We start from the raw sequence: 140,302 nt of genomic DNA, 5'->3' as shown, positions 1-140,302 counted from the left end.
CAAATAAATAAATACAATCTTAAAAAAAAAAGAAAAGTTAGAAAACCACTGGATTTATTCAATGATCTCTATAATCTACTATAGCTTAAAATTCTATACATCTCACTTTCATAGTAAACACAGAATTCTTCCTTCATCCTCACACCAGCTCACCACTACCCTCAACAAATCCCAGAGCTCCTATTTGTCCTTGAGACTAATGTGGTATCCTGTGAGCAATTTGCCTTGATTCCTTCAGGCAGGCTTAGACGTTGGGCCCTCCTCTGGATCTTTCCTGGTCCTGGAATAATGATTTTCATAGTGCTTATTCTACTATATTGTAACTGTTGGTTTGCCCATCTCCCTAGCAAGCTGTGCCTGTATTTAACAAGGTCTGTTGTACATAAGAGAAATGAGTGAAGGAAGGAACCAACAGCTGTATTTGTTTAAAAGAGTGATTCTCAGACCCAGCAGCACATCAGAATCCCCTGGGAAGCTTTTTAAAAGCCCAATACTCACACCACACCCAGACAATTAAACAGAATCACTGTCGGTGGAGACTGGGCATCAGGACTCTTTAAAGCTCCCCAGGGAGTCCAGCATGCAGACAAGGCTGAGACCCACTTGTGTAGACCAGGACCTGGGGATCTTGTTATAATGCAGATTCTGATTCCCTACGTCTGGAGTGGGGTTCAAGGTTCTTTCTTTCTTTCTCTCTTTTTTATTAAAGATTTATTTATTTATTTAGAGAGAGCGAGCAGGGGGTGAGGGGAAGGGCAGAGGGAAAGGGAGACTCCTGAAGCAGAACCACACTGAGCACAGAGCCCAGACACAGGACTCAATCCCAGGGCCCTGAGATCACGATCTGTGGAAATCAGGAGTCTGCCACTTAACCAACTGAGCCACCCAGGTGCCCCCAAGATTCTTTCTAATGTACTTCCAGGTGATATTGATGCTGCTGGTCTGCAGACTACGTTTTGACGAACAAGAGAAGAGTATCTGATGATGCTGGCTATATAGAATAAGCCTATAGACCTGAGCCAAAGGCAGACGCTTAACCGATTGAGCCATCCAGGCGTGCAGTCCATTGTATTTCTGAGAAAACTTATTCCTAGACATCTCTCCTCTCCACCCCTCTGCCTACTTAGCTATCTGCCTGACTGTAGACACCCCTTCTCCTTTCCAATATGCACTGCTGCCAGAATCCCCTCTGATATACACAAATCTGAACAGTATCAGGCCTTCCAGGTTTTCCAAAGCTGGGGTGACTGGATGTCCCTGTTAGCCTGAAACAGGGCAGTTTTGTGTTGGGTCTTCTGTGATTTTATCTGGTTAGCATACCCTTTTGCTCTCATAAGTGACCTATTTGGGTGATGAAATATGTGGTCATCCTATGACAGCTAACAGGATAAAATCCCAGCTCTTTTATCTGGCTTACAATCCTGCCTAGGCTAACTTTCTATCTCTATCTTCTTCCACTCTGCCCACCTGCCATTCCCAAACATACTTACCGTCCCAAGCAGTTTCCCACCTTGTCCCCACTGTCCATGCTGTTCTCTCTTCCTGAACACCTTTTCCATTTCCCACTTATCAACTCCTCCTTAACCTTCACTGCCCAGCCAAAATAGCACCTCTTCCATGAAACATCATATGCTGTCTGCCCCCATCTCCACCTGTCAGAACCTGCCTCTCCCCATCCCCCAGGCCCCTGCCTGGGATCCTGCAGCAATCTCTGCTTCAAACCTCTGCTATGGGTTCTACTTTGAATTTGGTGCAATACCTGGCCCATCGCAGGTCTTCCAAATGTTTTGAAAGAGAGGATTTAAAGAAGCATAAAGCCAGGAGCATTTTCTCTGGCTCTGATTAGAATGAAGAGCTTTTTACCTCTATGGAGGACTTGCTAGAGAAAATCCAATCTGTCAGAGCCAAGTCTATTTCTTCATCTATAAAGTAATACGGAGAATAATTGCTGCCACCCAAACCTACCCATGTGAACTCAGTAGGGATATAAAAACAAGTCCTGCTGTTGAAGAATAACATGTTGAAATAAAGACAGAGATGAGCCTTCCATCTCCTATCATCTGGCCCTCAGCCTAGGGCCTGTGGAGGGTGGGGGCAGGAGAAGATTCTGAAATCTGGCAGATGGTTAAATAGAGAATGTGCCTATGGGAGCTCAGAATGATTCATCCCAACTTGAATTAAACTAATTTGGAGAATAACCATTTATTGATCATGTACACAGGTCAATACTGTGCTACGAATTTTCCATACCATTTCTTTATGTAAGATGGATATTATGATTTCCCATTTTACATTTGAGGAAGCTGAAGCTCAGCGAGGTTATTTGCCAAGGGCACAAAGCTAGTAAGTGGAGCTGGGATAAATAATCATAATACTAATAATGCACATGTATGTGCCTGGGTCTTTATGAAGCATGCTGTTTGAACCTTACAACCACCTTATGAGTTAACATACTCCATTATCAGATGGGAAAACCTTTAAGTAAATAGCCCAAGGTCACACAGCTAGTAAGAAATGGTCCCAGGCAATTTGCTCTGAAACCACATGCCTGGCCACTACTACCTTTGCTGTCTTTCAGGTCTGTTTGATTTTGCTATCTCGGCTTATCTGCTATCTGCTTCTCCCACTCCTTCTACTGTCCCCCCTGCTTGTGCTCTGTCAAATAAATAAATAAATAAAATCTTTTTAAAAAAATTAATTAATTTAAAATTGAGATACAGTTCACAACCACAAAAATTTGCCCTTTTAAAGTATCATTTATAAAAGGGCTTTTGGTACATTCACAACGTTGTAAAACCATCACCACCATCTCATTCCAGAACATTTTCAATACCCCAAAAGGCAGGCTCTACTCATCAGTAGTCCCCCCTGCCGCTTTTTCTCTCCTGCTGGCCTGCTTCTGGAAAACACTCAGCCACTTTCTGTCTCTGTTGATTTGCCTATTCTGGACACTTTATATAAATGAGCATCATAGAATGTGGCTTTTTGCATCTAGCTTCTTTCACTGAGCATAATGTCTTCAAGTTTTATCCATTTTGTAGCATGTAATACTACTTTAGTCCTTTTTATGGTTGAATTGTATGGAGATACACACACACACACACACATATTTTGTTAATCAGTTGATGGATATCTGGGTTGTTTCACCTTTTGGCTATTATAAATAATGTTGCTATGAGCTACACCCTCTTGTGTGACACATGTTTTCAATTCTCTTAGGTATGTATCTAGAAATAGAATTTCTGGGTCTCACAATTACTCTCTAATTTTTTTGTTTGTTTAGTTTTTATTTCATAATCATGAACTTTACTCTGCAGTCCAGCTAGACGTGAGGGGAGGAAGGAAAATATGGAGCCCAAAGAACTGCAGCGAGGGCACAAAGATTATAGGCTATTTGGAGCAGATGGGGGTACAGGGGTGCTCTCCTGAGCTACAGAAGGAACGGTCTGGTAGTTAAGATAAAACACAAGTCAAGTTTATTGGATTTGTCCACAGTCAGCAATGGTGATCTTCTTGCTGGTCTTGCCATTCCTGGACCCAAACCAATCCATGCTTCCACAATATTCATGCCCTCTCTCACTTTGCCAAAGACCACAGGCTTGCCATCCAACCACTCAGTGTTGGCAGTGCAGATGAAAAACTGGGAAGCATTTGCATTAGGTCTAGCATTTGCTATGGACAAGATGCCAGACCCGTGTGCTTCAGGACGAAATTCTCATCATCAGATTTTTCCCCATAGATGGACATGTCACTGGTGCCATATGGCATGTGAAGTCACCACCTTGGCACACAAATCTTGAAATAATCCTGGGAAAGCAGGGAGCTTTATAGCCAAATCCTTTCTCCCCATTGTTCAGAGCACAAAGTTCTCTGCTGTCTTTGGAATTTTGTCTGCAAATAGCTTGAAGGAGATGCGGACAAAAGGCTCACTATCCACAATGACGTGGAAGAACATGGCAGAGTTGACCGTGGGTGGACAGTGTAGGTGGCTTTGGGGTGGCAGCATCTGCAAGGCCTATGTTTAACTTTTTGAGAGACTATTAAGCTGTTTTTCAGAGAGAGATTTCATGCCATTTTACATTTCTGTGAGCAACCACAGGGGTTTCAATTTCTCTACATCCTTACCAACATGTGTTATTTCTTTTTTATTCTACCCATCCTAGTGGGTGTGAAGGGACCTCTCATTGTGGTTTTGATTTGCATTTCCTTGATGATTAGTGATGTTGAGCATCTCTTCATGTGTGTCTTGGCTTTTGTAAATATTCTTTGGAGAAATGTATATCCAAATCCTTTGCCCATTTTTCAATTGATGGAAACGTCATAAAATTTACAAACCTTTAGTTTGACTGACAAAGAGAAAGAAGAAGAAAGTCACTAAAATCAGGACATTACTACCAGTCTTACAGGGAATGCTGTGAACAATGGTATGCCAACAAATAGATCAATTGGGTCTTATCAGTGTGCTTCAAAGAACATGATTACAGTGGGAAGACAACCCACAGAATGGGAGAAAATATTTGGAGATCATGTGTCTTGGGAGGCCCGCTCTCCAGGATACAAAAAGAACTTTTACAACTCAATAATAAGGCAAATAACCCCATTGCTCTCGGGGCCCAAGATTCATCCATCTTTGGTCTTACACACAGAATCATGAATATTCACTAAGTAAATTTCTTTTAATTGATTTTTTTCACTGTTTATAACAGCTAAGCCATAGAGGCCTACAACACTGATGTACAGAAGTTATAGACACTGTGATGTCCGAACTGAGCCATGACCAAGTTACAGCCGAATACAAGATTCGGGGCTGGAAAACACACCCTCAACACAATCGCTTAAAACCGCCATCACTCTGGACAAGGAAAAGCACTTCAAGTTCTGCTCCCATGACTGTGAAAGTGAGACCCTGGGGACCAGGGGTAAATTCAGGTTCTTTGTCTCTTGTTTGCTAACCCCGTGTTCACACCAGACTTAGTAAAGTAAACAGCGCGAAGAAAGTGAAAGCACGGAAACTGCCTCCCGGGGGAGCTGCTGTAGCCTCTTCTCCTCGCAGTCTTGGTTTGCAACCCCCCCCCCCCCCCCCCCCCCCCGCCCCGAACCGGAAAAGTGCGGTCTAGAGTTGCCCTCTAGGACTCAGGCCCTGGCAGCCCGGCTTCCACCTTCACCACTCCAGAAAGTTTGACAATGGCAGACGCCCTCCTTCCAGAATGATGTCAGTCTTCATCGCCCTCTACCTGTTTGAGGGTCTTGAGTGAGCGCGTTGGTCCTCATTGCCCAAATCTGCTCCTTCTATCACTTCTGGGCACTCTCTCTTCTAGTTTTCCTTCTACCACACTGACTCCATCTTCCTTCCCCAGCTCCTCTTCTCCCACCAGCCCCTTGCAAGTGTACTCTAGGTCTCATATTTCATATTTTCTCCCTCTTTATCTCCTCTCCCTTGGTGATTTTCAGCAACTTCCTCCTAGTATCATTCTCTATAATGGCCCAATTTCTGCCTCCAGTCTCCACCTGTGAGCTCCACACCTGGAGCCCTAGCTGCCTGCCTTGGGACACTGACATTGACAGCAATTTCTAGCAAGTGTCTCCCCAAATCTGCTCCTCTTCTTCTCTTCCTTAGTCTTCATATCACCTCGCCTGGAAATGCCAAGTCATTAAATATTCTCTCTCCCCCTTTCTCTGTCCCCATACATTCCGTTCATTGTATTTTTAAAAATATTTTATTTATTTATTTGTCAGAGAGAGCACAAGCAGGGGGAGCAGCAGGTAGAGGGTGAAGCAGGCTCCCCTCTGAGCAGGGAGCCCGATGTGGGACTGGATCCCAGGACCCTGGGATCATGACCTGAACCAAAGGCAGACGCTTAACCATCTGAGCCACCCAGGCGCCCCAGTATCTCAATTAAAAAAAAAAAAAAGACTTCATTAACACCATTAGGCTCTTGACCCCACCATTTTCTCCCAATTTATCTTATCAACTCACTGCCTTCCCCGTACAGATTGGTTGTCTGTGCCTTTAGCTCTAGTATTCCCTCTGTCTGGACAGACATCCTTTTCCCATCTTGTTTGCAAGACTAACTCCTATTCATCCTGCAAAACCACAGGCACTGCTTTCCTGCAGAAAGACTTCCTGAACACTCCAGAGTTCATTACTTCCTCCTCTGTACCTTCTCTGTTCCTCCTACACCCTTCTAGTATTTATCACACAGCTCTAATTTCTTTGTTAAGGAAATGAGCTCTTTGAGAGCAGGAATTGCATCTTAAAGATCATTGCCTCCCAGCCTAGAACAAATAGTCGCAATTAAGTAAAGGTTTGTTGAATTGTAGTTCAAGTCCAAATTCTATTTCATGCTGCATCTTGCATTAAGTAATGGGTTTTTTTGTTTTGTTTTGTTTTGTTTCAAAAAAGCAAGGAAGAGATTGGTCCTTTATCCGACTGTCTTTGGATTTATTGTTACAAAATGATTCCAACTAATTTTTCCCCACGGATTTCAAAAGGACTAAAATACCTCAGCACTGAATCTCAACATTCCTGGCATGCAAAGCACCATCTTACTAAGGGACACTTCTTTCTGGCAGGGCTGTCTCTGCTGGGCCAGCGGGCATAGGCCTCACAGGTGAAGCTTCTTCATAGAGGCAGTGACCAGAGAAAAATTAATTGCTGCTTTCAGATTGCGCTTGTGTGATCTAGATGGTTCTACAGAGCTGCTGCTAACACTTCGGCTCTTGTCAACTGGCCTATGAGAAATGCATCGAACTTGATGCACACCAGCCCTCGGACCCATGTGTGTAGGTCACAGCAAAGATGAATTCTTGCCAAAATAAATGAGTGAAGCGCACATGCTTACTGAGCTGCATCCAAGATACAGTAATCTTGTTTGTCTGAGAAGTCCTCCCCGTTTCTGGATAAAAACAGGGCAAATCTTAAAGATTTTATTTATTTATTTGACAGGGAGAGACACAGACAGAGAGGCAACACAAGCAGGGGGAGTGGGAGAGGGAGAAGCAGGCTTCCTGCTGAGCAGGGAGCCTGATGTGGGGGGCTCCATCCCAGGACCCTGGGATCATGACCTGAGCCGAAGGCACACGCTTAAAGACTGAGCCACCCAGACGCCCCCCAAAACAGGGCAAATCTTAAAGCCCTATCTCACTAGTAAGTAGCCGGGCCCCACCTGAGGTTGCGCACAGAATACCAAACGTCACGGATCCCCTCTGTCAGCGTGACCCTCAGCCCCTTTTCCCCTAGTCATTTTGGCCATGAAAACACCTGGCTACTTGGGACTTCGCAGCAAACGCAAAGCTTACAAAGCTTACAGAGGCTTGGAAACAGCGCCTGTCTGCAGGCAATGAGAGAGTAGGTGGGCACTGAGGATAGAGGATAAAACAGGTTTGGGTTTTGAATGAGGGGAAACCACCTTGTACCAAGACACAACGAAGACTCGGTGGAAGCCCAGTAAAAGATCCTCTGGCGAACAGATCTGCGTGAGGCGGCAGTAGAGGGGGTGTATGCATGTGCTCGTGTGCGCTTACACACGTAAGCGGGGTTGAAGGGGGTAGCAGTGTGTGAAGTGGGGTGAGCGAGATAGGGGAAAAGGAAGTGGGGGTGGCGACGAGAGAGAATGCTCCCACCATCTTAGGGAGCCGAGCTGACTTCGCGCCATGTCGAGGGGCCGTGCCTGCTGCCGACGGTACGTCTCCTCCTCCCCGCACGTGACCATGTGGAAGGGAGCGAGCGGGCGGAAACAGCCCCAGGCGATCTCTAAAATGGAGGCTGTTGGGCCCGAACTTGCCTCCTCACCACCTTTGAACCAGCTGGCAGTCACGGGAAAGCAGAAACAACAAAATGGGTGCACTCCAATGGATTTGACTTGAAACGGAGTCCTCAGCCTATGAGGATCTTACTGTGGTGCAATGTCGTCATTCTCCGTGACGAGCAACAGGGCACTGGGGAACCTGGCAGGCCTGGCTGGCCAACTAGATGCAGTGGTTCTCTAGTGAGCAGCCTTAATAGGCTGCCCTTTCATAGGGACTGCTTGCCTTAGGGTGGTGAAGAGCAAGAGAAGCAGACCAGATAAGAGGCCTCATAATTTCCTTGAACTCCCAATTTCAGGCTTATTTTTGCACATGAGAATGTCTAAAAAACCATCTCTGGCAAATCACAGACCCCAAGCTGGGATTATTAAAAATGAGGTTTAGAAAGGAACCTGGTACAGTTAGGGCCATTATGAGGACCAGGTCCAAGCAACTGGACATAACTTGATAGAAGACCCATTTATAAGACAAATCTCCCTACCATAAAAACCCTGATTTCTTTTTCGTTTGTTTTTTTTTTTTTTAAGATTTTATTTATTTGAGAGAGAAAGTACAGGAGTGGAGGGGAGGGGCGCAGGGAGAGGGAGAATCAGACTCTCCACTGAGCAAGGAGCCCAATGTGGGACTTGATCGCATACCCTGGGATCATGACCTGAGCTGAAGGCAGACACTTAACCAACTGAGCCACCCACGCACCCCCAACACTCTGACTTCTCTGTCCAGGTCATAAAAATGCCATGTGGTTTAAAAAAAAAAAAAAAAAAAAAGAAGAAGGTCGTGCTCTTCAACCTCGTCCTTTCGAAACCCAGTCACCATGCTGTGAGGAGGTCCATGCAGAGGACCACGCGGAAGAACAGAGGCCCACAGCTCACAGCAAGGAGCCAACCCAAATGTGCCAGCCATGTGAGTGAGCCATACTGAAACGGGACCCTCTAGCCCCAGCTGAACCTCCCTCGATGACTCTTCTCATGAAACAGAAACTGTTCCCACTCAGCCCTGACAAAATTATAGATCTGTGAGTAAGGTAAATTTTTATTGCTGTTTTAAGACACCAAGTTTGGGCATGGTGCGTTATACAGCAATAGATAATGGATACACAGCTTCATCACTACCACGAGGGAGACTCAGTGCTTTTTTAACCTCTCCCTGGCATCCAGCTGCTTTTCTCTCTCTGGGCATCAGCTTTAGGTTCTGCCAAGGAAAGTTCTGCATGATTCAGTTAATCACTATCTTCCCTGCTTGCCCTTCTGTAGATAAATTGGCTTTGCCTGGGCAGCTTTCTGCCCCTGGCCCAGCTGTGGTCAGCTGGAAAGGTCACTAGGTAGGAGACCTGTAGAAGAGAACCATAGGAATGGCTGGCATTTGAAGGCCTATCCTAGGCAGTTTAGGTACTGCTTAATATACATGTTTAGATACTGTTTTTTTTTTCTCATTTAACTTCACTACAAGTCTTTGCAATGTTAATAAACACTTCATGAACACAGTTTTAAAAACTACTTTATAGATTACTTCATAGATATATCATAATCCACTGAATCATTACCTTGGTGAACATTTAAGCTGTTTTTAGCAATTTTCTTTTTCTTTTCTTCTTTTTTTTTTTTACTGTTCTAAGTAATGATGCAGTGAACATCTTTTCATATAAAGCTTTGTCTCCCTAAGAAAAATATTTCTCTAAGAATGAAAGTGTAGCATCAAAACGATGAGCATTTTTCAAGCCTCTTAAAATGTATTGCCAAATGATGTCTAGAAAGTTCATATCCATTTATCTGCCTGCTAATGGTGTATAATATAAACTATATATACCACATCCTGGCCAGCAGTGAGAATTAACATTGTTAAAAAAAACAAAACAAAACATTATTTCAATGCTTTGAAAATGGCATTCAGTCTTAACTTTGATCTGCATTTCTTTCGTTAATGAGGTTGAACATTTCTTTTCAAATGTTGTATGTACCTCTTGTATTTCCTTTTTAGTGAGCTGTCAATATATATGCATAGAGGTTTCTTCTATGGGACCTAGGAATGTTAATATAAGAGGAAGTTTCATTTAAATATATTTGCCCCAAGATTTTGTCTCTTCTCCTCCTTCTGTTGTGCTCCTCATTCTTCTTTTCCTTAATGTTTCATTGTGGTGTTTTTAACTATGATCTTTCTTGTTTTACAGTTTTCTGTAGCCCATCTTTAGAGATTCTAAGAAGAAACATTTTGTTCAAACTAGTTGGAATTTAGAGATTTCAGTTTAAAACTTTAAGCATTGGCAAAGTGAAATCTCAGCATTCACATGTGCCTGTCTCTCCTTGGATTGCATAATCAAATCCAACACTGTCAGTTTTTATTATTTCAGGTTACATGTACATAAGAGTGCAAGATTTTATTTATTATTTTTTCTTTCCTTTTGTATTAGTCAGGGTTGTCTAGAGAAACAACCAATAAGAGGTATCTTCCTTCCTTCCTATCTTCCTTCCTTCCTTCCTTCCTCTCTCTCTCTTTCTCTCTCATCTACCTACCTACCTATCTATCTGTTGAGAGATTTATCATAAGGAATTGGCTCACATGATTATGGAGACTGAAAAGCCCCAAGATCTGCATTTGGCAAGCTGGAGACTCAGGGCTGCTGATGGTAGTTCCAGTCCCAAGTCTGAAGACCTGAGAACCAGAAGAGCTAACGGTGTAGTTCCCGCCTGAAAGCCAGTAGGCTTCAAGAGCCAGGAAAAGCCAGTGTTTCCTTTTGAGTCCAAAGGCAGTAAAAGACCAACGTCCCAGCTCAAAGTCAGTTAGATCAGGTGTAGTTAGGCAGGAAGAGTTTCCTCTTACTTGGGGGACGGTCAGCCTTTTTGTTCTAGTCAGTCCTTCAACTGATTGGATGAGGACTACCCACATTAGGGAGGGCCATCTGCTTTATTCAGTCTACTGATTTAAATGTTAATCTCATCCAGAAACACCCTCAAAGGCACATGGAGAATAACATTTGACCAAATCCTTGGGCACCCCAAGGATTGACACATAAAGTTAGCTATCAGGGCGCCTGGGTGGCTCAGTTGGTTAAGCAACTGCCTTCGGCTCAGGTCACGATCCTGGAGTCCCGGGATCGAATCCCACATCAGGCTCCCTGCTCGGTGGGGAGTCTGCTTCTCCCTCTGACCCTCCCCCCTCTCATGTGCTCTCTCTCATTCTCTCTCTCTCAAATAAATAAAATCTTAAAAAAAAAAAAAAAGAAATATGCTAAGCGAAATAAGCCAGACACAAAAGGGTAAATACTTAATCTCTCTGTGACCCAGTTTCTTCAATGATAAGTCAGGGATGATAATAGCACTGGTACCTTCCTCATAGGGTGGTTGTTGTAGTTGAATGCCTATTAGGGACCTGGGATATGTGTTTGCTACTATTGTTGTTGCCATAATTATTCATTTAAGTAAGTAATTGAGGAAAGGGTTCATGCTTCCTAGTGCTGATAATAAATGACATTAGTAATGGCTAGCACTTAATGAACACTTACCATGTTCCAGACACCGTGCTAGGTTACCTGGCATACATTCCCATTGGCTCTTCTCACTGAATGCCATTAAGTAGGAATTATTATTACCCCCATTTCACAGCTGGCAAAACCGAGGCTTAGAGAGATTACAAAACTAGCCCAAGGTCACACTGCTAATAAGTGGTGGGTTAGGATTTGAGGTCTACGTTACATTGATAACTCGACAAGCAGAACTGTCTCTTAACATCACTTAACAGAACACAGGTTAAATGGCCCAAACTATCTTCCCCCATCCTACTGCTGTTTCCTCTCTGTATTTCCCCACAGAGTTCCTCAATGGCATTTTTCTACAATTAGCATTAGCAATCAAACAACTCACTGCTTTTTTTCAAACTGAAAAATACCATGAGTTTTCATAGTGATTTTTAAGATCTTTGCTCTCGACCCATATGATGGTTAATTTTATGTCTCAACTTGACTGAGCTAAGGGATGCCCAGATAGCTGGTAAAACATGATTTCCCCATGTGTCTATGAGGGTGTTTCTGGAAGAGATTAGTATTTGAATCAGTAGACTGAGTAAAGAAGATTACCATCACCATACCGGTGGGCATCCTCCAATCCACTGAGGAACCGACTTAGACAAAAAAGTCAAGGAAGGGAGGATTTGCTATCTTTGCTCGAGCTGGGACGTCCATCTTCCCCTGCCCTGGCATATCAGCGCTCCTGGTTCTCAAGCTTTCAGACCTGGACTGAGTTATACCACTATCTTTCCTGGTTCTCCAGCTTGCAGACGCAGATTGTGGGACTTCTCAGCCTTCATATTCACTAATTCTTACAATAGGTTCCCTCATATATATCCTATTGATTCTGTTTCTCTGGAGAATCCTGACTCAACCTGTCCAGTACCACAAGCACACCAAAAAATCCCCAAAAAGCCCAAAGCACAAAACTTTGAGATCAAACTGTAAAGCAAACTCTTTGGTGTTAGAAACTTTGGTTACATTATCAAAGACTGATGTTTTCCAATGAAAACTCACCTTCTGGAAATCTTGTAACAAGATTTAATATTTAAGCGTATTTTTAATTTGAAAAAAGGGCCAAAAGCCAGGCTGTGGAGTATGATAAGGAAGTGAGATGAATGCCTTATCAGTACCATTTCCTATCCATTCAGCAGGACAAAACTGGGAACATCAACACCGTCAAGTGGTGCAGATGTTTCCAGAGAGCTCAGTTGTGGCGGAAAGTGCTGCTGGACTCACAGTCATAATTCATTCATAATTCATATTAATCTACCATGTCTTCTGTGTGAAGCCCAGTGCCAGATGTCATAAATCCTACCACACTCATGATCCACTCCAGGGGATCTGAGGGTGCCAGTTGGTTCCAGGGCATGAGAGAATCTGATGCGTTGGACATCTGTTGCAAGGAGAGTAAGTGACTACACAGGGAAAGCCATCTTATAGGGATTTCCTTGTTCATAGTTTTTAGAGACATATGCTGAGTGGCATTTACTGCTCATTAGCCCAGATACCTCCGAGAGAGTCTGCCTAAGCTACTATAAATCTCATACTCGAGCAGCATGCTGATGATGGCTATGTATATTCATGAGGACAAAGAAAAATCTTGTATGTGTTTCTGAAGGGAGACATCAGCAAAAAACCAGGGAGTTCAAAACGTAGCTCCACGTCAGCTCGAGCCCGGCTAATGAGCATGCCACATGCACACCGCCCTTCTGGAGCCCTTGGCAGACGTCGGTAATCAGTCACTGGAGATGATCACTGCTGAGACCAAGTTCTCCAGGAGCCACTCCTGCTGCTTCAGCCATGACTCTCCCAAAGAGCCTGACAGCCCAGTTAGCTGGGGACAGCGAGCTAAGTATTTTTAACTGCATTCCCTGCTCCTCCTCCCACCACCTTGCCTCAGGTTCTCGCTCTCCTTTCTCAAGGCACCCTTTATGCCCCTCACTCTTGGTGACCCTCCATGGCCACAACTTGCCCAAGAGGCATTAGCACGGTTATGGAGACAGTTAGTATATTTACCAACTGGTTTGGCTCAGGGGCTGGGCAACCAAAACGGCTCCCTGCCCATAAACAACCATGAGGACAGCCCCACACACGGTACGCATCACCTTGGAGAAGCATGGCAGCCAGCCAGAGCGTTGGCATTTTCAGGCAGCTTCTGAAAGATATGCTGACTTGTATACTCGATAAAAACAGAACTGTCTGGAAATTCCAAAGGACTTTTGAATTGGTGTGACTGCTTAGTCCAGATTTATGGCCTTCATGCTGATTGGGCCCAGCACGCTCCTTGTCCTTATGAAGGGTATGTGTGAGGGCGTCCTCTTCTTGGATCTTTAGCATTCCTTGATTACCACCGCTCCCCCACCTCCGGCCTTCTTAATTCTCCCCACAGCCAAGGATTCTTCTCTTTGGCCCATTTTTCATGTTGAAACATGCCCAGAAAATGAGGTGTTTTGTGGAGGTTCATGTAGTCCCCTCTCAGCATTTAGGGAAAAGAGGTGCTGTCCTTTATCTGTGTCAGTTGAGAAGAAAAATAATAAAGAAGAAACCTCCATCTAGTAAGTGAATAATTATAACCCCCTTGGATGAGATGTACCTTAGAACTGTTTCTCAATGTGTGTTCCTTGAATCTTTTGCCTGTACTCAGTCCCCTGGTTTGTTCGTTAAAATGTTGGTTCCAGGACCCCACTTCAGATCTACTGAATGAGAGCCTTCAGGCAGGAGGGCCAGGACTCTACATTTTTAACTAAAGTTTGCAGACCTGAGGCTTAGAGATTTTTGGTCATTCAGCCCAAAGACTGAGCCTTTTCTTGAACGGATTTCTGCACAATGAAGTCTTTAAAATTCAGAACATTCACCTCTGTCATCTTCATAGTAGAATTTAACCATGGATAGAATAAGGTATCAGATATTGAGATCAACACTGGCCCATGTATCACTGAATACAAGACCATTTGCTGGTTATGGCCCTGGAGGGCAAATGAATCATTTGTCTTTAATGTCATGAAATCCAGCCTACACTGGTAATTCTTACGGATAGAGGGAGAATCAAGGATAGATAGCACTGAAGAAACGATAGTCCAGAACCCACCCAGCGCTGGAGTACCCTCAAAACCACACCGTGACTTGGGCACTTGGTCTCACCTGGTGCCTGGCCTTGGGACCCCTTTAGATTCTGTCACACACTCCACAGACAGGAAATAGCCTTCAGCTGACATCCAAAGTATATCCACCCAAAACAGACTATTAACTACAGAGAACAAACTGACGGCAGAGGGGAGGTCAGTGAGGGGGATGAGTGAAACAGGTGAAGGGGATTAAGGAGGGCACTTGTCTTTTTTTTAAGATTCCATTTATTTATTTAATTTGTATTGTTATGTTAATCACCATACAAGATTTTATTTATTTACATGAGAGCGAGCGAGCACAAGTGGGGGCGGGGAGAAGGGCGGAAGGAGAGGGAGAAGCATACTCCCTGCTGAGCAAGGAGCTGGACTTGGCTCCATCCCAGGACCCTGGGATCGGGACCTGAGCCAAAGGCAGACACTTAACGGATGAGCCACCCAGGCGCCCCAAGAGTACACTTATCTTAATGAGCACTATACTCTGATGAGTACAGAATTGTGGGGGGGGGGGGGTCACTATATTGTACACCTGAAACTAATATAACATGGCACGTTAACTATACTGCAATTAGAAACAAGCATATTCTAGATTAAAATATGTATCTCGTGGTTTTATTTGGGGAATTAGGCTAGTGAGGTGAAAAGACAGTGGACTTTGGGCTAGGAAGAACTAAGTTCAAATTCAGATTTTGCTGGTTAACAACTTGGGACCCTGATCAAGGGACTTGCCTTCTCTGAGCTTCAGATGTCACCTATTTTAAATGGGCACAATACTTCCTCATAGAGTTACTAAGAAGGTTTAATGCAATAATGGAAATGGAAGCACCAAACGCAATTCCTGACACACAGTTTACGCTCAGTAAATGTTACTGTCCTTCCACTGAAGAAGCTAGGTAAATTTCCAAAGCTTAGCGTTATCTCTGCTAGCCAAGGTAAGTTAATCACTGATGGACAAAACCAGGTCACAGAAGATCCAAGAAACAATAACAGGGTTGTCCTTCAGCTCAGTTTTTCTAAGCAGACTTTGGAATCTATGAGTGAGTACATTTTATGGATGTTAAAAACACCAATTTAATACAAAAAATAAGAAGGAAATTACCTCCGAAGAAAGAACAGCTGGCAATAATATATGCATTTACCCTCGCACACAGACGCATACAATAGGCTCATCCTTATTTTTCTCATTGGCTGTAGATCAGACCCAATGGGAGTTGGTTCTTTGGGGAGCCACCATTCCAGAAGTAACACCAAATCTGTCTTCTCATGACACAGCACTCCGTGAGCTAGCACCTCACTCTAGAAATCCTCTATGGCACCCAGTAACAGAAGGGCCACAAATCCCTGGCAAGCCCACGTCATTGTGCTGCCTTGAGATCAGACCTCTCCACGGAATCGGCATGACCACAGCCACGAATTCCAACAGCCTTTGCCAAATTTCTTGGGACATAAGTAGAGACAGGTACTCTTTCCATTTCCCATGTGAAAAAGCTAAAACATAAAGGGGTTCCATGATTCTTTGAATTCACATTGATTTGGTGGTGAAAACAGGATGCAAAACCGTATTTTAAAGCTGGAACAAATGTCCAAAGATCTGAGGGCAATCCCGCAGTCTATCCATTCCGTGGGCAGGACACATTGAACAAGTGGGGCAGTTTTAAATCTGCCAGCATCAATCTGGGCAGCAAAAATGGCACTAATGCCTTTTTGTATCCCCAAAAATATGTGTACTCTCTAAACCAATTGTTGAAAGAAAAGTTCACATGTGAGTGGTTTTTTTAGATATAAGCATGAATATTTATTTAGAGAATATAACAAAATTTTAAGAGCTGACAAAATCACAAACATCACAAAATTAAAAAAATTCTATGTGTATTATTTAATACTTGCCATACTTCTATACTCTTTTTTTTTTTTTTTTTTTTTACAAGGGAGGGGTTTGGGCATTACTGCTTTCAGAAGAGTTGCATTTATTTATTTATTTATTTGTTTTATTTATTTATTTGAAAGAGAGACAGCAAGGGCAAGAGAGGGAACACAAGCAGGGGGAGTGGGAGAGGGAGAAGCAGGTTCCGTGCCGAGCAGGGAGCCCGACGCAGGGCTCTATCCCAGGACTCCTGGATCAGGACCTTAGCCGAAGGCAGACCCTTAACGACTGAGCCACCCAGGCGCCCCAGAAGAGTTGCATTTAATCAAGGAGTTCCTGTGTCCATTGAGGAGTGACATGGGGGAAGGGAGGAAATTTGTCTATAGAGGAAGAAAACCAAGGGCCAGAGAGGCAGAGTGACTTGGGGGGTCGGGGGCAAAACTTCTGGTCCTCATTCTGCTAACAGTTTGCCATGAGATGGGAGAAATTCTCCATCTGATGTTCCTACCATTGTGCTTCATATTCTAAGGGCTAGAGTCACCAATCTGTTTGACCAAACGAAAAGTAAAATGCTTTGGATTTATGTAAAGAAAGGTTTCACAGTGAGTCAAAGCCTTCCTGTTGACAAATAGTTGCAGGCCAAGCTGGTACATTTGAGAGTAATGATATGTGCGCTGCTGGTGTCTGTTCAGCAAGGGCCAGGTGAGCGCTGCAGATAGAGGTGAGAGGCAAGTCTTACCTGTTCAAAAATCTCTCTCCCCCATCAGCATGTGCCAGGGCCCAGAAATTTCCACCCTTTGTCTCATCTTTGGGTTAAGACAGAGCTTTCATTCATTTGCTTGTCCCTGCACTGAAGCCCTGTGTGAGCCGGGCACTGGGCATTTGGTGGTGCAGCACCCTCATGGAGTTTATCATCAACTGGGGGAGATGGACAGGAAAGGCTTACAAACTGGTTGTCCTCGGTGGGAATGATCTCAGAAGGAAAAGAGGAGAGCAAAAGCTCAGCTGGAGGAGAGGAACTCTGAAGCAAGCCCGAAGGGTGGGAAGGAGTTAACTGAGGGCTGAGTGCAGGAGGAGCTCTTCTGGGCCCTGGCAGCAGCATTGGCCATAGGCCAAGGCCTGGGGCAGTTGAGAGCTTGGTGAGTTCCAGGAATTGTCCTTGAGGCTAAAGCAAAGCATGTGTAGGAACTGAATTGGAGACTAGCAGGGTCTGGGATCTTTATAATTAAAGACTGCTGCCTCGCAGGTCACAAATGAAGGCACTGGGTAAGTTGCGGTGAATGAATGTATCAGGTTGGCTAGCTCAGTGGTGGAGTGACAAAGGACAGTCGGATCTGATGAAAGCCAGAGAAGGTCTGCTCTGGGAGGGACCCTTAGGAAGGAGCTCCATCCCACCGTGTAGGCCAAGGCATTGGGTGGAGATGGGTACAACAGGGGGCAGGAAGACTGATGGAGTGTCAGACCTCACCCAACGGCACAGCTGAGTCACTCCCTGGCCCGTGGGCCTTGCTAAAGCTGCCTAATCAACTACGTACCTCCATCAGACCTGGCTCTGAAGCTGAATGATAGCCATGGCGCCTTGGAGCTAAAAGGACCAGGGTGATGGTGTAATTCAGGTCGTTCATTTTACAGGTTACAATTCTACAGCCCAATTCAGTCCAAGCGAAAGCCCAGAGCAGGTGGTGGAATCCGAGGGCAGCTTCCTGGCTCTCACACCCTGTGCTGTCCCACCAGCCTTAATGTTGTTCCTGAGCTTCTCCATGTCATTGGGATCAGCTCTCAGTGGAACTGGGTCATATACAGTCAGAGGGTAGGGGCCCAAGACATACTTGTTGGAATAAATTACTTCTCTGCATCAGAGCTTCCTAGTTTCTTTTCTAGTTGACACAGATTGAAAACTAAAGCAGACAACCTCAGCCCCGCACTCATATGAACTGGTGATTCATCAACAGTCTTCTGAAGAATTGCTGTTTTGCCAGTTAAAAACAATATTTTAGGTAGAGAATACTTATGGGAATGAAGTATACAAAATGCATCATGTGCCCATCAGAGAAGTTGAGTAAAATCTAAAATAGGTTTCTTTTTGAACAGATAAACTAAATGCATTGAGATTGACAGCATGTTCGTTTAAGGAGTAGAATAGTTGGAGGTAGATGAAGGGGCAAATAAGAGATTATTCCATGTCCAGGAGAGATTATGTTGAAGAAAAACCTAACGTTAGAATTTTTAATGTTGGGATGCCTGGATGGCTCAGTCGGCTAAGTGTCCTGGGGTCCTGGGATCGAGTCCCGCATTGGGCTCCTTGCTCACCAGAGAGCCTGCTTCTCCCTCTCCCTCTGCCTGCCGCTCTCCCTGCTTGTGCTCTCTCTCTCTCTCTCTGTGTCAAATAAATAAATAAAAATTTTTTTAAAAATTTAATGTCAGGGATGCCTGGGTGGCTCAATCAGTTGAACGTCCAGCTCTTGGTTTTGGCTCAGGTCGTGATCCCAGAGTCGTGGGACTAAGCCCCGCGTCCAGCTCCGGGGTCTGCTGGAGATTCTCTCTCTCCCTCTGCCCCTCCCCCCGAATAAATAAATAAATCTTTTTTAAAAAGAATTTTTAATGTCAAAACAAAGGAGATGATCAATAACAACAGGATGGCAAGAATTAGTAAAATTAAAATTTTTGGCTCTGAATGTATCTTTTAGAATTATAAAGAACACCAGAAGGAGAAGGCATAAAAAGCATTTCCCTGAGAATATATGAATATATAGTGTGTGTGTGTGTGTGTGTGTGTGTGTGCGCGCGCGTGCACACATGCTGCCAATACATGAGCACAGTGCCGTTTCCATGGCAACGGGGGGAAAAGTATGCCTTGCCATGAAGCAATCTTCTTAGATTCAGACACACTTAGAAAGATCTATGTACTGAAAGCTGTGGAGGAGATATTTTGAAACCAAAAGAAACATTATGCTAATATTCTTTGAGATAACCCCCCGGGAGGTCAGGCTAGCATCCCTGCCTCCCCAGCCATTGTCATGTGCTGGACCTGTCTGCCACCTCCAAGCAGAATTTGGGATACATTTTTAAACACACGGCTCTCCATTTCCCCAAATCCAGCTTAGCTACAACGTCAGTCATTGCTACCATCTACTGTATCCCTTTTAAGTTTCTCAAACCTGGCTGTGGGATAGGACAAAGATCTTATAGTCATTGTTGCTGAGAACAAACTCATAGGTTCCTGTCTTATTAAAGGTTTATCACTAATTCCTCTGTGTGTGTGTGTGTGTGTGTGTGTGTTGTGTATAGTAATAGGGAGAGGGATACAAAGAATCATTATGGAGGTTTTGTGGGTTTTTTTTTTAATGACTTTTGTTTTTTAAGATTTTATTTATTTATTTATTTGAGAGAGAGAGAGAGAGCATGAGTGGGGTGAGGGGCAGAGGGAGAAGCAGGCTTCCTGACAAGCAGGGAGCCCTACACGAGGCTCTATCCTGGGACTCTGGGATCATGACCAGAGCCGAAGGCAGACGCTCAACCAACTGAGCCACCCAGGTGCCCTGGTCATGGAGTTTTTAAAAATGTGAGAAATTTGGCTGTATATCGAAAGTTCTTATAGCCATAGTCCTCGGGATGGATGGAGGGAATGGAAAGGAATGTCTGACTTCCTTTCGAGACAGTTAAAAAGTAAGGGAACCTTAGTTTTAGCCCTCCATTTTTATTCTTGGACATAGGGTTCACAAATTTTTTCTTCTGATCTCACCTTTGAGTATAGACAAAGTTCAATATAAGAAAAAATGTCCGTTTGCCTTAAGCGAGCAAGCTGATGTCTGAGGCTCTGCCCAGCCAGGGGTGAGCTCTTAGCTTTCCCTCACAGAGGATTTCTAGCAGTGGCTCCTTACTGAACTTTTTTTTTTTTCTGATTAATTCTCACAAAGAATAATCATGTTGTTTACTTATTTCATTTTCTTGTCTGTTGGTGGCTAGATCTTCCAAAAATAGTGATCCTGATTAATAAGAATGCTCTGAATACTTAAACATATTTGGAAGAGAATATGTTTAGACATTTATCCATAGTAGTTTCCTGATGGGAAACCTGAATCATGCTTTCTTAACCCACAGTCTGATATTGGTGGTACAGTTCGCCCCCTGGCAAAGCAGGAACATATGGATCTTCCAGGCTGGTTCCTGATGCTCAGAATTGAATCCGGCATCAGAGCCCACTTTTTGGAGTGAGCTCCACTAAGAGCAATATTCCCTTAATAGGAGACCATTAAAGCATATAGTTGAGCAGAAAGCAAGATCTTCATTCAGCTGTGACTACTGAAGATGGTGTACACCTCAATAAAGAACAACATCAGGCTGAATTAAAAGACCGATTGCTGGGTACACAAAGGTGAATGAGACAGCAACGTGCTGACACAGAGGAGTCAACCAGAAAATATTGCTGGTGCTCATCCCCCACCCACACTCACTCGTGACACAGAGATCAAGTGATGATCCAATCTGTGCTAACAGCAAAACACTTCCTCTGCCGCATTCACAGGGGATAAAAACACCAAGCTGTGGATGACTGCCTTCCTCACTATGTACAACTCACCTTCCTCTCATGAGATAGGGATGTTCGGTCCATCTGGCCACTTTTGTTTTCCAAATTAGAATCTTAGCGATGAAACCTCTAAGAAAAGAAAGACCCAATCTCCTTTGAATTCTCAAAATCACAAGATGTTCTAGTCCTAGGGATCAGGAGCAGTTCAATAATACGTGCATTCTTTTGCTTCCTATTCTCCTTTTATTTGCATTTCCCAGTGGATTAAAATAGTTAAGAGTTCAGCTTGGGAAACAAAGGAGTGATGGTTCCTAAAATACTGTCACTCTTTCTATGGACTGCCCTCATGGCACCATCACGAGGAGAGTCATAAATGACGTGGTTTTGCTAGCCAGGCTTGCTAATTTGCATGAACACACTGACATTAATGATATAAAGAAAAAAAACAAAGACTTTATTATGTTCTCTAGTTTTACCATTTGGCACTTTCTGTTGGGTCATTATGAGTGTAGTTCATTCCTAGCTGGCTCTGTCGCTCAGTGTTTTTTGTTTTTTTCAAAGATTTTATTTATTTATTTGTCAGAGATAGAGAGCGAGAGCAAGCACACAAGGAGGGGGAGCAGCAGGTGATGCAGGGCTCGATCCCAGGACCCTGGGATCATGAACTGAGCTGAAGGCAGACACTTAACCGACTGAGCCACCCAGGCATCCCAAGTTGCTCAGTGTTTTTAAGTTACCACTCAGGATCCCTATGTACTATTCCTCTTTTATGAAAACAACTCTCTTTTCACGTTTCAGCTGGTCTAACAACTCGGTAGCCCTGCAGTGGGGCTCCCTGTTCAAACCACATGCAGAATCAGACCTCTCCACACCATCACAGGCCGAATCAGCATTCCCTCTTATCTGGATCACTGCAGTAGCCTCCTGGCTGGCCTCCCTGCCTCCACCCTTGCCCCCTTAGAGTCCATTCTCAAACAGCAACCAGGGTGGTCCAGAGTCAGAACAGCCTGTTCTTCTGCTCAGAGCTTAGCAGAGCTTTCCATTTCACTCAGAGCGAAAGTCAGTCTGTAGGATAGCTTAGGAGGCCCGCCATGACCTGGTTCCTCATTATACTGGGACACATCTCCTTTTGCTTTCCACTGTGCTCAGTGTTGTGGCCACACTGCCTTCTTGCTGTTTGTTGAACACACCACACGCTTCCTGTTCCTTCCGCCTGAATTGCTCTTCCCTATGTGAGGGCATGATTACTTCCCTCACTTTTGTCAGTGTTTATACTTGAATGTCACCTTCTCAAGGAGACCTCCCCCACCACCTTATTTACAAGTATATCCTGTCTCTTTACCCCTACTCCAGCATTCCTGGTCCCCTTTCCTGTGCCCTGAAGTTTCTTTTTTTTTATAGAGCTTATTATCACTTTTAATATACCACACTATCTCCTTGAACATATCTTGTTTACTGTCTGCCTGCCCCACTAGGATACAAGCTTCAGGAAGGCAGAGAACTCTGTTGAGTGATGTACCCCAAGCACAAAAGTTGCCTGGCACACAGTGGGAACTCCGGAAATCTCTGTTGAATAATGTCTAGAGCTATTTTTGACACACAGTAGGCCCTTAATGCTTGTGGAAGCTTGCTCCCTGGGAGAGGAACAGGACTGAGCGTCAAAATGGGGAGGAGGGGACCCAGGCAGCCTCGCACAGGGACTCCCTTAGCTGGCCTGGCCGGAAGCCTCATTCTGCCACTTCCTAGTAGTAGGAGCTGTATATTCACTTCTCATCTGCAAGTTAGAGATGACAGTAGTCCTTCCCTGATGAGGTGCTTGTGGAAATCAAATGTGAAAGTTCAGAAGATAACTCCCACAGTGCTCAATACACCTGAGTTAGTAGTATTATGAAGTCTGATTCTTTTATTTCTCTTCCCCGGGACACAACTTTCAAATCCCTTCTTTTACCCCGTATGATTACTGGGAAGCAAAAACATACAACTCCTCAAGTGAAAAACACTTTGTGTGAGCCACACACCGTTCTGCAGAAGCTAGGGATTATGATGATGTCTTCTGAATCCCCCAGAACTAGCACCCAGCTGGACAGGCAAGCAGTGGCCAGTGGATACCCCCAACTCTCTGCAGTTTGTCAGCAACTGGAGAACGGTGTAGAAAAAACATTACCCGGCTCTCATCAGTAGCTGGGATCCTTTCCGTGGCAGAGCCCCTTCCTTGCAGCACCACAGAGCAGAGGACCACCAGGGCTGTATTTCAAAGCCCTCCTCCTCCCCAGGCCGCTAGCACTTCTGCCTGCAGCGAAAGCACATCCGGATTCCTAGAAGTGAAATTTGCAGTCTGCCCTGTCGGGGTGGTTTCTGCCCACGGGCTGTTACTATTCTCAAAGCATTAAACTGTCTGCAAGCAGGTTATTTACAGAGCTTCTCTCTCCCCGGAGCTGCTGCTATGTGGCAACTCCAAACCTCTTCGCCCTGATGCACACTTTGTCTCATCTGTCCCACTGAGACCCTTTGTTTGCTGACAGCAGCTGGCTCTAACTGGGTTCTTACCTCACCTGGCACAATCCTCTCCAAGCCCTAGAAGAAACAGCCCTCACCGACACACCAGGGATGAAAGATTTCTGCTCAGAGCTAGCAACCTTCCTCTGAGGTGGCATCATACCGAGACAGAAAAATAAACGCGCTGTTTCTTTTCTAAATGGCTTTGTCTGAGGCGAAGTCGGTTTTTCAGACAGACTCTGGACACATGGAGGATCAGGTATGATTGCCACGGAGTATTCCTCACAGAGAAAGCGCCTCCTCGTTGGACAAAAGCAAGAAAGGAGCCAGTTGCTACTTTCATGATCATTTAAATACCAATCCGCAGTCAAAGACGTCTCTTTGTTTCATTGCCATAGAAATTTGATTGCCATTACATTTTCTACTGGCCTCCCCTCCACGCCAGCTGGGGGGAAGAAGCTCGTAAGGCACCCGTTTGGTTTCTACATGTATTGTTTGCATATAGACATCAGCAGCCTGGAAATATCCCAGCCAGGAATGTCAAACTGACAACGCTGTCTGTTTTTCTCCCTGAAAATATCATTTTGAACACATCCATAAAGGCAAGCCAGATTGTGTGGGACCCATGTTTCAGTAAAAAGACGGGAGGCTTGGTGGTTCAGTGGTGGGCATTGGCCATTAAGGGAAACTGCTTCTATGAGGGTTCAGTCTATGAAAGAGTAAAAGAATTCATGAACTTGAAAAAAAATTTTGTTCTAACCCTCTCTGCAGTTGATGCTTGTGCCGGGGGCTGAGTATTATATACAATGATTTGTGCAGCTCTTCATAGTTTTCAAACATTTCTGCCCCCGGTATACCGCAGGACACTCCCACGGACCCTGTGAGGGAGGTGAGGGCAGTCGTCTTATCCTCATTCTACAGATGAAACTGGGTGTCCTAACAAAGGAAACTCACAGATGGTCACAGAACAAGCCCCCCCCCCGCCCCCCCTTTGCCCGCTCCCCGGTACTCCCCACCCAGCACCTGTTTCTACCTTGCCTTGCTGGCAGATTTCTTCTTATCCCTTGAAGCCTGAATAAAACATTTCCCCTTCTCTGCAGCTTTTCCTGTTCCCTTCTGCCTGCTCCCCCGCAAAACTGTGAAATTGATGTAACCAGTATCAGTGAGCAACCATCATGCGTGTCCCAGGCAGAGACACAGCTCTGTCAACACACCCGTGGGGCCTGTGGCAAGGAGCTTGCGGTCCTTCTAGTGATATGTAATGCCTAACTCCTGGGGTCCCTGAGGGGTGCGAGAAATAACATCCCTGTCTTGACCAAATTCCACGCTTACTGAGAAATAAATCAAGGAGTAATGGCAGATGATGTCCACCATGTATCATCTTTTCTAACTGACAAAAGTGAAGTAGGAGGATGTGGCTCTGTGGGAGGGCTCAAGGGGGTCCGTGAACTGAAACCCCAAATTGGCCAACCCTCCACCCATTCGCAGGCAGAGCTGGCCCGGGAGGGTGTCTCCCAAGGGCCTGAGGATGGGCAGGAGCCTGCCCCTGAAGCTCAACTTCTTGCAAGAGGAGGCTCCCAAGGGGCAACAGGAACTAAGCAGAGTATCCAGCACCCAGCTGTTTTCCCAGATTTACCACTCCGGATCAGATTGGGAAGGGGCGGGGGGGGGGGAGGGGAAGAGTATAACTTAAGGCAAAATCTCTCCTCAAGGGAGGCAGAGAAGGGGAAGATGTCCCCCTCTAACTCGACTCTAACTCCTGCTCACTCTGTGGGCTCGAACTCAGAACCAGGGGATGGAGAGGCTCCTGCTCTCGCACCAGAGCCGGTTCCTGTGTGCGGGATTGCCACCTCTAGGACGGCACCTACTGTGTGCTATCAGTGTGTCTGTCTCCTCCATAACGTGAGAGATTCCAGGTCGGAGACCTTTTCTCAGCCAGCACCCAGGGCGAGGCCTGGCACCAGAGAAGGCCCCATGAATGCTCACTGAATGCACATAACCACGGTGACTCATCCCGGGCCACCGGAGAACGGGGCCAGAAGCCACACCTCTGACTCCTGGCCTGGTTGCCTTTTTGTGCTATGCTTTCTCAATGGTAGCTACACGGTGACACATAACCTGTATCTCCTCCCCAGCCCAAACGGTAGGTGTTGATTCACAACTCTCTCAGGAGCCTCCCCTGTGTAATCTAAAATCAGCCCGCACACATGGAGGGCAGGGAGGGAACCAAAGAAAGAGGTGGGCCACTCTAGGTTGCAGGGGGCACTTTTAATAAGCAAAGGAACTTACATGGGAGGCTTGTCTTGGGCAGCAGCAAGGCGAATGACCCTCCACACCTGCCCTCGCCAGATCTTAGACGTTTATATAGAGGCTTTAACTAGGTGCAGTCACGTAGACGGGGCAGGTGTTCTCAACACCACATCATGATCTCAACTCTGTGTTCTTGGAGCAGCCTCTGGGAGCGGGAAAGGCAAGCAGAACTTGTGTTCCCAGGACAGGGGATGAGGCGAGGAGCCTCTAATTGCCCAAGTCCAGCTCATGGGTTGATTGGCAATCAGGTCTTTTTGATGATATTCCCCATCAGTGGGGGAGGGATTAATAACACTAATAACAGCTAATGCTTATGAGGGCCCCACAGTGCAGCAGACCCCCTGGCATTTGCACACACATACCTTGAGCTGGGTACTAATGTACCTTCGTTCTATGGGTGAGAACACTCATGCTCAGAGAGGTTGAGACACCAGCCCAAGGCCACACAGCTAGTAGTAACTCTCATTCAAGGATGTGCTCCCGACCCTCACAGAATATGTTCAGGAATGTAATGAAAACAAAGCAACCCAAAGACTAAGCATTTGCTTACAGAAATATCCAGGGATGTTCTCCATCATCAGTCTTTGTTACACACTCTGTAAGATGGTGGTACAGAGCTCCTCAAACCTAGTCTGAAAAGCGGCACCAGCTATGACACACAAGAGCAGAATTGAGAGTAAACACTGAAACCTCCGTGGCCACTTGACATGGCTGCTCGTGCCCAGGATCATCATGTGCCTCACCAAGCAGGCTTCTCTTCCTGAGCAGGGTGAGGCCGTTTGGATACGAACTTGCACAATGAGTCACAAGGGGCCTGAATTGTCTGTTTTTGACTGTATTTTTTTTTTTTTTTGAATTGCTTCTTTATCACAGTTTGCAAAGCACCAACATCATAGTGCTACTTGGTTAGCTTGGAAGCGGATAAAGGAGAAAGCAGTCCGACAATGGCTGGGCGACTTCCTTCCAGTTCTCTTTGCTGACCATCAGGGTGACCCCGGACAGCTTCCCCTTGGGCAGCTGTGAAGTGAGGGGCTTGGGCTAGATCCTCTCTGAGGCCCCTCCTGTGCAGTGTCATATTAAGCATGTTTGCTACCCGAGCAGATTTTTTTTTTTAGAATTTTAAAATTTTGTATTTATTGAGAGAGCATCTTTACACATTTATCTTCTATCACTCATAGGCATTTACACAGCAAAAGAAGAAAGAAAGAAAGAAAGAAAGAAAGAAAGAAGAAAGAAAGAAGGAAAGAAAGAAGAAAGAAAGAAAGAAAAAAAAGAAAGAAAGAAAAAGAAAGAAAGAAAGAAAGAAAGAAAGAAAGGAAGGAAGGAAGGAAGGAAGGAAGGAAGGAAGGAAATTGGTTCAGTATTTCTAACATTTCCTATTCCAAGTTTGACTCTGCTAAGCCACCCCCACTTCAGTGCCCCTCCCATCCCCCCACCCGGTATTACTGTTCTTCCTTCGGTCAAGGCTGTCGTGCCTGCAGCATGGCTTAAAGAATGTGTCACCGTTGTCCCCAGGATTTTCTTCCATGCTGCTGCTGATATAGATGCACAGGCTCTGCAGTGACGTCACTTCATGACTACGACCCAGCCAGTGGTGATGGGGACATATGATTTCAGATAGGTTGAGATGTGAATAAATACGTACAAATTTAGTTTGCTCACCTTCCTCTGCCTTCTCCCATCTTTGCTGATAGCAGCACCAGGGTGGCAAAACTTGATCTAATCAGAACAAATCCTTTTTTTTTTTTTTTTTTTGAGAGAGCCCCTGCACTCTTGAGAGGGTTGGAGGAGGGGAGAGGGGCAGAGGAAGAGGGACAGAGAGAATCTTAAGCAGGCTCCACACCCAGCACGGAGCCCGACATGGGGCTCAATCCCAGGACCAGGGGATCATGACTTGAGCTGAAATCAAGAGTCTGATGCTTAACTGACTGAGCCACCCGGGCGCCCCTGAGAGCAAATAATTTTTAACATCCTCCTCTATATAACAAAATGATTTTCAGCAATAATCCTGTAGTAATCAGAAATTAGCACTCTCTCCTTGATTTGCTCTTTAATTTTAAAAACAGATACATAACTTAAAAAAATGACTTTACTTTAAAAGTTCACTCCGCTGTGGTAAAACATATCATGTATGAATGAAAATTTGCATCTGCCAAACAAAAATATCACACCTCTCGGTTCACAGTCTGTTAGCTGTTTTAATTTTCAATCCAAATAGAATTCCCAGAAATCACACGGAATTGAAGTCACTCCAGTTTCCTTTCTTTGTCTCTAGAGGCCCTGAGATCTCACTGTTGACTCAGTCTATGGTTTACATGCAGGAGAGTGAAGGACTGGGGGTGGGGGGGCGGGGGCAGTGGTTTACAGACAATTTGAAGGGGGCTCTCGCGATTCCAAACAGTTAGGGTCCGAGTCGTGGGCGGGTGTCAGAGACTGACTACATAGCTGGGAATTCTCCAGCAGAACACGATATTTATTAAAGGATAAGTAATAAAAACGTGCTCATGTGGAACTTGCCTATCTATCATTAAAACTCAACAGTAATTGTGGCCATCCTTTAGAACTTAGGCAAACATGATGGGGTTTGGAGAGTCTGTTTGATCACTTACATTGTTTAGAAATGTTGGCACACGGTGATCATAAAAAGCGAATAAATTTTTTATTTTACTTGGGTCTTTAAAATAATTATTAAACAAAGTTCTCTACAGACAATGTACCGTCTTATTGCTTGAGTCCAGGGCAGACCACCCCACCCCACTCCAACACCTTACTCTTGATATGCTGCTCCTTCCGCTTATAATAGTTTGTCTATTTTAAGGGATTGAAGACTACTTGGTTTTAAAGAGTTTTGACAGTAAGGCGCTTGCACTTCTGGTTCCAAAGGTTTTTGTTCTGAGCCAAGAGAGAAAAAAAATGCGATTAATTAATAATAGTCAATACTTAACTGCATGTCTGTTTTGTGCCAGGCCCAGTGCCCAGTGCTTTAGGAACACTATCTCCGCTTTCCTTCCAAGTGTACCCCTGTGAGATATGTTCTATTATCTCTAGTTTCAAAGAGCAGAACTGAAGCTCAGAGAGACTGCCTAACTTCCCTAAGGTCACAGCTCGTGAGTGGTAGAGAGAATGAGTCTGGCCCCAACAGCCTGACTTTAGGGCCTGTGCTCTTGATCTTTGAACTCTACTGCCTCCAACTCTGTATCCACCTACCATGTGCCTGTCAAACAGAAGACAACACACCACAGTGTAACAGTAATCATTTGGGGGTATCTCTTCAGGGTCAAGAACTAAAAACGCACTATCTTACTTAATCGTCACAACAGCCCTGCAAGGAAGCATTTTGTACCCCTTTTTACCCAGCATGGGAATGACATGCAGCAAGTTAATTGCTTTTGATTATAGAGTAAATGATGGAGCTGGTGGTATTCAAGCCTATACTTTCTTCTGTGCTTTCTTTGTTACCTCATACTCGCTTCCTAAGGCACCCAATGCTGTCCAGTGGATTGAACCAGAAATATATAGGTGCACATACAGTATGAGAAAATCCCCACGCATAAGAAACAAGGTGCTGGCGATCCAGTTGGAGAGCGAGGCACTTGACTTCCCAGCCTGCCTTGCAGCTAGGGTGGTGCAGTCCAGGCCAGTGAGATGTTAAGGGGAAGTCCACTGGTGAAGGTGGGTGGGCCCTGAGAAGGCTTTTGCCCTCCTCATAAAAGGGACAAACTCAGCTGTTAGGGATCTTTGCTCATTCTTTCTTCCCTGAACACAGATCTGCAGCAGCCATTTTGGAACCATGAGGTACAAGACAAAGGAAGCTCAGAGATGGCTGCCCTAATATCACAGAGCTGCTAAACCAATACCAATGACCACCTATCTCTACTTCTGTGGGAGAAAAGTCCATAGTTCTTTCAGCTACTCTTAACTGGGTATTCTGTCACTTGCAGCAGGTACAACCTTAACTGATTCAGAAAGAAGTGAGTAGCCTCACTTTCCTTGTATCTGAGAGGTAAACCTTTGATTTCCATGCCTGTTTGAACTGATTTTTTCCCTTGCCCTAATAAAGACAGTATCCCGTATATAATTTAAGATATCTTAGGAGTGCCTGACTGGCTCAGTTGGTAAAGCATGCAACTCTCTCTGTCTTGGGGTCATGGGTTCGATCCCCACATTGGGGGTAGTAGAGGTTACTTAAAAAAAAAAAAGATATCTTAGGGGCACCTGGGTGGCTCAGTCATGATCCCAGGTTCCTGGGATCGAGCCCCGCATGGAGCTCCCTGCTCTGCCGGGAGCCTGCTTCTCCCTCTCCCTCTGCAGCTCCCCTCCCTCACACTTGTGCTCTCTCTCTCTCTCTCAAATAAATAAACAAAATCCTTTTTTAAAAAAGATATCTTAGTGTTGTGAACATGACACTCCAAGTATCTCTATGCCTACTGCCTTTCTGAGAGCAAGAATCAGGGGTTCTTTATGAATGAGTCCCTTGCTTTGCACCAAGTGACCATGATTCTTTGGCCAAAGCTAAGTTGACTCTGACTCTTGGAACTTCACTGCAAGCACCCATCTGCAGGTCAGCGAGTAGCCTCCGAGGTGGTCTGGCATGGGAGCTCTCCAGCAAAGGTACTGTGTAGCTGTTGACTGGCTCACCTATGAAACAGAAGTTGAGTCATGCAAGGGGAGGCAGAACCCATAAAGCAAGACAAGTCACAAACAAGCAGTTGCTACGAAGCAATGTAAGTCAGGAACACGTAGGAACCAAGAGGTAGAGAGAAGGAAAGACAAAAAGTTATAGGGTAACAACAGGAGAATCGTAACTATGACAAAGGCGGGAAGCCACCAATGGCTGCTACTGAGGGAACCATAAGATGCTGGGCCTCTCCCCAGCTGACCTTCTAAAGTTCTGTGCGGCCACGGGAACTGCTATGATTCCTGACGGATCGTGGACCATACTCTGTGGCTGGTGAAGCCGTTCCTCTAGCTGACCTCCCAGAGAGAGTTAAAATAACCCTCTAGGCAGTCCGAAAGCTTAACCAACGTGTTGGCAACTCAGGGCCACCATTCCCATCATCAGTCCTCGTGGTATGGTGCACACACACCCATGGTGCCCAGGGATTATGGGTGGGATGCCTGTGGACCAAATACATGTGTTGCTTAGCCTCCATGATATCTTAAGAAGATGTGCACTGGGAGGCCTTTGCATGGTGTGCGTGCTCTTCCCTCAGTCACGGCCCCTACCCCTCTCGATTGCTAATTCCTGCCCTACTCTGCACACTTACACCACCTGCTTGGTCTCTGGAGGCCCGTGAGTGGCAGCCTCTGGCAGATGATGCAGAGGGGGCTTTACGCTGCTGCCTGGGGGCTTCACGCAGCTGGCCCCCCTTCCCCGGCAGCGGCAGACCCGTGCTCTCTAGGCAGGACAGGAAGCTGCTGCTTTCCCAGAATCTTCCTGGTTTCTAAGGAGAGAGAGACAGCACGCGAGCGAAGCGAGCGAAGCGAGCGTGGGCCTGTTGCCACCCCCACAGACCACAGAGCTGGCGTCTTCTGTCACTTCATCATCCCCTTGCTTCTCCACTGCGCTTCCTAACTCCTGTCGCCACTTCTAATCACATCTAGCACCACTTACCACGGCGGCTCTCATCTCTCCTGGCCTCCTGTGGCTTTCAGCATGCCTGTCTTATGGGGTGTTTGTGGGCTTGACCTTTGTGGTCTGAACCAATTAGCGGGTGCTTTTCCTTCAGCCCAGCAGGCCACAAATCCCTGCCCAGTGTGGTCCCTTAGCTTAGTGGTGCTGGTGAGCTGGCCCTCGGGGCCAGTGCTCTACTGTCTATCAGTTCCTTGTCTGTTGTCTCGAAGACTTCTTGAGTCCTGAGGGATTCCAGAAGCCTGAGGGATCCGGAAAATGTGGGTACTGCAGAGGTGGGGCTTGTCTCTGAAAATAACAGCCTGCGGAGGTGGTGGAAGGAGAGAGTACGGGAGACTGGCTGGTGTCTGAGGTGGTCAAGGAATTTTCCTCCCGGGCTGGGTTACAAAAGACAACACAGGGATTACAAAGAACATCCCAGACTGCAGAGGAGGCAGCCCAAGAGAAAGGTGGGGGATGGTGCACAGCACAGTGTCCACACACAGGAGTGTGTATGCGCATGCATGTGCCTGTGTGCACGCTTCTGCATACACGTGTGTGTGTGTGTGTGTGTGTGTGTGTGTGTGTACAGGGACTAGTGCTGGGGAGCTGTGGAAAATGAAGTAAGGTAGGAAACAATTATGCAAGATCCACATTGAGGATCACTGCAGTGGGTAGTTTAGAGCCACTGAAGGGGAGAGGGAATCGGGCCCAGGTACCCATGTATGTCATGACCCAAAGGCAAAGCAGGAATGGCAAATAAATCATCCAAGGAGATTCTGAAGGTGCAATCGAGAAAAGCCTGGATGGTTAGCTCAATTTGAAGGAGCGAGTGGAGAAAACCATCAATGTTGATGCCAAAGTTTTGAGCTCAGGGGCATACTGGCACCGCCTGTACAACGGAAAGTTTGAGAGAGCTGAAAAGAGAGAATGAATTCTGTTTTAGAAGGGACATTTCATCCTTCAGAAAGAGACTTTCCTTCCTCATTGATTTACTTGGCTGCCCGTGTGGTTGCCAGAGCAGCTTTGCGTCTGGAGGGCGATGGAGAAGCCTGGGGAACGAGGACAGGCTCCTTTCTGACCCACGTCTCCACATTTCTCAGCCAATAGGACAGCAGAAGTTTCCTCTGGACATCAAGCGGCTACAGGTCTCTCAGTGACGGCTCTGGCCAGAATGAGACAGACATCAACTAGTTAGTCCAAGAGAGGAGCTCAGAAGCTCATTACTTGATGTGACTTCAGAGGAACACTCACATTCTTTTGCTGACCAGCAGGCACAGACTGAATTTGGCCCCATCAGCACGCTGGCAGGAGGCCACGCTGTTAAATGGAAACTGACCCATCATAGGAAGAAAGTGAAGGGCAAGTGATTATTCCATTCCACATTCCTTGCCATACACCCCATCCCTGCCTCTGTATTCAGAACACTTTCAAACTTGATATAGTGAGACCCCATCATTGTTCTGAGGCTGTTTAAATTTCAGCTGGGAGTTTAGGAAACTTTCTGCATCCCAAGGACCTAAATGGGGGCTCCCGTGGTGGGCAGTCATGCCCTTGAGTTTCAAATTGGCTGTGCGTTTTAGGGCACAGATCTACTAGGCCTGTATAATCCCAAATGTTAGCAGGCAAACCTCACTGTCACAAGACCACTCAGTTCATTTAGGAACAGTTAGCTTTTCTCTGCTGCCAGGCATTCTGGAAGTCCTGGATTGTCCCCATGGCATTGAGAACAATGAGCAGCTTTCCACGCATGGGTTTCATGCACGCAGAGCTAACCCGGAGCTCCAGCTTTGCTTCCACCAGCTGCTCTGACCTGGCAAATAAACTCACCTTTCTAAGCCTTGGTCTCCTTATCAGTAAAATGGGGGTTCTAACGCCTAGTTCAGAGTGTTGTTGTGATAAATACACTATATAGAAAGGATGTGCTAGTAATCCACTGCTGCGTAACAAATTACCCCTAAAACGTAGTGGCTTAAAGCAACAATAAGCATTCCTTATCTCATAGTTTCTGAGGGTCAGGAATGTAGGAGTGGCTGAGCTGGGTGGTTCTGGATGGAATTTCTCAGACTGTCCAGCCGGATGGCAACTAGGACTGCAGTCATCGGATGGCTAGAGGAACCACTTCTAGGGCTGCTCACTGCATTAGGTGGATAAGCTGGTACTTGGCAGGAGGTCTTGGCTCCTCTCCACGTGGGCCTCTCTATGGGATGACTAGCGTGTCCCTGGTGCATGGTGCTGGCTTCCCCCAGAGCAATCCATGCAAGAGACCAAAGGCAGAAGTTGCAATGCCTTTTTAAGACTTAGCCCCGGGAGTCACATATTGCCACCTCTCCTGTATGCTATTGGTCATACAGGTCAGCCCTGATTCAGTGTGGGAGGGGACCTTACGAGCACATGCGTACCAGGAAGCAAGGATCACTGAGGGCTGCCTTGAATGCTGGCAACCACAAGGGCTTACACAGCACCTCGCTAAATGGTAGCTCCTAAGAGGATTATGATCCTCTGCTTCATATCACTTCCACAAAGAAAGAATGCTTCCTTTTCTTTTGCTCTAAAGGGCTGAGCATTGCGTTTCTACTCTCACATCTAGTGGCCCTCCAGTGCCATCCATGGTGATGTCAGAAAGGGCAGCACCCCGTGGCCCCACAAGAGTGACCCTTAAAGATAAACTCAGAAACTTTAGCCTCTTCTATTTCTTTCCTCATTTATATAATCAGAATCCCTCACAGCACTTCTTGATTTCTCTGTTGATTGAATGGTGCAGCCAATCATGATCCACGGGACATAAGCAATTGCTGCAGCAGGAAAGATGCTGACTTGCAGTTTCTGGTCCAGCTCTGCTAGGAAGAAAGCAGTGACCCATGTCACCCCTGTGACAAGAGCAGGGACTGTGCTAGAAATGGAAGTGTGCCGTTAAGAGGCAACTAAAGAAGTGTTTATCAGCAGCAACCCCAACTACCTGATAACCCTAAGCCACAGGTGATGGTGATTTTCCCTACATCCTTAGAGCAGATGTTGCACATTCGATGAGACTCTGGTTGGCTGGTGATAGAATGGCTGAGGACACCTCGGTGACAGAAGCTGCCAGTTGTTTCCCAATGTCAGTACTTCTTTTCTTCCACAGTTAGAGAACTCCTAATCATGAGCTGGGAACAAGACACCCCAGAATAAAAATTACATTAATCAGGCTACCTTGACAAAGTTCTGGCCAATGGGATGTAAATGGAGGTCATATATGCAACTTCCGGAGAGGGAGCATGTATTTCTTCTCTTACTCTTTCCTTTTTGCTGGAATTCTGATGAAATGACTGGAGCCCCAGGAGCCATTTTGGACCATGAGTTGACCTTGGGAATGGAAGCCACTCGTGGCAGGGCAAAAAGATAGAAGAAACTTGGGTCCCTCACACCATAGAGCTCTCCTCCAACCCTGGGCTGCCTGCCCAGGACATTAGAAAGAAAGAAGCTTTTCATTTAAAAAAAAAAAATCATCCTTTTTGTTGTTGTTGTTGTTACTTTATAACAAACCTAAGCCCAACCAGCACAGCTTCCTATTGCAACGGCCATTAGTACAGTCCTTGCACATGATCTGCTACCAGGCATGCATTTACCCGCTGCTGGAAAGTCTACAGAAATGATCCTAGTAGGAAAAAGATAAATCATCATTTATAATTTCATGTAACATTTATTGAGGCAAGGCACAGTGAGGGCTTCAAAGATGAACATGGAGCTCAACTACCAAATTACAGCGAGGAGGTCAAGCAGCTGTATACTGAGTTTGTTCTGAGTTTCTCCTCTTTCTTGGGCCCCCTGTTACCACTGCTTTGTTTTTCAGGCATTCGCCCTTCCATTCTGTCATTCATTCATTCAACAAACATCTAGGAAGAACTTTCACATGTCCGGCATCATGCCAAGTGCTGGAATCACACTGACTTACTGAAGCAGATGTGATACGTGTCCCTGTGAAGTTAGCAGCACAGGGTGATGCAGTGTCAGGTGGGTATACTTTGGGTTCCTTTGCCTTTAAAAAACTAAAATTGTAATAACATCATTTCTTATTTCAAAAATGACATATATTCAGTAAATGAACAAAAGAAAATGATCACATATAGTTCGGGAACAAATATTACCAACATTTTGCCATTTTTCAAAAGTCTTAATATAAATATACCTTTTTTTTACATTGGGATTACTTTTTTTTTTACTGATTTTTTTCACTTAATATCATATTGTGAACATTTCACCATGACAAGAAACACACTCCTACAACACTTTGAGAGGCGACCATGTATTCCACTGGACGGGGCTATGTAACTTCTGCAGTCCCCCATTGCTGGACACATAGGCAGGCCTTAATTTTCACTATTATAAAGAGCTACTATAATGGATATTCCTATAGCTAAGCATTTTATATACTTATGATTATTTCCTTGGAATAAATTCTTAAAAGTAGAATTGCTAGACCAAAATGTATATATAATGCTAAGAGTTTGGGTACAAATCTAAATGAACTTTAAGTGGTTAGACAAATTCAGTCTCCTCCTAGCAGGCCAAGAATTCCCTGAATTCTTTTTTTTTTTTTTTTTTTAATATAAGGATTTTGAGAGGACTCCCATAATTTGATGAATCACTTACATCTTCACATGAATCATTTTTCCAGACTGCGTTCCTCCCCAGAGGAAAGAACAGAGCTCCTGGAGAAGGAGGGAATCTGGCAATGGGCACAGACATATGAGCCAGGCCTGGTAACAGCAGCCTTAGCAAAAGTCCTGCTCCAAGATCAGACCTGCCTGACTCCTGCAGAATGTGCTTTGAGCCGATGGAGATGCTCACTCCCAAGTAGAATGCTCCAATTCAAGCCCCCCGTCCGGCTGGAGCAGTTCGCTCTGGCGAGGACAGCGCCACATCCCTTCCCTTCCCTGCGTTCATCTTCTCTCCCCTTTCCTGCTCACCCTCATTCTTCGCCATCTGATTATTCTTTTCCAAAACAAATAGAGCTTTACTGGATTTTCTATTTATAAAATGATATAAACCCTGTGAAGTGATTTTAGAAGACATCTAGAAAAGGAGAAAGAAAAAAATAAAAATCACCTCCGAATTTTGCTCCCCAGTGATACGACCACTGTTAATACATAGGTGAACATCCTTCCAGATGCCTCGCTGCATTATACGACGCCTCCCAATTAGCGTTTAATCTTACAACAAATTCATGAGATGGGCAGCATTACCTTTCTTTTGTGATTATGGGAACTGAAGTGTTAGAGATGTCAAGTTACTTGCTCAAGGTTATGGAACTGGTATGAGGGGAGCCGGGATTTGACCTGGCTCATACTTATCCCCAAGCCTGCAAGTCTCAACCACTGCATGATTTCTCCAACTCTCTTGCTTTCCTCTTTCTGTATACATATTTGTATAAATGGAGTCCCTTTATTTCCTGTATTTATTTCATTCGAAAAGGTGCTGTGGGCAAAGATGTTGAGGCAGTGGGCTGTAAAGTTTAACTCTTAACCGACGGCTTCCTGAATCTGTGACTTGGGGCTGCTTAACCTCAGGTGATGTTCCTCATCGGTAAAATGAAGATCATCATACCTAATTTAAGGAGTGGTTATGAGCATCGAACCACACCATATCTACAAAACACCTGCCACATGGTCAACTCATTAAATAACAATTCTTATTACCTTTCTGGGAAGAAATATGGATCACCATTTGAATGGCAGTTCATTATGATATTGTGGGCATGTAGTAAGATGTATTTAACACACATTAAATACAGTCTTGTCTTGACAGACATTACATTGTCTATCATGGTCTGGCTTGTCACTAATGTGCATTTAACACTCATCTTTGCACACTTGTCCAGCTGCCCCCTAAGGATAAAGTCCTAAAAGAAGAATGGGATCAAAGTGGATGGATAAGACAAATCTACCCTGCAGATGCGTTGTACCAACTTACTTCAAGAGCAGGGTCCTTTGTGTGGGAAATGGTTGTAGGGCAGTCTCCCCTCCAGTTTCTTGTTCTTCCTTCTCTGCTACTTGTGAGAGGCCAGGTACTTTCTAGAGACTTCTACCACCCATTAACTCTGCTACAACTCTTCCTACCTTCCTTCCTTCCTTCCTCCCTCCCTCCCTCCTTTCCTTCCTTCCTTCCTTCCTTCCTTCCTTCCGTCCGTCCTCAGATTAAAAGAACCTGTTCGGTGTCATAGCCAGGAACCCCAGACCTTCTGTTACAAAGGGTAAAATTAAAGGTGCCATCATCAGTTGAAAACAATACAAAAATTGCTAGAACTCAGTTTTGCTGAATCCTCCTACATGAAAGCCCTGTGTGTGTGTGTGTTGGATCTATGTGGTATCTTTGCACATAGGCAAATACAGATTTGGATTATTTATATAGAAGAGGTATGTGTCTAAGGGATTTACACACACATGCAAATATGTGCATGTCTACATATGTGTGTGCACACATGCATGTATGTATATATATAACATATGTGACCAAAAATGTAAAGCAGAAAAATATAACCCCTTCTTTTTTTCTTCCTAGAGAAAGAGAGAGAGCATGAGCGCGGCAGGGGGAGGGGTTGGGGGTGGGTAGAGGGAGAGAGAGAATCTCAAGCAGGCTCCATACCCGGCAAGGAGCCTGATGCTGCGCTTGATCATGACCTAAGATCATGCAGGAACTTGAGATCACGACCTAAGCTGAACTCAAGAGTGGGACGCTGAACCGACTGAGCCACCCAGGCACCCTTATAACCCCTTCTTCTCAAGCTCCAGACTGACATTTCCTAAAGGAGTATGAAATATGCCTTTGTTTTTTCATGTTTACAAATACTATGGCATACTAAATACTTTTCTGATTTTCACAGGCATTGCTGACCTACATATGACATTGTTTTTAAAAGATTTATTTTAGAGAGAGAGAGAAAGAGAGAGAGAGAGCACCCGAGTCAGGGGAGGGGCAGAGGGAGAGAATCTTAAGCAGGCTCCCCATGGAGCCCAGAGCCCAAGGCGGGGCTGGATCTTGTGACCCTGAGATCACCACCTAAGCTGAAACCAGCAGTCAGTCTCTCAGCTGACTGCACCACCCAGGTGCCCCTTCACGCGACATTTTTGTAACAAGCCTGCACCTTAAAACCAGCCTAGGTGAGGGCAGAAGTGGTGGGGAGCCAGCTGGGCGTTTGCAGGTGATTAGAAGGTGAATACTTGCTGTGGATTTCCCTCTTAGGTCTACAGCTCCACCCTCCACTACCCTGAAAAAACCCTCAGGACACAGAAACTCAGCTACTCCCTTCTTTGACTTTGTATACATCGGGGACATATAAAGAGGTTTCAATTTTTTTTTTTTAAATTCAGTTTTACTCTAAATTTCTTAAGGAAAGGAGCCATACAGGACTCCAGTTGGGATGAAGCTGTAATCAGATCATCTGATTTACCTGCCTCCAGTGCGACTGGGCTCTTCCCAACAATACACTCCCCAGAGTTTTCCTGTTTGGAGTCAAGCCCCTGGGACAATGCCTCACAGTGAAGCCAACCATGCAATTAGGCAGAGGACAGCTCTCTCTCTCTCTCTCTCTCTTTCTCGGTTTTTTTCAATGTAGTTGCATTTGCGGTTTGTGTCAATTCTAATAAGGCTCAAGCCATGCACCCTCCAGCCAAACATTAACAAGGAGACAAGGAGATAAGGCGGGAAGTCTATATTATTTTCATTTTTAAACACATTGAAAAATTTCAGAAATGCAATGTAAGCTGTAGCAGAATCCCCACCATTCCTAATACTTCACCGGGTTCAGGGTTTGCAAACTTCAGTGGAAAAGAGCAATGCGTCGGGAAACTTGCGCTCGTCCCAGCTCTGGTGCTAACCAGCTGTGTGAGCGGGGGCAGCTCACTGCATTCAGTCGTCCCCTCCCGATGGCCACACTTACAAGCATTTTCCATCTAACTCATGGAGTTGCCACTGTAAGAACCAACTGAAGTAACATCAAAGCATTTTGGAAATACCACAATGCAAGGTATTTACCAGTGCTAGCCTGGTTTATTTGAATTGCCTGAGAAGATCTAGAAGGGAGGAGAAAAACTGATTTTATTCTGCTCCCTGCTCCCATCATCCTCCTGAGCAGACACAGGGCTAATTCTTCTCTGTCCACGCAAACCAATCAGCACTGAAGTCTGCCAGTTCTTGCTCCAGCTCCTAAGTACCTCAAGGGAAGGAGATTCTATCCCACCCAGGTAATTCATTCCCCAGTTCAGAAATCCTCATTATCAGGGAGTGGTTTCAAAGTCCGCCGGCCCGGCCAAGTGAATTAATTGCCTCTTATTTTGATCTCGGAGGAGATAAGGATTATCTCCTTCACCCTGGCCTGACCCTGAAGGCTGTTTAGATTCTTCCCCTGCTGCTGTGTCTTCTTTCTTTCTCTTTCCTGTGAAGGAAAAGCAAGAATTTATTGTAGATGCTGTTAAGAGGAATGTCAAGACTTTATTTTCTATGCAGTTCAAAAGATGATCCTGCAAGAACAGAAGACTCAGAATGAGGCTGAGGATGGGCTTCTAGATAAGAGGAATATTTGCGTGTTGCTAACAAAGCAACATACCACAAAGGGCTCCTCCTGATGTTGATCACTGAATTCCAGTCTAGTGCCCGGGAAAGAACCTGGGCAAGGCAGACAACAGAAAACAGTGTTTCACAGCGATAGTCACGGAGGCATCAGACCAGAGTTCTGAAAAGTCTCTTGCCACTAGCCCAGCAAGGGTAGGGACCCAGCAATGCTCTGTGTTTCAGAATCTTCCTTTGAGAATGCTCTAATGGCCCTCAGCAAACAAGACTCAGGGGCATTTATTCCCACCCTCGGTATTTTTACAGAAAGAAAAATTCAAATACACTCTTGTTCTTTTTTGCATCTTTTTGCACTTACATGAATGAACTCTTTATCAAAGCTCAGGGTTTTTTTTTTCCCCCCCAGTGGTGCTATAGTATTGAAATAAGTTCCAGCACTGTGATTTCAACAGTGAGACTTTTATTTTTTGCTTTCCAGAACAAAAGGGCTGCTTTCTATAAAGTGGATCATTCTGAGTTTGAGAAAATGGCGGGTTGGGAGACAGGCATGGGAAACTGCCACCCTTAAAGTCTAAGTTGGCTTATACCAAGGACTTCTGAAGATCAGAAACCCACTGGCCTATAATCACTGCAGTAGCAATGCTTTCCTTGTGGCTGTTGTATGTAAGGGTGAGTCTCCAAGCCCAGAGTCACCTGCAAAGTCTTGGAATGCAGCCCACCTTCAGCTCTGTCAGCCCTTTCAGCACGTGGTCCTTGGCATTGGATCCAGGCCTTAGGCCTGCTCTTGACATTAGTGGGGCCCAGAGCAACAGCACAACTGGAAGCCCCCAACACTCAGCCTGCCCTACGTCTCTTCCCACCCCTGGTTCCATCTTGCACCAAAGCTTCCTCCATGCCCCCATAAAAGGCTGCCCTCAGCCACAGCCCGGGTCAATCAAAGAGCAACCCATCCTTAGGATCTAGGGAAGAGATCCACATAGGCCTTGCTAATTAGCTTTTAACCCTGCAGGCAATTCTGAGATTCTGGGTAACCAGAGCATATTCTAGAATAGGCATAGGAGGATGAGCTCCAGGTGGCACATCCTCTTGGCTCCCTGGTCTCTTTGCTCCATGGAGAAGGTACAGAGGCAGGGAGGGTCTGGAGCAGGGCCATCTAAAACTCACTATGCTTGCTAACTGTAGGCAAGTTGCTTACACTATCTCTGACTCAAAGCCCCCATCTGTTAAATGAAAATAATAGTAACACATCTCACAGGCTGTTGTGAGCCCTCGAACATTAGCAAATTCATACAAAGCACTTAGAACAGTGAGGGCTCTTAGTGAGCCCTTGGTAAGTGACAGACTGCGTTCTAAGCAGGGAACCACCCACCCTGCAATTGCATTCACATCCAGTCCCATTTAAATGCTCTCGCCACCACACAGTTGCCGTGAACAGTGCTCTAGACCAACCCTGTTCAACAGAAACATGGTGCAAGTCAATAAGGAACTTAAAATTTCCTGGTAGCTACATTAAAAAAAAGAAGAAGAAAAAGAAACAGGTAAAATTAATCTGACAATATATTAAATTTAACCTGCTTTATCGAAGATATTATCATTTCAACATGTAATCACTATAAAAGTTACTATCGAGATATTTTATATTCTTTTATTCGTAATAAAGCTTCAAAATTGTGTTTATTTTATCCTTACAGCAGATTACAACTTGGACTGGCCACGTTTCACATGCCCAGTAGCCACGCGTGGCTCATGGGCACATTATTAGACCTTGCAGCTCTAGATTCTTGCTACTCCAAGTGTGGCCTGCTACCCAACCGCATCTGTACCGTCTGGGGGCTCACTAGAAACGCAGAATCTCCAGCCCCAGCCAGGCCTACTGAATCAGAATCTGCATTTCAGCCAGACCCCCACGTGGTCTGTGTACACAGTCAAGTTGGAGCAGTATTGCTGGCTGGAAGCAAACTGGGAGCTCGTGGAGAGCAGAAAGGGATTCTCTCCTCCTACCTTTCCTTCTGTGTGCCCCTTTTTCCCTGTGGCTTTCCAGAAGATGCCAGCCCTGGCTCCATCGGAGACCCCTTTAGAGAGCTTTAAAAAATAGGATACCTGGACTCCGCTCCAGGGACCTTGATATAATTGGTCCAGGGAGGAACCCCGGGCAACAGGTAGAGTGAAAGAAGTTCCACAGGTGATATTAACATACAGCCTGGGCAGAGAGTCCCAGGCTCGCCCAACACCCAACCCTGGCCTCACTCAGTCCTGCCATGTGACAGGGTAAACACACCTGAACTTATATCTGCAAGGGCTTCGGGCAGGTTGAGTAATGCAGTTTGTGCAAGCCGCCTCAGCTCTGTAAAATCGCACAAATACTCCTCATTGTCCCACAGACTCCCAGGAATCGATGCCATATGTGAAAACAGTATCCCTCTGAGAAGCTAAGGCATTCTTAATTTGCCTTTTGCTGTCCGTTCCTAGCTACACCTGCTAGCTCAGCTAATACCCCTGGTGTGACTGAAATATGGAGGGCATACGCAATTGATACATTTATTACATAACTAATTGTCCTAATGAAAGTGCCCATGTTCAACATATGGATATTGTTGGTCCTTTCCAGGAAACAGTTGTTTATTAATAAATAAACAGATAGTTGCTGAATCTCTACTGTGCCCGATCTAATGAGGCTGCAAAAGTGTTTCCACGTGGCAGTCTACCTTCAAGGACCTCATCACCTTGTGGGGACTGGCAAGGGTCCGCAATTCGGGACAATCAAGTCCTATCTGTGCTTCAAGCTTCTCCATCTCTGAAAGTGGAAGTAACATCTAAAATCTTTATTCCCAGTACTTAGGATGTCCGAGGGATTTCCAACACCATCCCCCTTTTATTTTTTTATATTACAACTAGCATTTTTTAACCTTAAAAAGTAATCTAGCTCCCTCAAGTCACCCGGTTTCTTCTTACCAAAAAAAGCTTTTTGGATGAGGCATAAATAAATGTAATTTTAAATCATTGGGGGCCCAACTTGATAACGTTTCCCCACTGTTTTTGGAATCCTCTATAATTACCATAATAATGAAATGGCCACAGACAGGAAACATTTTTCATCATGTAAATCATGAACACTGAAAAGGAAGGCTTCTTGGTATTCTTTTTCTTTCCAGAATGTGGGGAAGGGGGGGCAGCGGATGTGCACCTGTTCCCACGCTTGCATTTTCTTGCCTGGTAGGGGCTCAGGGAAAGGGCAAAGGATCCCAGCTGCAACACAGCACGCCATCACCTGTTCCTTGACATCTCCCACACAGACGGCACCCCGGCATTACCATTACATGGTGACTACAGCTTGCAAAATGTATTTCTGCCAAAAGTGTTGTGCAAACTTAAAGGAGAGAGTCAAAAAGACAGTGAGAGAGGCTAAGGGTAAGGGGGGAAATATGAGAGAAGATGGCTCTGAAAGCCTGCTTTAGGATAGACACGAGGACCAGTGAGACCCAAAAGACAGAGGCCAGACACCCCACGAGCCACCGAGGACCTACATTTTCTCTGGGAGCGCCTCGGCTGTCCTCACCGGAAACTGACGGGTCTTCTGCCCGAAGCAAAAAGTCTCATTTTAGGAACAAATTGATTAGACAGCACACTGGTCATTCTGTTGTGTTGCCCTGAGTTTTAGTGCGGCCACCTTGAGGAACAGTTTAACAGACACCGAGTTGGCGGCTGACAACCAAAGAGCCTCCCCGACAGAAGCCATGGCTGGAGCTGGATGCAAACGGAGCACCCTGGCCGTCGGGCTCCTGCATGCAGCCAGGTGACAGGGACCCAGTAGGGGCCTCTCTGGCTCCGGCTTGCAATCCTTTATCAGGGACCTGCTGCCCACACTTCACTCTGGGAGCTGGATGCCTGGCCGGGGTGCAGGCACACGGTGCTTGCTGAGCCGGTGTGCTTTTTTAGAAGAAGGTGGCAGGAAAGGGAAGTGGGAAGAGAGTGACTAATAAGGAAGTTGTTATGAAATAGAACCTGTCTGGGTTTGGAAGCCTGTGTGACAGCTCCAGGTGGAGAGGGAGAGAGCCTGTTTTTAGGGCTGACAAACACAGAGGTGCAGTGTCACTCCAGGCAGTGCCACTGTCCCCCCCCCCCCAGAGCCCAGGGCAAGTGTCCCTGTGTCAGGAGTGGCCCACGCAGCAACAGACGGCTGTAGACAGACGCAGGATCTGCACTGTCAGAGCGTGAGCTGAAGAGGCCTGACACGTCCACAACCGAATGAAGGCAAAATGAAAGGACTGGGACGTTAATGATAAAGAAAATACAGCAACATAGCAGGAAATGTCGACAATTAAAGGAGAAAAGCCATGGTATTCTACCTCCCTAATGAAGGTATTTTCATCTTGCAAAAGCTTTTCTAGCCTTGCCTACACTTACACATTTTTATGAAATTTTCGGCGGGCTCTGAATTTCATACCACTTTTCTCATTCATAAACATTTCCCAGCCTTCCTTCAGACTCTTCTTATCAGTGGTAATTGTTACAGAAGAATCCACCTAATGGATATACCATAATTTACTGAAATATTCCTCCATTCTGTAAGTAGATTGCTCTCTTTTTAAAAATAGCTTTATTGAGGTATAATGGGTATATGATAAATTGTATAAGTTTAAAAGGTACAGTTTGATAAGTTCAATACATGTATCACCTGTGAAACCCTCACCACAATCGATATAGAAATATACCTATCTCCCCCCCAAATTTCCTCCTGCCCCTTGGCAATCTCTCCCTCCCCTCCAAGTCATTTCCGGTAGTCCTCAGTGCCTCCTGGTAGCTGCGTCCTGAGGCAGTCCCCTCCCCTCGAATCTGGGTGGCCCTGTGATCCACTTTGAATAATAGAATGTGATGAAACTGACACCATGCTAGTCTCAGGCTAAGCCTTAGAAAATACTAGCAACTTGTGTTCTTGCGCACTTGAAATGTTTCTTCTTGGAACCTAGCCGCCATGCCATGGGGAAGCTCAAGCAACCATGTAGACCAGACCTCTGGTCCACCAATAACCAGTGCTTTGGGCCTTCTGGGCATGCTGGTGCTCCAGCCCACACCACAGGAAGCATGGTAGCCCAGCCAGCCCACAGCATCCTGACAAATAATAAATACATTATTGTGGTTTCAGCCACCAAGTTTGGAGTGACTTGTTACACAATTGCCAGTAAGAAAGACAGGCCAAGAACATTAGTGATTATTGTTAGGAGAGGCTCCCATTCTCTGAGAATGCCATGAGAGAGGACAAGGGATGTGAGGCAGGATTGTTCTCCAGCTCCATGGCACTCTCCAGTGATCACCTAATTATTGCCTCCTTTCCAGCTAAACTTGGCAGTGTGCTTCCATTTACTGTCCATCCTTCCTCACTTGGAGTTCACTCCTAGAACTGAGCTTTCGATCTTATCACCCCTTGAAAATGCTCTCCCTGGGGTCAGCAGTGACTTCACTGTTGCTTCACCAAGCAGATGCTTTCCAGCCCTCACCTTACTTGACCTATCAGCTGCATTTCTCTGCTAATCATTCCCTTCTGTAACTTGTCTTTTCCCTATGTGCATTGGGTAGGATAAATACTGATTTAGCCACATTTAAGAGACCTAAAGAAATAGTTGCTTAAAAAGCATAGGATTTTATTTCACTTTCATGCAAGCATTGGACTCAGTATTTTGGCTCTGCTCTGAGACACTGTCAGAGACCCAGATTCTTTCCATCTTCTTGCTCCAAAATTCCTGGCTGTTCCACCTGTGTGTGTGGTCCAAGATGGCTCTTCACCACTACTTCATTCCACTACTGGAAAAGGGGAAAATACAGAGGGGAGAACATGCCCCTTCTCTTTTGGAGAATCACCTATAGTTGCAAATAGCATTTCTGTTTGCATCCCATTAGCCTGAACAAAGTCACATGGTCCTATCTAGCTGCAATGAAGGCTGGGAAATGGAGTCTTTTTTTGTTTTTTTAAGATTTTATTTATTTATTTGAGAGAGAGGGAGAGAGAGTGAGAGAGAGCACGAGTGGGGTGCTCCCAGGACTCCAGGATCATGACCTGAGCCGAAGCCAGATGCTTAACCGACTGAGCCACCTAGGTGCCCCCCCCCGCACTCCTTTTTAAGGTTTATTTATTCATTTTCGAGAGAGAGAGAGCACAAGTGAAAGGGGCAGAGGGAGAGGGAGAGAGAAACTCAAGCAGACTCCACACTGAGTGTGGAGCCCAACATGGGGCTCAATCTCACAACCCCGAGATCATGACCTGAGCCAAAACCAAGAGTGGGACACCCAATAGACTGTGCCACCCAGGGATCTTTGGGAAATGTAGTCTTTAGCTGGATTGCCATGAATCCTGTCAAAAATTCTACCACCATGGAAGAGAGAACAGATGTTGGGTCAACTAGCATTCTCTGTCATACCCACCTATGTGACTACTACACCCAGATTTCTTGTATGTATTTAGGGACATAAGATTTTTTTTTTTTTTTAAAGATGGGATCATACCATATATATGTTTTGGTAATCAGATCTCTCCCCCATTAATGTATTGTAAAAGTTTATGTCAATAAATACACTTAAATAACATGACTTTTCATGTTGGATGGTGGAATCTCATATGTATATGCCATAACACTCTTTATTAACCATTTAGGTAATTTCAATCTGTCCTTTATGAGTAATATTAGCATGAAAATTCTTGTGACTTCCTTAAAATCAATTCCCTGATTTGGAAATGCTAGACGAAAAATCATTTTTTTTAAAGATTTTATTTATTTATTTGACAGAGAGAGAGACAGCAAGAGAGGGAACACAAGCAGAGGGCGTGGGAGAGGGAGAAGCAGGCTTCCCGCTGAGCAGGGAGCCCGACGCGGCGCTCCATCCCAGGACCCTGGGATCATGACCTGAGCCGAAGGCAGACGCTTAACGACTGAGCCACCCAGGCGCCCTACCAAAAATCATTTTTAATATATATTCTTCTCCAGTTTACAACGTCTAGACTAGAGAAAGGTTGGAGGCAAGTTGAACCACTGCATAGCATATGGTGGATTAGGGATGCCAAGTTCAAAAGAACCACATCCTAGAAACTAGTATTTCAAGAAGCAGAATTAATTTTGGCGAAATAACATCATTAATCACACTAATCCATTTTAATTTGGCTGGGTCTTTTTAATTTGTAATCTCGCCTTTGGTTTTGTAGTTGTAAAGAGTGTATACGTCAGTATTTAGGAAATGTCCTAATTTAAGAAATTCAAATCAACGGTGGGACTCTATAAGATACTGTCATTCTCAAGTCTGAGAAATCATGTCCTATCTTATCTAATCTTCAAATAAATCCTTAAAAATATGTATTATCATTCCCATTTTATAGATGAGAAAACTGAGACTCGACGAGTTTCAGTGAGCTGCCCAAACTCACACAACTAATCAAAGGCAGAGCCGGAATTTGAACCCAGGCAGGGCTGTCTCCAAAGCCCATGATTTCAATGCTAACTCCCTAATTAGCAGTGCTGGACTTGTGAATGGTGTGTGTCTCTCCCACCCGAGCCCTCTCACCTTGCTTTTGACCTTCCACTGCCATCTGCCCAGCCAAATCTACACAGTCTGAGAGTTTAGAGATTCGTGACCAGGTGAGAGGTCAAGACTTGGACATCTGGGATTTGGGTCTCGGAGGGACCGAGAATGCAGAAAGGCTTAGGAGGAATCTGTGATCAGAGCAGTTATCAACAACCTCTCAGTCACCTCAGGTTTTATGGCCTGTGAATCTAACCAGCATTTACAGTCTTGTTTTTATGGGTAAATATCATGTAAGTGCCAACAAACATTTGGAACCAGCTGGATATAATCTAAACTGCTTATGTTCAGATCAAGTCTGTTTGATGAGGAATCTGCTGAGAAGGTGGTGTCTGCCTCCGTTATGGGTGGGTTAGCGTTCTCTCTGTTTAGTGTCCCACCCTGTCCTCCTGGCTCTGTCTGCCACTTCATGAAGGGCCTGGAATCAGAAGGGTTTAGTAGAGGCTCATCAGCACATGTGGGCAGTGGGACCTGAAGGATGTACCTGGCGAAAGACATGAAACAATGCACGGGGAAGACAGGGAAGGAAATGCAGTGAAATGTTAGTAGTGGTTGTCTCTGGGCTGGTAGCATTATGGGAGATTTACGTCTTCTTTATACTTTTCTACAATATCAATACATTGCTTTTGATATGAAGAAAAAATATTTGGGGGATGAAAGAGAAAGGCATTTATGACAAAACTCACTCCTGGAAAGGAGCGCTCTTGCCACACACAGCCATCTGTTATGTTTTCCTAAGTGTCCCCCAGTGTAAGAAGACAATAGGAGCCACAGATTGGATTTGGAGTAAAATATGGACAATTGTGATGGCTGGAAGCGTGCCAAGGCACTTGTTAAAGATGTAGGCAGCGACATACTTCTTTGTTTCTTCTCCATTGACTCCTATCCAGCTGAGCATTTATTCCTCTCTCCTTCCCCACCCCCCCAAGCCTGGGCTCTCCCCCCTCCCTCTAGTGACTGGCACTTGAAAGGGAAGCTTATGTGGTCCTCCAGAATAAAGGTGGTGCCTGCTCCTTAATCCACTGTGGTTGTCCTGGGTATGAGGCTCCTTTGGCTACCTGCTGCTGCTGCCGGCATTGGTTCTATACCTTTGGTGGGCTCTCCTCCAAGCCGTAGGCTGCCATAGTGTGGGCATATGGGCACCTCCTCACTGACACAGGCCCTGCCCTGAAACCCTCTGGGGCAATCAGTGGCTCCTTCTCTGAGACATTAATATAACTTTCCACTGGGGGCCCACACCCCCCAAATCCACAACCTCCCAACCACCTCTTAGTATTCAGGCTGCAGCCCCTCCCGTCCTTTAGCCCCCATCTCAAACTCCTGGGCTCCACCCGCCCTGCTCCAACCCTTCCCCATTTTGGGTAACTCCCAACTCTCCCTAGAAGGGTCCAGAATGACTAAATAGAGACCTGGGTGGGGTTGTCTTTTCAGCAGCTTTTATTTATTTGTTTATTTTTAAAAAGATTTTATTTATTTATTTGAGAGAGAGAGAATGAGAGACAGAGAGCACGAGAGGGAAGAGGGTCAGAGGGAGAAGCAGACTCCCTGCCGAGCAGGGAGCCCGATGCGGGACTCGATGCGGGACTGGATCCCGGGATTCCAGGATCACGACCTGAGCCGAAGGCAGTCGCTTAACCAACTGAGCCACCCAGGCACCCCTTTTCAGCAGCTTTTAAAACACAGAAAAGCCAATCATTCTCTGTGGAAGAGTGGGCACAGAACTGAAGAACACAAAAGCCTGGCTCTTTGCTGTGAGGGAAAGGGAGGAAATTGTCTTATTGTTTTCCTCAGGAGTCTAAAGCAGCAAAATAAATCACTAACTGGGTGTTATATGCAAACAAAATATGTTAACTAATTACTCCAACTGCCCAGGTGTATCTGAGGGCAGGGGAACCACGAGGGGACCGTCATCTAAACATACTCTCCAATGTCATGTCCCTTCAACCATTTTACCTGTGGGAGACCGCACATAACATCAAATTTACTGTCTTCACCATGTTAAAATTACAGTTCAGCAGCATGAAGCACATTCACATTGCCCTGCAACCATCACCGACTGTTCATCACCAGAACTTTCTCTTCTTCCCAAACTGAAACTCTTGACCAATTAAACACTAGCTCCCTATTTCTGCCTCCCCACAGCCTCTGGCAACTACCCTTCCACTTTCTGTCTCTATGAATCCAACTACCCCAAGTACTTCATATAAGGGGAACTATACAGTATTTGTCCTTTTGTGACTGGCTTATTTCATTTAGCATGATGTTCTCAAGGTTCATCCGTGTTACAACATGGGTCAGAATTTCCTTCCTTTTTTTAAGGCTGAATAGTATTCCATTGCATGTGTATATCACATTTTATTTATCCATGTTTATCCATCAATGGACATGGGGTGCTTCCAATCTTTTGGCTATTGTAAATAATGCTGCTATGAATATTGATACATAAATATCACTTCAAGTCCCTCTTTTCCATTCTTTCTGTTTCAACAACTTTTTTGAAGGTCCTATATTGACACAATGGTTATTAAGTCTATGTTGAAAATCATAGGGTAAAATTAAGACAGTAAGATATGGAGAAGCTGGTCCAAGTGTGACTCCTGCTGATGCTCACACCTCTACTGATGGCAGCCCAGTGAGCTTGCTCTGCCTCTGGCAGGAAATTTCTCAGTGATTCTCCCAGACAAATCACTGAAGATAAGCAAATAACACTGAGAAAAGATAAAGAGAATTGGGCGCTTTCAATTTGTCCATAACTGGACTCAGGTGCCTTTCCCCGATATAAGGTAATCCTGAAGGATTCCTTTTTGAAAATCAAGTGTTGACTAGGTGAATCTCCAGGGCCCAGGCTACATCTCTGGCTTGTCACCATCTGGGCAGTGTGATCTCAATCAGAACAGGAGGAAAACCCACTAAGGCAGGGAAAACGATATTAGCTATCTTTACACCTTGGCTACCCCACCTCGAAGAAGGACATGGCTTTGGTAAGTATCTCCAGTCTTCTTTCTTCTTTCTTTTTTTTCTCCTCCTCCTCCTCCACCTCCTCCTCCCTTCTCCCCCTCCCCCTCCTCCTCCTCTTCCTCGTCTTCTTCCTCTTCCTCCTCTTCCTCTTCCTCGTCTTCTTCTTCGTCTTCTTCTTCCTCTTCCTCCTCTTCTTCCTCATCTTCTTCTTCTTCTTCCTCTTCCTCTTCCTCCTCTTCCTCCTCTTCCTCCTCTTCTTCTTCTTCCTCCTCTTTCTTCTTCTTCCTCTTCCTCTTCCTCCTCCTCCTCTTCTTCCTCCTCCTCTTCCTCCTCCTCCTCCTTCTTCTTCCTCTGCCTCTTCTTCTTCTTCCTCTTCCTCTTCTTCTTCCTTGTCTTCTTCCTCTTCCTTCTTCCTCTTCCTCTTCTTCTTCCTCTTCCTCCTTCTTCTTCTTCCTCTTCCTCCTCCTCCTCCTCTTCCTCTTCTTCTTCTTTTTTAATTAGCTCTGTCTAAAACTAAAACCAAAACCAAAATAAGCTCTTTTTGGTCAAACCAAATTATTAAAACATTCTGAATAGCCTCAGCATTAACAAAAAATGAGACCAAGTTTGCTTTCATTTTTGTTTTTAAAGAACGAAATCAAGCATCTGAAATCTGATGGGTGTTAACTCACTGAAACCCTGCACAGGGGTTTCCGGACTGAGCTTTGCTTTGCACCAAACAACCGGGGCAAAGGGATGGGGAAGGGATCTTTGGAGCCCAACTGTAACAAGCTGCCACTTGGGAGGCCAGGTTAAAAGGCTATTCAACTGGAGGGCTAACACTCAGAAAAGATTACTTTTATATGAAGATAAACATGAATATCTTATAGAAAAGAAGACAAGTTTTCCATTCAGAAGGCTAAGAGGAAACTGAAACTTGAAGTGAACCAGTTGGGTCGCAAGCCCCAGGACCTGGGGATAAGCATGTACTCTTGTTTGCACTTCTGGAAACTTCACTGAAAAACATCTGAGAAGGTACTAGGTAGCCTTGGTCCCTCTCTCAATGTCATGACTTCTCACCTTCAGTTCAGTATTAGCCAGTATGGTAGCCACTGTAACGAGCAAGCTCCAAATGTCAGTGGTTTAACACAAAAAAGTTTACATGTTCGCTCACATCACATCCAGTGAAGACGGGGCTGTGGTGTGTATGACAGACTCTGTTCCATGCTGTCATTCAGTGACCCAGGCCCCTTCCATCTTGTGGCTCTTTTGTCACCTAGGGTTTTAGAGTCCTCTACTAGGTTCTCTACATCCAGCCAGCAGATCAACGAAGAGAGAGGGTGTGGAGGATCTCACAGAAGGTTTTGGGAGCCAGGCCTGGAAGTGGTGTCCATCGCTCCACCCACATTTCATTGGCCAGGACTAGTCACATGGTCCCTGCTTGCAAGGGGGCTGGGAGATGTCATCTGGCAGTGCCCACAGGAGGAGCAGAGCACACAGATAATTGGCAGGCACCAGCAGCTTCTATCTCGAATGAACTGGCTTATTCTTTTTAACGTTTTCCTTTATGCTCTCCGGACAGAGCATATAATGGCCCACTCACAAATCTACACTAGATTCCTGGCCAGTCCATGGTTGTTTATCACAGGCTTCTGTTCTCAAAGCTGCCAGGCCTCCAGGGGCCATTTTCTGCAGCGGAGGGTGGGGGGGGGGGGAGTGGGATGGGGGAGTGGGTGGGGGGGTGGGGGGGTGGGGAGTAGCCCTTCCCCTGTTCTGCAACCTACTGTCACCTGGGGCAGTGGGGAGAGGACTTAGCAGCTTTGCTGGGGCATCCTGCCTTCACCATCCACCTTACAATCTCACCCCAGTATCACAGATCTCTTTAGAAAAACAACTTCTCTAGCTTTTGTTCTTAACTTTTCTCTCTTAGAAGGGCTCCCAAACTGTCCGTGGAACCAAAGAGAGGCACAGCCACCTGCATCCTGTCCCCTCGCCAGGAACTCTCCAACACCAGGTACCACTTCTCACTTGTAGTCAAATGCAGAGATTCCAGGCCACTGAAATCAACCAAATCTTTGGGTCCACTGCCTCAGCAGGCCATCAAACAAACCAAGACAAGTCTGAGTGCCTTGTTGAGGCTTAATTAGTCACCAAATTAATTATCTGTTATTTCCTCCGTTACAGATGGAGAAAAAAAATGAACGTCTGTGAGTGTGGCAAAATCAGAGAAGGTGGATTATAACTGTGAGGCAGCATACGGAGCAGCCTGACTGAGCTTCAGGGCCGTACAATGATGGCTGCAGCATTAGGAGCCGAGAACCAGGCGGGCTTTGGCTCAGAGGACCAACAGGAAAGGGCGGTCTTAGGGACGTTCCTTAGGAATAAGCAGCCAGCCTGCTGATAGATGCAATGTGTCAGAGTCCTTGGCAAAGGGACTTCTATTGAATCTGAAGTTGTGTGGGCTTCTTTGAAAATACTGGTGTCAATCCAAGTCTTTTATTGCCACTGCATTTTTATTTCCTTTTCTCACTTATGTTTATATTTCTCATTGCCCACCCTAGTCCTGCATGGTTTACCTGCCATTTTACATACCAGCGACACAGATCTTTTTTAACCACAGTGAGGTCACATCCTAACATTATTAATAGGCCTTTTGTTAATTTTGAGTGAGAGGAAAAATTCTCCAGTTCTTCATGTAGATCTTGATTGGGCTTGAATAGAAAAAGCATTTTATTTTCTCCTCTAATATTTATTAAGCATCATACCATGCTAACATTTCTCTGGGGCTTCAAATGATTTTGACGGAGTAGTGGATGAGGGGAACATCCACCCCCAATTTTTCCCTCTTTCTCTCCTTGGCCTCTTATGGTCCTCCTTCCACACCACTGCCTCCAAAAGAAAGTCACCTCATGGGTCAAAGTTCACAGTGGACCCTTTCCGAAACACCGCACGGAGTCTGCCCTCTTGCCGCACGGCAAATCTGTCATCCAGCAGGTGGTCCCTTTTCCTCACCTGTATAATGAAGCATATGATTTATTACAAACTGGGTCCAAGGCCAAATTTCTATTCATAAAACCCTGTCATCTTTGGATGAACTGTACTGTTTAAGGGCCAAGATTATGATGAAACACTGGCTCAGCAGCTCACAATGGTGGGAATTAGGAAATGCAGAAAAACCTTCAACAGTGTACAGAGACATTCAGAATACCCAGCTTCTGAGCTGTCGGTGGAGGTGGCCTCATTTCGTTCACAGTGCTAATATTTCCAAGCCTGGATCCTCATACATTTATTGAACGACTTGTCTTGAGATCAGTCCAATGCTCTTATTTCAGATCTGTCAAAATACCACCTCTTCCAAGAAGTTCACTAAAATTACGTGGAAGTGAAATAACGATCTTCTTTCCTTTTTCAGCTGCCTTGGAACAGCCTCTCCTCTCGTGGCACCAAAACTTGAACCAGCTATTTACTTCATCTCCAGATGGGTTCTTTTATCTATAAATGCATTACTGTAACATTTCCTAGAACACAAATGGCTGAAGATATCAGACAGAGCCAGCACAGGAGATATTTAAGAATAGAGACTTTGCCTTATTCAACCTTGTGTGTTCTATAGGGCCCACTACCTGGTAGGTGCTGAACAGTAGGTGGATGAATGAATTTAATAATAAGACGCCACTGGTTTTATCACCCAAAAAGACTCTGAGTGGCTCTGTATGATCCCTACCATGTTTCAGGGTTCTTGAAGACTGTGCTTGTGTCTCAAAAAAGAAAGTATAGGGCGCCTGGGTAGCTCAGTCAGTTAAGCATCTGACTCTTGATTTGGGGTCAGGTCATGATCTCAGGGTCGTGCAATCGAGCCCCGTGTCAGGCTCCATGCTGGGCATGGAACCTGCTTAAGATTTTCTCTCTCTCTCTGGGGCACCTGGGTGGCTCAGTCATTAAGCATCTGCCTTCGGCTCAGGTCATAATCCCAGGGTCCTTGGATTGAGCCCTGCGTCAGGCTCTGTGCTGGGCATGGAACCTGCTTAAGATTTTCTCTCTCTCTCTCCCTCTGCCCCTCCCCCCCCAAAAAAAGTATAAATAAGAGAAACAACTTGGACCTTGGACACACAGTCACAAAGCCAGACAAACCTAGCCCTGAAGTGAGCAGTGGCAATCGTCCAGCCATTGATTTCTTCATATCTGGACATTTGCAGGAATGATGAGATGCTGCCTTTACAGTGACTCCAAATTGCTGCTTCTTAGTCCCTTAGCTTCTACAAGGTAATCTTGTCTTCTGACCCCAAACCACAACGGTCAGAGCTGCAGAACAATATACTATAGCAAGAGAAGTGCACACTGCCTCAGCATTTCTCAAAGTGTGTCCCACCCAGCCACAGTCTCAGGAGCTACCTGTGCCAGAACATGCTCGGGGGCCAAGTGAGTTGGTCAACGTTACACATTATGCCCCCATCTCAAGCACTACAACGTGCACTTGTATGTTAAAGACTCTGGGAAGTGGGCCTGCTAAATATATTTGATCCTAGAGCCCTATTTTCATATAACGTCTATCACTTTTACACAGAACACACTTTAAGAAAGACATTGTTGCCTGAAGTGTCATTGACAGTGTTTTCATGCAGGTGGAGCAGGATCTGCAACCTGCAATATGTTTGTGCCAGAAATGGCATGCAGGTCATTGGCTACCAACAGACTTTTCCCCTATTTTACTGAAAGGTGACCCTGACCATCTGCCATAGGAGTTACATGTAGCTACACACCCTGCAAATGAGGCTTGGCAGGTAGACCAGAAAGACCTGAAAGTGGGCAACTTGATTGCACAGTCTTGTGAAGGCTGGCACCATGGGGTAGAGCTGCCAGCCCCCAGCCTGGGTCTCATTCCTGGAGACGCAGCAATGGAAACACATTTGACACTTAAGTCAGTGGCAGATCAGAGACCGGCATATTTCCTACAAAGATGAGATTTGAGGGCATGTTCATGGTATTTGCTGTTATTACTTTGAAATAGGTCCACAACCTAGCAGCCTAGATGGGGAAATATGCATAATCTTCTTTGCAAAATTACAATGGTCCCAGGGGTTATTCGGGCTCCCAGGGCAAAAATATGTACCAGACATTGGTATGTGAGACAGGTTTCCCAATCTTGATGGCAGGAAGCTAAGGCGTCCTATTCAGTCACAGCATTGTGGTTTTCCTGGTGTTCAGGGGCTAGACTGGCGTTTTCTCTGATGAGATTCTCTCCTCCCCTCTGTCCTTCTATGCTGTGTCCCTTTGCCCAGTGATTGGCCTGACACCCACCTTGCTTCAGGGATGAGGAGACACTGCAAAAAGCTGAGAAATACCTGAAGAAGTCAGTTCTTGGCCTTTGATTGTCAAGAGCCTAAGTCTCAGGAACAACAAGAAAAACCCAGGGTGTGAAAAATAGATTTGTAAAAAAACCTGATGAGGGGACATGGTTTCCTCTCCTGATCCCCACGCCCTCATCCAAACTGGAGTTTTCCCAGTGGGGGAAGGAGAGCAGATTGGAAGGAGTGGGAAGCCACTGATGGGTTCTGGGGGTGTGCTGTGCCCTGCTCTCTACTCCACACTGAGATTTAGAGAAGGCAAGGGATGATGGAAGGATCTGGAAGGTGGGAGAGATTGGAGTGTGTAGATTTATGGAAGTGGCAAGATGGCAGAGAAGATGTCTGCAGGCTTTACCAAGTTCTCCGTGAGAGCCAGCGGGCCACCAGGTGCCCAAGAGTGGCACTAAACTCGCACAGAGAGAGAGTGGAGACAGAAGGGAACACGGGGTACCTCAGCAGTGAATCAACAACCAGAACAACAGACATGAGGACACAGGCACAGCCGGGACCCCTTAGGACCATGTCAGCACCCTAAGGATGAGGAGAAGACACCGTGGGGGGAGTGTGAGCCTCTGACAACGTCACCGGGCCAGGCTGCTATTCCAGCATAAACCGTCACGTGAAAAAGAAATCAACCCTCTCATTTAAGAGACTGTGATTTAGTCTGTCCTGTGCTTGGAGAGCCGAGCGGAAGGAGGGAGAGCCCACGACGGCAGACAGACACACACGGGCACTGAGGAGGAAGCTGACGATGTGTACGGAAGCGGCCCGGGAGGCTGTGGGGATGCCCAGGGCGGGCGAAGGGGATAAGCAGGGCCCCGAAAGCAGCCACTGGGTAGCTGCTCGCCCACGCCTCCCGTCTTCCGTCTCTCAGAATGGCATCCGGCACCTTCTGGGGAAGCAGATTTTCTCCCTGTCTGCTCTACTAGTCAAGACTCCTGCTTGTTAGTGAGGAAAACCCCACCTTCAATGAACTTAAACAAGAAAGGCAGTGTGTTGGTTTGTGTAACAGCAAAGTGAGACATCCGTCCATCTCAGAGGAGGTACTACTGGACCCAGTAGCTCAAGTCCTATAATCACACTCTTGCTCTGACTCCCTCTTGCCCGTTTTAAGAGTTTTTGTGGACTTCAGTCTCCAGCAACCCACCCCCCCTGCTCCCTGACCGTGGATGGGGCTGAAACCACCAACCTTCTAAACTTCGGGTCCTTCTGGTGATCAGCGCCATCCAAGGCTCTCTGGGGACCCCACCTGAAGTCACCTCACTGGCATAAAGTCAAGTGTGACAGAAAGGAGCTCGTTATGAAACACAAAAGACAGCCCTACGATGAAGTTCCAAGGCTTTTAGAACTTCAGCACCAGGAATCAGAGACAAAGGCCAAATATATATGTCTTATTATATACCACAAGAAGACCATGTTTCACAATTGTGGCCTATGCCTAGCACAGTGGCTGGCCCAGTGGGCAAGCAGTCAGCATTTGCTCAGTGAATGAGTGAGCTAACCAACGAATACGTATTTCCTCTGAAGTGTAGGAGAAGCTCCCCCAGGCGCTGGGGTGCCAGAGTTGAGCCCTGGCCTTGGAGCCACTTGGATAATTAAAAATGGCTTGTGCCCGCCTTCCAGGGGAGCCCTGGGTGGATTTGGAAGTGTGTCTCTCCCCTCCACAAGAGAAGTGGGCTTTTGGTTGGCTCCCTGAATGGCTGGTCCTAATGTACCCAGGGGAAGCAGCTCTCTACAGGACAAAGGGACGCAGGCCACCTTGTTTCCAGTTTCCTGGCCAGGTCCTCCCTCCTCCTCCTCCTCCTGGGCAAGACAGCCTCAGATGGGGCTTCAAGGAGGTCGGCACTGGCAACTGCAGGAACCTCTCAGAAGCAGACTCCTAGTAAATTAGCCGCTCGAGAAAGAGACCTGAACCCACCAAGAGAGCAGTGCCATGGGATTGTGTAGTCCCAGTACTGAAGAGAATTGTTTTCCCTGAAAAACAGATTCCCAGAAATACTAAGGTAGAAGGTAATCAATATAATTCCAACGAGGGAATTCCTATCAGGAGGTTGGGGGATGGGGGACGAATAACACTATTAATGATTCTGTTCAGTCACTTTCCCATCTGTTGTCTAAAAAAAACAATAAATAAATAAAATCAAAGATAGGCACGTTATTTCTGCTCTTGCCAAACCCAACAGGCATGACTACCATCATAAATAAGAAACCTAGATCTTATTTCATTGACATTAATGCTCAAAGGATTATAAAAATAAGTCAAAACAGTATTCAAAGTATATAAAATTTGAATATGTTTCCATCAAATAATGCAAATGAAAATAAAGGTGAAAAACATGAAACATTTTTAAATGTTCATGTTTTCAAAGATGCATTTTTCTTCTAAAAATTAGAAATTTATCTTTAAAATTAAAAGGCAAAACGTAACATATAATATGTGAAGTTTCAATCAAAATTATTTAAATAAAATCATTTTAGAAAAATAAAGTTGTTCATGATTCTAGTGTTCCACGTCCATCGAGTTGCCAATATAAGAAATGCATCACATTACTCATGTTACATCAAGATCTATGTAAATGAAAATCATTTAAATGTAATATGAGTTAATATAGCAAAATATTCCCCAGTTGCCATGTGCATCTGTTGTAAATACCACGTCAATCTGTGAGTACCCCCAGATCCAGAACCAGGAATTGAAACTCAAAGAGAAGCAAGGATGCCCAGCTCCATGAGGAACTGACACTTGGTTAAGCAACAGCCTACTACTACATTTATGCTAGTTGAGGGGAAGGGCTTGATGCATTGATTGATTTGTCATTTAGGTTGACTGAGTACTTATGCACCTCGAATCCTCCCTGCACTCCAAAGTTCTCCATGCCCACCTGAGTCAGGAACAGTAGAAGCCCTAAACCTTCTTGGCATCCAGAGGTGGTCTCTTTTGGGCACACAGTGCAGATGTGGAGGTCTGGGGCCTGAGACCTGAGGAGGGGCTGGTAACAACAGAGGCTGTTTGGGGTATGGATCACGCTCTGCCAGGTGCTGATCAGATAGATCCCCAGGGAGAAAAGGCCCGTGTGCTCTTCAATACATTTATTTTTGTGTGGTTTGTGATACGGGGGCCCTGGAAAGCAGGAGTGGGCAAACCTTTTCTGTCCAGGGCCAGAGAGTAAATATTTTTGGCTTTCGTCTTTATTGAGATTACTCAAGTCTGCCATCGTAATACAAAAGCAGCCAAAGACAATTTGTAAATGAATGAGCGCGACTGCGTTTTTTTTTTTTTTTTCATCTGGGACACTACTTTTATTTGTAGAAAGACTTGCAAAGGGCCTTTAGCCACTTCAGCCTGCTTCACACATATGACATAAGCCATGTGGTTGTCCAAGTGGTTTCTCCATTCTGCAAGGATCTACCTCCCCCATTCTTGTGCTGGTGTTCAACCTGAGTTTAATTCTCACATGCATTTGGCAGGAACAATCTTCCACTGAGCTCTATATAGTTTGGTAATTTAGCAGCTTTCTTAATTTTTTAAAAAATTTTTTATTGTTATGTTAATCACCATACACTACATCATTAGTTTTTGATGTAGTGTTCCATGATTCATTGTTTGTGCATAACACCCAGTGCTCCACGCAGAACGTGCCCTCTTTAATACCCATCACCAGGCTAACCCATCCCCCCACCCCCCTCCCCTCTAGAACCCTCAGTTTGTTTTTCAGAGCCCATTGTCTCTCATGGTTCGTCTCCCCCTCCGACTTACTCCCCTTCATTCTTCCCCTCCTGCTAACTACGTCTTCTTTTTTTTTTCTTAACATATATTGCATTATTTGTTTCAGAAGTACAGATCTGTGATTCAACAGTCTTGCACAATTCACAGTGCTCCCCATAGCACATACCCTCCCCAATGTCTATCACCCAGCCACCCCCTCCCTCCCACCCCCCACCACTCCAGCAACCCTCAGTTTGTTTCCTGAGATTAAGAATTCCTCACATCAGTGAGGTCATATGATACATGTCTTTCTCTGATTGACTTATTTCACTCAGCATAACACCCTCCAGTTCCACCCACGTCGTTGCAAATGGCAAGATCTCATTCCTTTTGATGGCTGCATAATATTCCATCGTGTATATATACCACATCTTCTTTATCCATTCATCTGTTGATGGACATCTTGGCTCTTTCCCCAGTTTGGCTATTGTGGACATTGCTGCTATAAACATTGGGGTGCATGTACCCCTTTGGATCCCTACATTTGTATCTTTGTGGTAAATACCCAGTGAGCACGACTGTGTTCTAATCAGACGTGATTTACCCAAACAGGCTGGATTTGGTCCAGTTTGCAGGCCTTTCTAACTAACACACGGGGCCCTGGGCAGGGCCGCTCTTGTCTGAATCTAAAGGCTGTCTGACTTCTGACTGTTCCAGCCCCACAACCTCATGAGTTTAAGCACTCCTAAAGCAAGGGATTCCTAAGAAACACGAAACCTTTGTGATCATCGGCTAAACCTCGCCTGGTTTCTCGTAGCCCCCTGAGAGTGCTGGCCACATAGCTGTGTGACCTTGGGCAGGTCATTAAACCCCTTCCTCTCAGCTTCATTCCTTCATCTGTAAAGTGATCACCTTGCACCATTCGCCCTCTCGGAGCACCACAGAGAAAGTCAAAACAGTGATGACAGTTAACACTTGCTAAGTGCGTTGCTGTTTTCCAAATCGTTTCCTATTTGACCCTTATAAGAATCTTAGGAGGTAGTCGGTCCCAACCCCATTTATACAGGCGTGGAAACTGTGAGGCAAAGAGTATGTAAGTAACTTGCTAAAGGACCCTCGCACGGTAACCAGCAGAAACCAGGTCTCAAAGGCAAGTATCTTCATTCTCAAGGTAGGGCCACTTTTGCCTCAACTCTCTGGGATCTCCATGTGAATATTCAGTGCTACGTGAAACCAGTGCTGTTGGGAGACATTTTTTTCATCTTAGACCCTTGACCCTCCGGATTATAATTCTCCTAATATTTAAACTTATTATAGACACTAGACATTCTGTCACAACGTCTGTGACACAGTTATTACTGAACAAACACCATTTATACCTGTATCTTGGGTTGTGCCGTTAGGAACAGAAAACATACCAACTTTATTTTCTCCCCATATGGGCTTTTTCATTAGGTTGCCAATGAGCAAGCTCATTGCCAATTCAGCGGTGATTATATAAGCACTGCTTCTTTCCCCCAGATGACTCTCACCTGCACAGGTTCAACACGCCTGCAAGAAGGACATTCAGGAAGCTCCTCTGCCTAATGGGGTTCACGATTAGACCTGATGCTGCCTCATTTACTCACAGGGGCTGCTTCCCAAGTGGGGCACATTTTGCAATTCTCCATTCCAAGCCAAACTTCAATCTCTTTCATTTCAGTGGAATTACAGTTTGTCACATAGCTCTAGAAACTGGGCTGTTTGACTTCTAATGTTTACAGATGTTTCATAGTTTACTTGTTTTTGTGCTAAGGGGCCGTAATAAGAATTATGTCCATTACTCATTAAACATTTGATTCTTTCTGACATTTTCAATCCTATGAGCTCTATGCTTCCTCATACTCACATTTAACTGTTCCCTCACAATGTTTGCCCTTTCTCATACAGATTTGGCAACTTTTTAAAAAAGATTTTATTTATTTATTTGACAGAGAGAGACACAGCGAGAGAGGGAACACAAGCAGGGGATGTGGGGGAGGGAGAAGCAGGCTTCCCGCCCAGCAAGGAGCCCGATGCGGGCCTCGATCCCAGGACCCTGGGACCATGACCTGAGCCGAAGGCAGACACTTAACGACTGAGCCACCCAGGCGCCCCCATACTTGGCAATTTTCATCTTATGGAGCTCTGCACCATGGTAGCTACAGATCACATATGGTCACTAAAGTTTAAATTAGTTAGATTTGAAAATTTACTCTCTCTAGCCCAATTTCATGTGCCAATGGCTATACAATCCTGGGCAGCACAGACATAGCCCTTTTTAATTATTGCAGAATGTTCTACTGCAGAATATTCTACTGAATGTTCTAGTGCTGTATAATGGATTTAGAAACTAATTTGGACAGGGGCGCCTGGGTGGCTCAGTCGTTGGGCGTCTGCCTTCGGCTCAGGTCATGATCCCAGGGTCCTGGGATTGAGTCCCACATCGGGCTCCCTCCTTGGCGGGAAGCCTGCTTCTCCCTCTCACACTCCCACTGCTTGTGTTCCTGCTCTCGCTGCCTCTGTCTCTGTCAAATAAATAAATAAAATCTTTAAAAAATATATTAAAGAAACTAATTTGGACAAACTTCATAACTGGTACAGATTCATCTGAGAACTGCTCTTGACCCACACTTTCTTCTTTTAAACCACCCAGACTAATACTAAGACCAAGACTCCAGTAATCTCAGGGACCAATTGCTGATTATATATCATGTGCCATGCATTGAACTAAGCCCTTACTCTATCCCATCTCACTGAATCTTTATAATATGTTCATGTTATTATCAAGACTTATTAGGAACCTGAGGCCCAGGGCCACATAGTAAAAGGCAGATTGGAGATCTGACCAATGTTTTTCTGGCTTTAGAGCTTGAGCTCTCAAATACTCAGTGATACTAGCTCCTCACCCTCATTTTCCTCTGCCCCTTACGCTGATGTGGGCCTGGCTAGGCAACCTAGGGATGGGGCTGAGGCCGGACGTCATGCTGGAGGGGTGCCCTGCCAAAATCGAGAGCAGAGCAGGACGTGAGGAGGCAGCGTGAGGGTATCTGGGTGGGGGGAAGAGCCCAGGCTAATTTTTTGCCATAATGGAGGTAGTGTCCTTCATGACACAACTACTGAGGCTTTTTAGAACCTGGATACCTTTCCACTGGAAACACCCAAATAAGAAAAATCACCGGTTGGGCTGTTAGGAGCAGTGAGTAAAATTTGACATTAACCAAAAGAACCGAATGCGTGGGCTGCTGCTTCTCATTACTCTCTTTTTCATTTTTTCTTTCTGAGAACACTTATTTCCTTCCACAGGCCCCACCCCGGGCCAGCTATTATCACAGTCTGTGTTTCACACACTTTCTCTGGGCCAACTCTGTGAGAAGACTGGCCACAGCCACTTGTTCAAAACAAACAGTCCATATGTCTGCCCTGAATACTGACTTCCTACTTTGAAGCTTACATTTAGATTTGGTTTTAATGCAAACCAATCTACAGATTAGAGAGCCGAAAATTGTGTCTCTGGGAGGCAGCCTGGAGGTTTTCTTGAGCTCGCTGTGAAAACCGTGTTTCACATCAGGCATGAATTTCTTACTAGCCCTTCTTTCCTAGCGTTCCTTTCTTCCCTTATAATTTTTCTTTCTTTCACATGAGCCTTTGAAACTTGGCATGCCAGCTGTCAGGACTATTTATACTATTACTTTTTTTTATAGGTCATAACTTTGCTGGACTGAGCAAATCCAAATTGGGATAAGTAACACAGAGCATCCTCCCAAATAAGGCCCAGGATACAGAGGACATTTCCTTGCAATCAAACAGTGTTACATGATCTCCAGGATCAGATGTGGCCTCCAACCTACTCTAGAAGGAAGAGTCCTAGATGACAGAATGGAGAACTGCAGGAGTCTGCCTCCCAGGGCCATGGTCTCTTGGACCTGAATATGGTGTGCCAGCTCCAGTAATAAGACCGTTCATTAAGCATCCACCTGGCAAATCAGACACATTGGGTAATTAGCAGTGATGAGTAAGAAGACAAGAGCAGACCAGTTAAAAAACCTCCACCTATTAGTCACATTCACAAGTTACCAATTACCAAACACCAGCCAAATTTTGTCCATAATCAAGAATTTAAAAAAGATCTATTGAGAAGGCAGACTTTTGAGATCATGATGTCAGAGCTGGGTTGAACTGCATGAGTGAGTCAGAATGGAAATTAGTCATTAGGTCAACAGACAAAGTGAATAATAGAAGATAATAAGACTTGGAAGAGTCAGAACCAACTGGCTGAGACATAAAAGCACCATATGGCCAAAGCTGAATTTCAAGATTTCAAGACCTGGGCAAAATCGTTACTAGACTTCATAATGTTGAGTGAACTGTAGGCTCTGAGAATCATGGACCATGCCTATTTTTACTTCCCATTGTATCGCCAGCACCAAATAGCACCCAGCATATTCAGTAATTAATCAATCAAGTGAAATGAAGTAATCAATGAAGTAATCAATCAATCAAGTGAAATTCGTCTTCTTTTGTCACAAGTACTGCCTCTCTTGGTCACGTATCTCCAGGGTATCCTGAGAAGTTGGTAGCTTCCCAGGTGCCCCAAATGGGCAGACCTCAGTAAACTGTGGTCTGTTCTTCAAGCAGTCCTGTTTTGTCTCATTTTTCTGCTCTCCATCAAACCTCAAACTATGCTGGAACCCTCCCTCTACAGGGCCAGTTCATTTCATTAACTCATTTGTACTGGGTCAATGAGTGGAAATAAATATATGGCAATAAGTGTGACCATCCCTCCTTATAACACATTTTAATTTTAATGTTATGGTGAAGAGCGAGGACTTTGGAATCACACTTGGACTGGAATCTTCTACTCAATAGCTGTAAGACCCTGAACAAGTTATTTAGATTCTCTAAGCCTTCATTTCCTCATCTGTAAATAAGGGTTATAAATAGCACAATCCCTACCTCACAGCCTACTTGGGAGCAGGAAGTAAAACTACCCAAGTAAAGTGCCCAGCATAGTGCCTGTCCCATGGAAAGCACACATTAAATCAGCAGGTTCTCCAAGTGTTGTCCCCAGACTCCAGCATCAGCATCCCTAGGAATTGGTGAGAAATGCAAATTCTTGGTCCCACCCCAAAACAACTGAATCAGAAACTCTGGGTGTGGCGCCCAATAACCTGTGTTTTAACAAGATTTCCAGGTGATTCTGACACAAGCTGAAGTTTGAGAACCACTGTGGCAAATGTCAGCAATAAATTATAATAATAATGTAGTATAATAGTTAGCATTTATATTATCATAATGCATTGATATGACTAGTACTTTGCCAGGGACCATGTAAAATACTTCAGTGCAGTTGTTTTCAAACCAAGTTCTGGGAAGCTTTGGGGCTCAGGGAGATACGTAGGCCACCTCCGAATCTCAAGGGACAGGTCACGAGAAAAGATCTAGGCTGTCCCCAGCTCTGTTCTGACAAGGGACTCCACTTCATCAGCTTCAAATACTTCAGTTCCATCCCATGTTAAATTTGCGGGACAAAAGGGTTCTGTTCCGATATAAATCTGGAAAATCCCCACCTTGCCCCAAGTACCAATGGAAGTCTGGCCAGCTGTGGGGGAGATTCAGGGGCCTAGGAGATTTTTCCCAGGCCTGTCACCACATGGGGTGATGAATGCTGGCCCTCCATTCAGATCCCAATCCCACAAGCGTGCTTTAGGAACTGTGCAGACTACCTTTTGTCTTACATCATTTCATTAAATCCTTACAAGGTGTTATTCTCCCTCCTTTTCAGGGGAGAAAATGAAAATGCAGACATTAAGTAAATGTGTCCAAGGTCACCCAGGTAGTGTGACTGGGACTAGAAGGCAGATCACCTGATACTGAGATTTGCTCTCAATCTCCAAGAATGGCTGCTGGTCACGCTTGAGCAGATAACCTCACCATGCAGGACAATTACCCACAGGGGTACTGGGATGAGCTCTGCAGGGACATTCAGATCATACTCTTGGACTCACAAATAGAAGGCAGGTTGCTTGTGCTCTACCACTTGCTCAGCACCAAGCCTGGGCCAATTGATTGGTTTCTTTCAAAATGAGTCATAATCACAACAAATTAGAAAGTCCCCATTCAGAGGGGCTTTTCCCTTTTTGCTAAATCAGGTGGGGAAGATGATGTCAGCATACTTGGCATGCAAGAGTAGTGAGCTGAGAGTCTGAAGCTGAGTCTCAGTCTACTCCTTTAGACCTTAGTCGGCTGCCTAACCAAGTGGCCAAACTTGTTACTTATCATCCAAGGTGGACTTTGAAACAGAATTAGACGATGTTGAGAGATCTTCACGCTCCCTGGAAAGGTGAACTAGATAAATATTTTGTCACTAATTGCAGTATTACTTATTCATATATTAACCTATCCCACAAATGTTTACGAAGCTCTTACTAGGTGCCAGGTGTCCTGCTAGGTATTGAGGCCAGCCACAACTGTAAAGACAACAGATGTGGCCCCAGCCTTCATGGAGCCTACAGTCTGGTGGCGATGAGAAATTGCCGTTAATGGTCCTGCACTGATCACACAGAAGTACTGTTAAGTATTTAGGAGGTGCTCAGCACAGTACTAAGTGCTGCACACAAATTATCTCACTGAATTCTCACAACAGTCCTACGAGGTAGGAATAATGATCTCCACATTACAGAAGAGGAAACTGGGGCTCAGAAAGTTCAAGTAACTTGCCAAAGTGGAGTCCACTGCCACCGAGTGGCAGGATCTGATTTATAAGCCGCTCCCTTAGCCTCTATATCATAGGAATGTGTGCATGTATGTCCACATACAAGGAATATCTTTTTTTCGAGTGCCTGGAAGATTATCCATGTATAGTGAGTTCTTTTTCTTTCTTTCCTTTTTTTTTTTTTTTAAGTAATCTCTATGCCCAATGTGGGGCTCGAACTCATGACTCTGAGATCAAGAGCTGCATGTTCTACCAACCAAGCCAGCCAGGTGCCCTTATAGTGAGTTCTTAATAAAGAGTTATTAATTAAATATACCCATCCAGGTCAAGCTAGAGACAGACGGTCCCAGATGAAGAGATGAATGGGGGTGGTGGAAACCAAATGACCATTCTAGGGGGTGGGGGCAGTGGCGAGAGAGCCCCACCCAGCAGCAGCTTTAGAAATAGGTGTGGGAGCAGAGGGGTGTGAGACTGTCATATGGGCTGCCAAGAAGCCACCATGCTGGAAACTGTCCGTCAGAAGTTTTCAGGGAGCGATGGTGTTGGTGGGGGAGCTGGGCAGAGAGGGCAGACACTAACCATCTGTCCCAGCTGTCACCACTGAAGACCATGCTGTCCATCAGGGGCTGGTTCATCACCCAGACTGAAATCTGTGTCCACTGAGTGGCTTGGAAGAAGATGGCTCACAGAGAAGGCTGGGGTGATGATGTCGTGGCTGGTTTTCTCCTGCTCCTCTGACCCACCTCCCTCTCCAGAGTGGCAGCATTTCATAAAAGGCCAATTTGCTGAGTTGGACATACAGAGATTGTCTACCAGTGGTCTGTGGTTTCAGGACTGGTTTGGAAAGGGCCAACAGTTGGATCAGCCACCTTTTAACAGGGCACCACATGACCTCTCTGCACCACTTAAGCTACTCAGCTCTAAATCACACTTTGTTTCTGATAAGTATATTAATTTGAAACTCCCATGTCTTATTAAAATCAGGTTACTCAATATCACTGGCTAAGGGTTTTTAGTTGATGGAGTCATGTGGGCAAAGTGATACTACCATTACCTTTTTGTTCAGACCATAGCAGGGAATGACCATGATGATCCAGGCGTGCAGAGGAAGAAGAACCCAAACACTGGAGGTTCACAGATCTGAGCTGAAACCTCAGGTGCGACTTCCTGGGGCAGCCTGACTCAGATGTTCCACAGCGATCCCCCTCCTGGCATGCTCCCTCCCCTTGAGTGTGGGCTGGCCTAGCAACTTTCTTCTAGGTAACAGAATATAGCAAAGGTGCTGGGATGCCACTTCTGAGGCTAGGTTGTAAGAGATTATAGGCTCTGTCCTGCTAGCAGACTCTATCTATTGTTTTCTCAGCTCACACACTGATGAAGGAAGCAGCCACATCATACAGGCTCCCACGGCAAGGAGAGGAGAGTAGCCTCCAGCCAATAGTCAGCAAGAATTTGAGGCCCTCGGACCAACAGCTCAAGGGAACTGAATTCTGTCAACAACCGCTGAGAACCTTGGAAGCAAATCCTTGCCCAGTTGAGCTTTCGGATGAAACCCTAGCCCTGGCTGATACTCTGATTGCAGCACAGGAGACCCCCTGAGGCAGAGGACCCAGCTAAGATGCACCCGGGTTCCGGAAGCAGAGGAACCATGAAATAGTCCATGTGCACTGTTTTAAGTTGCTGAGTTTGTGGCAACTTTTCACACAGCAATAGAATGTTAAGACACTTCTCATCTGGGTGGATTTGGGCAGGTTATTTCCCTTTAAACTTCAATTTTCTCATCTGTCAAGATGGCTAGGATAATAATAAAAGTGATGATGATGATAAGAATAATATGGCTACCTTTGGAGAATTAAATGAGAAACTGCAAAAAAAAAGTGTGTAAATAAATGTTGACATCTGAGTGAGGAAAGGGTCTGGGCTCTACCTCGGCTGGATCTTGAGGACTGGGGGTAAGAGCCATGGGGGGAGTTTCTCAATGGGAAGAGTGGGAAGGGCTTCCCTGCAGCTACAAAGCTTGGAGCTCGGGGAGCTAAAGACAGGGTGTCAAGTGAAGGCAAAGCTGGGGATTCCTGAGACCATCAAAAGAGTTCAGCCAGACAGAGCTGGAGGTTCGAAGGGAAAGCAGGAAACAGTGCTAACATTAAGATGGAGGGAGCCTTTCACAAGGTGCCAGTGATGCCAGTGGGTGGGAAGAAGCGATTAAGCCATAGCAAGTGTTTAAATGCATAGCTGAAGTCAACTTGTGCCAAGGACACTGGAATCCAGGGCTTAAGTACCTATTACAGTTGGCTCTGAGTGCCCCCCCCACAATTGATGGAACTCCTCTCCATACTGCCTATAAATGCCAGGGGACTCCTCCTCAAATGTGATTCCCAAGCCCCACATCAGACTTCCCTAGCTCTGTCCTCTCAGCATCTCCCCTGGGATATTTAAGGGGCATCTGAGATCTCACATGGCCAGACCCGAACTCCTGATTGCCGACTCTTCCTCGGGGCTCTGCGGCACTGCACTCTGCCCATTTCAGTCTTGCTCTGACCGCTCTGTAGTGAGCAGGGATGACCTCAGAATGCAAATTGTAAAAGATGCAAAAATCTAGATTTAAGTAAAAAGAGTAAAAAGTGAACATCTTCCTCCCTCTGTCTGGCTGTCCTCACTCCTCTCTCACCACGTATATTCATATTGTTTCCGTATCAGAACTTACAGGGCTACCTGCAGTCACCTGCCCGTGACTTACTACCTTTCTGCAGCTGCCAAACAGATCACTTCTTTCCCTTTTTAAAAAGAGAACATTACAGGTAATACCATAATGAACATCCATATCCATATGCACAATTATTTCTTCAGGATAGATTCCTAGAATTTGGGACTGCGAAGTCAAAGGATTTGCACATAAAATGTTTGGTAGAGACTGACAAATGACCCTTTAATGTGGTTTACATTCCCACCGCCAGTGATCGACAGGGCCTCCGTGCCAATGCTGGACATTATCAATCTTTTCAAGAACTTCCAAGAAGGAGGTCTTGTCTTAATTTACAGTTTCCTGATAACCAGAGCTTGAATACATTTTCACATATTTATTGGCCATTTGTATTCGTTCTTCAGGGAATTGCCACTCTGTATCCTTGGTTTGTTTTTCTATGGGTTATCTATCCCAAATTACTAATGGAAAATCCCAGGACTGGAGAAATTAAGTTAGTTGGCTTGAAGTCTCACAACTAGTAAATGGCTGGGCGGGACTTGAGTTTGACTCTATTTCTCAAAAGGGCACATTCTCAACCACCAGGTCAGGGAGTCTGCTTCTCGGCTACGGTCAAGGTTAACTGATGAATGAAAACCTGAAGTCTGCATAAGAACAGGCGTCTCACTCGCTTGCAGAGGCGTGGCCCTTTCTGCTTCTGCCCGAAAGCGCCAGGCTCTATGCTGTAGCTCTCCACGGGGAAGGCCCTTGGGGAGGTTATGGGGCCACCTGGCTGACCACCGTGCCTGTGGGCCCACGTTGGCCCTGGCTGCCCACGCCACCACATTTGGCAATTACGTTGCCCCTAAAGACATAGGCAGCCAGAAATAACAACCTCTGGCTTACTGCCATTTCTTTAGTTAAACCAACTGGAGCTGGACCATCCTTGGCTTTGGGTGCGATTCATTCTCCAAAATCCAAATCCAAGACTACTCTGGATCTCGCAGAGCTCAGCTGCAAATGTGGAGAGAGAATGCACCAGCAGCTGCTGTCGAGTCCGCGAACATCACGCCAGGGCCACCCGGCCATTGTTTGTGGCAGGAACAATGCCTTTCTTTGGTGGAGGCAGTTTGCAGCCCTGCCCTTTGGTATCTGTCAGCCGACTTCTCAGCAGGCCGGAGAGCGCCTCAGTGCCCACGGAATGCCTTCCCTATAAATAGAAGTCCTTTGCAGGGCTTCCACAGACTGGCAGCCTTAAGAGCATCACACCATGTTTATACATTCTGCACAGGACCAGCTGCAGGCACGGTGGGAAAGATAATCTGGGCAGAGGATGGGCAGAGGACCCCATAGCCTGGGGCTGTCACCGACCAGCATCCAGGCGACCCCTCCTGAAGGTGGCTGCCATTACTGTTGCAGGGAAACCAGGCAGCTTAGGGGTTTTGTTTGACTGGCAAGTCAATGAACCGGATTCTTGAATCACTCCAGACTCACTGATCCTTGGCTTGGTGCTCCTTGAGGTCAACACAGATACTGCCGGCTGATACTACAGGTGGAGCCTGGTCCCAGTGAGAACTCAGTTCTGCCACCCAGTGGCCTGGCTTTGAGAAGGTGTTAGCTCTAATGCAGCGCTCTCAAGGCAAAATCCCCGTTCCCATCTTTGGAAAGAGCAGGGAAAGGCCACTCAGTCTTCTGTGGGGTCTGCAGCAGAAGGGTCAGGTCTATAGTTTGGTTACCTATACCTGGTAGCCCAGCCTGCTCAAAGGGTCATGAGGGAGAAAGGCAGGCCTGTCATGGGAAGAATGTCAGCGCAGTAATGAGAAGGGAGGTGGAAGGAGTAGTAAACGAGGAACCAAATGGAATTAAGCGACAGGAAAAGAAAACTGGAAGCGAGAAACAAATAAGGTTTGAGGACACTGAGTCTCAAAGGCCATTTGTGCCAACGGCTTTCATAGAATCAGTGGCCCCGCCCTGGTGGACCGGCCCTGTGAGGCCTAGGGACCCACCCTACCACCTTGATGATCATGAAATTGTGGGATCTGATGGAGGGTGGTGAGTACCTCTGGAAGATTTTTTTCTTAAAGAGAGAATTGGAAAAAGAAACCCTAGAGTTCCAGGGTTCCTGTGACTCTGAGAACAGGCGATAGGGGGCTCCATGTATGTTATTCTAGATGCAGAAACCTAGGTGACTTTATTCTATAAACTGAATGGGCTCCCCCAAGACTCATATGTAGAGACCTCACCTCCAACATGATGGTATTTGGAGGTGAGGCCTTTGGAAGGGATTAGGTCATGAGAACAGAGCCCTCCTGAATGGGCTCAGTGCCCTTACAGAAGACTCCAGAGAGCTCAACCCTTCTGCCACGTGAGGACACATGAACCCAGAATCAGATCCTCACTAGACACTGAAGCTGCTGGTGCCTTGATCTTGGACCTCCAGAACTGTGAGAAATAAATCTCCATTTTTTATAAGCCACTCAGTCTATGGTATTCTGTTATAGCAGCCCAAACTGATTAAGACACTATGTTCTTTCCAGATTTTTTCTTCTGATTGATATCTAGTTTCATACCATTGTGGCTGGAAAAGATACACGATATGATTTCAATCTTCTCACACTTAATGATTAAGACTCTTTGACAGAGCAATGTCATACCGATTTCTCACTGCTGCCTAGGAGACCCACAGGGCATTTTTCTGCTCCCAGGCTGTCCTGCTGGAATGCGGCAGTTTCTAAGTCTTCTTGGAGATGGTGTATAGGCAGGCTGCCTAGGAGAGCACCAGAAAGTGGGTGTCTTGAGTCTCGAGCAGCCTCTATCCTTGGTTAGAAATCCTGCAGAAAGTGTATGTTCCTGCTTTCCCACCAGGATGTGTCCAGGGCTGCATCTGCTTTCTGACTTTCCTATCTACTGATGACACTTCCCTAAAGGTCATCCAGGGATCATGGGGTTAGGGGCACAGACACCTGTGACATCCACCCACTCCTGTTCCCATTCCCTGGGAAAATGCAGAAGTCTTAGAGAGTTACCAACAACATTCCCAACTCTTGAACACAAATGGTTTCTCTGAGATGTAGGGACAAAGGTGAGTCCCCGAAACTTCTGTCTGGGGGACTGTGTTACCTCCATGCTTGCCACTCAACACATGAATGAATGAGAGCAGATCAATCTCAGAGCAAAGCAGTCTCCCTATGTTCCCAAGAGAAAGGGTAGCATTTCTTTCTTCTCCCCATACCTCATTTATTCATTCATTCATTCATTCCACGAGGGTTTCATGAGAGCCTTTGATATTCCAGGACTGTGCTAAGCACAAGGGATGCAATGGAGAGCAGAACAGATAGCATCTTTGCTCTCATGTAGCTTATTACCCAGTGGGGCTGACAGGCAATAAATAAGTAAACAAAGAAATGAGAAGATAATGTCATACTTAGATAATGAAGTCCCTGCCTTCTGTCCTCTCCTGGGAAGGGTCACCTTCGGTTGGCCAGCCTTATGGTACATTTATATCATGGAAAGTGTAGTGAACTTCAAGGTGGGGGGGGCGTCCTCTGATTCTTAAGCGTACTGGTCTCTTTACAATACTCTCATTTCTCTGCTGTGGGGCTGACAGCTGTACCGAGGGCAGTGTAATCGTTTTTAGCTGTAATAAAGCACTGTTGCCAAACACGACTTGGCCTCTGCCCATTATTGTTCCCCAAATGCCACAGGAGCAGCAGGATGCCTTGTGACAAGAGACTAAGGCTTTGCAATCAGACAGAACTGGCTTCTATTCCCAGCTCTGCCACCGTGTGAGCTTAGAAGAGTGACTTTTTTCCTCCAAGTCATGAGATTTTAATGGAGACAAAACTGGCATCTCTGTAAGGATTTTCTCTTTGTGGAATAAGATGTATTAGGACCATGAAGGCATTTTGCCCAGCACCTGGCACTCAGGAACCGCATGGTGAATCTTGGCTCCCTCTCAACACAGTGAATGATTCCTAGCCTGAAAGCCAGCTCAACCTCAGCGTTTCTCAAAGTGTGGTCCACGGACCCCCTGAGACAGCACCACCTGGAGTATTTGTAAACACACAGCTATCTGTGTCCATCAGAACCTGCATGTTTCACAGGCTCCCTTAAGAGCTTGAAGTTGGAGACTCGCTTATCTACAGCTTTGATCGGCGGCCCAGGCTTTTGTTACTTTGAGGGCCAAGAAATCACTTTTTAATGATCAACACCAAGCATAATAGCTTTTATAGTGTGGAGGCACCTGATGCACACATCTTCAGTAAAGTACTTCCTGGATGGGAAAGGAGACTTCAAATCCCCCAGGACCTTGAGCCTTCCTGCCCGGGCTAAACCACCCCTACTCAGCACCACAGGGGTTACCCCAGGGAGCTACCCACCCTATTTCAGGAGGATGGCAAGTTCCAGCCTCTGCCAAAATAGGTGGGAGGAACCTAAGGAGGGCTGGGAATCCCCAAAGTCAGTGTCAGCACCAGAAAAATGAGAATTTGTCTGCAGTCGTGATTCTCTGCTCACCCCCGGCTGGTGTGGTTTGGAGAAAATGGGTGACATGAGTACACGGGCAGAGGCTGGGAAACAAGATTAGTCACCCTGCCCAAGAGGATGAATTCCCTAGTTTCTGCCTCCTTGTGACATCACTGCTCCAGAGGGTAGCACACTGTGGTGCCAGATTAAAAGTTCTATTTCTAGCAGATTCACAAAAGTGCCATTGTCTTGATGACAGACCAAGAGACTGTGGTCATTGTGTTTCCCAGCAGCTGCTCGGCCCCGCTCCACATCTGGAACCCTCTCCCTCAGCAGCAGGCAGGACCCCACCCCCGCCCCTGCCCTGGGGAGACAGACTCCAAGCAGCCACCAGCATACCTGATTCAGTGTCTGCTTCGTCAAAATCCTACCCAGACTCACCCACGCTAGCTTCCAAATGCGATTTTTAAGAGCACATGGCCAATGTGTGGGCTCTTCTAGAGCTGAAGAGGATGGGGACAGAGCAAGGTTTGAAGGGCAGCTCGGGGAGCATGCTTTCATGCATCAAGCAGAGGGCTGGCCCCTCTTCTGAAGCGAACAGACTCTGTGGATGGGTTTGATGAGTTCATTAGCGCGGACTTAGATGACATTGTTGGCTTGCATTTGGATAAGAGATCTTTTTCAAAAGCTTAAAGGCTCTATGTGAAAAGGCTTCCCACCCACCCTGAGGAGAGCGTGGTTTATGTTTCCAGCACGGCGGGGGCTTTAGCCCAAACCAGTCCTGTCATCCCGCTTCGCCCTTCTTATAACCAGTTACGGGAGTCCTTTAGGAGCTGGCCAGAGTCAGAAAGAGTCAGAAAAGAGATCAGGACGGTTTAGCTCCATCACGAAGTACAGCCCAACTCGTCAGCCAAAGCACCAGTTTGAATGACGCAGTACAAGTCAACTGGCGAACAGCACAGGCTACGCAACAGTTCTGTTTCATACACAGATTTTCCTCTGAGTTCGGCTTAAAAGCTAAGGCCACTTGCAAATACAAAGGACATGCTTCTGAAGACGTAGTGTTGTCTAATAAAGAACATAATTATACCCCCATATTAAATGTAGACGGACTGCAAATTACAAAGTGCTCAACATCAGGCAAGGTGGGGAAGGAGTGAATGGAGGAGGGTGGGTGGGGGCAGAGGCTGACCCCGACACAGCCCTCACCAGGGTGCACCTAATGAAGGGTGCATTCCACTTGAAATCCTATCTCAGAGTGAGATTTGGGGTAAGGCTGTCGCTCCTATCCTCTCTAGTTATTAGATTTACATTTCTGATAACGGGGAATCCTGGAGTCAGAAACTGGTCAACTCTGACACTTCCCAGACCCGTTTTAAAGTTGATTCTCCACAAGTTTGTATTTTTATTGCCCCTTGCAGCCCAAGGCTCAAAGTGGCCCTTAACCCTTCAAAGCAGAAGAAACTACAGACTTAAAAGAGCAAGGCCATATGGGAAGGAAGAGCCAGATCCAGAAAACCAACATGTCTTCATTACCCTGTGACACTGTGTCCTTCTCTGTCGAAACCTGTGTAGCTTCGTGTTCCTTGGCAATTGATAGGTTTAAAGGATTGGGTTTTGTTGCTATTGTTATTTATTTATTTATTTATTTATTTATTTATTTATTTATTTGAGTTGGGGGGAGCAAGTGCGAACAAGGGGAGGGGCGGGGGGGGAGAGAGAGAGAGAATCTCAAGCAGACTCGATGCTGAGCACAGACCCAGACGCGGGTCTAGACCCCCTGATCCTGAGATCATGACCTGAACCGGAACCGAGAGTCAGACGCTTAACCGACTGAGCCACCCAGACGCCCCTAAAGGGACTCGCCTTTTCTGCTTTCCTTCCTTTCATCTGTGCATTATTTGGAAAATGCAAAAGCACTGCTCCTGGGGTATGGCACGCTCTCCCTGCAGCTGCTCACCCACGAGCCCATGCTGGCATGCCAAGACCACAGGGTCCCCATCATGAGGGATCTATGTGATGACCCCTGGGATCTCAGAACCAAGGAAAGTAGGGTTGGGACACCAACATTTCTTATGGGCTCTGACCTGGCCGGCTCTTCTTCCCCTGCATTAGTGGAGGAAACTATGGCAGAGGTCATCTAAACAAGCAGATGAGCTTCAAAGCAAATTCACTTTGCCTTTGAACGTGTTCTTTGATTGCCAGGCATTCCTTCTGCGTGAAGCTGTGCTAAGACAAGCAGAGGGGCAGGGGGTGGAAGGGGTGCACCCTGTGGCCTTGGCACCGAGGGGGAAAGGCCAGGGCTGGAGGGCGGGCTGGAAGCATGTTGGGATGGCTCCAGGACATACATGGAGACTCACGTCTCCAGCGTGTAGTGGTGACTCTACTGATTGGTATCAGGTAGGAGTGGACGAGAACTTTCTCCCTGCTCTCAGGTCCTGGCCTGGCTACAGAGTGAATTGGGCTCCTGGCTATTTCAGGGTAAGCTTGGGTGAAAGGCCCTTCATGACCACGAGTCCGTAAAAGCCTCTTCTGTTAGTAGAAGAGTCTGTAATGGCCTTAGAAAGGGCTGTTCAGGGGGCGAGACCTAGGAAGAAGGGTACAGAAAGGGGGGGGGGCCTACTGGTTGTTTCCACAGCGTCCCCCCCTGCCTAGAGATTCTCTTATTTTACCAGTCACTAAACGATTCTAACAAACCTGTTGCTCCAGTTTTTCCGATCACTTTCAAATCTCTGCAAACACATGGATACTGGGAAAAACGTATGTTATCGTCCTAACCCACTCAACCAGGTTGCGTGCCCAACCGGATCCTGGGCAAGGCAGAGACCTGATGAACCGTTTTCTCGAGTCTTCCCTGTGCACAGCAACCAGGTAGACGGATGGCATTCACTGCACAGAGTTTAAGGGTAGGCCTCTGCCGTGCTGAACAAAAAGAGCCAGGAGTTTCATTAAAAGTAAGACCAACCCCGATACCTATTCACAGCAGAGTAGTTTAAAAGGGCCCCGAAGCCAAACTGCCTTGGTTCGAATCCCAGCTCCCACACTTACTAGCTGTGTGATCTTGTGAAATTTGCTTAACTCCTGTGTGCCTCGGTTTCCCCATCTGTAAAAGGGGGCCATCACTCGTAACATCTACCTCGTGTTGGAAGGATATGAGGAGTTAAAAGGAACTTAGTACAGTGCCTGGTACGTACAAGGGGCTTTATGAAAGTTTGTTAAAATAGATGTTTGTAGGTAACGGCCTACACAGCTGGGACATACTCAGCACTCAGAATACAGTGATGTTCCATATCACTGATCACGGGCTTCATGACAAGACGACTGAAGGGTCATCAGGCCATTCCATACTTGCACAGAATACAGCCGATACCAGGGAGCAGGGTACCTTGGGCCTTGTCCACACTTAAAAGGATCAAAAAACATCATTTTGAAACCTAATGGTAGCAGTGAGAATACTGGTAAGCTGCTAAGTGTTAAGATATTTTTGGGGGGATCTGGGCTTCCATGGTGCTTGTGACATGTGGATTGTTCTTTCCACCAATGTCCCTTTCCAGTGAGTGGGTCCCAGGGTACATCAAATCACCCAGCACCAGACGCTGTCTGTCGTGTAGGTTAGGCCGAACTCAGTAGACAGGAATGATAAAAACCCTGGGCAGGAGAGAGAGACGGGAGGAAAGGCTTTCCTGTTCTTTGCTGGGCTAAAGAGAAACCTGGGGACACCTTGGGGGGGCCCCCTGGCCTGCGGCAGTCCAGGCAGTCTGAGCTACTGCTGCATACTGCTGCTGCGTCTCACGCCCCGGAGTACCCCAGCCCCAGGCGTGTCCCACCAGTTTTCAGGGGCTCCCAACAACCTCAGTTCTGTCCAGATCTCCTAAAGATACTCAAATCCTTCTCTACCCAGCCCCACTCTGGGAGCCTCAGGGCACCCGAAGTGGGTTCCAAGTAGAAACCTGGGGTCCCAGCACTGCCCATGGCATCCTGAAGTTTGATTGGAAGCTGCGGGGCTTGGCAGAGCCTGCTGGCTGATAATGAGAAAGGCCCAGGCTGCCTGGGAACAGAGAGGCCTCTCCCCTCGCTCGAAGCAAAATGCAATGTGCCGTCCATCTCCTCTCTGGCATCTCCCCAGCCCTTCTCCGAGGGAGCTAAATGCCATGCTTCATCTATCGGTCAATAAGTAGTGTTTATTGAGCCGACAGTGTGTGCATACCAGGGTGTGGGAGCAGTGCAGAAAGATGGATGAGAAGGGGATTAAAAAAACAAAACAAAACAAAACAAAACAAAAAACCAACCCGAGACAAATGTTAGGATTTTGTATAAAGGAAAGGACCCTACGCCTTCCTCCCCCACGCACGGCCGGGCTGCTCACCCTCTTTCCTCCTGCTGGGGGCCTACTGGCCCTCCTCTCCCAAACGCTCCCCCCAAGAAATGGGCACCGGGTTGACCCAGAACTAGAAAGCCCTTTTTTATGCAGTGCTGACCTCTAGAGGCTTCCAATTAAAAAGCATCCCAAAGGACCAACTTATTTTTACTGCTGTTTTTCCTCCATCTGTGCGGTTGCCACATTTTCCTAGAAAATCAGGAGGAGAAAATGTCTCTGGCTCCCTTAAATGTTACCTAATAGGAAATGCCTACCCCACTCTTAGGCTGCCTAACTACAGCTTGCCCAGATTTTTTATAAATGTCAATGTTTTCTGCTCCCAAAGGGAAAAAAGTGGGTCAGAGATAGGCAAAGCATTTCAAAGTTACTTTCCCACTGTGGCTCTAAGAGGAAAAGTACATTGCCGGCCATTTCCTGAGTTTCCAAAGTAATGCATGGCCTGGCCTGCCACAGGGAAAGGAATGTTCGCTCACCCCAACTCAGCAGGGCACCAGGCAAAACTATGTGCCAGCCCCCTGAGACACCCCCCCCCCCCCCCCGCCACCGCATACAGGCACAAGCCTGCCCCCTCCAGCCCCGGCACAGGGTCCAAGCACTGGGTAGTGGCTTTAGTTTGGTTTACTTTGTTTGACTTCCTTTGACCCATTCATGTCCACAATGAACACTAGAAACAATGAAGCATCCCACCTGACCTGACTTCCCTATGGAAACGAGATTCATTTCTAAAGGAAATGAGGCTGCTTGTTACATCCCTAAGCAAAACACTCCAAATCTTCCTATTTTGTTAGAGCTCTTTATTCCATATCACTGATCACAAAGAGAACTGCAGGAAGGCAGGAGAAAGTACTCTGGGATGCCAGCCTTTGGGCTAATATACACCCACTATTTTGGCTGGGGTTTTTATTTCTAAAAGGGATTCTAAGGAAGATGGGCTCAAAATCAGAGAAATAGTTTTGCTGATGTCGGTTGCCCAGCCCTGGTTTCATGAGACAGCATTTTCCTTATAAACTTTGTTTCCCACCCTCCCTAACCCCACTAGCCAAGACAAGATACATTCCCCCAATGCTAGTGCCTGGAGGGAACTTGGAAATGAGTCCCATACTCTTATTTTTACAGAGGAGGGAACAAAGGTGGGGGTGGGGAGAGGTGACACACCAACGGCCACACAGCTGGTCAGGGAGGAGACTGGGCTAGAACCATTTTCTTTTTTTTAAAGATTTTATTTATTTGCCAGACAGAGACACAGCAAGGGAGAGAACACAAGCAGGGGGAGTGGGAGAGGGAGAAGCAGGCTTCCCGCTGAGCAGGGAGCCCGATGCAGGACTCAATCCCAGGATCCTGGGATCATGACCGAGCTGAAGGCAGGCGCTCAACGACTGAGCCACCCAGGCGCCCCAAGGGCTAGAACCATTTTCCCCAGCCAACCGATTTCAGAGTGATTCACTGCAAAGGGGAAAATGTGGGTCTTTCTAACACCAGCCCTGCACTTAGATAAAGGAGCCAAGCTATATTTTATAAAGGTTATCTGTGCAAGTGATCAAATAACAGTAACAAACAAATTCCCCCAGAAGAAAGGCTTTGTCTGGGGAAGATCATGCCACCACCCTGCTGAACCAGAATCTTTGATGAGTGAGGCTCACAAGGCTTGCACACAGCCCACCACTCGGGTCCAGTCTCTGATGAGAGCCACGTCCCAAACCGAGAACCACCAATGACGGTAGCTAACACACACACACAAACCTCTATGCTGCATCTGCTAAGGCAATCTCAAATCTCATCTAACAATCCGTGGAGACCTATTCATTTGGGGAAAGAAACTTGTTCTTAATCAAATAATGGGACTTCACCGCCAACTCCTGATTTATTCTTTAGAATACCACTGTTTACTGTACAACAATCACTGGGAGGGCAGTTATCGGGAAACTGTGTCACATTGTCACAGAGTGACCACAGCTTTCTAACTGGTGCCACAGAATGCACATGGCACCTCACTACGGGAGAAAGAACAGGCTCCTCATATACACACCTCAAGTACTGGTTTGAAGGAAGGCTGGGAAATCACTCACTACCAGCCACATCACAACAGATACACGAATGTCTTAAATTACTAACATTTGAACCGTGTCAGTGGTTCCCGAAACAACCTCCTCCCTCTCTCCCCCCGGCTGCCCCCACCCCCAGCCCCAACCCGGACAACCGCAGAACTAGCTGGCGGTCCTCATTCTCTGTCCCCCATTTGTGTCCCATGAGATGTCCTCTGGACCAAACACTGTGGACGGAGTAAAAAAGACGCAAACATCGCCAGAGTTTGGAAGGCTCTTTAATAGCAAGCGTATGGTAATTACATCGGCGGATGAGACCCTCACTCTCTGGGGAGGGAGGACGGAGCAATGTGGGTTCAGTTTAGGGTTTACACTGTTTGAGGCATCTAAAACAAAGGGCAACAATTTTTTTGGCAACCCATTTCACAGTTTTGTCATTTACAAGAGATTTCTTGGAAAGGAAATATAAAGGCAAAGAAAACATCCACACCCTGCATGAAACATTTTTGCCTAAGGAAAAAGAACCCCAAAACCGTTCCTTGATTTTGCTTCTCACATGGATGGCTCAACTCTGCTCTCATACACAAACAAAGACCGGCTCACAGTAATCGTTTCCGATTTTCCCAAGAACTGACAATTTGCTTTCTCCTCTAGAAGGGTGACGTGTGTACGCAGGACTGCCGCGTCTTTATCCACCTGGCTATCGGAAGGTACTCAGAGTAAAAAAGGTAAAAAATGACTCTTAAGAAACAAAAACAAAAGAAAGAACCAGGGAAAGGCAGTTGTGCAAAGAACAGACTATCTGCTTTCTCGGTGGGCCTGAATCACTTGAACACAGTTCTTAGTAAATGAAGTGTTTATTTTGATGCGGCTTGGCGCATGCTTTCAACGGCTTGGGTCTATTCAGCCACACAGTGCCGTAAATGAGGTTTCTAACATGTGATGCTCATGGGTCCTCTATTTTTGTAATACAAATCTAAATAAAAATATCAACGACACCATCTTATTTAATGATTTACCCAGGGGGACGGGAGCTATAGATATTTACCACGGACCCCACGTTGCCATGGACACCAGAGGCTACGGGCATCCCAGCAAGTTGTAGATATTCTAAATAACATCTAAAAGACTGCAGCCTTTCAGGTCATACCTGGTGTCACAAAACCAAGATAACTAATTGGGTCTTTGTGGAAGAGCATTCGTGTTTCATTAAAAAAAAAAATGTTAGGCTTCTCTGGTAATCTAAGTAGTAGGTAAAGACTAAGTAGTAGGCAGTGCCCCTCTTTGGGGTTGACAGTCGCTATACGGAAGAGGGATCTGTGATCCACTTGAGTTTTAACTGTGCTCTTTCTACAACCCTGAAGCAAGTGGAGTAGGCGGGCTCTGCCCCCCAGCCCCCGAGGGCATTCCTGACCCATGGCCTCAACCACACTGAGAGCAAGATCAAGTCTGGTTCACCTGCTGCCTGCCAGGTGATCAGAGCCCGCAGATGTGGTCGCACTTGGGAAAGACAGGCTTCTCTGGCTGACAGCTGGTTTACTGAGGAAAACCACACCAGATTTGCGGGACACCTGCTATGTCCTTGGCTGTGGGGCATTTGTAGAGCCACAAATCCATCTCCCACACAGGCCTTGCCTCTCAACGTGCAGGCAGCCCCTTTGAGGAAAGCCAGCTCCTAGTGGCATAGCCATGAAAACAGTTTTCCTGTAGCGTACATAATACCTGTCTTCTGGCTTCTTTTTTCTTTTTTTTTTAAAGAATTAGACCCTAACTCTCCCATTCTCCCTTTCTCATCTCCTCCCACCCCAGATTAAGTCCTGTCTATTCCTATGTGCCTCTTGAACTGTGGGAAATCAGATTTGTTCATATCAGTTTCCCAACTTGTGAATTTTAATATGCAAGGTAGATTTCTAAAATATAAATTCCAGCAATGCTCTGGAAGCATAGCTCCCCGAGGTCCATACACTTTGTGCTCTTATGAGAAAGACACAATCTTTAGAGATGTCGCTGTGCTGGAGGAAAGGTTTCCATTTGTATGTGAAAAATGACAGTAGCCATGAGAGGAAAGAAATTTTTCACTTAAGGACCCCAGAAACCAATTCTGGCACCAGGACACAGGGAAAATTCCTAAATACGAGACTTTTCATGTTCTAGTCATATAAAAAAAGGAAAAAACCCAAAGTCCTACATACTGCTATGCGTCTGGGAGACGTGAGTGTAACAGAGCCGGAGTGGTGGCGGGTGTCGTGTGGGGTCCCACCTCCCTCCCTGGCTCCCTAACTCATTCTCCCGTTCACCAAAGTGTGCTCAGTATGACTCTCAGGCAGAGCCAGTGACTAGGCAGCCATAAGAAAAATGTCTCTGTGATTCACTCAAGCCCAGGATCAAGGTTTGGTAAGGTTATCACAGGCAGGACTTCACGGCTGGCCCACAGTGATCAACAAGCCATCAATCATCCCCCTCCCCCCAACGTTCACACACACTCACACGCTCTCGCGCACACACACACAGTCTCTCTCTCGATCTCTCTCACTCCTCTTTCTCTCTCCTGGATGACATGGCAGAAAGTCAAAGTACTCCCCTTTCCCTCTCTCCCAGCTCTTCTTCATGCAAATTTTCCTCTCTCAGTTAAGTTAAACTCATTCCACTTCCGAAGCCCCAGTCTGTCGGGGCACAAGGGAAAGCCAAGCCTTCAGCAGACAGAGCCTGCACCTCTGGGACAAGTCTGTTTCTGTATCTCTGAGGCCTGACATTGTCCTCCGCCTAAGGAACCGGAAGTCATCAGCCCCTCAGGATCAGGCTCAAGGGGGTCCGGACACTCACAGACCATCAGAAACATATTCTAAGGTAGTCCGGTGGCCAGCACGCTCAGGACAGCCTCCTGGCAAAATTCAAAACGTATTTCTTTCTCCTTTCCCTAAAAGTTTCCTTGACTGTTGCTCTTAGTACACACACACACCGTAAGGCAGTTATGGAACGACAGTGGTGAAAGCAGGAAGGGCAAACAGCCCTTGTTTCAGGGGAGTTGGGGGACTTGCCCAAGGTCACGCAGTCCCTGGTAGAGCCAGGGCTAGAACCCGAGTCTCTCTCCCAACTCCCGGGTCCATGCTCTTCCCACCGCACCACACTGCCTCTTTGTAAGTGTTTATCTGTTTGTGAAAGTCAGGAATTTGTCAAACCACGGAACCTCTTCCCAAACAACGTCGGCTGCCGGCTGCCCACCTCACTGCCCATGCGGGGTGGGGAGGAGCTCTGCGCCAGGCGAGCTTTAATGCCGCATACAAGCCAAACGGCCGAACCCACGGCCGGTGGGAGGGAGCGGGCATGTGCGGCAGCAAGGGCGGCCGGGGCGGTGCACCATCAGAAAACAAGGAAGTTTTGGAGGAAACAGTTCGATTTGCTAATGCCTTCTGGGGTTTTGCCATGAAAATAAGCAACACACAGTACTGTTATCCTCAACCCCTGGGGCGGAACAAAGACGAGATTTCTCCTCAGCCCACTGAATGGCTGAGTTGATCTCAGTTCAATTTTTATAAATAGAACATTAACATAATAATACCAAAATGCATTTGGTCAAAGCCTAAACGCTTTTTCATAAAATACATTTTATATTAATGTCTGTTCCATTTGCAAACATATGTAAATTGAGCTTAAGCCTCTATGTATAAAATTCCAGTTTACCTTCAAATGGAGCAAGCTAGTCAAGCTTCTTCATCCCAGTGGCAGAAGTTATTCTTTCAGCCTATTGTGTTAAAACAGAGGTTACCAAACCCGAGCGCTATCTAGAGAACGCAGCTCACAACTACCTGCGCTCAGGTACGGAGCCAATGGGGACACAGGCAAGGGAGCAAAGCACAGAATATGCTTCCCCGCTGGATGAAACATCAAGGTTTGCGGTGGGAATAGGCTACTCGGAAGGAAATTCATTTCACTTGAAATTAACCTTCAATACGCTTTGCCAAGAAAAGAAAACATGTGGGTACTGAAGCATGGATGGAAACCACTGTACTGTTCTCCCACCATGACTTAAAACTGCAGTACCCTCTTCTACCGCAAGTAGCCGCACTCTCCATGGCACCAATCAATCAAGCAGAAAATGGAGAGATCATCAGGTTGATACTGACATGCCTGGAAGATATACAACACTCCCAGAAGCTCTGTGCTCGCTGCTGCTGGTTTTTTTTTTTTTTTTTTAAAGTCCCAAACTATGACAACCTAACAGGCATGTGTATGCATGTTAAAAACATTCCCATCCCAGATGCTATGTTTAGTCAAGGGTTGTGAGAGAGGCATTCCGCTTTGAGAGATCCAGAAGGGTCCAAGAAAATGAATACTTTAAATAATTCCACGTTGGCATTACAAAGGACTTCCCCCGTAAGTATTTGTTGGCTAAGTAATGACAGCAGTGTTTTCAATTATTAAGTAGCTGTTTCTGTGAGTTGTCTTAGTATTCTGATCATTGAAAAGTTCCCATTTGAATCAAGCTAACCCACGACTGAAAGATTCCCACTTTCATATCGCTTTAAAAATTCACTACAGTTAGGTCCCTCCAAGGAATTGATTACAGTTTTTTAAATAAATTATACAGTGGGATCCTTTTCTTGACCTTTTTTTTTAAGGAATAAAAGACAAATTAAGAAATTAAAGAAGGATTCCATCATATGTTTAAAAAAATTTTATCCTGGTTTATTTCCCCCATTAAATTTATCTATGGCTTCAAAGTTTAAGTGGCACTTGGATTCTGAATGTTTTCATGATTTAACAAGTTGCCATCTGGTTATAAAGAGAGAATGTAAATGTTTCATTTCATATGTGGGACAGTTTATAGAGATTTTAGAGAAATCAATCATTTGTCACCCCATTGATATTTTCCACCATTAGATTTCAAAAGTGGCTTTGGAATTAGCATGTTTTAAAATAACTGAACATGCAAGTAATGTTTATACTAACCATGAACCAGCTGCTATCTATCCAGGTAACTTAGTAATGGCAGAACACTTCGACAAAGGCTTCTCTGCCTCCCTTCCCCTCTTAGTCCAAAGCTAAGTGATTATCTTTTTCTGCCCTTGTATTTGCACTTGTGCAGTTTAATGACTAGATATTAAAACTCATGCTTTATAAGCAAATTCCTTCACTCATGGACATTTAAAAAGTACATAAAAAGTGCAGACTGCATTTCTTCTGTCATGCTTTCCCTCAATAATGTCACCTTTGAGGACTCAAAACATATCCTTAATACATTCAGAGTTCTCTACATTCGAGTCCGCTAATGTTAGTTCTCCAACACAAACTCAAGAGAGAACAGTCAGCCACAAAATGGACTCTAAATTCAAAATGGCAAAGGCTACTGAGAAAACCCCATAGAAACCCACTGAAACGGGAGTAAAATTCAGGTCACTTCTGAGCAAAGCTCATCCCAGATATTTTGCGGTCAATAAAAAGGTACCTAGTTTTAATTTAGATGCTGGGAGTCAGACGTCCTGTTTCGAAGTGCTAATGCAAAAATGCTAACCCAGGAGCACGCGACCCCACCTCAGGTACCAGGGGGTTCACTCTCCTTCTCAGGCGGGAGCCCTTGGAAGGTTACTGCTGACTGACCCCCATTTGGGGGTGGTCTGCTTCGGGCTCCTCCTCCTCCACATCTGCACTGTACTCTTCAAATGCATCATCGTCCGCATCCGGAAGCCCCAACAACTGGAGGAGAGAGAAGAGAACCAGCCATGAGTGCCAAATGGCCCGTGGGCAGCCAGATAACCAAAGACATCGGATCGAAATTCAACAGCATTTAACAGGACTTAGCACAGCAGCTGTGGATTTCCCACTGGAGTCAACCATCCCTACAACTATTTTTATGAACATGTTAGATGGGAAATGTCAATCCTTCAATGGATTGGTACCCAAAGGGCCAGGTTTTATTAGGGAGCCTGGAGACTCTCTACTTTTAAGTATCAAAACATGGCACCACACACCACCAACGTAGAATAATATAGAATGTATGCGCGCGCGCACACACACACACACACACACACACACACACACACACACACAGAGATCTGGGATGTCAGCCGTAGTACGATGAACAGTACTGACTGTTCCATCACGACTCAAAAATCTATCCCCCTCTATATTTTCTTCCCAAAAAACATATAACACACACGTAAAAATGTGAAAACCACTGAAATGTTTAATTTTTTGGTTAAATTACGGTGCATCTGTAAGATGGGATCTTATATACCTATTTAAAATAGTATTTTGAGTAATTTGATACAAAAACATGCTCAGAGCATGGTAAAAACTGCATTTTCATTATGATACAGATTTTCTTAAAATTTATACACAACCCCATAGCAAAAGAGACTTCGAATGAGATACATCCAAATTTTAAAGAGTATTGTTTCAGGCAGCGTGGTTATGGGTAAATTTTTTCCTTTTCGTCTTTTTGTAAAATTTTCCAAAGGCTCTATAATTATCATCGGGGAAATTCACAATAAATACCCAGGAAGCATTTTCTTAAAGCACTGATTGGTCTTTGCTTGGAAACGAAGTGCTGTTTGCTGGGCCTGATCATTATGAACAAAAAGCCTTGGTGCTGGCAGGGGGCCGTGGCCTTGGCTACCCCTGGGCCCTGCCCATGATTACTGTGCTTCCGTCCCCCAGCTCCTCCATCCGATTTAGTCTGCACGTGGCCCTGACATTCTCACATGGTGGCCCCCTCGACTGGTCATTTTCAGGCAACTTCACTGAATGGCCCTGGGACCCAAGCTAACTGCATGAAGCCCCTACAGTAAGATGGACCGTTCTGTTTGCTTTGCATTGCCTCCCTAGTGCCCTGCAACCGCTCCCCTTCTTCCCATACCCCGCCCAAATGCTGACATGAGGAAACCCTAGGTCCCAATCGAAATAATGCTTTTCCCTTGAAGTTCTCCAACCCCAACTCCTGCAGTCTCCCAGAGCCCTATGAACACGCTCCGGACAAGATCATCTGCCAAGCCCTTGGTCATATTCTCCATGGGGCCTGGCAAGCTGGCCATGACTAGCTGTAGACACACGCTTCCCCCTTCGAGCCCAGAGGACCGCAGCTGTCTCAAAGGGCCACTGTTGACTTGGAGGGGTTGCGTGGGAGGAGCGCATCTCTGCTAGCCCGGACAGTGTGGAGCAATCTCGTGTATGCTTGGGGGAAGTGAGAAGCCCCTTGCTCCTCCTGCTGTCACCCTCTCACATCTCAGTGGAATGAGCACAAGATAACGTTTGTCTCTAGAGAGAGAGAAAAGATGGCGACAATGAACACAGATGGCAAGTATTCTGATGTTCCATTTTTTATTTGAAGAGCTGCTTGGTGACACAGCAAGGTGAAAGTGTCAAATGAGTGATGATATTTAAATCGCTGATAAAACAGAAATATTGTTGCCCCTACCGAAAGCCCCAGAATCACCGAGATGCCAGCAGAGGATGCATTAATTCAACAATAAATGTGACTCCTCACTGCACTGAAGGGATACCCCTTAAAAGAGGAATGGCCAGTGGGTTCCCTCTCACTTAATAGATGTGAGTGCACAGCTGCTGCCTAGAGCCCTGGGTTGAGGATTCCAAGGCTCAGTGGGAAAGACTGTGGTCAATTCACCACGCAGCCATGGGTAAAGAGAGTGCAGTCGAAGCACACATCTACACAACTGCCATCTTGTCCTAAAGACATGTACCACTGATTATTCTTTTTCATGATACACTTGAGTAATTCACACGGGCCCCAACCACAGGTACCCCTCAACACCCTTCCTCTCCTTGGCTTAGGGTGGTCTGTAGAAGAGGTTCCAGCAAGCCAAGTACAAAACCATTACTTCTCTTCCCCTCTCTCCTCTGCCTAGCTCCCCACCTTCCCTTTGGTGTGAACCCAAAGCACATAGTTTCAGGTCTAGAGCATCAGCACATGTGAGGCCCTTCCCTGGGATGCGACTTCCAGAACTGCTCACTCCTGACCCTTCCAGGAGGACGAAAGAACAGAAGCAGTTCTCTCTGGCCTTCCCGACTTCCAAGGCATCATAGTGCAGGGTCTGCAGACTCACTGAGAGGCTGTGTGGAAAAGGCACTGGACCCAGCATCCAGAAGTCAGGGCTCTAGTTGGGGACCTCTGCCAAGCCTCAGCATCCCTCTCTGTAAAGTGGGAACCATGACACCTGCTCTATGTCCAGAGAAACTACGGAGAGGAAATGAGAAAGTGAATGTTGCCGTGGGCTGCAAGCTGTAGAGCCTTAGGTGGATTCGTGAGTTAGGTCCTCTTATCTTGGCTTTTCGTTTTAAAGCACAGCAGTTCAGTTATTCAAGGGGAGATGGCCTCCAGCCCCTGCTTCTCCCTCTCCCTTTGGCTGTGCTGCTTTTGAACCAGCTCACTGTTAATCAGTATACAACAAGCAGGAAGAAGAATAAGGAACTCAACTCTATTAGCCTCCTCACTTGATTCTCAGACTCACAGCCAGCGTGCCATTCAACAAATCAATCTGGTCATACTTCAGATTTAATAATGATAGTTAATATTGGTTATGTTACCACCTGCTAGGCACGGAGTTAGGCAGCCTTACATATACTAGTTCCGTTAGTCCTCATTACATTCCTATGGGGTAGGTATTATCCCCCTATTACAGATAAGACCTAGCGAGGCTGCATACGTTGCATAGAGTCCCCTAGCGTCAGAGCCAGAATTCAAACCCAGGCCATCAGATCACAGACTACAACCTCACCACCAGGTACCCGGAAGACTCCCTTCCAGCTGCCAGGGCTGTTCCTACAGCTGGAGGCTTCAATGTCTTCTACTGAGTAATACACCCTTTAAAAAATTCAATGTGCAACGTTAATGTCTACATTTAAAGTATGTACAATTGAGAAAAGCACAGAGGAGAACAGAAAAAGCACTAGAACTATAATTTGCCTGGGATTGCAAAGAATACCATACAGACAAGTAATAACCCCGCATTCCCACCTCCGTCTCTAGTCCCATCTATGGCAGGTTAAGTTGACGTTTAACTTCTGGATCCACTTTTTTTTTTTTTTAAAGTAGGCTCCACACCCAGCGTGGAGCCCAGCGTGGGGCTTGAACTCACAACCCTGAGATCAAGACCTGAGATCAAGAGTCAGATGCTTAACTGACTGAGCCACCCAGGTGCTCCTGGATCCAAATTTTTTTTAACAGTCAAGAAGACATGCCAGGGGCGCCTGGGTGGCTCAGATGGTTAAGCGTCTGCCTTCAGCTCAGGTCATGATCCCAGGATCGAGCCCCGCATCGGGCTCTCTGCTCAAGTGGGGAGCCTGCTTCTCCCTCTCTCCCTGCTCATGCTCTCTCTCTCTGTATCTCTGTGTCTCTGTGTCTCAAATGAATAAATAAAATCTTTAAAAAAAAAGAAGAAGCCATGCCAAACACAGGAATAGAGACAGACTGGTAAGGATGCTGGTGTTCTTGGTTTTACTGTATGTGTACATTCTTTTTTTTTTTTAAAGATTTTATTTATTTATTTGAGAGAGAGAGAATGAGAGATAGAGAGCACGAGAGGGAAGAGGGTCGGAGGGAGAAGCCGACTCCCTGCGGAGCAGGGAGCCCGATACAGGACTCGATCCCAGGACTCCAGGATCATGACCTGAGCCGAAGGCAGTCGCTTAACCAACTGAGCCACCCGGGCGCCCTGTGTGTGTACATTCTTATAAAGAAAAGAATACAGGCCAAGAAATCCTATCTGATTCACTTAAATTACTTTAATAGTCATAATCGTTAATTCTGTTCAGTAAATTTTTTTCGATTGACTGGAAAAAAATCTTTATGCTAACCCTGAACAATGGCGTTGACATTTCCAGGGGTTTGCTGTGCATGAAGGTGCCTTTGGGCAACTTATGGTCACATAAAAACTTCTGGGGGCCCATCCATCCAAACAGGGTTGTACTTAAAAGGTAGAAATGCCAATGCTTGAGAATGAAAGTTCTTTAGATCCAGGAGAATATCAGTGATCTTCAGGATTCACTCCAGGTCTTTGAGAAAGTGGGGTAAACTAGCTGAGGACACACTTGGTTGGCATTTCGCATCTGCTGTCTCCACAGGTGGCCCTCGCTCAGCACAGGGGCTAGCAGGGGTCTATGAAAGAAAGGGAGAGGAGAGGACGTCTCTGCTTTGGAGGGCACCGTTAGCTAGGGTGCTTTTAGCAAGTGTCTTATGGCTTCAGAGGTCCCTGGAAGCTCCTCCCAGAGGACTCCCTGGAGCACTTTACAATGTATGGGATTCACCCAGAGATCTACTTACAATGTGGATTCTGATTCAGCTGGTCTCGGGTGGGACCTGAGATTCTGCATTTCTAACAAGCTCCCAGGTGATGGGGATACTACTAGTCCAAAAACCATACTCTGAGTATTAAGTATTACCTAGAGCTTTGGGGAATTTGCCACTGTTTATCTTAATGATCAACGATGCTGGGGGTACCAAGAAACCTACAACAAGATCCTGGTCAGTCAGTCCGAAAAAAAGGAGAAAAAAGGGGTAAGTGGCAAGATAGGTAAGACCCAAATGGGCAAGACGAGTAAGTACTCTCCTACTTTCAGGAGCCATTGTATTTCCTAAAAAATACACACGTTTGAAATTTCATACGTGAGCAGAAAACAAAAGCTATGATAAGCTTATCAACATTCAATGTCTTTTACTAAAACCCACACGAGTGCATCATCTTTTCTTATCAGACTTTCTGACCCATTGGGACAGCTTCCCACAGGTGGATTCTTTCTCTTCTTCCAGGCTCTTAACCAGACGATGAGAGTAGAAGCAAGAACTGGACTTTTTCTGGGTCACAAAGGGTTTTCCTGTGGGGTTTAATCCCTGGCTCCTCACCCATTAGTGGTAAACTGAAAATATTAATCTTGCTCAGGCCCACGAGCTAGAACTAGGGGAATTTTGCTGGTAGAATGAAGTGTTTCTGTTTTTTGAAAGAAAAAACATGGAGCTGGAACAGCAACCCCAGGGAGGGGACCAGGGTCAAAGACAGCAAGAAGACATGGGGAACCACGGGCTCCAACTCCAGGTAGGGCCGTCAAAGCAACATCAACCAAACAGCACACAATGTTGTTTTAACAACAGATGCCTCACGACCCTAAATGTCCACAGCGTTAGTAAAAGGAGGAGGAGTAATATTCTGAGATAAAATAAAATAAAATAAAATAAAGCTTTGAGAGAAACAGAAAGGGCAACAATAAGGTTTGATTCTGCAACTAAATTGGACACAGTGAGCTCTCTCTTCTCTTGTGAACTGTTTAACTAGGGGAAGCCTTTCAGTTGTCAGTAAATAAAAGATATGAAAACACTGAGGAAAAAAATAAGTGGCACAATCACCATTATTTAGATCCATAACCACTATTTTATTACCTAGCTCAATCATGTGATGACCAGCAACTGTCAACCAAGGGCCACTTAAACAAGAAAAATGCAAGACTCCAGTGATTCTCCAATTCGCATTTATCAAGGCTCTTGATGGGTGTCTCTGAGGCCTTTACTGGTTGCATGACAGGGAGAAACCTGCCCGCTTGCGGATGCCAGTGACAGCCTGCTTGGTGCTGTCATTTACATACAGGTACGGTTTGGATAGGACATTTAGCAGGAACGAGGTCCAAGTTGGGAGGCCCCCGGAGGAGGAGCCAAAGGTGTGTCCCTCTGGGAGGGAAGCTGCCCGGCTACATCCAGAGTCATGAATTCACCCAGGGAACCAGAAATTGAGACAAACCTCAGCAGTGTGAACGGGCTGTGACAGTCCTTTGCACTCTTAGTCTGCTTTTGAAGCTCCGCAAGAATCCGCAAGACAGCAAAACAGGCATGACCCCCGTTTTAAAGATGGGGACACTGAGGTCAAGTGACCTGCTAGAGGCCACAAGCGCAGGGGAGCCCGACAGGCCCGGGCAAGGCTGAGCCACCTTCCCCCACCCAGGGGGCATCTCTGAGGACTCTGAGCCGCAGGGCCATGATGGGCCCTTCTGGACTTCCTTCTTGGCCAGCTCTCCTCCCCTCTGAGCCCATCTGGATCCTGCCACGTCTCCAGGTGTCAACTTCTCAGGAAGCCACCGCCCAGCACTTTGTTCCTCGGTGAGCCCACTCACATCTGATAGTCCTAGCCCTTCTTACACACTGTAGACAATATAGGTTTGAAAAAAAACACAACATAGTTTCTGATAATGTTTTCTGTGACAACACTGAAAATTTAGGAAATACAGAAAAGAAGAAAAAAAGTATCAGCCATAACCCTGGCGCCCAGAGGCTCTTTGCTCACATGCCCCTCTAGGGGATGGCTGCTTCCGTCCTCTCTGCAGCACCAGCCTCTAACCAGTGAGATGCCCGGATGAGGTACTGAATGTGGATGTTTATTACTTTGCCAAAACCAGTGTTGATAAACTTCTGCCTATAATACCCCAAGAATACTTCCTTAAAAATCCCTTACCTTAGCTGGATGCTTCTGTTGAAATCACATGCTGAAAGCGTGTGTGGAAATCACTTAGCAATTGTTTTCTCTCTCCAACAAAAATCTAAGAGTCCTGCAAAAGGTTTCACTAAGGCCTACTTACTTCCCAACAGTATTTTGCCTCGTGTGCTCACCCCGTCCGTGTCACTGCCAGCATTCATTCAGTGCTGAGCCTGTGTAATGTGTTGTACTAAGTACCTGACAAGAACCGCATCACCGGATCTTCATAGATCCCTGAGGGAACGATCAGCATTTGTTTCCTAATTTTACAAGTGAAGAAAATGAGAAACAGAGAGGTTAAGTAACTTGGCTGAGGTCACACAGCCAGCAAGTGCCAGAGCGGCCTGCCCACCAAGCTTGGGTCCCTCAACATGTAATATCCTGAGCCTCCACAACTAGGTAAAGAGACTACAAACAACACCCTGCGGTACAAGGTCACTAACGTCCTCTTAGGAAATATTTCCCCAAAGGGGCGTGAGCACAGCAGGGAACGGAACTCCTTTGCTAATTCTGCACAGCATCTAGGAGAGTGTTTGGACTCTGCCTTGTAGCACGTACATTTTTGCAGCTGTCTCTCCTCCCAGAAAGTCAGCCCCTCGAGGGCAAGAACTGGGCACTGCATCCTGCTTCCTGCTCTTCACTCTCCAAAGTGGTGTTTGGCAAATAGCAAATGATCGATATGTTTTGTTGAAAATGGGATTAAGAAATAGAGAAAAAAGAGGAGGAGTGAGATGGAGAAAAAGGAAAAGAAAAACTTTTTTTGCTTTTCAAATCCAACAACAGATTTCCTTACATGTCGGGGGAGGACTCTGACTGTGATACTGCTCGTTTTGGTGGGGGGAAGGCACACGCGAGAGGAGAAGGGGGAAAAGCACAGTGTGCAAAGTTGGGCAAGCCCTTGTGCTGGGTCTTCTTCTTCTTTTTTAAGATCGTATTTATTTGAGAGAGAGAGAGCACAAGCAGGGTGAGGGGCAGAGGGAGAAGCAGACTCCCCGCGAGCAGGGAGCCTGCAAAGTAGGCAAAGTTTTTAAAAATTGAAACCCCCAGGGGTGCCTGGTGGCTCAGTCAGTTAAGCATCCCACTTGATTTTGGCTCAGGTCATGATCTTGTGGTCCTGGGATGCAGCCCCCCTGCCCCCCAAGGCTCTGTGCTCAGCAGGGAGTCAGCTTCAGATTCTCTCTCCTCCTGCTCACTCTCTCTCTCTCAAATAAATAAATAAAATCTTAAAAAAAAAAATTGAACCCCTCAAGTCTTAACCAGAAAAATAATCTATTTGCCAGCGAGATCTACTTTGCAGCTGGTGTCCTCATGGGGGTTGCATTCATGGCCTGCCCCCTGGTTTTCTTCCTGCGCCCCTTCTCCTGGATGGCAAGCAAAATTCCTACAGAACTGGCCTCACTGGAGAAGGCGTGGTCCCGCCAGAACTCGTTTTGCTGTTTTTCTTTACCAAGAAGACCTGGCCACGTGTCGGCAACCAGGCAGCCACATGAAAAGGGAAAGAAATGAATGCAGTCCAAGAAAATCCAGGTGCACAGCTGAACGCAAGTGGGTTGTTGAACATTTTCTTTCAGATTCTGCTGCCACGTGCCCTGGAGACACACAGACTTGCTCTGATGTCGGACTTCCAGGGTCCCCTTCTAGAGCAGAGCCTGACATTCTAGATAGGGCTGTGCTCCCCAGGAGAGGAGGCTCCCTGGTACAGCGCCCCTCTGGTGGGGGAGTTGATGTGCGCCAGGCACCCTCTGGCTGGGCTTTTTTGCCCCTCAGGGAGAGGCGGGTGGGAGGGCCAGGGAAGGCGAAGTGCAGGCAGGGCTTTGGGTTTCCCGCAGCCAGGATGTGCCCCAGGTTGGATGATTCGAGGAACGCGACAGCCCACAACAAGGACCTCCTGCTGGAGGGCCACAGGAAACTTTCCCCGCTCTCCTCCACTCACGGGTGTGGTTCCTCCCACTGCTGCTATTTGTCTGTCAGTTTCATGTAAGGGAGCTTTGTGTTTAGAAATAAGACCCAGTGGGGCGCCTGGGTGGCTCAGTCGTTAAGCGGCTGCCTTCGGCTTGGGTCATGATCCCTGGGTCCTGGGATTGAGCTCCACGTCGAGTTCCATGTCGGGCTCCCTGCTCTGCAGGAAGCCTGCTTCTCCCTCTCCCACTCCCCCTGCTTGTGTTCCCTCTCTTGCTGTGTCTCTCTCTGTGAAGTAACTAAATAAAATCTTTAAAAAAAAATTTGCCTACTTTGATATCCTGCTTGGATGTCTAATAGGCATTTCTGACAGTGACGTGCCCCAAACCAAGCTCCTGGTAGTATGGGCGCCCAACTATTCCTTTTGCAGCCTCCCCCATCTCAGTAAAGGACAGCGCCATTCCCTTCACTGCGCGGGCAAGGAACTCTGGATCACCCTTGCCTTCTTCTTCTCACTCCCCACTTGTGGCTCTGCCAGCAAGTCCAGAGTCTGAGCCCTTCATTCCACCTTCACTGTGACCCGCATCCTCTCACCTGTGTGACCCAACGGCCTCCGCACTGGTCCCCCTGCTCCCACCTGCCCCTTGCAGCCTATTCTCAACTGGTCAGGGGGGAGACTTTCAAAATGTGAAGTCAGATACCTCTGGTTGGTTTTTTTATTTTTATTTTTTTTTAGATTTTATTTATTTATTTGGGAGAGAGCAGGAGCAGAGGAAGGGGCAGAGGGAGAGAGAGAAGTAGACTCCCTGCCAAGCAGGGAGCCCAACGCAGGGCTCAATCCCAGGACCATGAGATCATGAATATGAGCCAAAGGCAGATGCCTAACCGACTGAGTTACCCGGGCGCCCCAAGTCGGATCCCCCTTGCACTCAAACTCCTCCGATGGCTCCCGTCACACCAGAGTAAAACCTAAATCCTTCTGTGACCTGCAAAACCCTGAAATACCTCAGGCTCCCCTCTTGCTCTTCCCCACCACCCTTCCACTTGGGCCACATCAGGCCCTCCTTGTTCCCCGAACACTGATATTCTTCTCCCCACCCACTTCCGCCCCCCTCCCGGCCTTTGTATTTGCTGTTCTCTCTACCTGGAAAGCTCTCCCCTAGATTTCCTCATGATTCACGCTTCAAGTTGTACTCAAATGTGAACTTCATAGCAAAGCTTCCTCTCGTCTCCTAATAAAAAAATCCAGTACCTCTGACACTCCTTACTGCCTTACCCTGACTTACCCATTTTTTCTCCTTGGCACTTATCACTAATGCTTTATGTGCTGGACTTATTTACCTTGTCCCCTACCGCCACTAGAATATAAGGATAAGATTTTCATCTGTTTGAATTAAGTGCTAGGAACAGAGTAGTCGGGTACTCATAAATATATATGAAATGAATGAAGGATAGATCAGTACTTTTCCGTCATGACTCTGTTCTGAACGAGCCAAGCCGGCTTAGAAAATTAAGAAAGAAAAAACGAATTGGCTAGACAAATGATACAGATCAGAAAGAGTGAGAAAAGCCACTGAAATTCTATTTCTTGTAATGGTGGATTGAGTGATTGGGACCAACTCTTCCTCAGAGAACTAAAAAAGCTGGATTAAATGTGAAAAATGCCTTCTTAAATATATTGAAGAATTAGAACCTAAAGAGGTAAACATAAAAAGCTGCTTTTGTACTGAGGGTATCTGTTGACCTAGAAAGAAACAGCTAGAAACTTCACTGCATTCCTGGCCTACTCTAAGAGCTAGGGGGACCAAAGTCAAACCCAGGGTCTTCCAAAGGAGCACACCGTGATAAGCCATCCCCACTTTAAGCTGAGATCCCAAAGACCTCTTATTGTCTGAATGTTTGCGTCCCTGCAAAATTCACATATTAAAATCCTAACCCTTGAGGGAACAGTATTAGGAGGTGGGATCTTTGGGAGGTGATTAGGTCATGAATGTGGAGCCCACATGAATGGGATTAGTATTCTTACAAAACAGGCCCTAGAGACATCTCCCTCTCCTTCCACCACGTGAGGTTACAACGAAGACAGCTGTCTGTCTATGAAGTGGGCCCTTACTGGACACCGAATCTACTGGCACCTTGATCTTGGACTTCCCAGCTTCTGCACCTGTGAGAAATAAATGTCTGTTGTTTATGAGCCACTCGGTCTCCGACAGTTTGTTACAGCAGCCTGAATGGACTAATAAGACAGCTCTCAGGACAAGAGTGGACTAGAAGAAAGCAGATGTACAGCCTGGTTTTTCATCACCTGGAGAGTTCTAAGAACCACACGTCTTAAATCATTTGAAGGTGGTCTCAGGCTGATAGGGCCTCCCAAGCCCCAGCAGAAACAGATCAAAATCCCCTCTGAGGAAGGTACCATCATCTCAGGCTTCAATTTACTCCTAAATACACATTTTCAAATACTATAACCAGTACACAGAGATAATCCAACACGCAAAGAGACCAAATACCAAGAGTGAGAGCCAGTTGAAACAAAAGACGACAAAACACACTTACAAACCTTAAAATACTGGAACGTCAGACATAGTCTCTCACACAACCAGGCAATCATGCTCCCTATGTTCAGAGCACTGAAAAGGCAAGCTTGAAAATTGCAAAGGAGAAGTAGATACTCTTTTAAAACATCTGAAAAAAAATTCTAGAGCAAGTATCATTGAAGGTGTAGACAATTTATGGTGGGCAGGAAACTGAACTCGGGGGGGGGGGGGCGGGGAGGGTCATGACACCAGTAATGTGAATTTACCTTCCAATAAAGATAAAGGGAAATAGATAATCTTCAAAATAGGGGTGAGAATTCACTTTACATGCTTTTCAGCTAGAATGAAAACAAACTGTCAGCTAGCCCCGGATATACAGATTCTTAAATCCTACACTGGGGCGGGGGGCAGGGGGGTGGAGGGCAGAAAGTAAGCTCTCTACTAGAGAGTTTATAAAAAGAGAAAAGAACACAACCAGTATCCAATTTCATCCTTCTCCGTACCCAGAGACATGGAGGCACATCCTGTATATAGCCTTCCGGCAGCTCCCCAAATATAGGCCTCACTATGGTAAGAGAACCTCCATAGTGCTTCCAAGCGTTCTGGCCTTAAGTCTACTGGACAAGAGCAGGAATACTCAGAAGTCTCATCAAGGCTCTGTCTGCTTCCCACCCTATCAGAGATTCTCAAGTGATGCTAGAAATAACCATCATTCCTGCAACAAACAGCTGTGTCACATCCCGTTCCCCCCTCCCTCCCCGCCCTCTCCCTCCTTCCCCTAGCTGCTATCTTTAAGCCACAAAGCAGACAAGAGAAAAACAATTAGTCATCCCAGGTTTTGCCCACTTTCCCCACCATCCCTGTAATTCTGAGCACAATCACTGTAGAAAACAAGATGGCTTTGGAAGCCAAGCAGGCACCTACAGGTCTGAAAGACTTGAAGACTTTTTCCAAGACTTCGTGGAGCGTCTTCTTGCCGCAGGAGGAGATGTAATCCTGTGCTAGCTGCAAGAAAGGCAGGCAGTCCTCGCTCTCGCTCCACACGTGCTACGTGCCCACAGCCGGGGGGGAGGGGGCGGGGGGAAAGGAAAAAAAAAAGACACACAGTCATTACCCTCAGTGTGAAATTTGAAAAGCCCGAAAAGAGGTTTTTTTTTTTTTTTTTTTTTGAATGACGGAAATTTGAAGGCCTCTATTCCCAAGTAAAATTCTGACGTTCATTCTTGATTCGCTTGCATTGAAGGGGATGAGAAAATGCCTACCCCGTAGAAAATCCCTGTGCTTTCCATCCATAATCTCACCTGCTCGATTCACCAGCGGATCTGCTCAGCAGTAGCAAAAAAGGCGGGGGGATCAAAAAAGGCCCACAATTTCCACAGTCCTTCTTCTTGACCTGGGTAAGGCAGGTTTTAAAGCAGCAGGGAGGAAAAACCAAGAGCCTGCAGGATCTCTAACCTTGCCTTCAGTCATAGCTGAAGGGTTAATTAAGCACTGTTTGTAACCACTAACTTGCAATGAGACATTCTTTACTCAGATGAGCCTGTGAGTGGGGGTGATGGTATATTTACTTTAAGATGAAATGAATTAAAACAAAACAAAACAAAAATGAAATGAATTTATAAGAACACCCAGAAAAGCCATCGCCGGGGTCATAGAGAAGCAAAGGCTCTCTGAAAGCTCACCTTCTTTACAAATGCTCCAAGAGGGCTTGCTTCCCAATGGTAACATGCACCAAGAGGAGACCGGTTTTAGGGTTTAGTTTTTCTTAAGGCTAGACAAGGTTTGGTGGGTTTTTTTGTTTGTTTGTTTTCCCGCACGAGGATATCCATTTTAGCACCTCCTGAAGACCAGACGAGCCTCTCCCATAATGTTCAAAGATCTGGAACAAGCCCAAGAAACAGGCTTGAGGGATCCAAGTGCAGAACCCCCTGCTCTGCATCTCTGAGCTAGGGAGAGGCACTGGGCTACCAGGGTAACATCAGGGTATCTGACCAAGAGTCACTGTTTAGAGGGGACCAATCCATGACAGCTCCACCATTGGTGGAAAAGTGTAGCGGCGTGGGAGGGAGGAAGACATCTGGCAAATCAAAGCAAGCAGCAGAAACGAGGCAGCAGGAGACAAGATCTATTTGGAGAAATAGTCCATGCCAAGCACACCCTTGCTCCCTTCCATTAATACAATGGTTAGGGCATCACCCCAGAAAGTTCTATGTCAGTCACTCAAGAGACACATTTCACCTCCTTCCTTCTCCTTGCAGCATTTTTCTAAGAATGGGACCTACAGACTTAAAATACTGCTCAGATCCAAGAGACTAACTAGGTGCTAATGTGCCACTTCCCCCCAAAATTATCTGTGTCTTGTAGAAGTAAAGTTCCATTTCTGACACACACACTGCTCTAATTCCAACAGACTTCTGGAGGAACTTCTGCCCCGATCTAACAAAGATAACTTCTAGAGTCTCTAACTTTAGGCAATAGCTCAAACACAATTCTCTATTAATTAGAGATCCTTACAGTTGTCGAGCCACCAAAATGCCATTTATGTAATAGTCTCTTACATTGTACAAAAGCGTAATAGCACAAAGTGCTTTTAGATCCATCACCACACTCAATTCTCAAGCGGCAGGGATTCAACAAGAACAATAAAGTCCTGCTTTCATATAAGCTCTGCTCAGCACCCATTTTCATGCTCACATTTTTAAAAGGTCCAGCATGTTTCAAATTCTTAACCAAGTGAAAGACGGGATTAATATCTAGCACCGCACAATAAAAAACTATAATCCTGCCTTTCCTAGACTTGGAACAATTAGAGAAAAAAAGTTTATCAAGTGCCTGGCTGGCATGCAGTGGATGTTCAATAAATGGTGGGCGGTAGGTGTAAGCACCCCCTTACCTCTTTTGTGTCTGCAGGAGAAGGGGGAGGAAGGGCATGGGCTGGCTTTCCACCTGCCCTAAGCCGAAGGGCACGCGCCGAGCAAATGAGACACCCACTGTGAGAACAGTACCCAAGGCAGCCTGAGTTCTCGTTCATTCACAAGTCGGTGTAGCTATGAGAATCTTGGATATCTACTTTTGAAAGTATATTTGGGCTTTAAATTACAAAGTAAACTAAGGAAAGTATATCACTCAGGCAACAGACTTGCCTCATATCCACTACTGCTTGGAAATCAGACAGGTTCTCTAAGTGTTTCTGGGGCATTTCTAACCTCGTGAGGAGAGTGTTCAGGCCACAATTTTTCATTGCTCCACTTCTGGAGTTGCTGACTTATGAATATATTTTGGAGCAGGAAGACTTACCACCTGCTAAAGGGCCTTCTGTCTAGTCTGTCTAAATCTCCTTGATTTGGCTGTCTAACTCTCAGTCGTGTTGGTTTTGTGGGTTTAAAAAAGTTTTAACCAAATCCCTGTCCCTATGAGGACATGAAGGTGCGTGGGGTTTGGAGTCAGACCAACTCAGGTGCCCGTGGCTGCTTAAAGGACATCCCTCAGTTAATGCTAATTATTTCATACCCACAGTAGCTCATCACAGAAAGTATTCAGGTTTATTTATTGAAACTGTTTCCTTCCAGAATGAATCAAGGCAGTCATTAAAGACCCATAAAAGACAAGGTAAGAGTCTGTGGTTGGGAAAATAAGGACAGAGGGAAAACAATGGAAGGAGAGGAATATGAAACCAAGTGAGGTTAGGACCAACAGTGCCAGATAAACAGGCCTGGCCCTTTGCTGTGGGTGGGACACAGACCGCCTCTACCGCTTTCCACAGGCCTATGCAGGGAAGGAAGTTCCATCAGTGGCCCGAGGCAGTGCCCCCGGAAAAAAACAGATGAGCTTTTCAGAACAGGCGATAGACTGAGGGTCATTCCTTTGGAAAAAGAGAGGGGCCCATTCGAAAACCCGGAGAGGGCAGACAGAATGTCTGGTGGCTGGGCTGATGCTCCTGAAAGCAGATTCTGGGGTCTAGTCTTAAACAAAGATAAATGGGTGATTGAAGACCCAGAACCCTGCACCACCGGGTGTGTCCGCAATGACTCCGACTTGGAAGTTCAACCAAACAGCCACTCTGGCCATGACAAAACTATAGCACAGGTCAGAGAACCTGTGGCTTTGAACAATGTAACTCTCCGGCAAATATAAATCCAGGTACAGAATGTATTGACTTTCCAACCATTCAGTGAGAGCTAAGGCACCTTATAATAGGAGGAATACCAAGGGAAGGCTTCTGAAGGAGAGGACAGCAGGGGTCCTCAAGCTTCAGCAAGCACCACAACACCCCCCCCTTCCCCATCCCCCAACTTATTAAGACACAACTGCTAGGGGTAGGGCTAAGAATCTGCATTTCCAACAAGTTTCCAGGTGCTGCTCATGCTGCTGGCTTTGGGCCCACACTTTGAGAACAAGAACCAGAGCAGAACTTTGACGAATCATATTTGGGGGCGGGGGTGAAAATCCCTGATGAGAACTTTGATTTTAAAACAGGCGATCTGTGGCCCTTCTGTCATTAAGTTGGACCAGAGTTTAGCATCAAAGTTTGTCCAGCTTAAGACATTAGAACCGTGGCATCTGCACACAGGAAAATGAGCACCTTTCTGTTTTCTATAGTATAGATGAGAACATCCAGCTCATCCAAAAATGGTCTTAGACCACTATGGTAATTCAATCCTGCAAACATCTTTCTGAGCACAGTCTGTGTGCTCCTACTGTTCTAACACTTGTGGGCATGGCGCTTGGCTTCCTGGTGCTTAGGCAGGGTGGGGGGTGGCTGGGGGGCAAAGAACACACCTGTTTCTCCTCCTGGACTCAGTCATCGGAGTGAAAATTCATTGCCAGGGGCCTCATTCTCACTGTAGTACTGCCGTGAGGGGTTTCTGCCATCATTAGTACTGGTGAGTCGATTTTGAGTTGGTGTGGCTTAACCCAAAACTGACTGCTGTCCATTGAAGAGATGCTAAAAGAGAAAACCTACAAGCCATCTCATACCACCCAAAATACTTCTGCACAGGGTAAGAAGAGTGTGGCTGGCCATACCTACGACCTGCTCTTTGTGCCGACCACTGATACGTTTTACCAAGGACGAAACTGAAGCTCAGAGAGGTTAAGCAACTTGTCTGTGGCCACACAGAGAGCAAGGGGCAGAGCCAAGATGTCAACAGAGGTGAGCACATATTCAACCTGAGCCTCAGCTCCTTCATTTGTAAGTCATAGAAAATAATAATATAGTGTGGTTATCAAGATGATAGGGGCTAGCCTATAGACTGCCTCTCATTTAGCAGGAGCCCAGAGTGCTTCTTCCCATCTGTTGAAATTCATATTAGCATAATTTCACTCTCCTCAGGATGACCACTTCATGAATATACTAAAGACATACACTTTCCCCTAAAGAATCTCTGTATGAATAGTGCACAGCCATTGTGGTAAGCTTTACAGTTACCACAACCCCTCATTTAATCCCCACAATAATAACCTAATATAGGTATGATTATTCCCATTTGACATAGGAGGAAACTGAGGGTGAGTTTAAATTGGACAAGAAGGTGCTTTTTCTCCACTGTCCCACCACATGAGGTGATGCAATCTCATTTAGACAAGTTCTGTTTTCTTCTCCAAAATGAAAAGGTTGTTATTTGGTCACGTAGTTAAGAATAGAGACATGCCTAGAACAAAAATGGGGGAAAATATATACAGATACATGTATACACACACATAAAATTAAATCACATGGTCCTTCTATAAATAGAGCCTTTTTTCTTTAATAGAGTGACAACTGCTATCTTTGTTTTCACATTGAGGAGGGATTAAACTGTACAAAATTTTAGATCCAAACATGTTTTTGATGGGTTGGCAGAAAAAAATAGGACAATAAGGCAGCCCTCCCCTTCTCCAGTCATGAGCACCCAGGCGCCAGGGAGCCGCAGGGCAGTGTTCTTGGTTTAGAGCTCCTTTCTCCTGGCCTAGGACAAGGACGGAAAGCAGCTGGTGCTGCCATGCCCAGGAGAGCATGCACATGTGCCCCTCTGTCCGGCTGGTACCTTAGTGGATGCCAACCCCCCACTCCTGCAGCCTGACGAAGCCCTCCGGACCTTCTGTGTTGGCAGAAGGGAGCATGCCACCTGTCTGTGAGCTCCCGGCCCCTCCCTGTCGCACCTGCAGAGCCAGAAAGGGTTGCCTCTGTCCCCGATTGCTCAACATAGAGGGCAAAGGCAGCTTCATTTTATCCCAGGAGCTGACCTTGTGCACTGTCCACAGAGACAGGCCTGAATCAGGGCAGCAGTGCGGAAAGGGATGGTGTGAACAGGGTGGCCTGCGAGATGAGAAGAGGAAACAGTGCACAAGGGACAGAGGAGCTGCCAAAGTGGACAGAAAATAAAAGGAAGCCCTTGTTCCTCAGGCCCTCTGGAGCTCCTGGCTTGACACTCTGCATGGTGCAAATGACAGGCCTCTGGGCTTGAGCTCAAGTCCTGGCTATCATTTCTTAGAGGCATAGTCTTGGATAGATTCCCTTCAATGGAGCCTGTTTCCTCACCTATAAAATGGGGTTCATACCTAACTCACAGACTTTTTGTGAGGCCCAATAAGAAGCCGCCCTTGAACCCACGGTCTGAATTGGGTCTCCAGCTGTCATTCCAGGGACGTTCTGTTTTCAGTATAGGGCTATGGTTCAAGTTGCTCTACTATTTATTAGCTATGGAAAAGTTAGTACACCTTGCTATGTGTCAGTTTCTTCATCTGTAAAATGGAGAAAATCACAGAGAGGATCTTGTAGGATTACTAAGATTAAACAAGCACATACACACAAAGTACCTACTGTATACACAAAGTAGAACAGTGTCTGATACATAGTAAATTGCACATAAGTGGTAGTTACTGTTCTTTGAAGCTGTCATTCTTGAAATTTAATATCTGCCTTCTTCACTATCATTCGTGGTATGATAGTGACTTATACACATGGGCTGAGCACCTATCAAAGGTCTGATACTACTCCAAGTTCTGGGATACAGTGATAAATCAGACAGATAAGGCCATTGCTCTTATGAAGCTTACAGCCTCATGGGGCAGGCAGAAAACAAACAAGAGAGTATAAAGTACTAATGAGTGCTGTGATTTGAATAAAAGAAGGTGAGATGAGGGAATATGTGGTCAGGAAGTTTTCTACCGGGCCTGAATGGCATAAAGGAGATAGCCATGCAAAGATGTGGGGGAAGTATATTCTAGGCACAGGGGACAGCAAATGCAAAGGCCCTGAGGCAGGAATGAGTTCGGCATGTCTGAGGACCAGAAAAATCAGCATGGCACAAACACAGTAAGCAAGGAGGAAGACTGGTGTAATATGAGGTCAGAGAGGTGGCAGGAGACAGACTGTGTGGGGGTTTGAAGCCAGGGCAAGGGCTCAGGTTTTGTGGTCAAAGTTATAGGAAGTCAGTTTAGGTGAGGTGGAGAGCCATAGGTCATGACCTGGATTATATTTTAGATAGATCCAGAGTGATTGCTGTATGGAGACTGCCAGAGAGTCACTAATAGCACCACCCCTATTTTAGGCACTGTTCTAAACAAGCCTGCTGGGAAGGTACTAATGTTATCATTCCCCTGTTTACAGATGTGGAAATCATGGCACAGAGGGATTAAAGAACTTTCCCCAACGCACACAGTTAGACATGGGGGCTGGGGTGCAAGCCCATGTAGCCTGACCACTGTGCCACACTGCCTCTTAGATGGGCAGAATGGCCCCAGGAAAGTGAGGGCAGAGATCCTATTTATATTCTAGGTAGCTCTGGCCTGGTGCAAAGCAAGCCCTCAATAAATGTTTGATGAATAAATGAATGAATGAATGAGTCACGTGAAAATACTTTGTAAATTGAGAAAAGCCACATAAATATTCTTATTGTTAATAAATCCTTTGGATTACAGGAGTTCCATTCATCTCAAATTTCTTCTAATGCTTAACAGGATTTTCCTGGGAAAAGGAAAACGACGGAGGTAGGACACTTACTTCATGCCTGAGTCCCTTTAACTAGGGGCAAATGGCAGCTTGACAAACCTGGCCTGGGACAGATCTGAGGAGAGATTTGGGCTAAGAAATCTCTGGTGGTTGGCATGCTATTCATTATGGCCTCCAGAAACTTTAAGAATGTTCCAGTCTACCCAAGAAATTACTTTTTCCTTCCACCCACTTTCTTCCTTATCTATTTCATTTAATTGTTAGAGAGTGAATATGTTCAAGCATTTTATTCACACAGGTGGGAAAACATTTAAAATATATTATGAATGGCCTTGAAAAAAGTTGTGATATACATAATGTTTCTCAACAATGGTTCTCCGTGGAGTAATTTCTTTGGGTATGTCTCCGGCAGTTCCAGCAAGAAGGCTGTGTGGAACTCTCCCCCATAAAATACAGAACCTTGGGTGATTCTTGCTCTATCTCACACAGTAAGGAGTGGGAAAGGCCACTGGCAGACTAGGGTTAGGAGGGACTCCTAATCAAACCCTAATGTGGCAGTTAGTTGGACACTGGGGCCCTTTCCGGTATAACCCTGGGGTTTTCTCACGTTTGCTGTGGAGTAAATCCCTTTTTAACGATCTCTCATTTTCCCCCAATAACAAATAACACTTATTTTAACTGCAGTTAAGTATTCTTACATATATTTATACTTTACTTGCTCTTCCCAAGTCCCTACGATAGAGGTGTTCTGAATAACCTCATTTTACAGGTGAGAAAATTGAGGCTCTTAAGACAGACAGACACGCTCTAAACTCTGGGGAAGTCCAGGTCTCTGAGGAGCCTTTGCTGTTTTGCACAGAGGTGGTTAGGTGTTTTTATCTATGGATCACCTGGGTGCTGGTATTATGCCCATTTTTTTGATGTGTAAGCTGAGCTGCCGGAAGGCATCTGACCAGAGTCACACAGGCAGAACTCAAATCTGGCTGTCACCCAAGGCATCTCTCTCCTAGTGCCCGACTCTGGAGCCCAGGTGTGTTCTTCCCGTCCGCGGGGCTAGGGTGCCGGTGGTGGGAGGGGCATGCCTTCCCGGCAAGTCACACACAAGCCTTCGTCTCTCGCGGGGGGGGGGGGGGGCAAGGAAGGCGATCCTGCTGTCTCTCTAACTCCTCTGCGAACTTCCCGCGGCGGGCAGGGTTGCGCGGCGGCCTGGACCTGGGCCCGGCTTTGTCTCCCCCACCTGAGGGGCCAGCGCCAGGCCGCGCCTCGGCGCCGCCCCACCTCGGTCCGCAGGGGCGGCAACAGCGCCAGCTCCAGGCTCCAGCCGGCGACCACACGGTAACCCGAGCCCACAGCCGCCTCCATCTTACATTTGGGGACCATTATTTTTCCCCCGGCCTTACAAACACTTCATGGAGCGCCATCCTCGCCCATTCTGCGCACCTCCCATGCCAACTCCCCTGCCCGCCGCATCCCCTTCCTAAACTGCCAGCGCCAAGATCCCAAGCGGGCGCAGGATACAAAGTGGAAGAGGTGGACCCCGCAGTTCCAGGTCCCGGTCCCTCCTAGCTCGGGGCGGGAGTGGAGTGGGGGAGGGGGGTTCCCCTCATCTGGAAAAACCCGGGGGCTTCGTCAGGGCCTCGGCCGCCGCCTCCGCCGGACGGAACCTGCTCGGGCCCCGCACACCTGGCTGGAAGCTCACAGAGGAGCAATGGAAGCATAGGAGAGGGGGGATAGGCGTGCCCGTGTGTGTGTGTGTGTGTGTGTGTGTGTGTGCACGCGCGCGCGCACGCGCGTGTGCGTTTTTAAGATCCGAGGTGTAATTCCGCAAAGAAGGTCCAGGAGATGGGGCATCGCTAGTGTGGACCGAGGCTTTGTGTCCAAACCGGCAGCGCAGGGGATCACACGGGGGCGGGGGCTCTCCCGGGCGGGGACAACTCGAGGAGTTGTGTCAGCGCATCGCGAGGGGAACGGGATTCCTCACCCCGACGGGACGCCTGGGTGTAGGAAGCTCGAGACTCCGGGCCCTGCGGGACGGTCCGTGCGCCCCGGTCCGGGCTGGTGAGCAGAAGCTCCCAACCGAGCACCAAGCACGGGCCGCACGGTCGTGTCCCCGAAACAGCCCGCCCCAGTCCGGCTCCCGGGTTCTAAGGGCGTCCCTGCCCCCCGCCCCCCCGCCCCCCCCCCCCCCGCAGCGCTGACACCGCCACGCCGGGCCGGTTACGCCTCCACCCCGCGCCCACAGCCTCCCAGGCGTGCGGCAGCTCGGGCGTAGGGAGGCGGCCGAGCGTCCACTCCCGCCCGCTGCAGCCGTCCCTCCCCCCGGCACTCACAAAATTGTCCCCGCAGCCGTTGTCCGGACACAGCACGTAGAAGGAGACGCCGGGGTCGGCGTAGAAATCCATCCTGCGCTCGGTCTCCTCGGTGGCGATGAGCTCGAAGGGCGTGTTGGAGCACCATTTCTCCGCAACGTCAGCCAGCTGCTGGAAATCCATCCTGGCCCGCCGCGCCCGCCGCTCGCTCAGCCTCCTCGCGCGCCGCCCGCCTCCCGCTCCCTCCGCCGCCCGCCCGCCCTCCTCTCTCCTCGGGCGCCCTCCTCCCGGGCGGGCAGCGCGCAGCTCTGCGGGCTCTCGGGCAGGCGGCGGGGCCGGGCGGCGCGGCTCCCTCCGGTCCCGGGGCTCCTCCCGGCGGGGACTGTTTACATGCTGTGTGTACGGGGTGGGCGGCGGCCTGGACGGCGCGGCGGCGCGCCCGGCTCCGCCCCGCCCCGCCTCCCTGCCCGCCCCTCTCGGGCGGCAAGGTTTGCGGCGGGCGGGGCAGGGCGGACTCCTCGGTTCGCCCCCACCACCCTTTTTCTTTCTTTCTTTCTTTTTTTTTTTTCTTTCTTTCTCTCTTTTTTTAAATAAGCGAACCCGGTGCATCGGAACATCCCGGAGTCCTCCCGAGCCCGGCACCGCCTCGTCCCGTGACGTCATGCGCCCCAGCCAATCACCGGAGGCTGAGACGGGCGCCGCTGTCCGCCAGCCCGGTGACGTCACAGCGCGGACCCGAAATCCGCGGCTTTCCAGTTTACAGTGAAGCCGGAATGCTCGTAGCCCTGGCTAGCGTTTATTCGTTGTTAGAAGGCCTTGTCGGGAAAAGTGTTTTCCCAAATGCGATTTAAGTGCAGGGGACGCCCACAGAATTGCAGATAACTTGTACCTTGTCTGAGGCTAGCAATGGAGGAGCTGAGAAAATCTAAGGGAAACGGAGCTTTTCTTTTTCAGAAATCAAAGCTCTGTCCTCTGATGTAAAAAAAAAGTCTCTCCTAAATACATTTACTAGACACTGATATGAGTATCCACTTGGAAGAAAGATAAAAGGTTTTGGTTTTTTTTTTTTTTTTGCGTGACCATAAAGCTGAATATTTCTTAGAAATAAGCCTAGGGCGCCTGGGTGGCTCAGTCATTAGGCGTCTGCCTTCGGCTCAGGTCATGATCCCGGGGTCCTGGGATCGGGTCCGACATCGGGCTCCGTGCTCTGCGGAGAGCCTGCTTCTCCCTCTCCCACTCCCCCTGCTTGTGTTCCTGATCTCACTATCTCTCTCTGTCAAATAAATAAATAAAATCTTTAAAAAAAAATAAGCCTAGTAAGACTACTAGCTTGAATAGTATTCACCTTCAATTCATATTGCATAACTTAAAATGAGCAACTACTCGGTTGGAGAGGAGAAAGTACATAAATGTACAAGTGTACACAGCCCCATGATTGCACCTGTTGAATGCTCACTGGTTGCCCGGAATGGGACAGGCATTGCCGGATTGCAAAAAATGCACTGGAAGAGCCCTCGCCCACAGGAATTGAACGACTACTAGCAGAGACACGTTAAATAGCACTCATTCTACAAGCGGTCAATCAGCTTTTGTCTTTAAAGTTGGTCTTTTGAACCGGGCACCATGCTAGCCCTAGGGATATAAATATGAATAATGTGTAGTTCCATCCTGAAAATGCCGGCAGACTAGCCTAGGTAAGCTCATGACACCATCAACCCTCTGAACACATCCTTTACTCAATAGAATGGGTGTGATTCTGGAAAATTGTTCTATTGTACATTTCTGGGATAGGGATTCTTTTTCCCTTGACTTCCCTTACTAAATCACAGCTGCATTCCCATACTGAAAGTAGAAACTCCACTTAATCTTTTGGTAGAGGCAGACTGGGTCAGGATGGTGATCAGCCCAAAGGCATTCTGAGCACTGCCTATTATATTTTTCCTGATGGGAGTTGTCCTCACCTGGAAGTTAATGCTCCCATGTAACAATTTCCTGACTTCAGAATTTCCCAATTCCTTTAAAACAATTTAGTTCAGTGAACATTTATGGAGCATCCATTGGGTACCAGACATACAAGGCCCAATTTTTGCCACCAAGGAATTTACAGACTATAAACTAGGCAGGATTCTAAGTTGATCCCCAAGCTCCATGCCTGCTTGATATACACGCACCTTCTCCCAATTATTCAGACACTAATCAAGGTATTGCTGTGAGGGATTTTACAGATGTAATTAAGATTTCAAATCAATTGACCTTAAAATGGGGAGATTGTCCTGGTGGGCCTGGCCTAATCAGGTGAGACATTAAAAGGGACTGGGCTTTTCGTGGAGAGAGACTCAAAGCATGAGGTAGATTCATCATCAGGGAGATTCTCCACTAATGACGTTGGAGATGGAAGGGGCGGGCCATCTGGCAAGACCATGCAGCCGAGTCTAGGAGCTGAGAGCAACCCCTGGCGAACAGTCAGCAAAGAAATGAGACTTCAGTTTTACAACTTCAAGGAACTGAATTCTGCCAATAATCTCAATGAGTTTGAAAGTGGGTTTTCTGCAGTCTCCAGATGAGAAGTCAGCCTGACTGACACCATGATGTAAGCCTTGAGAGACCCTGAGCAGAGAACACAGTTCCGTAGTGGCTGTGCAGGAACTCCTGACTTACAGAACTGTGAGCTAATAAATGGCTGCTTTTTAAGTTGCTAAGTTTTTTTTTTCTTTTAAAGATTTTATTTATTTATTTGACAGAGAGAGACATAGCGAGAGAGGGAACACAAGCAGGGGGAGTGGGAGAGGGAGAAGCAGGAGCCCGATGTGAGGCTGATCCCAGGACCTTGGGATCACGACCTGAGCCGAAGGCAGACGCTTAACGACTGAGCCACCCAGGCGCCCCAAGTTGCTAAGTTTGTTTTAATTTGTTATGTAGCATTCGAAAACCAGTACACAAGACAAGGGAGGGGACAGGCAGATGAATAAAAAAAATTTCAATATGCTCTTGTAAATGTTACAAAATGTTGTTTTTCCTTGTTTTTTTTAATACGGGCACCTCAGGATAGAGCAAGTTTCTGGTTCTGCCACTGAAAGCATTATTTACATTAGTCTGAAAGTTCCAAAAATGAAAAGATTCCTTAAATTTGAGACTAAAATATATAAAATATAGGGCGCATGGGTTGCTCAATTGGTTAAGCGTCTGCCTTTGGCTCAGGTCATGATCCCAGGGTCCTGGGATCAAGCCCCGTCTGGGGTTGCCTGCTCAGCGGAGAGTCTGATTCTCCCTCTGCCTCTCCCCCTGCTCATGCTCTCATGCAGTGTTTCTTGCTCACTCACTTGCAAAAATAAATAAAATCTTTTTTTTAAGATTTTATTTATTTATTTGACACAGAGACAGAGGGAACACAAGCAGGGGCAGAGGGAGAGAGAAAAGCAGGCTCCCCACAGTGCAAGGAGCCCGATGCGGGGCTCTATCCCAGGACCCTGGGATCATGACCTGAGCCGAAGGCAGACACTTAACAACTGAGCCACCCAGGTGCCCCTAAATAAATAAAATCTTAAAAAAATATATAAAATACATAGCTTTTCTTGGAAAGGAGGGAGTTTAAAAAATACCGGTGCTTTTAAATCTATCTATGAAGTTTGTTCTAAGTGATGGATGACCATAATTATGAAGTCATATTTATGTAACAAATACTTTTTGTCAGAAGATGAAAAATTCTCATGATGAAAAATAGAATTCTGGGTATAAAGCAAGTGCTTAATGAATTGAATACTGTTGGTTTCCTTAGAAAGGCATTGAGTGAGGGGGCCTGGCTGGCTCAGTTGGTGCAGCATGTGACTCGATCATGCCATCATGAGTTCGAACCCCACACTGGGCTTAGAGCTTATTACAAAAAAATAAAGAAAAGAAAGAAAGAAAGGCATTGAGTTAAAGAGCAGAAACTTTGGAATTCTGGATTAATTTCCTCTGAGATTTTCAGTTTTATAGACATTTGCAACTTACTCAATTGCCTGGAGCCTCAACTTTCTCTTCTGCAAAATGGGGACAATAGTGACATAAAGTATGTAAACTCCTTGTTCCAGAAGCTGGCACACAGTAAGAACTCAGTAAATGCCATTATGACTCTTAATCTGCTTCTGGAAGATGATTTGTAGGAAGACTGGTTGATGAATTTTTTTTTTTAAGAATTTATTTATTTGAGAGAGATAGAGCATGAGCAGAGGAGGACGGGTAGAAGGAGAGGAAGAAGCAGACTCCCTGCTGAACAGGGATCCCAACACAGAACTCTAACTCACAACCCCGAGATCATGCTGAGCCAAAATAAAGAGTCTGACTTTTAACTGACTAAGCCACCCAGGTGCCCCTGGCTGATGAATTTTAAAGTAAAATTCAGGAGTGACATGAGGGTGAGTAGCTAGTGAATAGTGGTCACAGATGAAGGAAAACCTCGTTTTTTTCCAAGCACTTAGAGCAGAGTTTCTCAATAGCAGCACTATGGATATTTGGAGCTGGGTAATTCTTTCTTGTGGGGAGTTGCCTGTGTATCATAGGGTATTTAGCAGCATCCCTGGCCTCTACCCAGAGAGGCCAGCAGCCTCTCCCCCAAGTCCCCCCAGCTCGTGACAACTGAAAATGTCTCCAGACATCACCAAACGTTTCCTGGAGGGCAAAACTGCCCCTTTTTGAGAACTACAGATTTAGAGAGAAAAGTCTTGCACAAGGCTGAAGCAAGCCTTATTATTATTAACTAACGGAAGGGATGTGCACATAAAGCAGTGCAAATAGTCCTGGAAAGTGCATCCACACAAGTCGCTTAAACCTTAGTTTCCCTAACGCAACTTGGAAAGTCAGTTGCTTGGACCAGAAGATGATATCACTCTGCCTCCCATCCGTTTGGACAGCGTCCTGGGAGGCCTCCCATGTAGGGATGTATTTAGGCTCCAGGTACAGGACAGTGGTCATTCCAGAACCTCAGCCAGGTCTTTCATGTAGCCTGAGGGTGAAGAAACATTAGGGCCTCCTGAAGCCCCCTTCTTGTTCTGCCTCTGGAAGCAGAAGGAAAGTGAAAACAGATCCCCATCGGTGGGTGGAGAGTTGTGTAGCACTCATTGCATACAGAGAAATGTTTCTTTTCTTTACACGAAGCTCAAAGCTCGACTTCGATCTCTGAACCACTGTTTGTCTTTGGGAGATGTGTGTTGGTAAGACGAGAAGGCGTCTGCAAACCCCATGCTGGCTGGAATGTCTCAGGAGCCCAATTTGGAATTGCCAATAACACCCTAGATTCTCCTGCTCAAGCCGACTCTTCCACGCAGCCCTGTTCTAAGTCCTCTGTGGCTTTTATTCTAGTGTGAGTAAGGCTGACTTTACCATATAATTTTACCTTTTATTTACTCCCACAGTGTAAGTCCATTTAATGAGCCCTCCCCTCTAGCCAATCTGCTTCATCCACACAGCTTTGTGATTCTATGGTATGAGGAATCAGGCAGAGAGGGGAGTGGGGCTGGTTCCACATTCATCCTTTGAGCCCATGGCAGTCACACGGTATCAAGAGGGACAGATGACCCCAAGGTTCAGGAGGTGGCGGACAGTAGAGAAGTGTGTGATTTGTCATCGTGGTGATGGAGGAGGTCAAAGGAGCCCAGGATCTGGAGAGGGCAACCCAGGAGGGATGAGAGCTGTCCCCTCTCCTCCCAAGACACTCAGGAGAGGGGACGCCCGGGCAGCGGGCTGGGGAGGATGGAGGGTAGACACATGTGTGCCCAAGTTTGTTTCATTGCAACTAGAGTTTGAAAAAAAAAAAGTTAAATTGGAAGATCAGCAAAAATTAAAAAATCTACATAAATGAGTCACTGTGACCCAAATATCCCATCAGGCTCAGGAGAAAGATTTGCTCCAGCATTCCTGCCCTCTGGCCAGAAAAATTTATTCCAAATTTTGTTTCTGATTCTGTCAATCTTAAATTTTTACAAAATCACTTCTTTTTTTGTTACCCTCTAAAAAGTGTGCATCTAAAATTCGAGGAAGCTCTGGGTTACACAATTTGGTTACATTTGCCTTCAAAACACGCCTATCTGATCAAACTCACCTGGTAGATATTTTCCTTTTATATGTGTCAAAGAAACAAATAGTTTGAGGTTATTTTTTAAGTTTTTTTTCCCCAAAACATTTCAATATTCTATGTTGTTCAATCATTCCCCCTCCTTGCCCTTATCTTCAACTAAAATGGTTTCTCACACTCCCTATTTCTAAGCAGTTGTGTTGCCTTCCTTCAGTAAAACACACAAAACTTCCTTTTCAGCAATATCTCACTGGTGCTGCTGAAACACAGACTTTAAGGTGGCAAAACAGTGGTTTTAACATTTTTCTCTTTTCCATTTCTGATAAAGATTATAGTTCTGCTTCTATTTAATTTGTCTGTTGAGGCTTGTTAGGACCCGATTAGATAGCTCATCTTCTAGAAAGGGGTCCCAACAGCATTACTCCAGAACTCCTCTGAGGGTGTAGATTTCCTCTGGGAAAAGGCGTGTATGCAGGTAATTTGCTAAACCAGAAGCTGCTGTCATCATATTACAGACTGATCTCTTACGAGATATGATGATCCAGATGACAGCACAGGGAGCTTTGCCCGAGCCTGGCCTGGGAGCGTGTGTGTGTCCTCAGCTATGATGCAGGGAAAGTAGCTGTCAAGCAGAGCGCGGTTGAGATTCATGATGCAGTGGAAAGGTTTGGGTGATTTCATTTCCTCACACGCCACTATTTCATCTATAAAATAAATGGTTTGGGTTAGATGATTCCAGATCTGAATGTCTATAACTGCATTTCATTAATTCAGAAAGAGTCAAGGTCTGTTCTTTTGTTTTGGGGCTCAAAACAATATACAGAAGTAGATTCTAGCAGTCTTAGGCAAGGGTCTTCTGTTCATCAATAACAGAAACTCATTCATGCTAGTTTAGGCAACAGAATAAAATGCCAAGAGAACTTTGATAAAAATCCAGAGAATTTCACAGAACCCAAGGGCAGGACACTCACTCGCTCCCTCTTGCTCTTAGATAAATAAATAAATAAATAAATAAATAAATAAATAAATAAATAAATAAATAAATAAATAAAATCTTAAAAAAAAAAAGTACAAACTTCCAGTTATAAATAAGTGCTGGGGATATAAGTACAACATGGTGACTATAGTTAATAATACTGTATTGTACATTTGAAAGTTGCTAAGACAGTAGATTTTAGAAGTTCTCATCACAAGAAAAAAATTTGTAACTGTGTGTGGCGATAGATGTTAACTAGACATACTGTGGTGATCATTTTGCAATAAATCCAAATATCAAATCATTATGTTGTGTACCTGAAACTAACATAAGATTATCTATCAATTATACCTTAATAATAAAAAAAGGAAAAAAAGAACTTCCCAACTATAAGACTTATAGACAGATGAACATGATTAAACAATCTTCTTGGAAGTGGGTGGATTCATAGAGTATAGGAAACTGCACATGAGTCATAATAACAGTATTTAAAAAAACACAGTGGGAAGTGTAACCCAAAGTATAAAACATAAATAGTTTTAGGGTCTTGTAAGATTTATGTATATATTTGGCAATGAGGTTACTGATATATCAACATATGCATCTGGTGGTATTTCTTTTCTGAACTCAATTAGAATAAGCAGGTGCGCCAATTTCTAACAGTAGCTCCCAGGCTCACGTGTTCGGATTCCACCTCTTAGAAGAAAGGCCATCTGATGGAATGCCCAGGCAGAACCACAGGGCATTTGACATTGACATTCTCATGTCTGGCCATAGCTTTTACATTTCTTGGTACAGAAATATAAATGTATATATTGTGCATATAAAGAAATAAACCTGGTCATTTCATGGACACAGAATCATAGAACATGTGGTCTTTTGTAGCTAGCACAGCATTTTTGTCCGTGTTGGAGTGTGTGTCCGGACTACATGACTTTTTATGGCTGAATAATATTCCGTAGTATATATAAATAAAACCATGTTTTGTTTATCCATTCATCAGCCGACGGACATTTGGGTTGTTTCCAGCTCTTGGCTGTTGTGAATAGTGCTGCTCTGAATATCTGTGTGTGAACTCTATTTGAACCCCTGCTTTCAATTCTTTTGGGTGTATACCTGGGTGGGAGTAGAATTGCTGGGTCACATGGTAATCCTATGTTTAACTTACTAAGGAACTGCCAAATTGTTTTCCACCGCGGCTGTACCATTTTACACTCTCACCAGCGATGTATGAAGGTTCCAATTTCTCTACATCCTTGCCAACGCTTATTACCCATTTGTTTTTTTTTTTTTTTTTTTGGAGTATAGTTATCCTAGTGAGTCTGAAGAGGTATCCATTGTGGTTTTGATTTGCATTTCCCTACTACTTAGGTTCTTAGGTTTTTTTATTGCACAGAGAAAACTGTTTGTTCCAGAGGCATGGACTATTATCTTAGAGGTTTCACATTCTCAGGGCTGAGAATACAGTAGGTGATTAATCATTACCTCTTGACAAACCTTTCATTCAGCAAACATTTACTAAGAGAGCCTGAGCTTTGTGTATCTGCTCAGCACCAATCAAAAAGAGTTCTATTTAGCTTCAGGAGGTCAGCAGATCAGAGCACATTCTAAAGGCTGTGAAAACAGGTCCGGGAAGCTGGGACATTCACACCTCTACAAGGAGCAGCAATGGAAGCTTTAGAACCTCTCATCCATTGCACCAAATGGTGGCTGAACATCAGTTACAGTTAAAATAGGTATCTGCTGCTGTTTGCATCTCTCTTTTCATTTTTAATCAAATGTGTCTTGGCAGAAGCCTCTTTTTTTTTTAAGATTTTATTTATTTATTTGACAGAGAGAGACACAGCGAGAGAGGCAACACAAGCAGGGGGAGTGGCAGAGGGAGAAGCAGGCTTCCCACAGAGCAGGGAGCCCAAAACGGGGCTCGATCCCAGGACCCGGGATCATGACCTGAGCCGAAGGCAGATACTTAGACTGAGTCACCCAGGCACCCCAATGGCAGAAGCCTCTTCAGGCGGATGGGTGCCCACTTCCCAGAAGTGTCTGGTAAATAAATGTGAGCCGAACACTCCATGATTATAAGACTTCTGCTGTAATTGAAGGGTCGGGTGCTCTCGTTAATGAGCCTTTTAATTCTGAGCAGTTACTACGTGTAAGATACTGTCCCATGCAATTTACTAATAGCTGGGAGTGTAATGCACAGCTTCCAGATGTCCTCTCAGCCTTACTAATAGCCCTTTCCCCTGCTGCTGCCCTGGTTGTGTCTCTGTTCACAGCTGAGCTCTGCAACTGACCAGCTAGGAGATTTAACCTCAGTGAGCATCAATTCCCTTATCTATAAAAAAGAAATAAAAATGCCCGTCTCCTAGGGTTGTTTCCAGGAGCAGCTAAGATAACCTGGTTAACTTACTACAGTGGCTGGTACGTGAAGAGAAGTCAGTACATGAGTTCCCTTTGCCTTCACTAGAAATAGGGATGTTATAGATATTCTTCCTCTTACTTTGTAGATGGGAATGTGAGGCACAAGCCTCACAGTGAATGAGAAGTCATCATCTTTTGGGGTGCCCTCCCAGCTCACAACCATCTCCGGCTCCCTGGGGACTGAGGTCTGAATCAGAGTGATGGACCCCCTGCAGTCATCCCTGTACCCCTGGCCACTGCCCCTTGGGTCACTGTGGATTGAATTAAGGGAGACAGACATGGGGCTAAAGTGGGCCATTCAGATTCTTGTGTAAGAATTTGGAATTGAGACCAAGAAACACAAAGTTAGAATCTGTATATGGCTAGAACTGCCACATAACTTAAGATCTAGATGCCACTATATTCTGGCATATGGATGGGGGTATTGGAGAAAGCTGATGCTCAAAGAGAGAAGAGGGAAGTAGATATGCAGAGAGAAGCAGAATGGGAGCTAAGAAAGGACCTCGATGACTTGCCAGTTCCCATTTCTAGTTCTTTCTGAGTCCAGCTCACACTTTTCCCCTTGAATTCCACGAGACACCCACCTGCATGCTTATAATCAACTCCCTTATTTTGCTCCTCAACGTTTGGTGGGCAAGACTTTCATAGGCCACGAAGTCAAATGCACAAGCAGTTGAACTTTATTTTCCTGTAGCACAATTCAATTTTGAGCCCTCGTTCCAGCTGCTGGCAGAAAAGCATTCAGGTAACTCCAGGTAAACTCAGGCATTTTGGCATTTTTCAGGCCTTTTAGGTTTCACTCAATTCAGGATATTCTCACACATTTCCGGCTCTCCATATTGTTATACCCTGGCTTCAGGGGAAGCATTTAGTCTGTGCCCATCCCCCTGAAGAGAGGTGTGACTGAGACGTGATGAATTCCAGCCATCCCAGCTCCCCAGCTTGCCAAGTCTGGCAGGCCGCCCTCCACCCACCTTCTTCTGCATGGCTGCCCTCCACAGCTCTTTGGCCACGGACAGACATTTTTGTGCCCCTCTTACGAACTCACCAGCATCTGAGTCTTTGGTAATTTTTTTTTTAATGAAAAGATATTTTTGACTAAAGTCTGGGCAATCTTTAATCTGCAGGAAATAGAGCTGTCCAATTATTATTCTAATTTATTTCTTTTTTAAAAAATATTTTATTTATTTATTTGACAGAGAGACAGCAAGAGCAGGAACACAAGCAGGGGCAGTGGGAGAGGGAGAAGCAGGCCTCTGGTCGAGCAGGGAGCCCGATGTGGGGCTCGATCCCAGGACCCTGGGATGACGACCTGAGTTGAAAGCAGACGCTTAACGACTGAGCCACCCAGGCGCCCCTCTAATTTATTTCTAATATCCTGTTTACCACAAAGACTTTGTGCACTGGTCTTTTTAGGGGACAGGCTTTTGAAACTTAAAATGCTGTTTTCCCTCATAAATCCTGGCTGATGGAAATCAAAAGTGTTGGGTTCTAAGACTATTGTTTCTACTGTAAATACCACAAATCTAACTTGGAACTAATTTGAGTTTCAAGAACCTAATCTGGAACTGAAATCCATTTGGCGGAGACATGTAATAGCAGTGGCTTAACTGGGGAGGGCCCAGGAAATGTGTATTTCTTCTTGCTGCGTGAGTGTGAGCTGATTTCTTGATTGCCGTGAGGTGAAAACCTTGGTCTCCCAAGAGTGCTTTCCATCCTTTGACCCCCACCTGCCCCTTACAGTTTCCAGGATTTTCTCCTCTGTAATGTGCAGCCTGCCTTCCACAATCATATCAGCTGGGGCATGGATGCTGGGAGGGCAGTTGGAAAGGCTATGCCAAAGTTAGACCTACATTTGCAAGGCCAAGTGGAACACAATGCCCCTTCTCCCAAAGCCAGCCTACTTTTAGAAGGCGAGGAGGGGAATGGCATTCCATCAAGCATACTTGTCATTCCCCAACTTTGGTTTCGGATCATCGTTATACCCTGGCAGGGAGAGTCTTGCTAGTAATATATAGCAACTATTTTGGGGGGCCGCTTCAGACATTCCAACCTTCACTGAGAGAGCAGTTTCAATAAGAAACCTAGAAGGGGGAGCATCTAAGATTGGACTGCAGCAAATATATTAAAATATAACTAGTTATTCAGAACAGTCAATGAAAATCAGTTCTGTGGGAGAGATACATTACCTTGGTTTAAATGCAAATCATTTGTCAGTGGCAAAAAGTCAATTAGGATTATAGGGCTCTTAAAGTAGGTATTCCAGTTTTCATTTCTAGGTCAAAGGGTATCAAAAAGTAAGTTTAATGAATTTTAATGATATAATGAAAATCTAATGCGATATCAGGTGAAAAAGCAATAAACGGACAAATATTAATACAGCTATGTAATATGAACATCCATACATGCACATATATATGTGTTTATATCTAACCACATATATTATATAGTGGTCACTTTTAGGTGGTGGTATTACAAGTAGCTTACGTTTTCCTCCTAACACTTTTTTTAAAAAAGACTTTATTTATTTATTTGAGAGAGAGAGAGAAAACATGAGTGGGGTGGGTGAGGGGCAGAGGGAGAAGCAGACCCCCTGCTCAGCAGGGAGCCTGATGCAGGACTTGATCCCAGGACCCTGAGATCATGACCTGAGCTCAAGGCAGACACTTAACTGACTGAGCCACCCAGGGGCCCCTCCTCCTAACACTTTTATACACATAGTCAATTTTTTATTATTCTTATAAAGAGAAAATGATTAGCATCATATTTTTTAAAAGGGTGGAACGAGACTTCCAATTCTCATACGATGAGAGGAAAAAAGAATCTAAAAACTCTCCTGCCACATTGCCTAGAAACACTTGCTACAATACAGCAAACATTATTTTAAATGTGTGGATGAACTGGCAAGAGAGAAAGGAAGGCCTAAGTAATGTCAGCAACAAAGAGGAAAGTTAGAGCTAGGGTGTGAGAGGCTGCTGCAAGTGATGTTAGGTCTGGGATCCCCAAATAAAGCAGTTTTTAAAGGGCTGTGCTTTCCCAGAAGAGATTAGGAAAAACACCGATCCACCGGCATAGAGAGACAAAAAGGTATTTGTGTGCTTCTGCTTGGGTGGGAAAAATGTCCATCTGAGAAAGAAAATCTCCAGATCTGTTTTACCCCAAACTTGGAGGTTCAAATTTGCAGATGATCCAGGAACATGATGATCAACGACCAAAAAGGTGATACAGGTATGGTGACCTCTCTGGGGCAAATGCAAGACAGCTCTTGAGGGATACACCCAAAACTCAGGCTACAGGGGCTTCTCACGGAGAAAACAGACTCCTGTGAAGATGAGCTCACAGGCAACAATGTTGAGAGGCAGAAGGAAATATTCTCCATGACAATCAGCAGAAACAATAAATAACACATACCCACACACACGTATGTATGTATGTATGTTCTAAATCCATTAATTTAAAGAGAGGCTCTCAAATATCAGACACAAAACCCCAACCACATGCTGTTCATAGTAGGCACACTTAAAATCTAATGACTCAGAAAGACTGAAAATAATGGAATGGCAAAAAAATTATACCATATAAATACACATTTTTATAAACTGGCAGCACATTATTCAGTAGCCACAGCAGAAGCCAGAAGACAGTGTAATTATGTTGATATTTGAGAAAAAAAAGATGACAGTTTTAAAATTTTTTAGGGGTAAGAAGGTGCAAAATGAAAACACGAGGAATTTCCCAGAAATATTCAACCGTTCCCCTGTTCTGGGCACCAAATCACATAGCATAACTGCAAGACTGAGGTAGTAAAACAGACAAGGTCACGCTCAGAATGTGGCAGACAAAAATAAAATAGGGAAGATTTGAACAACATAATTTACCTCACTCGGTGTGCTCCAGAAAAGCCAAGGTGTTCTGATTACAATGTACTACCATTTGAAATTAATTAATGAAAAGATAACCCCTCAAAAAACATAAAAACTCATTTCTAAAGAGTTCATGTGTCAAAAAAGAACCCTTACCGGAAGTATATATTTAGCACCAAAAGACAATGACAACAATACAGAGTCAAGCATATGGGATGGAGCTGAAGAAGGACTTCAGTCATTCATGGCTTTAACTGTATATGTTAGAACAGACAAAAGCCTGAAAAATAGTAAGAGAAATGTCCATTTTCCAATTATAAAACAAATATGACAAACCCAGGAAAAGTAGAAGCTGGGAAATAATAAATAAATACATATAGAAATAAATACAGAAATCAATAAAATAGAAAACCAAGAAGCAAGAAGCAATAGGGAACGATCACAAGACAAAAAAAAAAAAAGTGAAAATAAGATGACATAGAATAGCCAGAACCAACTTGAAAATGAGTGAAATTGGAGGACTTAGATTTTGCAACTTCAAAATTTACTACAAAGTGACAGAAATCAAGACAGTGTGGCATTAATAAACTGTTACATTAATGGTCAACTGAAGTTTGGCAAACATGCCAAGAAAACTCAGTGGGGAATGAACAGTCTTTTCTACAAATGGTGCCAGGGCAACTAGATATCCACATGCAAAAGGATGAAATTGGACCCGTCTTACATCATATATAAAAATTAACTCAAAATGGATTATAAATCTAAAACTATAAGACTCTTAGAAGAAAACACAGGAATAAATCTTCATGATCTTAGATACAATAGCAAAAGCCCAAGCAATAAAATAAAAAATTTGATCAATTGGAACTTCATCAAAATTAAAAAAATTTTGTGCTTCAAATTATATCATCAAAAAAGTGAAAAGACAACCCACAGACTGTGAGAAAATATTTAAAAGTCATACACCTGAAAAGGGACTTGTATCCAGAATATATAAAGAACTCTTACACTCAATAATATGAAAATAAATAACTCAAAAAACTGGGCAAAGGAATTGAATAGTCATTTCTCTTTTGAAGATACACAAATGGCCAATAAGCACTTGATCAGGTACTCAACATCATTAGTCATTACGGAAATGCACATCAAAACCACAAGATACCACTTCACACCCACAAAAATATCTGTAATAATTAAAAAAAAAAACCACCCAGGTAATAACAAGTGCTGGTGAGAATGTGGAGAAACTGGAACCCTCATACGTTGGTGGATTTAAAAAATGGTGTGACCACTTCAGAAAACAGTTTGACAGTTCCTCAAAATGATAAACATGGAGTTACCACAGGACCAAACAGCTCTGCTCCTAGGTATACATCCAAGAGAAATGAAAACATATGTGCCACACTAGGACTGGTACATGAATATTCATAGCGGCATTATTCATAATAGCCAAAAAATGGGAACAACCCAAATGCCCAACCACTGATAAATGGGTAAACAAAATGTATATCCATACAACAGAGTACTTTTCAGCAATAAAGCAGAATGAAGTATTGATACACACTACACTATGGATGAACCTCAAAAACATGCTAAATGAAAGAAGCTAGTCATAAAAGACCACATACGTATGATTCCATTTATATGAAAGGCCCAATATAGGAAAATTCATAGAGACAGAAAGCAGATCAGTGGTTGCCTAGGGTTGGGGGAGGGAGGAACGGGGAGTGATTGCTTGATGAGTACAGGGCTTCTTTTGGGGGTGATGCAAATGTTCTAAAGTTAGACTATGGTGGGGATTGTATAACTTTGTAAATATAAATAAAAACCAGTGAACTGTACACTTTAAATGGGTAAATTTTATGGCATGTAAATTTTACCCAATACAATTGCATTTTGAAAAATTAAGCCAGATGACATTAAATGCAATGTGGTATTCCAGATTGGATCCTGGAACAGAAAAGAGGCATTAGTGAAAAAACTTGTAAAAATCTGAATCATGTTTGTACTGTAGTTAATAGTGTTGTACTAAGGTAATTGTACTAACGTTAACTTCTTAACAAATGTTCATGGTTAGGTGAGTTGCTAACATTAGGGAAGATGAATTGAAGGTTATACAGGAACTCTGGATTATCTTTGCAACTTTTCTGTAAATACGAAATCACTCTACAAGAACAGTAAAAAACCACCATGGCAAACCTTTAGTGTACTTGATGCAGTGGATCAGGGAGAAAGAGGAAAGGAGGGAGGAGGCACAGATAAATAACTAGAACTGACACATGAAATATAAACTACAGAACAGTGGAGATGCCATCATAATACTAAGGATAATTAGGTACTAGTGCTGTGCAAGGTAGGTTCCTTCACTGTCACCACCTGTCAGGTGTCTGGGCTCAGGATGAACTCCACAATGTGACACAGTTTGAGATAAGGAACAGGCTCTGTTGGGGGGAAAACGACAACACAAGGGCCAGCAAGACGAGACAAGATATGTGGATCCCTGTCCTCCTATCACGGTAAGGAGTCATGTCAGGACCTGGGTGACGAGCTTGTCAATGGGAGGCAAACACACTGCTTGGCAGAGTGACATTTACAGCAGTTGCTGAGGAAACCGGTTGTCCAGCACCTGGAGACCTGGGGGCGGGTGCTGTGGGGAGCCAAAGGAAGGGGGCTCCCGGTCCTGTGGGAAGCTGAATTTGGGTACAGCCTCTTCCTCGAGGAGAAGGCAAGGCTAGGACTAGCCAGCTTCTTGTCCAGCCTACCCAGAGTAAGCTCTCAGGGTCACTTGTGCACAGTTCTACTTGACATTCATAATCAGTAACTTGAAAACATACACACAATGCAGTTTTTAAGGAAAATATAACTTAATAAAACTAGTCAAGAAGAAATAGAATTTTGGTTACATTTATAACTTGAATCAGAAGTTTTAAAATCCACCCTCCTCCCTCAAAAAAAAAAAAAAAGATAAAATAAAACAACCCATTAAGCTCAGAAGATTTTACCAGTCAGACCCAAACTTCAAAGAACATATAATCGTTATCTTAAACAAACTGTTCCAGTGAGTATAAAATGAGGGAACACTGCCCACTTCATTCTATGAAGTAAAAATAATCCTGATGGCAAAATTAGATAAGGACAGGATGAGAAACTAATTATTAAAGGCTAATCTCACTTCTAAACAGAGATGCAAAAATCCGAAATAAAACATTAGTCAACTGAATTCAGAAATGCCTATTAAAAATACACCATTACCAAGTTGGATTCATCCTAGGAATGCACAGGTGGTTCAAATTAAAAAGTCTATTGGTGAGATTTACCTTATTAACTGGTTAAAGGAGAAAACCATATGATTATCTCAATAAATGTAGAAAACCTTTTAATATATGCAACATTGTTTCATAATTAATATTCATAGCAAACTAGAAAAGAAAAGCAGCTTCCTTAGCCCGGTAAATGGTAGCTACCAAAATTACAGCAATTTTCAAAATTATATAGCAAAAATCATATATAATTGTGAAATGTTGCAAGTATTCCCTTGGAGATCAGGAACACAACGATTTGTTCAACCACAACTTCTACTCAACACTGTACTAGAACATTTCACTAGTGTGATAAGACAAGAAAAAGGAAATAAAAGTTATAAAGATTGGAAAGGAAAAAATTTAAAAATAAAAAGAATCTACAAACTACTAGAAATAAGAGTTTATCAAAGTTGTTGAGTGTAAAGCAGATATGTAAAATCAGTTACATTGTTATTCACCAGCAACAAAAATTATAAAATGTGATTTTTAAAAGAGAGATATTTTTCAATGGCAAAAATAAAGTATAACATACCTAGGAATAAATATAACAAGAGATGTACAAGACTTTTATAAATAAAAATACAAAACTTTATTGAAGAACATAGTAGAATAGCTAAATAGATGAAAATATAAACCATATTTATTGATGGGAAGAAGCAATTTTATAATAACAGTAACAATTTGTAACCCCCCGAATCAGTCTAATAAATTTAGTATAATCATAATAAAAATTTTAACAAGGTATGTTTCAGAACTTGACAAGATGATCCATAAATTCATACAGAAAATTAAAGGGTGAAGAATAATCAAAACACTTTTTAAGAGAACACACAAGAGGTGTGTGAATAGAATGGAGGGAACAGATTCCAAACAGACACTAATTTCTTTAAATAATACTGTGGTATTGGCCCAGACAGAGACAATTAGGCAAATGGAATGGAACAGAGTCTAGAATTAAACTCATTTACATATAGTAGCAGTGGCATTTAACTTATAGGAAAAGGATAGCCCCAATGGGGCTGAGATAAGTGGTTGTCCATAAAGAGAAGATAACATTAATCCAGGGGAGCCTGGGTGGCTCAGTCGTTAAGCGTCTGCCTTTGGCCCAGGTCATGACCCCAGGGTCCTGGGATCGAGCCACGCATCAAGCCCCACATCAAGCCCCGCATCGGCCTCCCTGCTCCGCGGGAAGCCTGCTTCTCCCTCTCCCACTCCCCCTGCTTGTGTTCCCTCTCTTGCTGTGTATCTCTCTGTCAAATAAATAAATAAATAAAATCTTTAAAAAAATTTAATCCAAACCACATTCCATATACAAATAATTTCCAGACGGTTTAAAGACCTAAAGGTGAAAATTTACAAAATTATTGGGAAGAATATCGCATGACGTTTTAGTGGTATTTGCAATACAGAATTATTTTCTAAACCAAACCAAATGTCCAAACCAAACCAAACCAAACCAAATTAGGGCAACAAGCCCTAATCATAAAGGAAACACTGATACATTTGATATTAAAATTAAAAAATTGTTTTATAACAAAAGTCATGAGATACAAAGTGAAAAGACAAGCTACTATCCAAGAGAAGATATTTGCTACTCATATAACCAATATAATTAGAATTCAAGAGAAAAGCAACAATCCAAGAGAAAAATGACCAACAGTGTCAATATCAGCAATACCCAGAGGGAGAACCCCAAATGGCCAGTGAACATAAGAAACCATGCTCACCAACCCCCCTTTTTACAGATTTATTTATTTATTGAGAGCTGGGGGAGGGGCAGAAGGAGAAGGAGAGAATCCTCAAGCCGACTTGGTGTGGAGGGTGGAGCCCAATATAGGGGTCCATCCCAGGACCATGAGATCATGACCTGAGCTGAAACCGCGAGTCAGATGCTCAACCGACTGAGCCACTCAGGCGCCGAGCCGCCTCCCTTATTAATCCAATTTGTATTTTCTCAATTGTGAGTTAATATGACCAGTTAATAACTGGTCATATCCTTTGTAACTTTCCCTAAGGTGTTTGTGTAATTTCCTTCGTGATCATGGTATCTCCCCTGCCAAGTAAGTATTGTTTGTGTAATTTCCTAACTGATGTGTGGGAATACCTTGTTTTGAACTCGCTGCTTGCAATATTGGCCCTGCTGTTTTTAACCTTGTTGTTCCTGAGAACATGATTGTTAATTTTTTAAATCTGAATATGATTTACATACATTTATAATTAGTGCTTTTGTGTCCTAAGAAATCTTGTGTACCCCAAATTCACAAAGATACTGCCCTAGGTTTCCTTGTAGAACCTTTAGACTTTTTACTTTTACACTTGGTTATATGATCTATTTTGAATTATTTTTTGTGTGGTGTGGGATATGGGTCGAGGTTCATTTTTTCCCCATATAGATAGGCATTTGTTCCTTTCAACATTTTGTTGAAACCACTGAATTACTTTGGTATTTTGACCAAAAATTATTTGACTGTATAAGTCTGGGTTTATTTCTGAACTCTCCCTTGTTCCACGGATCTTTATGCCATACCATCTTGATTACCACACCTTTATAGAAAATCTTGTAATTAAGCTAATGTAAGTCCTCCAACGTGTTAATTTCCAAGATTGTTCGGTTATTCTAGGTCGTCTACATTTCCGCATAAACATTAGGATTAGTTCATCACTTTCTACAAAATCCTACTAGTGTTTTTTTCCCCTAACAGTTTTATTGAGATAAAACACAATTTACCCATTTAAAGTGTATAAGTGTAAAATTCAAGTACATAATTCAAATTATACAACTCACAAGTGATTTTTGGCATATTACTTTATTAATTTTTAAAGATTGTGGTAAAATACATGTAACATAAATTTGCTGTTTTAATAGTTTTTAAGTAAACAATTCAGTGGCATTAAGTACATCCATAACATAGTATGAAAGTATGAACATCATCAATATCTAGTTCTGGAGCATTTTCATCATCCCAAACAGAAATTCTGTAGCCAGTATGCAGTAACTCTCCATTTTCCCTCCTCCCAGACCATGGTAGTTTCTAATTGTCTCTATGAATGTGCTTAATCTAGATATTTCATATAACTGTAATCATACAGTATACATCTTTTGTATCTGGCTTCTTTCTTAAGATTGTATTTATTTATTTGACAGAGAGGGTGAGAAAGCACAAGCAGGGGGAGGAGTAGAAGGAGAGGGAGAAGCAGGTTCCCTGCCGAGCAGGGAGCCCGATGCGGGGCTCGATCCCAGGACCCTGGGCTTATGACCTGAGCCAAAGGCAGATGCTTAACAGCTGAGCCACTGAGGGGTCCCTTATCTGGCTTATTTTATTTGGAATAATGTTTTCAAGATTCATCCCTGTGATAGGCTGTATCAGAACATCATTCCTTTTTTATAGCTGAATAATCCATTCTTTTCATAGACACACATTTTGTTTATCAATGTATCTGTTGATAGGCACTTGGGTTATTTCTACCTTTTGGCTATTGTGAATAACCTGCAATAAATATTGGCGTACAAGTGTCTCTTCAAGCCCCTGCTTTCAGCTCCTTTGGGTCTATGCTTGAGAGTAGAACTGCTGGGTCTTATGGTAGTTCTATGTTTAATTTTGAGAAACTGCCAAACTGTTTCCATAGCAGCGGGGCCAGTTTACATTTCCACCAGCAATGTACAGGTTCCAATGTCTCCATATTCTCGCCAACACTTGTTATTTTCTGTTTTCTGTTTTGTTCATGATAGTCATTCTAGTAGGTGTGAAGGGGACTCTCACTGTTGCTTTGATTTGCGTTTCTCTAATGACTAATGATGTTGGGCATCTTTTCATGTGCTTAATGGCCATTGGATATTTTCTTTGGAGAATTTCTCTTTTGTCCATTTTGTAATTGGATTGTTAGTCTTGTGAGTTACATGTTCTTTGCATATTCTGGACACGAGTCCCTTGTCAGATATATGATTTATAAATATTTTCTCCCATTCTATATTTTTTTTTCTCGACAATGTCTTTGATGCACTAAAGTTTTAAATTTTGATGAAGTCCAACTTATCTCTTCATTCTTTTGTTGTTCATGCCTTTGGTGTCATATCCACATGCTGGTATATTTACTGGGATTGCACTGAATCTTTAGATGAATTTTGGAATAAATGACATTGTGGTACTACAGTTTAGAATAAATTTATATTTGGTCTTCTGTTTCTGGCACAGAGATAATAAAGCCCATGGAATTTCCTAAATTGTAAGGCATTTTAATATTAATAACAAATCTCTTTCAACCACACCTGATTTTATGTTAATAAGATGACTTTTGGAAAGCACTTAAGACAGGGGCTGGTTGCTAGGGGGCCAACCATGTGATTAGAGGGCTGGAACTTTCAGTCCCTGCCCCTGACCTCCAGAGAGGCAAGAGGGGCTGGAGATGGAGTTCAATGATTTAGCCAGTAACAAAGCTTTCATAAAAGACCCAAAAGGATGAGGTTCAGAGAACTTTTGCGCTGAACACAGGCAAGTGCTGGGAGAGGATGCACTTGGAGAGGACATGGACAATCCTTGCACCTTCTCGGGTACCTTGCCCTATTCATCACTTCCATCTGGGTTATATCCTTTTATAATAAGCTGTTCAGTGCCAGAAGATGTTTCTCAGAGTTCGGTGAAGCACTCTAGCAAACTAATCAAACTCAAGAAGGAGGCTGTGGGAACCTCTGAGCTACAGCTGGACCTGTAACACAACCTGGACTTGTGAGGGGCATCTGAAGGGGGTTTGGCAATCCCGTAGGACTGAGCCTTAACTGGTGGAATCTGATGCCTCCTGTGGGTAGACAGTAGCAGCATTGAATTGAGTTGTCGGACACCCAGCTGCTGTTGGAGAATTGCTTGGTGGAGTGAAAAAAACCACCAATCAGAGACATCCTATCGTTATCAGATGTTCTAGGAACGTGACATACCTTTAAAAATCTATTTGAGGTCTTAGATTAGATATGTTACATAGTTTTCAGTGTAGAGGTTTGGAACATATTTTATTAAATTTATTCCTGATTACTTTATAGATTTTATAATATTTTAAGTGGCATTATTTTTTACATTTCATTTTCTGTTTTTTGCTAGTATGTAGAAATACAATTTATTTTTATATACTGATCTTGTGTCCTACAAGCATCCTAAGTTCGGTTATTAACTCTACTAGTCTTTGTAGAGTCCTCAGGGTTTTCCTACATACATCACTGGCAGATAAAAGGTATTATTTCTTTTCAACCTGTATATGTTTTCTTTTCTTCTCTTTTCTTGCCTTACTGCATTGCTTCATGAATAGGAGTCACCGGTGTGCTGAGAGCAAACATCCCTACCTTATTCCTGATCTTGCAGGAAAGCCTTCTTTACCATAGTCTTAGGTATAATGCCTCCTAGTGTTGGCATTATAGGTTGAATTGTGTCCCTCCAAAAGATACAGTTAAATTCTAATTCCTGGTACCTGTGAATGTGATCTCATTTGGAGATAGAGTCTTTGCAGATATATAAGCAAGTTAAGATGAGGTCATACAGAGTAAGGATTGACCCTAAATCCAATGACTGGTATTCTTATAAGGAGAGGGATTTGGAGACACAGGAAAAAGCCATGTGAAGATAGAGGCAGACATTGGAGTTACGTGGCTACAAGCCAAGGCACACCAAGGATTGCTGACAACCATCAGAAGCCAGCAAGAGGTAAAGAACGATTCTTCCCTAGAGCCTAGGGAACAGGGCCCACCTAACACCTTGATTTTGGACATCTAGCTTCCAGAACGGAGAGAATAAGTGACTGTCGTTTTAAGCCACCATGTTTGTGGTGACTTGCTATTGTCCTAGGGAATGAATACACCTCATTTTGTAGCTGTTCATGAACTTTTGGTTTTGCTGTCTAGTTGTTCTGTTCTCACGTGAGAATTCAGAGACTGCACTATTACACTCTCATCTTCCCAGAATCTTTCTTCACATCAGGGATTTTAAATGGTTTATGGTCCAGCATATGGCTTAACTTGGTGGATGTCCCATGTGCACTTGAAAAGAATGTGTATTCTGCAAACAGACGCCATGTTCTACACATGTCAGTGAGGTGAGTTGGCTGATAGTGTTTGGTCTCCAGTCACCTGCAACCAAAAGAATGCTAACTGGCACACCATTCCTAGTCCTCAACTTCACTGCCACCCTCCTAGGAAGCCTTTGTCCTATGCCCTCATCTAAAAAGACGTACTCCTTGCTCTGGGCTCTTAAGGCATTTTATTTATGCTTTTTTTTTCTTTTTTTCTTTTTAGTAGGCTCTATGCCCAACATGGGGCTTGAACTCACAACCCCCTGATCAAGAGTTGCATGCTCTACCTACTGAGCCAGCCAGGCGCCCTGTTTATACTTCTTATGGAGCGTGTATTACATTGTTTTATGGCACAGTTATTCAAGAACACATCTTATCTCCATTCCTAGATTACAAATTCCTGGAGATCAGGAAGTGTATCTGAGTCATTTCTGTGTCGGCGAAGCACCTATCACAATGCCTGCATACCATGGGTATTCATTTGTTTGCAGCGTTTTGTTTCTTGCCTGGGCATGGAAACACAGAGTCAGTCTTACAATGTGGGCACTGGCAAGAAGCTGTATTTAATATTAGAGATCTCTGTTTTGGTGTCTGATTAAGTATCTTTCTAAAATGCGAGATTTTTAAATAATATTCTTTTACTAGAAACTTCCTCTCCTGGTAATCCTGAATAAGATTAAATCCAAACAACTAAAAGGAACTTAGTGTAATAAGTGTAATAATAAAAAGCCTGAAGTGTAATATAAGTGATGGCGTTTATGAACAGTCTAAAGATGTCCCTCCTGAGGATGTAAGTTCTTTGGTGTCGAGGTGCATCTGGTGTGAGCTGAGAAGGAAACAGGGACCTTCTCAAACCACTCCACCATCATCTTCGATGTGCCAGCACAGTGCCATGCGCTAGAAACACGTTCACCTCACGCAACGCTCATGACAACACCATCTCAGTCTTACAGATGGGGAAACAAAGACTCCAGAGGATAAATGGTTCACTCAAGGTGACGCAGACTGCAAACTGCAAGGGCAGGACCAGAATCCAGATCTGTCCATTCCAAGTCCTGTGCAGCTTCCACCCCCACTGAACCCAGGAGGATGAGAAGGGTGCAGAACGACCTGTACAAAGGGGGAGCAACCCCCCATGTGCAGAGGAGCTTTGAACGTGGGCCACGATGAAAACACCACCAAGCCTGGCCAGGTGAGTGAGACAACATGCTAAGTGATTTTCACACGCGGCCTCATTCAGTTCTTGCAAGCATCTTCTGAGCAGGGCGTGCAGTCTCCTTCTCCTGGTTTATAGGGCAGAAAGTGAAGCTCAAGGAAGGTAAGGAGCACATTTAGAGCCCCGCGGGTGGGGTGCGGCAGGACTGGGAAGTGACCCCGGGTCTGGCCAGTCCCAGAGTCTCGGCGGCCACATCACACATGCAGCGGTCAGAGGAGGGGCCCCGGGGGCAGCCCGCGTGGCCTGTCTCCGTTGCACCCCGCACACACATGCTGCTGGGCCAGTCGGAGTGACGGCTCCAAGTCTCAGTTCGTTACATACTCATGGTGTTAGTGGCAGCCTATACTTCATGGTTGTTCTGAGGGTTACGTGAGATTTGCTATCTGACGTTCCTCACAAAGTTCCGGGTAGCACATAAATATTCATCACTATTGTTGCTATTTAGGAAGGAGGGAAAGGAGGGAAAGCCTAAGAGAAACCAAAGCCTCAGCCCAGCGTCCTCGTGCTGTAGCGGTACCAAATCCTTCGGACGGAATCGGACCCCCAGGCGGCTCCCGTTTCGGCATGATGCTCAATTTTCTTCTGTTAACCACAAAAGAACACGTCCATATATTCTATGGAGGCGGAAAGCATTGAGAGAGAAATATGAAAATCCAGCCAAAGGCAAATGTCTCGGATTTATTTAAAAGTTTCTCAAGCTGAGGCGCCTGGGTGGCTCAGTCGGTTAAGCGTCTGCCTTCGGCTCAGGTCATGGTCCCAGGGTCCTGGGATCGAGGCCCGCATCGGGCTCCCTGCTCCGCGGGAAGCCTGCTCCTCTCTCCTACCTCCCACTGCTTGTGTTCCTTCTCTCGCTGTGTCTCTCTGTCAAATAAATAAAATCTTTAAAAAAAAAGTTTCTCAAGCTTCTCTCAGATACAAGTGACAGAGGTTAATTCCAATTAGATCTAAATAAAGGGGGAGGTATTACTTGTGGAGCTGGCCCCAGGCAGGGTCTGATCCAGCACCCCACATTCTCTCTCGCTCTTGCTCTCCGCCCCTCGGTGCTGCCATTTCTCAGCTCCTCTGTTGCCCTCATCACCTCCCCGCAGCCAAGGGAGGGCGGGCTGCGGATGAGTCATTCTCGTGCCATCCCAGTTTGTAACCCGAGAGAAAAGCGACTGTCTTCATCAGCTCGGGCAGCTCTAACAAAATGCCACAGTCCGCGCGGCTTAAACAGCAGACGTTTATTTCTCCCAGGGCTGGAGGCCCGAGGTCAGGGTGCCACATGGCACCCCAACCGTCATGGCATAGCTCTACTGGCCGGCACTTCACTCGGGTGGGGGAGGGGCTGACATTTTACTTCCAAACTCACAGAGGCACAGAGATAGAAACCTCTCAGCTCCTCCAATGGACTGCTGCCAATGCATGTGCAAAATTCCTATGTTGCTGAGTCTTTCTGGCTTCCTCTTGTGAGATTTACTGTCAGCCGCTCCAAATGGCCTCTTTTTCCATCTTCTCATTTGTTTCAGATGTACGGGGCCAGTCACTAGGTATCATCCTGGTGGTCGATTTTTCTGGTTAGCCCCAAAAGAATACAACATTTATGAGTTGCATAAAATGGGAGTTTTAGATGAGTAATATCTTTGTGTGCCTAAAGGGAGAGTGGCTCATGAGTGAAAAATAACCAGTGCAAAAAAAGAAAGTGTGGTGAGATTAAGTTAAAAACTTAAAGTATCTTGCTAGGAGTTAACGAAGCAAATGTCATTACAAGGAGCAGCATAAACCAGGTGTCCATCCACACTATATAGTGCTTTTAAACTTGTTTTAAAAATACCTTCCCTTTATTTTAAAATAAAAAGCATGGTTCTCAAATAAAAATCAAGCAAATAAAGTACAAAAAGAGAGTAAAACAAAATCAATACCCATCTAACAGTAACCATCATTAACTTTATTTAGTTGGATATCATTTCTGACTTTTTTTTTATGCAGACATAAATAAAAGGACACAGGATCTTTTTATAAACATAGGTTTATGCTCATTTTTATTTAACATATTTATTTCTAATTACATTTATTTAAAAAAAATAGCACTCAGCTAATTTGCTTGCATTTAAGACAAGAAACCAAAGTAAACTGAAGCAATTTACTAAACTTAAAATTTTTTCCTCCAACAGCTATTTAAAAATCTATTCAAGCTTATTAAAAAGTTACCAACAAAGAGGTTAGTCATTTTTTTTTGTTTTTTTTAGACAATATCAACTCTCTGCTATGAAAATAAGAGCTTGACACTCATACTTTCCTTCCCCGCCCCCAATTTATTACATTATTATTAGTTATATTGTTTTAGTTTTAGTTTGTTAGTTACATTATATTGTATTGTATTGTATTATATTAGTTATATTATTAAGGCTTATAATATGTGCAACCTGTATCTATCATTCCCAGTTTGGTCTTGGTTATTTATATAAATTCAATGCTCACCACCACCCCTTTTGCCTCATTGAGCTATTTGGTTAGACTGTCCTATCAAAAGGTTTCCTTAAGAAGGGCTTGCGGGGGGTGCCTGAGTGGCTCAGTCGGTTGCTTAACTTCGGCTCAGGTCACGATCCCAGGGTCCTGGGATCGAATCCCACATCGGGCTCCATGCTCAGTGTGGAGTCGGCTTCTCTCTCTCCCTCTGCCTCTCCCCCTGCTCATGCTTGCTTGTGTTCTCTCTCTCAAATAAGGAGAGGAAAAAAAAAAAGGGGCGGCTTGCGGATGTTGTATTTCCTGAGCTCTTGCATGCCCAAGTACTTGACATTGTATTTGACAACTTGGCTGGTGACCATATACTTAGTCACTCTTTCCTACTTAGAATTTTGGAGACATTTCTCTATTACCTCCTGGCACTGAATCTTGTGGTAAAGAAGTTTAAGACCCTTTGATGACTTGCTTTCTCTGCCTCAGTTTTTTCATTCTTGAAGTTCATTAACTCCATCAGGTTATGTTTTGGGTGTCAAGGGCTTTCTGTCAGATTTCCTAGAATATAGGACACTTTTTCAATCGGAAGACTCATTCCTTCATTTCAGGAGAACTTTCCTGAATTCTATCTTTTAATACTTTCTTCGGGTCTTTTCTTGGTCACCAATTATGCATATACATTTTAGAGTAGCTCTGTCTTCCTACAATTATTCTCTCAAGAATTATTTTGGTCTTTGCAGCCCTCTCAAGCCTTTTCTCCCTTGTTACCCTGTTTTCAACCACGTTTCTTGCTATTTCTAATTCACTTATTTGTTCTAGAAGAGTGTTATTTTGGCCAAGTTGTTTTCTGAGCTCTGCGATCTGCCTTTTTATTTCATTCTGTTGTTTAATCAGCTCATATATCAGATCTCGTCTTACTGAATTCACGTTCTTTGGAGAACACAGTATACCTGTTGTTTAGGTTGGCTTTTCTTCCCAGTTGCTTTCATCTGTTCCCCCCGCCGCTCCTTTTGCTGGCTGTGCATTTGTGTAGTCACCGGGTCGTTTTATTTAAATTTGCTCACATGTAAGGTGGCAGCTCTGTGCAGACTGTTCGTTTGCTTTGGTATACTATTGGTGCATTTCCCTTGGCACACTTCCCATCTTATCTGACAACGATTCTCTTCTGTGGGCTTCTGTTCTGTGTACTTTCTGGCATGAATGATATCAGAGTCCTTAACAGCCCGCATGACACAGACACTGAGGAAGCAGGAGAGGTCAGCCACAGCTCTGGGGCAGGGGCCCCCGAAGGCTCCGTGGTGGGCCAACATGTTACTTATTTAGTTGCCAGACTGTGGGGGCGGGGGTCTGGAGTTGGGGGGTATCTTGTGAGAGGGGCTGGGGTGGCCAGAGCAGTGGAAGATACTTCAGCTAGTGGTCATTTACCTCCTGATATGGAAGTATTTTGGTATTTTAATGACCAGTACAGCCTACCAGGGCGGACCAGTCAAACCAACCTGCTTGTCTGTCTGCATGCTGAAGAAAGGATGAGCTGTGGGTACACATTTTTGTTGGCGGGATCGGACTCGGCTCTGTCTTCTGATACTTGCATCAAGTCCTGCACCAGGGTGAATTCCAAATGGTGAGGAGACATATCTACTGTACCATGTAGATCTCCCATGGAGACCTTTGGGATGTGTTTTTTTTGTCTTAATTCAGGGATGGGCTGGTTGTTCCTGTCCCTGTTTCACCCATCTCTCTCCAGCAACAGCCCCCTCCTCCCCTGACACACACACACGCACGCACACACACACTCACCCGCACGCGCGCACGCACACGCACACACGCACACACACACGCCAGCCCCACTCAGAGGAAGGAAGGAGATGTTTACTCATCTTGACCCAACTCTCCAATCAGTTTCTTTCTAAAACCTGAGATTTTAATGAGAATTCTGGATTTTGCAAATTCCCCCAATGGGGTGGCAGGATTAGGATTTCTTTTCATTCTTGCCAGAAAATCCGGTCTTTTTCTTTGGTGATCATCTTTTGACGTTGAGGGCTTAATGACAAGGTCGGGTTCCTTCCCTTGCTTCACTGCAAGCAATTGTGAATTTTTTTTTTTACTGATTTTCACCTTTAAAATTTTTACTTAGTTTGGTAGTTCATTTTGTCAGGTTTTAGGGGATGGAGATTCTATGATGTGGTCTTATTTACCCTTAAAAAAAAAAACCCAAAGCACAATTTTATTAATTAAAAAAATTTTTAAAAAATTGGTCACCAGGGCACCTGGGTGGCTCAGTTGGTTAAGCGACTGCCTTCGGCTCAGGTCATGATCCTGGAGTCCTGGGATCGAGTCCCGCATCGGGCTCCCTGCTCAGCAGGGAGTCTGCCTCTCCCTCTGACCCTCCCCCCTCTCATGTGCTCTCTCTCATTCTCTCTCTCTCAAATAAATAAAATCTTTAAAAAAAATAAAAAATAAAAATTGGTCACCAATTATGGGTAGCTCATTCAGTTAAGCATCTGACTCTTGACTTTGGCTCAGGTCATGATCTTTTTTTTTTTTTTTAAAGATTTTATTTATTTATTTGAGAGAGAGAGAATGAGAGATACAGAGCATGAGAGGGAAGAGGGTCAGAGGGAGAAGCAGACTCCCCGCTGAGCAGGGAGCCCGATGCGGGACTCGATCCCGGGACTCCAGGATCATGACCTGAGCCGAAGGCAGTCGCTTAACCAACTGAGCCACCCAGGCGCCCTCAGGTCATGATCTTAGGGTCATGCGATTCGGCTCCGTGTCAGGCTCTCCATTCAGCAGGAAGTCTGCTCCAGATTCTCTCTCCCTCTTACTCTGCCCATTCCCCCCTCCCCACACTCTCTAAAACAAATAAATAAATCTTTAAAAAAATTTTTATCTAGGCTCCATGCCCAATGTGGGGCTTGAACTCAGGATTCTGAGATTAACAGTTGCATCCTCTACCAAGTGAGCCAGCCATGTGCCCTGCAAAGCACCATTTTAAACGTCTAAACCAGAAGCTCTGGGTTCTCAATCTGGGCTGCGTATCAGAATCACCGGGGAGATTTTACCAATACAGGTGACAGGCTGCATTTCAGAGCCTGATTTAAGTGATTAGGAGAGGCTTAGACATCAGTGTTTTTATTTGCTTGTTTGAGTCTTTCTAGTGATTTATTTAAACGTACAAGCAGAGCTGAAACCCATGAGCTGGACTTTGTCTTCTAATTGTTCATAATGTGATACACATAAGCACCGTTTAGAAAACATTTTATACCTGTATTAACAAAGGCAAAATATTTTAAAAAACACAAATTATTTATACTCTGAGTGGTCAGGTACTCAGAGTATTTCTTGAGTAGCAAAGAAAGGAAGAGATGTGTATGGTTTTGCTTCAAGTATTTTTAACTAGCTGGATAATGGAACTAAGACATCTGGAGGAACCAGGGGAACACTGTGTGAGGTAATGCCCAACTTCAAAGACAGTTCTAGAATCCTCCCATGGGCAAGGAAGGCACTGTTGGCTGCTGGCGCTCTGACTTGGACAAGGTGAAGTTCAGGATTTGGTGAGGAAGGTGCTACAACCAATAAACAAAGACACCAAAGTATTAGTCTAATTCCCCTGGAGTCACGCTTTCCATCCCTAAATTCTAACTTATGCGGTATTATTTAAAAATGCAGGAGGAGTTGAGGTGAAATTGATGGCTGGGATTTATTGTGGGGGGCAGCTTTTGAGGAGAGGTTCAATCTGGGCTTTGAGGAAGGGGCCAGGGAAAAGGCATTCCGAGTTTGTGAAGGAACTTGAACCACGGCATGGAGTCGTAGTAAAGTGTTTTCAGATTTGGAAGGCAGTAGCAGACAGGCTGAAAGATCTCTGAACTCAGAGGTCGAGGCTGTAGCCATTGGAGTTCGGAGGCTGAGGCAGGTCCTCATAACCAACTGGGTGGAGAGAGCGGACGCGAGGCAGGAGCTCAGGGTGTCTGAATCTCCTGCCTGAGAGACCGACATCATGGTGATGCTACTGACTTAAATGGCAAAGCTTAAGTGGCAACCAAGTTTGGACCTGGGCTTTCAGAGGAAGGTAGGACATCCAAGGGTGGAAGATCAGGTCTGGCTGGAGCTCAAGACCACAGCCCAGGTGAGTGACCTGCACCTGAAGTGTAATTTAAGGAGGCTGCTATCTGGAGATGAATGCATTTAGCATGTTTGCAGGAAAGGGAGTAGAAAGCCAGGTCTCAATCAGGAGGAACCAGGCAGAAAGTCACCCCGTCTGCCCCCGTGATTCACAAAAGCCAGGGGAAGGTTTGGTCAGTGACACGTAATGGTCAGGGGAAAGGTGAAAGGGACTGTTGAAAGCGATCTCATGCAGAACCCTGAAGCAAGATTTGACTTTTAAAACATCTAAAAACTTTTCGACAACTTAGACTGTCAAGCCAAAGCAAAAAGCCCTAAAATTGGCCACACACTCAGTGTTAGCAACGATGTGACAGTTCTGTTCTCTGAAAAAGATGTGATTACCTAGCAAACCGCCCAAATGTGGTTTGTGTCCCCAGTGCTGATGTCGGACCGTCCACACTCATCAACTCTCTATCAACTTGAAGCACCCTGCTCCAAAGGCGGATCTCTATTTCGTGCCTCTGGAAAGAAGGGTGGTGATGATGAGTGTCAGTGTGTGTGTGTAAAATGCAAATACACACGTGAGGTGTGCTTGTATAAAAGGTCTCAGGCATCTGATTGACACATATGAATGTAAGAACAAATAAAAATATCAACTCTAGGATGGTCCTAATTCCTCTTTTGGTTTCTCCATCATGGCCACTAAGCACAGATTTTCCAGGTGAACCCATGTTATTGTATAATATCAGAACAGACAGAAAATGTACCAGTATTCAGATTCTGGAATAGCAAACAGCAGATGTAGCCTCTCCATAGCTGGTTCCTCATGATCGAGGCTGCTCTACTCTCCTACCCATTGGAACTCAGGACAGATATTCAAACGTGGCCTTTTTTTTTTTATGTTATGTTAATCACCATACATTACATCATTAGTTTTTGATGTAGTGTTCCATGATTCATTGTTTGCGTATAACACCCAGTGCTCCATGCAGAACGTGCCCTCCCTAATACCCATCACCAGGCTAACCCATCCTCCCACGCCCCTCCCCTCTAGAACCCTGTTTGTCTTTCAGAGTCCATCGTCTCTCATGGTTCATCTCCCCCCTCCGATTTCCCCCCTTCATTCTTCCCCTCCTGCTATCTTCTTCTTCTTTTTTAAAATATATAATGTATTATTTGTTTCAGAGGTACAGATCTGTGATTCAACAGTCTTGCACAATTCACAGCACTCACCATAGCACATACCCTCCCCAATGTCTATCACCCAGCCACCCCATCCCTCCCACCCCCCACCATTCCAGCAACCCTCAGTTTGTTTCCTGAGATTAAGAATTCCTCATATCAGTGAGGTCATATGATACATGTCTTTCTCTGATTGACTTATTTCACTCAGCATAACGCTCTCCAGTTCTATCCACATCATTGCAAATGGCAAGATTTCATTCCTTTTGATGGCTGCATAATACTCCACTGCATGCATATATATACACACACACACACACACACACACACACACACACACACACACACACACCCCACATCTTCTTTATCCATTCATCTGTCGATGGACATCTTGGCTCATTCCAGTTTGGCTATTGTGGACATTGCTGCTATAAACATCGGGGTGCACGTACCCCTTCGGATCCCTACATTTGTATCTTTGGGGTAAATACCCAACAGTGCAATTGCTGGATCATATGGTAGCTCTATTTTCAACTTTTTGAAGATCCTCCATACTGTTTTCCGGAGTGGCTGCACCAGCTTGCATTCCCACCAACAGTGTAGGAGGGTTCCCCTTTCTCCGCCTCCCCACCAACATCTGTCGTTTCCTGACTTGTTAACTTTAGCCATTCTGACGGGTGTGAGGTGGTATCTCATTGAGGTTTTGATTTGGATTTCCCTGATGCCGAGCGATGTTGAGCACTTTTTCATGTGTCTGTTGGCCATATGGATGTCTTCTTTGGAAAAATGTCTGTTCATGTCTTCTGCCCATTTCTTGATTGGATCATTTGTTCTTTGGGTGTTGAGTTTAAGGAGTTCTTTATGGATTTTGGAGACTAGCCCTTCATCTGATCTGTCGTTTGCAAATACCTTCTCCCAACCTGTCGGTTGTCACACCTTTGTTCATCCTCCAGGAAGCTTATCTTTTCACGGCTCCCAAGTACTCCAGAGGGAGGAGCTGAGAGCACTGCTCCTGGTAGGTGTGGTGAAGGCAGGAGAGAGATAGCTGGTCCTCACACAGCCATCTCCAGCAGTACAGACGTTTAAGATTTCTAAGAACAAATGCATTACAAAAAAGCTCCTAGGGTTCTGTGGGGGACGTGTCTGTAACTTAGAATAAGCAGAGCTCATACAGACTGACTTCAGGTATGGACAGGTACTCCCATTTTATACAGCAAGGAAGACAGTGGTGGTGGTTCTTCAATGAATGTCACTTTGCTTTTTCTTTAAGATTTGCCCATATTCGGTGTGGAACAAAGACACACATGCTCATCATAGTGATTGTTTCAAAGGACAGAAGCCCACCAGAGGTGGTGTAAGCAAAAAGGTTGGGGCTATGTAGTAAAGGTCCAGGTTTCTCCAGGGGAGGAATCCCAGGGCAGGAAAGGAGGCTTCCAGAAAGGGAAAGGTGGCCTTCAGAGAATGTCTGTGGTTGCCCTGGCAACTACACAGTTCCTCAGTGAGACTTGCTTCTCTTGCATGTGGCTCAACATGGCCACTCCAGCCGACTCCTTGTGCTCAAGTACCCACCACACTTCACTTCTTCACTTTCTTCTCTTCCTTCTGTCCTGCTTCCTCCACTTCGAATTGGCTCGGCTCATGTATTTAAACAGGTGGCTGGAGAGGAGGCCTCATGTGGGCAATACGTGGGAAGCTTCTCTCCATGGACAAGGCAGCACCCCAACACCAGCCATGCAGATCTATCTATATCTGCAGGTATCCTAACATCCGCCAACAAGTGTATGAGACAGAACATCCAACAGGTTCAACCCTACTTTGGCGTTGAATGATTTAAGCCAAAAAGTATCGACTATGGAATGTAAACTTATTAATCACAAAGCCACTCAAATATTATGCATAGCAAACTCCTCTTTC

At 45.3% G+C, this 140,302-nt stretch overlaps 1 protein-coding gene and 1 pseudogene across 2 annotated transcripts; both read right to left on the bottom strand.

The window, feature by feature from the left end:
• Positions 1-3,476: 3,476 nt before the first annotated feature.
• Positions 3,477-3,955, bottom strand: LOC148162521 (peptidyl-prolyl cis-trans isomerase A pseudogene; annotated as a pseudogene).
• Positions 3,956-38,769: 34,814 nt separating this feature from the next.
• On the bottom strand, positions 38,770-107,171 carry MTURN (maturin, neural progenitor differentiation regulator homolog). 2 transcript variants are annotated; one of them, XR_003611693.2, is made up of 4 exons: positions 106,807-107,171; positions 97,468-97,590; positions 85,170-85,331; positions 38,770-39,652 (listed from the first exon to the last, which is right to left on the bottom strand). XR_003611693.2 is itself a non-coding variant. In XM_028119264.2 (3 exons), exons 1-3 carry the CDS (start codon positions 106,966-106,968, stop codon positions 85,221-85,223), a joined length of 396 nt encoding a protein of 131 aa, XP_027975065.1. In that variant the 5' UTR covers positions 106,969-107,171; the 3' UTR covers positions 79,896-85,220. The 2 variants fall into 2 exon arrangements, 1 of the variants encoding a protein (XP_027975065.1); XM_028119264.2 differs by lacking the exon at positions 38,770-39,652 and having other exon boundaries at positions 79,896-85,331.
• Positions 107,172-140,302: the final 33,131 nt, after the last annotated feature.

This window comes from Eumetopias jubatus, unplaced genomic scaffold (assembly GCF_037043125.1).
Source record: "Eumetopias jubatus isolate StellerSeaLion01/CBP00866 unplaced genomic scaffold, mEumJub1_p1.0 scaffold_14, whole genome shotgun sequence".
Lineage (NCBI taxonomy): Eukaryota > Metazoa > Chordata > Mammalia > Carnivora > Otariidae > Eumetopias > Eumetopias jubatus.
This window is presented reverse-complemented; position numbering and strand designations above follow the sequence as displayed.

Coding starts and splice junctions, on each gene's coding strand:
- MTURN (XM_028119264.2), bottom strand. CDS start 106,968: ATGGATTTCCAGCAGCTGGCTGACGTTGCGGAGAAATGGTGCTCCAAC. Junction 97,591..106,806: donor ACGGCTGCGGGGACAATTTT/GTGAGTGCCGGG, acceptor GTGGGCACGTAG/CACGTGTGGAGCGAGAGCGA. Junction 85,332..97,467: donor TCTTCAAGTCTTTCAGACCT/GTAGGTGCCTGC, acceptor TCTCTCCTCCAG/TTGTTGGGGCTTCCGGATGC.